The following is a 144,179-nucleotide window of genomic DNA, read 5'->3' as shown; positions in this document are numbered from 1 at the left end:
AAACATGAATTGGCTCTGACCTGTGGGACTCAGGCTTAAGAAGATATGGTCAGTTGGATCTGAGAGGCTTTGATATAATTATCCAACACTCTCAGTGTTTGTGAAGGGAGGGAGCAAAGGGAAAGTAGGGTTTGTTCCCTGGAGCTGGTGTGCTCCCAGAGGGCAGGTTCCTGCCAGGTGCTGTCCATGCTGGCACAGCCCCAGTGGGCAGCCCCTGTCCCAGGACACCAATTAATCAGCAAGGAGCAGCACGAGGCAGGCAGAATGCCAGCCTAAACCTGCCCCAAACACCACCAGTTTCTTCTGTGCCTGCATCCCAGGCTGTGTGTGACTGTGTGCTCCAGTCAAGCCCCACGGTGATCACGGCACACCTGAGTCCTTTGGCTTTGTCCAGAACTCTGGGGGATGCTGCCATCTGCACCTTGCAGGCACCTCTTTCTACCTGCCCCAAAGTTTAGCACAAGGCAGTAAAGTCCTCATCACAGACCATAGTATTTTATGGTAAGAACTGTCTCCTTTTGCCCAGGATTTCTGGCAGCTGTACCCATCACTTTTCTTGGCATATCCAGAACAGGTCTCCTCTACCTTTATTGGTAAATTAGAGATTATTGATCAAGCAATTGAAATTGAAAACAAGAGTTTAGAAATTAAAATATTTATTTGTTGATACTAGGCTAGTACTGTCCTTGTCGATCTTAAGAGGTAATTTTCTGATCATCTTGTTTGTTCACTCCTTTAAATCTTTCTGGAGTAAGAAGCTGGCATGTAAATGTGAATGTCCTGTGTAGTTCTCCTTCCCAAGGAGCAGCCTTGGGTGCTTAATGACCATTTCCCTCTCTTCTTTTTGTACTTAATTGGCTGGACATGCAGGAGAGGGAGTGCATAAACTCAGCAAATATTGTTTATGTTCTTCCTGTAGCTGCTTTTTGGACACCTACAGGTCATGAATCCCTTTGTTTCCAGTCAACCTGCCAGGAGCAGCTCTGCTGCCCAGTATGGGCTGTTCCCTCCATGTGGGCTGCTGACCCGTTCCCACTGAGCCGTGGTACGTGTTCAGGAGGGATCAGGACTCTGGGGACATTACTAACTCTCTGCTGAGACTAGAAGGGTTAAAGGTGATATGGCAATAATACAGATAACCAGAACTCTGTCTGTTTTCCCAAACTACCCTCCATATACTGACAGGGCTATCTAAAAGAATGTTATTATTAATTTTGTGGGGATATCAGGCCTTGCTAGCAGGTGGATGTTGCTGCTGAAAAGGGAGTAAGAGTTACGCTGTGCCTATAGATCCATCACACAGAAGCCCAAAGCTGTTACTGCACCCTCCAAGAAACAGCCTCTGGTGATGGAAAGAAAATCACCTGTTCCTGTAGGTTGTGATTTTAAAAGGCAGGCTGAGGAAGGGAGTTTGGAAATCCCTGCTGATCAGGAGTGAGACTCTTTTTCTCCATTAACATTTGTTCGGCTTTTTAATTTCCAGTGTTTCCAGTTGCCATATCAACCTGAGAAATTTGCCTGGCAATTGACTGCATATTTTTCAATAGAAGATTAAAAAACTTAGTTGCATCAGGTTCAGCATTTTTTTGCTAAGATTTCACTTTATGTTATTTTACTTCATTCCTAGAATTTGCTTTCCAAGCCACGTCAGCAGATGACCAAGGATCCCCACCCTGCCTTTGCCCAGGCACACCTCGGGTTCAGGAGTCCATGTGCAGAAGTCAGGAGCCAGGTCAAAATGCAGCCAACATCAGTGGCTGCGAGAAAGCCTGTGAGACACATCCTACAGGCTGGAAAAGGCCACAAGCATCAACAGAAACACTCTGGCTGAAGGCAAGTGGCAGTTTCAGCTTTTTTGTTGCTCTGGTGAGAGGTTGAAGGAGGCAGAGTGAAAGGAAGGGAGGTTGCTCCTGGCTTTGCTGTTGAGCAATGTATTGGTGTAATGGGAACATGCACATGAATCCAGCACCATCGAGGTGGGGAAGCAACCTGCACCCATTCCCAGTGGCTCCCAGAAATTCCTGTGGCCCCCATCTGTTCACCCATGTCCTGCCTCCAGCCCATCCCTGGCCATGCATGGGTCACTGGTGCTAACGGGGACTAATCTGCCCCAGAGCAGATGAATCTGCAGGGGCTTTTCTGTGGTGAATATATTGTTCGGTTTGTTGTGGGTTTGTGGTGGAGGGTTTTGTTGTTTTTTTTTTTCTTTAAAAGGAATAAGAATGGAAAACAAGAAAGTCAAAAAGCCCTGAATCTTTACCTTTTTAAAGTGGAGACACCGCCACAGCAGGACATAATGGCTCGCTGTGGTGGTGGTGGTTTGCCTGAGAGCCTGGAGATTTATGTAATGAGAAACACAATTCCTGCAAAGAACATTGTTAAATCTTTTCAAAATTTCAGCTATAAGCCATTTTATTGCTAATAATATGGCTAGATTCTTCTTTTGAAGAATCTGGGAATGTTTGACAAGTGGGGAAAATGGAGAGGACTTGAGGCACCATAATCTGTATTTTCCATTTACCTTGCTTGAAGCTTGAACAACACATGTGCCACAAATGATTTGTTTATTCCTAAGCGCCCCCAAGGAGCCCAGTCTCCATTCTCAGGCATATAATGGCTATTCAAATGAAAGCTTTAATAGGTTGTTGCAGATCTGATACCAATGCAGTGAGAGAAAGAGATATGCAAATATGCAAAATTAAACAAACTAGCTCCTGCCCTTTGCCTTCGGAGGTGCAGTGTCAGATCTGGACGGTGTCACCAGTGCAATGAGTCTGCTAGACTCAGCTCTCTGGAGAACGAGGGGTTTTTTCTCCTTTCCCACCCCCCTACTTTGCCTTACAAAGCTTCCACTTGAAAGTTATTTTGCTTGAAATATTTTCTGTCTGTTGCACTCATGGGGAAGGAGAGCTCCAGTGAGGGCTGAAATACACAGCATGTTCAGATTTGAGCCTGAGGAACATTGCTGGGAAAAGCTCCTCTGTGCTGGTTTGTTCCACATCTTAAAACATGGCCCTTAACCTCAATGCCTTCTCCTGGGCATTTCTTCACGCTGTAGAAACAATTTTGGAAGAGTGACACAGACAAAAGTCCAATTAGAGTTTACAGTTAAATTAAATCTGTTTCTGCCCATACCACAAGACAAATCAGGGGCTTCACTGGTTCTTAACACCAGTTCTTCTGTGCTCCTCCTTTGCTCCCTGTATTGTGTGAGTCAGGCCCCAAAGCCGCTTAAAAAATGTAAAAATAACATGTCATCCACCTAACCATTGAAACTGTGCCAGCAGCTACTGTGTGCACAGAACAGCGGTGAAAAATAATAATTTTACATCAAAAACACCATAAAAGTTTTTCAGTGCCTTGCAGGTTCTTGGAAAACTACTATTATCTTGTCCAACCCTCAAGGCTTTTTGCACAATTATCAATTAGTTCTGTGGTTGGTTTTCAGAAAGGCAGTGCTGGAAGCAGGGGCCGTGCAGCAAATCACACAGGTGGAGGTGGAAGCACAGCTGTGCCTCCTCCACAGGGTGTCCATGCACACCTCGATCCTGCTCCTGGTTCGGGGCCACAATCCCTTGGAGCATCCCTGTACCTCTCTTGCCCTCCCATTTTCTGTGCTCTGATCACTAGGGCTTTGAAGCAAAACTCTTGTTCCATCATTATTGCTGGTGAACCAAACTTTGTCAGCAATAAAATATCTCCAGGGGTCTGCAAATATCTAGAAAACCCCTGAGCTACAGGGGTTCAACTGAAGCTGCAGCTTCAGGCATGGAGAGCCCCGTGCTCAGCAGAAGGTATTGGGGGATCTTGCTTTGGCTGGGGTATTTGGATAGTGTTCTGGCTGTAACAGGTACCAGGATGTGTTGGAAGCAGTGTAGGAAGAGGGTTTACTCCTCAGAGATTTGAAGCTCTGCCTCACTGCTGTCAACCAAGGCTGGACACCTCAGGGTTTCAGGGAGGAGGATCTGATGAGGGCAGATGAGGAAAAGGGCTTCAGAAAATAAATGCCCAACTTTAATTTAGCTAGCCTTTTCCTTCAGAACACAGGAGGGAAAAGCCCAATAGCCAAAATTATAGGGGAAAGATCTTCCTTTACAAGTGTGAACAATATCATACAGAAGGGTTCCCCAAATCTGTGTTTCGTGAGACTGATTGGAGCTGTAGCCAAATTTGAATGTGGCTAGGCAGTGGAATTAAAGGTGATCTCTGGGCATGTTTATGAACAGGGCCATAAGCTACTTATGGGCTGTGGTTACAAAAAAATAGAAAGAGCTGACTCACAGTGGGAGAGCGTGAGGTTGGAAGGTTCCCATGCAATCCTCCCTGTGCTCTGGAGGTGCCCAGCCTGTTCCTAGAGATCCTGAACACCCCATGCTCCCCTGACTCTCACAGGTCGTTGGTATTTCTGAAAGCCTGACTTTAAGCCTGAAGATGAGAAGTGTTTCTTTTGGCCTGTCAGCAGCACAAATGAGAAGAAAGAATGGAATTCTGCAAAGTTTTTCCAGAATGCGTGCCCAATTCAAACAGACTCATCTGGCTTCCTTGCAAGTGTGATTCCCAGATCACAGCTAAGTCTCGCACAGACTTCCCTAACACCATCACCAGAGGCTTCAGTGTGCAGAAGCAGATTTGTATTTTTCTAATTAAAAAATAATAATTAACGCTGATGCATCTTGTGGAAAGCTCTTGATTTTGGCTCACCTAATTTTCAGCTTTAAACACTTTTACCTGGTTAGCATTTCATAATGAAATATATTCTTTTTCAAAGAGGAGCACATGATTCTATTGGGGAAAACAGATTAAGGATAAAATAATGTTTAAGCATGAAACAAATCAGCATATAACCAGGTTTTGTTTCTTTCAGATAACCAGTTTTCAGAAATGGAGATTACCAGTTCTGGTCCTATTTAAGACTGGGGAGAAAATGCAAAATTCTGATATCTCTGCAAGGTTGGAGAGCAGTTTCCCACGGAGCTCTCCTCAGATGAGATTGCAGAAATTCTTCTGTTTTCTCCTTCCTCCCTGGCTCTGCCACCAGGCAATTCTGTTCACACTGTTCTCCAAGACAGAATCTGAGCCAGGCTGAGATTTGTGCTGATGGTGAGTGCCTGCCTTTCTTTCTATTTTTCTTTCTTTAAATAAAACAATTTCCTCAGGCTTTGAAACGGGGCTGATAAAAAGTAGCTTTTAAAATGCATTTTAGTAAATAGTTTGAAACCAGACTACAAAGTCTCATAACTGTAGGTTTGCCCTTAATTATACCTCACTGACAGCCCATTTTCCTTCTCCTCTGCAACCAGTCTCCTTTTTCTTTAAGAGCAAAACATATTGTATGCTACTTTTGAAAGATTTGTGGAGTTTCACACAAATTCGACAAAATCTGTAGGTAAACAGTGTCACCTAGTGGATAACCGGCATCGATTTCCCTAAACTGTGGAAGAAGTTTGGCCGTGCGGTTTTTCCATCTTGTCCTAGAAAAAAATATTATCTCAAATGGGAAGGAGCCCTGTGCTGAGCAATGGGGTCGCTGCCAAATGTCTACAATTCCAAAGTCGCGGGATTTGATGGCCAGCACTTCGTGGGACGTTTGTCATGAGCATGGGCACAGATCCAGCCCCATCACCAGCTAAAAAGGGGAAGAACCAAACCTCCAGCTCAGTGCCTGAAGAGCAAAAGGTTATAGCAGCACATCTCGAAATATTCATTTCCTGCATGTGTAAAGGTGTACTGGACTCCACATCATCTCCTGCACCATCAGCTGCCCCTCTCAAGGCACAGAAAACAAGAGGATGTCAGGAGGCGCCTGCCATGCAATCAGCTGAGGCTTCTGAGCAGTAAAAGCTAAAACAAAACCAAAACAAAACAAAAACCCCAAACAAACAAAACCACAAAAAACCCTGCAAAGTCCTTGGAGTAGAAGATATGGCAGAGAGTATTGGAAAGCAAGAGAAGAGTATAAGTTCCATAAGAAATCTCTCATCCTGAGAGGATAGAATGATAACTTTGGGGGTGTGGTGGCAGGTATCTATGAGGAAAGCTACCTAGAGAAAGCAAGAGATAAGATAAGCCATGGAGAGCCTTCTGAGTTAGAAATAACAGGTTAGAAAATCAGGACGTGTTAACCTCAACCAAGAGTAAACTGCTCGGGAAGGAAGGACACGCTCCTGGAAACTAAACTGAGCCTGGATATCCTGAAGACCACTTGCAGCACTTAGGTTTCTGCTTTCTAACTAACTTTGCTGTCAGGATCCCTTGGAGTCAAGATGGATTTGGACCAGAACACTGCAGGAAGAGATAAATATAAACAGAATAGAGACAAAAATGGAAAAGAGCTCTTCAGAGTCAAGGAAACTCCTGGGGGAAAAAAAGAGGTAGAATTCAAGTAGCAAAAGGTGAGAACTCAGGTAACTTGGTTTCTAAACAAATCAAAGACTGACATTCAGCTGGCTTTGTGCAGGTTGGGTGGGAAGTGGAGGGTTTATGTTCCACTCTCACCCTGTTCTTCCTCCTCCTGTAACATCATCACTGCAGTTTGTTACAATTGCATTCGGGGTATTTTTTTGAAAATCCCACTGATACCCTTCTCCTTTCCTCACATTGGACAAACGTGAAGGAGAGCAAAAGCATGGCGTGGCAAAAGAGACGGCTCTTCCATGTCCGAGAGCCAGCAGGTGGGAAAACCCAGGTGAAAATTCAGGATATTATCAACATCTTCTTCACATAAACACCAGTTGTGGAGCAGAGGAGGATTGCTCTATCACTGGACTCCAGCAGGCTGGCTGTGAGCATTCTTAGACTGAACATTTGCAGCAGGTAATTTGATGTGGCTTTGGTCAAAAGCAATAAGCCAGAGCATCCTCAAGAATCTATGGAATTGTAGTTAAAATGATAAATATTTTATTTTCATAGGTTAGGACACCTGAGCTCTAGCACTTAATTATCTTCCAAATAGGAGGAAAATAGTGATTGATTCTTATGGAAGATTGTTCTGCTAAGTTTGTGTTTGGCCTCTGTTCTCCTCATTTTTGTCATACGTCAAATGGATGGTCTGTCATTCTTCTCCAAAGGAGGGAAAGCAATTTTTGTGTAGAGCCCAGAGGAGCTCTGTTTACAGGCAAGCTGAAATATGCTGCAAGTCAGGACACTTTCTCACCTGAGCATACACCATGTTTCCAAAGCAAACACTGGCATAATTGTGTTTGCTCAGGTTTGAACAGTTTTCCTTCAAACTATTTCATGGGTTTTTTTTTTTTTTTATACCAGTCTTCTTGGACCAGTCCCCACTGACTGAATCCATGGAAGGCACCATCATCCACTGGTCCCTACTGTGGGCACTGCCAGGTACAGGCTTTGTTACATCACTTTGGTTACTCTGTGCCTCAGTTTACCCCTCCATTAATCTGAGTTCTACACTGACTTTCCAACAGTGTTTTTATTCTTGGGACCTCTCAGAAATTCTTTTACCTGTTCTCTCTCAGACAGTCAAACCATTAGTAAATCAGATAGTTATCATATTTCCCTTCTCAAAGAGAAGGTGATAATAATTCCTTTGCTCAATAAAGTATAAATGGAGAGTATCCTGCTGAGCAATACTATGAGATGTAATAGCAGTGTATGAGGTCAGAATGTTCCCATGTGAGTTACAAGTCCAAAAAACAGTGAGTAAAAAGCTTGACTAGGTCAAGGACCCCACTCCTGGGAACAACAGAGGGAAGAAATAGAAGTAGCACCTGGAAAATGCTGCTCTCACCCAGAGAGGTATTCTCCCCTATAAATATCTGCTGACTCTAATATTAAACAAATCAAAAATTACTTATTCTGTGGAATCCTCTTTTGCTCCTTTATACAGAAATTTCACAATAATTTTTAAAAGTAGGTCTTGTTCCACCAGGAAATCATCATTTCTTTAGCGAAGGACATCTAGTCTGGAGTGTGAGGAGGGCTGGCATTCTCTGCAAGAGTGCAACAAACATCTTAACATTCCCAGGCTGGAACCATCCCTGTTGTCAGCAAACCCCTTGGAGGCTCTGGTTGACCCCTGGCTGTGTGTGCTCCCAAATTCCGTGTGCTCTGACCATACCAAGCCCAGGGTGGGCTTCCAGGTCCCTGAGGGTGCAGGTGCAGCCTAAAGAGAGGTTTTTCCTCTCAACCTGAAGTTGAGAGTGATGTTTCCGGCATGAGAAATTCCCTTCCTCTGTGATCACATCACACACAGCCCTGTTTGGATCCCTCTATACACACGTGCACCAAAAGGTGGGAGAAGACAACTGTAAGGGCAAACATGGAGCCAAAAAGGCAAATTGCATTGCCCAAGTACATGAGGAATCTCTGGTAGCCAGGAAAGGACATAGAAATATAATCACATTAACATCCATCCCTCGGGTTGTCTGAGCAAATGAAGATCCAGGGAAAGCAGCAAGCTGAGGAAACAAACTGGTTGTAGAAAACTCTGTGTGTGTGTGTGTGTGTGTGTGTGTGTGCACATGAGATGCTGTATTTTACCCATTTAGATGATCAGCATCATGATCATCTAAAACAAAAATGATAAAGAAAAGACAAACCCAAGGCTTCTGATCTCTCTGTCTGCATCCCATCCTTCAAGGTGGCCACTGAGTAGTCACATTCCTGAGTACTGGGGAAATTTGAAGAGCTAATCATTTCCTCTGACTCAAAAGCAAAACAGCAAAACAAAAACAAAACCCACTCATCATCTTTCCGAAGCTCCCCGTTTAAATCTGTTTTTCAGCTTTTGCAGCATTTGTTTACCTCATAAACTGTTTCTGAGGGTGACTCAGCTTAGGGCATTGGATGGTGCGAGCTTGAGGATCTCAACAAAATTTGAAGAGAAGGCCTGGAGAAACTGTGAAAGACTCCATGTTTCCTCAGCTTCCCTCCCAGTCAGATTTTCCAGGAGTGCTATGAAATAAGCTTTTTATTTCTATTCTTAGTTCACATCCAGTCCTGGAGGAGTTTGTGCCTTACCATGAGAAAATATCTGGATCTTTGGATCTCTGACACAGGGCCCATTCAGTGACATCTCCACAATCCCAGGTCATTTTCACAGGAAAAAAAAAACATGTGAAAATCCACCACTGCTGCTGGCTTCACTGGTTCAAGAGTGACTGGCTTCACTCTAATTTGCTCTCTTGTTCCTTGGGGTGGGCTAGCAGAGTAGGAAATTAATGAGGCAGCCAGGAAGAGGTAGCACCGCTTCTGTATGTGTACAGCTTCATTCTACACTGGTGTCATTCCAGTATCTTTCCCTACAGTAAATGCAGTGAATATTCTTATTCCTGTTCTAAAAGCAGTACTAAATGGGATGGTTTAAGCTGAGAATATTTTCCCAGCTCCTGGAAAGGGTTAGACACAGAGCCCTGAAGTGGATGAAATGTGTGATTGTCATCAAACTAAGCAGCCATGCTCAGCTTGTCTTGGATTTCTTTATATGAGACAAGGGATGATTCATAAAAGCAAATGCTGAGGCCACACAGTTTGTTGAGGCTCTAGTCTAACCAGGTGTAATGACTGAGGTTTTGCAGACAAGCTGCAGTTAAGGCAAAAAAATAACAGATCATGGGTCAAATCCATCCCTGATGTAACTCCAGCATCATCAGTAGGAGTTACCCACGTGTGAACCTGGCCCCATGTTCCTCACTCATACAATAAAGCAAGATCCCTCCTGCAGCAGAATCAATTGGAAAAAGGAGAAGGGAAAAAATGCTTCTTTCTTGACCACGTTAAAAATAATCACTTTTTTGTTGCACAGCGGGGCAGAGAAAACCAGTCCTAGAAACCAGAGTACAATTTCCTCAGCATGTCCCGGGGAGGGGAGAGAGGGGGAAATTGGCATAACCAAGAGGTTTCTTTCATCTCTGTTCAGTTCTAAATGATGCAGAGAACAGGGGAAAGCACACCTAGATATCTAGATATATCTATATCCATCTATATCTATAAAGATATCTAGATGAACTTCCTCCTCTCTCCTCTATCTATATCTATACATAATAATGGATAACTATGGATAACTATAGGTAACTACATAGCTTCCACAAACACAAGGTGATTTAGGAAAAAAAGGACTATATTAATTCTGTTGATTAGACTTGATGCTTGAAAAATAGTAAAAAAAGATGAAATATAATGTTTGGCGTCTCAGCTTTTCCTTCCTCTTTGTCAGGTCAGCTGTGTTTGTGAGCTCTACGGGAATGTAGAAAAGTCACCTGAGGGTGAAAATAGCTATTCATTAAAAATTACTAATCACACTTTCACACTAAACAAACACCACTGAGAGGTTCTTAGTTATACAAAGGTGGATTTCTTTTTGTTCTTTCCCCTTTTCCCTCTCCTCGCCAGCTAATGACACAGATGTGCAAAATTCAGTGATATCCACTAAGCATTATGTGCAGCATTTTGCAGGTGACAGGATCCAGGTCTGAGTCCAAAATAAAAGCACAATAGCCTGAAAATCTTCTACTGCACACTGCTAGGACTTTACAACCTAAATGGCAGGAAAAGCAATTCATACAGTCATAGAATAATCCTCCCAGCACAATTAGTATTCCAGCAGCAGTGAGGTCCCCTCCAAGACTCTGGCCCTGGTGCAAGTGCCTACTAGAAGAGCCCACAAACTGATTACATGAGACAGAGAGTTGGAAGAAAAATGTACCACTTGATGTGGAATTCTCACAGCTAGGAAGCTCAGAGTGCTTGGGACCTCTCTAGTGGAAGTAGAAACTAGACCCACTCCTGCATCCCAGAGTCCCAGGCAGTGTAGTCTGATTTCTCCCATCTCCCATCTCCCAGCACCACTCCTCTCAGAAGGCCTTTGCTGACACATCCAGGGAATGCTGAGCTGTTCTTCTACCCCTTGTACTTCAACGAACCCGTTCACACCTGAGCCTGCTCCTTTGGCTTTGCCAAGGATGCTCCTCCACACATTTCCCTGGCTGCATTCCCTCTTCCATGGCACAGCAGCAGTAGAGCACAGCTGGCAGCCAGGGGCTCCCGGTGCTGGTGTTCAGCTCCTTCTGCAGGGGGACACCCCACTCCTGCAGCCCTCTGCTCCAGCCTCCTTCATGCCATGTATCCCACCGAGGGGGATAAACAGGAATTGTGACCGCTGGCAGCAGTGTTTCCTGTGGAACTTCCAGAGAAATAGCCCCGCACTCCTGGGCTAACAACTGGGTACCTGTCTGAAGATGGAGGACAAGGAATTCACTGTAAAGAAAAAACTTAGTGGCAGCACTGCTGTATTTAACTATGCCATTAATGTCTCTTTTTTAAAAATAAAAGGATGATTACCTCTGCTGACTCTATTTCACTTTGGACCTCAGAGCACAGGAGAGAACCATCTGCTGACAGGGGGTGGTATATTTTGCCATTCCTTCAGCCAGGGATTTCCTATCCCATACGGGGTGGCTGGGCTTTCCTAAGGCTCAGCTGCTAAACTACTGCCCCACAGGAGTCAACTCCCAGTGCTGCAGCATTTCTGTTTTCTTTCCTTGAGAGGGAAGGAAATGAAGGTGAAAAAAATTACCTTGTTTTCAGCCCATGAACAACAACTTTATTGTGGCATGGCTACAGGATCCTCCACCTCTGAAGAGGGCCTGTTTAATTTATGTCAACACATTGGGGTTTAGTTCTCTGGAGTAAATTTAGACCTTCTTTGCAACAAATATTTATTTATGTCCTGTTCCCCTCTGTTTTTTTCTTGTGTTTGTGAGCACAGCAAACATCATCTAAAGCAAACAGAAGCACAATGTAGTTTTTATCGCTGCTCTAAATTAGCCTGAAATTAATCTTTCTGGGTCAGCTGTGCTCATTCACATTGGAAAACATGAGAGCCTCTCCAGCACATTTTTACTACACTCATAAAGAATTTATGGAAAACCAAGGATGGTTCCTAGAGAAAGGACAGCACTAAGCGTGAGCAATGTCTGGCTACAGTTCCACTCCTGATCTCTTCTCCAGACAGAACAAAGTAGGGCAGTGCTTTGATGTGTTTGTAAAACACATCTAGTTTACAATGAGACTGGTGGTTGCTTTGCTGCGGTGACGAGCAGTGATATTAAAATTCTGTCACTGAGCTTTAGGATTAGCACCTTGAGGGAAGCACCTTGAGGATCTGGCACTCCTTGGCTCTGCAGCTGCCACGGGAGCTCTGCCTGCACCCGGACTGCAAAGAGCTTTGGCTGGTGGTTTCCACATCGCTGAGTGTTTTGTCTCTAGAGAAGACACACTGGAATTTTCTGAAGCAGAACATGGTATTACGTAAATCTGATGTTTTGACATGCTGATATTTTTAAGCTTGCATATCTCACTGAATTCCACCTAAGTTTTTCAATTTTAAAACTTCAGAAGCATCATTTGTTGGTCAGTTTTAGGCTTCTTCAGACAGATTTATTTTTTTTTCCATTGCTCCATTCCCCAGGGGTCCCAATGGAGTTTCCATGGAGGATCCTTATCATGAGAGGCTGGTGATGAGATGGGTTTTGTCACAAGTGGTTATAAGGATCGTGCTGTAAAGTTGCTGTTTTGTGGCCAAAACATGCCCTTGCAATTATCCACCAGCAATAGATCCTGGCATCTGTGGGAGAACACAGCCTTGCAATGAGGTGGGTTAGTACTAATTACAAGATGTTCATTCAGTGTAAGTAAAATACACTGTATTTTACTCATTAGCACCCAAAATGGCACATGCAATTGGAGCAACATACTAATCCAAATAGGGGATTACAGCTAAGCAGGGTGCTGAACTGTCTGCAGTTAATTTGTAGTTAACCAAGACGCTCATTTACCCTGGTAAGAGCACACACCCACCCAGCAGTGCTGGGAGAGAAGCATCTCATCACACTTGAGAGGAGTATTTTTCCTGCAGCAAACACATCAATGCCAATAAGGTCAGATAACATAGGAGAAGACCCAGATTCTTTTTTGGCATTGATGTGTTTGCTATAGGAAGAGACAGTTTTTCTTTACCCAGTCAAGGATACAGTGGCATTTCTCAACTCAGCTTTCCTACAGCTGATCGCTTAATAACTGAAGCACAGTACAAATATAGTCTATTTTCTCATGTCTTGTGTTTGATGAATCTTTCCCGTGTCCATAATCAGGGCTGATCCTCAACTAGTTTCTAAGAGATTTATTATGAGATCATAGGCGGTTTCATAAAACTCACGCCCAAATGAATGGACATTTTTATGACTGATGAAGCTTGAAATGATTAGGAAACAGTCTCAACCTGAAATGGTTATTATAATCCAAGATTAAAATGTTTTCTCAGCAGTTTGTGCTATTGCAGTTCATGTGTACATTCATCTGCCAACCCCTTGCTGTGCATTTCACCAAGCTACCTGCACATCAGATGGAGAGCACTGTGAGTTTGCTGAGCCTTTTAATTGCACCATTGAAAATGACTGAGGAAGAAGCAGACCAATAGAAAAAGAGGGTGCTGGGCTTATAAACTCACAGGTGAGGTCTCTTTCTGTGTATCAGGACGGGGGAGAGCCTATGAAAGGAGGAATGGAAGGAATTTTTGTCAGACATAAGCATGAGTAGAAGTAATTTGAGACAAAAAGAAATTGGGCATTTAAACTCTTAAAAAGGTAAGAGTTATTGAATGGGATGCATTAATTCACTTGGTTTACAGTTTTTAAAAAAAGTAGTAGCTATTTGAATTTTAATCTCTTCTTCCTTTTTATTTTTTTGACAATAGTTTTACTTCTAGTCTAAGTCATATTTTTGAAGTAAACCTCATTTTCTAGGGAGCTGTGGAGCTTTGTTTTGTAGTTAGCATTTAGAGACTGGTGCTGTTCTGGTGGAATAACCTGGGCTTTCTGCTAGATGCTCACCAAGTTACTTTGTTGCTCCCTCTCCTCAGTGGAGCAGGGGAAGAAAAGGTGTAAAAAAAGCTTACGGGTTAAGATAAAGACAAGGGGTTTGCTTGCCAATCAGTGTCATCAACAAAACAGAAATAATTAGGTTTTGGGCAAAATAATTTAATCTATTTTTTAACTTAAAAATACAGAAGGAAAGTAGGAATTAAAAGCACCCTCTCCACCTCACCTGTGCTCCCCAGGCTCACCCTCACTCCTCCATTCATTACTCTCCCCCCCCATATTTGGCACAGGGAGATGGGGTTGGGGAGCTGTGGTCAGTTCAGAACACTGTCATTGCCACTCTCTCCCTGTACTCTTCCACTGCTCCAGCATGGGCTCTCCCATGGCTGCAGTCCTGCAGGAACTGCTCCTGTGTGCCACCAGCTCCTCAAGAACACCTTCAGCATGGGCTGCAGCTTCCTTCAGGGCACAGGCCCCTGCTGCAGGGTGGCTCTCTGTTCCCATGTTCACCTTCCTGTGCTGCAGGGGAGCAACCTACTTGAGCACAGCCCTCTGCACGGGCTGCAGGGGAATCTGCTGCAGCTCCTGGAGCACCCCTTGCCCCTCCTTCGTCACAGACCTCAGTGTCTGCAGGGTGGTTTCTTCTGCACTTTTTCCTCACTCCTTTCTCTTGTAGCTGTTGGACAATGTTTGTTACTCTTCAGATGTGTTTTCACAGAGATGCCACCAGCATTTCTGCTGGGCTCTGTTTTGGCTAGGTCCTTTTTGGAGCCGGCTCTGTCTGATTTTTGGGCAGCTCCTGGCCTCTTGTTCCAGGGATCACCCCTGCAGCCACCTCTCACTACCAAACTGTGCCACATAAACCAAATGTCCTAATTCATTCACTATGGTTTTGTGATTGAGGAGGTGGGGGGGGGAAATCCTGAAGTCATGCACATACCTGGTTTGTGTTTATGCCTGACTACATTTAGCCTCTTGACTAAACACATGTTCTTGTGCACGCTCTGTAAGCTTGTTTTATCAGCTGTTTCCTCCTGCTAGGTGTTCATGCTATCAGGTATTGCTATGCAGTGAAATCTCATCATAGTGTTCTGGGCTTTTTATGTGGCTGGTCACTGTGCCCTAACCCTAGATGTATGCGCTGAATAACCACATTGTTCATTTATAATGTCCTTGGCTTTTCTATAGCCTTGTCCCTATGATATTACTTGTGGACACAGTGGGCTGGATTGAAGACGGTGAAGTTAAAAGTAGTGATGTATGCAGCTATGTAACTGTGAGAAGAAATGTATTGATTCCTCATACCTCCTTTTCTAGCCTGCTGTAAGGTGTTTCATCATGTAGGACATCATGGAGATCTTGTATTTGTTACTTAACATACATTGAAAGGTCTGACTTCTCTTCCTTGCTGGCTTTCTGAATGGGAAAAGCTGTTGTTAACATGTCTTGTGTGTCAGAGATCAGGCTGCTCATGATAGCTCATGAAGCTTTGAACGTATATAGTAATAGAGAGGAATGGCAAACTGTTAGATTAATGTAGCTGAAGCACAAAAAGTGAAACCATTGACCTTGCCAGCTCTGCATTTGGGGCAAATGTTACTGCAGTGAACAGAGTAACTTTGGCTGATGTTAAACAGAAATTGTTTTGAATTTCGGTTTGTGTATTTATCTCTGGTATAGACAAATGTGGATGCCTGAGAAGGGCTGAGCAAATTGCTAAAGATAGTTGCAGTTTTGCACTTCTCAAAATGTATTTTTGTGAAAACTTTGCTTGTAGACAAAGAGGCCGGTAACGAAACCAAAACAAAAATTATTTCCATGGGTTTCTAAGTCACTGAAAAAGTGTGTGTTAATCAACTTCCTTTGCTGAAATAATGCTCTTTTAAATCAACAAAACAAAAAAGCCTTTGCTATCACTCTTACCTGGCATGGAATTGGTATTCCATAAATGGAACCGGCAGGTATCCAGTAGGTCATTCAGCACAGCTCCTGACCTCCCTCAGACAAAAATCCCGAGACTTACAGTGGCTGCTGCTCAGAGTATACAAAAGACACTACAAAAACAAGAGATATTTAGAAGGTTGTGCGAGAGGTATGTATGAGATATAGAGAGAAGCAAAGTGTTTAGCTGCTTTCCATTCCTTTCACCCAAATCCAGAATCAAAATCAGCCTTGCAGGGCGGTGTATAGGAAGACACAGTTTATCAATAGGCTGCTTCACCGAGGTGTTATGTGCCTGCCCAAGGCCCCTACTTCATGCAAGTAACTCCTGCTCCACAGTTGATCTGCATGGCCTTTCCACTGTTGGCAGCATCACATTTGCTGCATCAGCTGCTTCCCCAGCTGGGGATGGAGATATTTGGGGCAGAGGTGCCCAGACCCCACACTTGGCCAGCCAGCTGTGGGTTTGTGTGGCTTGCACTGCTTGGGGCAGCCCAGAAACACCGTCCCTTGCCTCCTCCACAAGGGAAGGCCCGGGCAGCTGAGCCCTGCGCTGTTTCCCAGCCCCAGGCCAAGTGTCTCCAGCAGTCTCCACTCAGCCCTGGCTCGGGTTCCTCGGGCGCCGCGGCACAGGGAGCGTTCCGGGGAAGCCCGAGCCGTGGCCATTAGCGCTGTGCTGGCAGCAGCCTCTGTGGATAACGAGAAGCCCTTCTGCCTCACTGCTATTAAACTGCTGCCTTTTCACGAGAGGAATCCTGAATCTTTCCTCAAACCTAAACAAAAAAGTCAGTCTTTTATTCGTTTCATCATTATCTAGGGCTGCCACATTCAAATGATGCTCCAGCAGTCCCTTCATTTCCGAGTGCACACGTCGAGAAGGGATTGGAAGCCTTTTGATTAAGAATAAGAGGTGATGACACTACAACCAGTGCAGGGTTGTCATCATTACCATGTACCTGCACTTCCACAGAGCTCTCGCTCTGGGTTGCCTCTGATATAAAGCTGCTGTACTCTGTGCCCTAATTGAATGGAACTATTTTATAAACACGCATTCCCTGAATCCCAGAAAAGATCCTTTTAGAGGGGAAGATATGGGGAGGGTGGTGGGGAGGTGAGCAGCTAGATGGGCTCAGTTCCTGGCAGACCAATTTTGTCTGTGAGAGAGATTTCTTTGTTCTCTGCAAAACTGCTTGTCGTCTATGAGCAGATATCGTGGGGTTTTATTCCCCTGCAAGTCAAATGAATCATCTGACCACCCACTTTTAATCCTGTGATTTTCTGCTTTTGGCCAGGATTACAAGTCACCTATGGCCACCTTTATAGCGTAGCAGGCTCTAAGTTTACACAAGGCACCTAAGGGAAAAACATCCCTTCCTCCTTGGCCCTGTTATCTGTTCACATCTGATAATTTAACTGCGTGACTTGGTCACAATAATGACCTTTTGGTAGCAGCACAGGGAGGAAACCTGCTGTCTGCCCACCAGGATGCTCTCACATATCTCATGAGGTTGTAGTCATCTTGCATCCTAAACCCACACGGCTCATCCTGGGAGTGACACTCTGCAGAGACTTGTTAAGCAGCGTCCCTCTTTGCAAGTGCCCTGTGCTCACACTCTGGAATACCCACTGGTGATTTACTGTTTTCCAGGTTAACTTTTAAGTGCTGATTTTGACCCATATTCCTGTCCTGGCTATTTCTCTGTTCCATGTGACACAACTACAGCTGTAGCAGGTACAAGCGCTGTACCTGAGCCTCTAAGGATGCTGGGCCAGTGCCTTGGTGCAAACTTGTCCCCCAGTTGCAGTTCAATAGTTAAACTAATGCTCTGCTATCTGTGTGTTTAAAGGTGAAAGGCTTTTATTGTTAAACAAGCTTTCCCTGGAGCCTACATTTTAGTAAGAATACTCTAAAACTGCTGTACGAAATTATATTAATAGACAACAAAATTACAGCCAATTTCTGGTACTATTTCAATAGCTGTGTATGAAATTTACTGCATAAGGGATGTTGAGTTAAAAGTGGTCAGAGGAGCTACTTTTATCTTGGCTTACATATAGCATTACATTTACACCTGAACACAGGGTGAATTATCATCCAGAGGAGTTGAGAAGGAATCTCTTTTCTCTGGGAATGGCAATTATATTTGATTAGGTACATGGGAGCTTTTTCCTCTCCTGGCCAAGGAGCTGAGGGCAGTGCTTTGAAGACACCCAGCCTCATGATCAAGGTGTAAAGCATAATGACAAATGTGAAGTTCCTGCAGGGTCAGAGTCGGCTACAATAGTTCAGGGGAGAGGGCATCGGACTGGGACTTAAGAGGCTTGACTTGACTGCCCTGTTCTTCCACTGGGCTGCAGGACAAATCACTTCCTTTCTGTGCCACAGTTTCCTTATCTGTGAAATGGTGGTAATGAGCCTTTCTTCTTCATTTCTCTTTGTAATCGCTCCAAGAGCTGCAGGTAAAACACGCTATACAAGCACTCGGTATTACCGTGTTTGATTTGTGGGATTTTTCTGTGTGATATCCTAACGCAAGCAGTTGTTCCAGATTTGCACACACGAGCTCAAGGACTGTGGTGTTTGTCATCCTGCTGTTAACAGCTCTTCCCTGAAATCATTTGGATGTAAAGGTAGTACCCTGGGTTTGTTTTTGTTAGGATATCTGCAGCCTGCAATCTTAGTGCAACAGGATTTGTTAGTGAAGCATAGCCCTCGAACAAAAGCAACCCAAGGATGTGCCTTGTCAGGTGTTTTCCTCTGCACAGCAAACCCCCAGGTCCTTTTGCCCCTGGTATCTGCTGCTCCCCTGTTGAGAGCCCTCCGTGCCTGTGGTCATCAACAGTTTGCCAACATGATGAGGAGGAGGGGGAGGGGAAAAAAAAAACCCAAAAAACCTTGACGTGTGTAGTAACCTAAGCTCCATTCGAAATGTGTTTGCTTAAGCATTGCTAAGGTTTCCCTTCTTCCCATCCCCATCGCTTCTCCCCTCAACCTGCTTTTGTGTCAAGATGGGAGGAGGCTGCTGGAGGGGTGGGGGGTTTCTGTGGCAGTGCCTGCTGCCATCGGGGCACTCTTTGTTTGACAACGTGTGCAGAGTCCTGGCAACCTCTTGCTAATGAAATGCCTTGAGAGGCAGAGTCCTAATTGTGAGGTGATACCCCAGCGAGTGTCAGAGCAGGCAGGGTGTGCGTGATGCTCTTTGGTTTGGGTCACTGGAAGTGATAGATGCAGGAGGATGGTAGATTGGTTCCTGCTGAAACCCGAGACGCTGCCTGTGTTGGTGAATGTCACCCAGTGCTCGGCAAATGCATTCAGACAAAATCACTGAAATCTTGGGTTTCAGGCATAAGTGACCACAACAGGCACTCGTAGTTCCTGCCTGTGGAATAAACATTTGCTAGACACATTTCAGCATAATAATACTTTGTGCAGCAAGCAATCTCTCACCACCCTCTGTCTCTTCTCAGTGTTGTGACAATCCAAAGGCTGCTCAGAACACAACTATGTCAATAGCTCCTAGAACTGTTTTATAAATAAGTTGCTTAACTTCCCTTGACCAGATGTCAGGGTGCAATTACTTCCTTGTTGAATGTATTTTTATTTAGCATGCTGTTTTTCACCTTTCTGCTCTGTGGAGCTGGGCAATAATGGAGGTACAGGACATGCAGCCTTTCCACTGCTGTAATAAACAGGTAGTGCTTGGTGCTATTGGTGACCTGAAGTATAAAAAAAATTTGTCCAAGGACACATTTCCTCTCCTCCACGTGTCCAGCTCATCTGCTGAACACCATTCTGGAGTAGGAGCTGTACAACATTGACCAGTGCTGTGAGGTAAAAGACCTTGCTCTGATGCAATCAGATTTTTTAGTGGTAAATAGATTCTCAGGATGTTCAGCAGAAAACACTTCTTGCAGAACAAGGTCTGGACCTGAGTCTCTTGACTCCTAGCCCAGTATGTCACCTGCAATGGGATCTTGTTCCAGGGTTGGAGCTCCAGGGTGCTGCTGCACTTTTATGCCAGAGGATGCTTGGAGGAAGGGGTGTGAAAATGAAACTGTGACTGTAGAACACTCATAACAAAGTGAGGACAATGAACAGTGCTATGGCTTCAAGGTTATGAATACTGTGAAGAAGTGCTTCTCTTGCATTTTTTAAGGCCTTTCTGCAGTATTTAACCCTCAAATCAAATTTCTCCTCCCGATTCCAAAATTTATAGAGCCGACCATGAAATTAGGGACGTGTCAACTGGAAATAAGGAAGCATTTGACTTTGACACTAAAATTAATTAAACTGTTATTACGTTGATCTCTGCAGCATCTGTTCCACTTGTATGCAGAAGTGCTGGTGTGCGCTACGGGGCCATTTCATACTGGTGGAATTGGATGCTGCGATCAGCCATATGCTGATAAAATTATTCTTTTGTCAGCATGTCTGCCTGGAATTGCTTCAGGAGCTGGAAACATTCAAAGCAACAATGCTCAGTGCTGAGTGCTTAAGATTGCTGATGTGAAAGGTGTAGTTCCACACTCCACATACACTTCATACCTCACAGGTTGGCAAGCCCGTTCCTGTGTAAGCAGCTAAAAATGGACTTTTAGAGCACTTCAGTTTTGATATCAAACTTAGTTTACTGAATGGGTTATAACTTACATTTGTAAAGCTCCATTCAACTCTAGTCCAGTTAAATCTTGCTCTGTTGCCACTTTGGGAGAGATTGGCTCGGACCCCAGAGAAGCTGGGGTAGAAGAAAGCTGATGTAAAAACCCTTCTGACTGTGTCAGGTGGAAGGTATCAGTAATTAGGTTTATTTGTTGGATGGTCCTTTGTGACCTGTGTTTTGTTTGTGCAGCTTACACAGAGATCAATCCCAGGCACCAAAATCCATCAGAATATAAAAGGTTTGTGAGGCAAACAGAGCAGTTCACACTTTGCCTTCCTCTATGGTTTGCATCCAGAATTTTCAATGAGTCCCTATTTCTCAGTGCACGAAGAATATGAGATTTATCAGATGCTGGGAGGGGAAATGGAAACAAGAAAAGTGAACCAGCCACTGCAGTGGTTTGTAGAGTAATGATAGAGGAACTGACTCAGTCCTGACATCATCTGCATTCCTCTCAGTGTGGCCAGCATTGCACGTGGAACCCTGTTGTGATTTAAAAAAAAAAAAAAAAGAAATTATGTGGGCCAATTCCATCCATCAGTCAGGACACCCTGATGATGAGCAGAGCCTCATCTGATTATCTGAGTACTGTCCATATCAGTAATTAGTCCCTGAATATGCACCTGAGACACATCTGTTGCAAGCTTTTTTTTTTTTAATTATTTTAAGGAAAGTGGCCATTTAAAAATGGGTATTGTGCTGGAGAATTTTCATGGTTTCTGTTTACAGTTGAAAGCAATTCTCTTCAAGCCCTGAAAAGGATGTAATTATTTGCTTCTACAGTTAAAGCCACACAAGCAGTGAGCTATTGTTACGTGCTTCTTGAAAACATGTTGATGCCTGTGATATCTTTAATCAGTTAGTTATCATCACTGTTTTAGGATAAAAATGTCCAAGTAAACACAAATACCTGCTCTTTAAGGAATTTATCGGAACACTTTTAGGTGTTTTGCACTTGTTGGGGCTGTGCACAAGCACCAGGCTCTGGCTCAGCCTTGGCTCCAAGCCCTGAAAGGTTGATGCTTTGTAACAACTCCATCAGATGTCACCACAAGGTATTTGTCTGTCAGCAGCGGCCAGCTGAGTGCTTAGCTGACAGAGCTCCTCACTCTATGGGTCACTGGCGAAACAGACAGGCTCAAAAATTTAAGACATTTGTTCCAACTCCTCCTGCATGACTTGCCTGCTTCATTCAGCTATCAGCTCACTGTCTTGTGCAAGCAAAATAACACGTGTTGACACTTAAAACAAGCTGTTCAAAAATAGCCACTCAGCCTATATGACGGTCAGAAATACTGAAATTTTTTTGGAGGGGAATTTTTTTTTTTTTTTTTTTTTTTTTTTTTTTTTGCCTTCCTAGGGCTTTTTGCTGTGTCAAGTAGAAAGGAATGGAGAGGCAGCTCCATTTTGCATTGTGAGAGCTGTGCGTGCCCTCACTTGCACCCGATAACTACATTGAGTTCCTGACTCTGGCCTCAATTTTGTGTCTTGATTTCACAGAGGTAAGAAAACCCACATTAGCCCACAAAGCTGATTTTAAGAGACAGGTATAGCTTTTTTGTCTCCAGAAATGCAGCTATCTGATGCCACACTGAAATGGGAAATCAAATTGCATTTCAGGCTTGTCCCTCCCACCTCCTTTACTCAAGTAGAACCTGTGTGAACTATAACAAAGGGATTATTTGGTGGTTTAAAAAAATAGCAATGGTAATGTTGTAGTCCTGTAGATAAGAAGCATAAATGAGTGTTATGACTGTGAGCTATAACTAGCCATAAAAACTACTGCCCAAAGACAGTGATAGAAAATACCAAGTATCTATAGTGCAGCTGATGGCTTAAGAAAGAGACAGTGCTTTCTTGTTACAGTACAAGGAAAAGGATGATCTGCTTTGCTTAATTAAAGTTGCATTTGGCACATAGGAGGGTTACAGGCTGCTTTCCATTTAGCATTCAATTTCTCTGAGAATTACCTCCATGATGCTACATCGCATTTCAGGGTCTGTTTTCTCGTATCGCCTCCCCTCCACTCAGAGCATGTGATTCTCTCTTAAGTGTTAATGGCTGGTGGTGAAAGCTAAGGGTGGGCCCAAGGTGATCCTGCTGGCTAAAAAAATTCCCTACATGGAAGAAGGTAAAGAGAAGTTTTCATGAAATATAAAAGAGCCAAGTGTGATTGAAAGACGGGGGATATATTTAAATGGAACAGGATCGTGTCCTGTGTCTAGTTTCCATGGTGTCAAAGTCTTAGCTAAATCCTCGTATCATAAAAATACAACTAGACAGAAATTCACTGTTTTAATATGTCAGGAGCAGTAGGATTTGAAGATCTGGTCAACAGAAAAAACAGACGAGTATTATTCTTTTGTAGGAATCAGCACACAAAAGATACTACTCAGTTGACCACAAATACAAATGTTGAGAGACATAAGTCAAAGACTGTTTTGTGCCATGTGTGTAAAGGACTTTATGTAACATTCACTGGGTTTAAGGCACCCTGAGAAAGGCCCACATTCTCCTAATATTAAGGGTTTAACTTCAGGCTGAGAGGGAGCAAAGTTGTTCAGATCCTTAAAGCAAAATGTTCTGCTGTATTGGTTGTGAGAAAAAGACATGCAGCATCCCACTGAGAAGCAAGGCAGAGGAAAATACAACTACCACTCCTCCATGCAGACCCTAGTCAATTTACCACTCTTTTTTCATAAATCTTGGCAAATACCGGTGGCTGAATTTCAACATACCCCTCTTTTTTTCTTCATCTTCTTCCCCCAGAAGATGTGAAAACCATGAAATACATGAATACTTTATTCCTCTTCTTTTAAACCGGAAGAAGAGGAGAAAATTGATCAAAGGGTACATTTCTGCTTACTCCCATGTGTCTGTGAGCACGGTTGAAAGCAAAGATGGCCTTACGAAACCCTTGTGTGTACACTGCAGTATTTTAGCAGTCCTGTCCTCAAGACTACTGAATTTACACGAGTCTGGGGATGCCAGCGACTCTGCAGCCGTGGCTTTGCACTCGGGCTAATTTCTGCTGAAGTCCAAGGGAACCAGATTATTTCCTGCCAGAAAGTGCTTGAGCTGCAGCAGAATGAACTCTGTGTGCAAAACCATTTGTGGGAGTTTTACTGTTTTCCATCCTGAATCCCGAAATTGAGGCAGAGCAGAAATTAAGCAATTTGCCAGGGGCTGAAGAGAGGCACAGACTACAGGGGAAGAGGGGTGGGGTTGGTGACTCCCAAGACACATTTATCACTTGGCAGATTGTGCTGTCCTACCAGCATGCACTGCAAGGAAAATTAACTACCTAAATGAGATGATTTTGAAAGGACTTTTTTTAGCATCTCCCTCTGCTGTTTTTTTTGGTAGATGAAAATATGGGAAGTTAGCCAAAACTGTGTTCCTGTAATGGCCAAATGCTATTCAAGCACCATTACTAATGAGAGCAGGATTTGGCCCTCTGTTTTCCCTGTACTCTTCTCTCTGCTCTGTAATAGGTGATGGTAGATCAGGTGTGTTAACGCTGCTCAGAAAACAGGAGAGGTGTATTCACAAGAGAAGCCTGAAAACTCATTTGAATTCACTGCTAATTAGAGAGAGGAGAGAGCCCTGTGCCTAGCACTCTTGCTGAATTCTTGCAAGAAAAAGTCCAGCTTCAAGTACATTTAAATTTTTACTTCCAAGTTAAACCCTTGCACAAAAAAAAAAAAAAAAAAAAAAATCCTACAATGGAAATGCTGACAGGTCCTTAACTATAGTCGCAGTAGCAGTCTCTGCTATAATAAAGATGTTGCATGTTATCAATAATCCTCTTTTTGCCTGAATCCCTGTCTTTCTAAAGAGAAAGGGCTTACTGACTGGACAAATCTATTTATAAATTTTGTCTTGGCACAAGAGGAGCATATCGACAATGCAGTGGAGATCTGGGGAGGCAGCTGGCCTGACTGCACACAAGCAGCAAGCTGAGTGTCAAAGCAGGGCACTTAAATTTTCTCTCATTCCTCTAAAGGAGGGAATGGGAAGAATTAGGAAGGGAGGGAAAAAAAGCTTTCCTTTGAACAAGGCAGGGTCAGAGGAGCTACAAAAGATTGAGTAAACTGTCACCCTTGGCTCACTGAAGAGCTTTGAAGGGCTTTCACAAGCCGCTCACCAGTGGATGGAGTCATCTGAACTGGGAGCCAGGGTGTGTGTGCATTTATAGCCCGTGCTGAGGCACATGTGCCACGGCAGCCCTGCCTGATAAGGACAGCTCTTCCTGCAGTTTGATGGCAATTTGCTTTGCATAAAACAAAGGAGGGGTAAAGCTGGAAGGGAAAGAGATAAGATCTCAAGAACAACACTTTTTTCTCTCTCTCTCTGTGTCATTTTAAAAGGGTGTTTTTCTTTGGCTATGCTATGGTGGGTTTTACATCTGTTCACTCCTAAGCAAAGTCTTGCAGAGAAGATGATGGGCTTATTTAATCAATAGCACAAACTAGCAAAAAAAAGTTGAAGTCCTGTCCTTTACCCTCTTTTCACAATAGTAATAGTCTAATAAAATTGGACTTTTTCCCTTCAAATGATAAGAAATAGAGATGGCAATATTCCTTAATGTTCCTGTACACCTGCAGCCACGCAATACCAAATAATTGTCCTATTTTCCCAGGACTTAGGCCCATTCCAGTGTGATAGAGAATAAAGCCACCTAGATATTTACTAAATGACTGTATTCCTTTGAGAATCAAAGCCTTGTGAGTTTATTCTTTCTCCTTTCTGAGGTTATGAATGGTTTTGAAAATCCCACTCTGAATGTATATGGCTGTCCTCTTATTACATGGATGTCAAATTTCCCTCTTCTTATACCCAAAGGCTAAAGTTTACTCAAAGCAAAGAGCAGCAAGGATCACATTGCTCTCACCAAAATAGCTTACAACATGCAACCAATAAGTAGGTCACTTATCTGAATGGGATACTGTATAAGCAGCATGTTTGCCACGAGAGACTTATGAGCGAGTCCCCTACGGTGCACATATAATAGTCTGTCAGTCTGATTCAATTCCCACTGATGTTTCAACTAGACCTTGGTTTAAATGGGGCTGGATCAAGGTGTGTGCATCACGTATGAACTGTGCACGGGCCTTTTTCCACAAGGGCTCACTGAAGTCGCTGGGGATGTCACAAAAGGCCAGAAATTGATTGTATAACTTTTTTTCAATCTTCACAAACTGCTTGAATGATCCAGACATATTCCTGCAGAAAATGCAGGGGAGGAGAATAATGCACATGGCAGCCTTAGCTTGGGGCATCGATGAACTGTTCGAGCCTTGCAGATGACCTGACTCTGACCCTTTTAGCAACTAAAGAATTTCTTTTAGGTTTGTCTTCATTCTCTGTTGGCTTTGGAAGTATTGCTCAAAGTTAGGAGGAAAATGATAGAGACAAAATTCCCAACTAAAGCAAAGGAATTCTGAAAGTCTTGCTGGAGAAGTTGTATTTGGGGAATTGTCTGCTGGCTGCTTTTGCAAATGGAGCACGTTACATCCAACAATAGTTTGGGAAAGAGTTGTGATTCCAGGCTTGGAGCTGCTGAAATTCTCTTCTAGTGCTGTGTGATTCAGCAGCACTAGAGGAAAATCTCCCTCCCTCTGCAATGAAATTCCACGTAGGGAAGAGCATGACCCAAGGTGTTTAAGTGTAAATTTTGACATGGCTTAGGTGGAAGATAACCTTTGACTGCAAGGGCCCAGGAAAGCACTTGCTGCGGGAATCATCCAGCTGAAATCTCAGTGACGAGTGTGCTTCCCTCTGGGTTTTGAAGACTGTGACTATAATTAGGAGGTGCCTCTGATGGATTCCACCAACACTTCTTCTCCAAAAGGCCAGAAGTCAGACCTGTGTGGCTGGTGGGAGATCAAGTGTGAAAGCCAAGACTCCAACTCTATTGCGCTGGAAAACCACTAAGAAGGGTCAGCAGCATCATTAATTTCAAACTGTTTAAAGTGCTGATAACAAGACACAGAGAAAGAACGGACACTGACAAAAGATCGTTCTTCAAAGTTGGTTCTTCTTCAGTTTTCATTACAGAAATTGCCTTGCTTTGGGGAACTGTTCTTCAGTGGTAGAGTAAAACATTTTTGAATGATTTAAAAAACAAAACACCAGGAAAGAAAACAGCTCTCTTGGCCCTTTGCATATGGTCGAAGTCCGGTGGGTCAGTCTAGGGTAGAAGAGTTGAGCATTGAACAGAACTGAACAAGAGCAGACTGCTGGACTGGACACTCTACAACCACCTGATGTTTTGTAAGGGAGAGGAGATGCGTCTGGATTTATTCCCCTGGGTACAGTATCCAGAATTATCTGATTTCAAGGAACATAGAAAGGAAGAAAACAGTTGTGCCTTATTAGATGCTCCATAAACGCCTTCCTGATTCCACCCTCACCTTGGTGTTGCTCTCCCTATAGGCAGCACAGGCTTTACACAGGTCTAACTTTTGCCCTCTGTCTTTGCACACAATTTCAGTGCTGAAAAATATGTTTAAATCAGTTGTTCTGATTAGGGTGTAAAATTAACTTTGATCATCACTCAGGCCTGGACCAAGATACTTCACTTCAAGGAGCACGCTTTAAATCAGTGTACAGCAACTCTGGGTGCCACCATCACAAATTATGTGTATGTGGTGTGCCACAGAGAAGGAACATGTGACCAGGACCTTCATTAGATGGCAGATTTCCACTTTAAAATGAATATTAAAAATTTCAGCCTCAAAAACACTTCTTCTGATAACAGTTAAAAGGCACTGAGAGCAAAGAAGTATTAATCATTAGTAAGAAGGTAAAATCATTTCCCAAGGGGCATCTTGTGGTGCTGCAGCTTTGCACAGTTTCCTGTCTCACACTTCCTTCCTCATTAGGTTGGCATTGGGATAAAAGAGCAGAATGGGTCAGGAGGTCCCATTCCAAGTAATTAGAGAGTTGCTTCTTTTATCTAAGTGTACCTTGTTAAAGTATATCAGTGTCAGCCAGGTTAATTGGAACTTTAATAAATAATTGATGTTAATTTATGGTTGGTTTTGTTCCAGGATGCTGATGCAGACCCCAAAGTCAAGATACAGTTTTCTTGTTATTAATTATATACTGAGAACTAATATCCCATTGGAAGGAGACCTACAACTTACTATAGTCTAGAGATTTTCTGCCTCAAAACCCCTTGGTTCACTTGTTTCATGTTTGCTTTAAAAAGCTCCTATTTAGCCTCAGCAAAAGAAAATGTAAATTTATTTCTGTTTTCACCCATCAGCTTAATGGAAATGTTCAATTGTGCTGCTGTGAGTAGGGCAGGACTCCAACTCTGAACTATCATTCCCCAAAAAAAAGCTTTTTCTCCTCAAATTGACAAAATACTCATGAAGAAAGAAGTAAATGCTATTGCTGCATTTTAATTAATTTTAAAAGTGAAGTCAGAGCTGTGAATTGGTGGATCTATAAGAAGGAAGCACCTAGAAAAGGCAAATGAGAGCCAAGTGCCCTGAATCTTTGAAGACATGGATTTCCCTGTCTGAGGTTTGGACTGTCCACGGGAATGGGGGTAGCAGATTTCCCTGAACAGCATTATTTAGTGTGGTTGGGGAACTGAGATTTTCCTGGTGGTGTTTCATCTGGACCACCCGGGAGCCTTTTCCCCTCATCCCTGCAGTGACCAGGGAGTACAACAGAGGGGTGAGGGTCACTCTGCAGACCCCATGTGAGATAAGAAAGTCACAGGAGGTGTAGGATGGCCAGACCACTCATTTTCCTCATAGTTTGCACATTCAGATTCAATGTCTATGGGCTTTCAATACTTGTACAGGCAAAACATGAGGGATGCTTTTCTCTCTTGTCAGTTTAGCTGAGATTTTAGTCAGATCTTCTCTAAAGAGGGTTCTTATAGCATCTAAGTACAGCAGGGATTGCACAGATAATATGTAATCAGATGTGCCTGCTTAGACATATCCAAAAATAATTCTGTTTCTGGGGTTAATGATGGTCCTACAAGTTCACCTGCTCCTGCATATTGCCAGATATTTGAACTGGTTAGATCTGATATGTGTACAACTGGCTCCTTTAATTTGTTCCTCAGTAGAATTTGTTCTCTGGAAACCAGATGTGGCATAACATGATAAAATACCTGTAGTGGGTTATGCTGGAACATGACACAACATGTGTCAAGTTTCTTTTGAACCTTTCTGAGATCAGGTATCAGTCAAAAGGAGGTCATTTTAATTATCAATGATTAATTAATTAGATGATTGTTGGACAAATGAATCCAAAGATTATATAGCACTTTTAATCAGTGTCAGTAACCTAGAAGAAAAATTAAGATTTTTTTTTAAGATGAAAGAATGGAAAGATTGTTGCTCAAAACGTCAGTTATGTTTGTGTGGCATTTTAAATGTGATGAGGTGAAGTAGCATCTCTCAGTACAACCTCGTGAACAGCGGCAATTAGGAATCACTCTGTATTTCAGAAACTACCTCTTGATTTAAATACATTCCTATCCCATTTTGGTTTTTAGATGTCCAAACAGAACTATTTTTATTCATGCTGCTATTTAGGGACTTGAGAGCTGTGCAGAGTTGGGCTGTGCCAGCAGTCCTTGCCCAGTTATTCCATGTGGATCCTCCTGCTGCTGCTGGCTGGGATGGCTGGGGACCTGCAGGGTAAAGTGATCCTGATCAAATCAAAGCAGCACTGATCACAGAAGGCAAGGTGCAGACATTGGAATGGGGATGCTTTAGCAGCAGAAAAATCCTTTTGGTCAGATCTGCTGTTTTCAAGGACGCCCTGTGTGCTCCACAGCTCCAGAAGTGCTAGGGCCCTGAGGGCACTGCTGCTCCTTGCTAGCCCTGAGCAGGACAGAGGCCAATTCAGCCCAATCATGTCCACAACTCCAGCACTCCTGTGCCCAGTACACCACCCAAAGTGTGGCCAAACATGGGTACAAGAGCAGTGCCCTGACTGGACAGCCTTTTGGAGACCAGCTTACTCAGGGAGGAGCAAAGGCGATTTTAGCATTTTGCTTCCTTCAACATTTCACTGATGTAGCATTTGCTTTTGCCACATGTGAAATGTCCACACTAGACAAAGGCCCACCACTGCCCTGGCCATGGTGCAATTCACAAAGGGAGGGAGCAAGAGGAAAGTCTGGAGGCTGGTCCATGATTTCCATCAGCAACAGGAAAATACAGAGATACCACTGAGCTCCAGCTGCTGCAAAGCGATGAGTTCGGACCTTTCAGTAACAAAACTGCACTTGTGAGCACCCAGTCAACAGAAATTGTGGCAAAGAGAGTTTGGCAACTTGATGGGGCTCAGTGTTGCCTGGATGGCTCCATAGGGCAGTGTTTAACATGCCAATTTCCATGTGTCTATAACCACTCAAATTTCCTTGCACTCAATGCTCTTAGCTTGCCAGGCTGTACCAGGTAAATCCCTTCACAAAGTTTTGGGATCTTGAGCAGTTCTGGTAACTCACATGGTGTTGCACTGTAATTTGCTGTGTAGTGCTTCAAATATGGCACAGACTGGGTGGTCTTGGCACATTAAAAGTGCAGCTCAGTATTTGGGGGGTTTTATTTAAGGAGTAATTTGAGTATCTAGCAGCATACTTTCCAAAGACGGTGAGACTGAGACAAACACCATTAAAAACTGAAGCAATCTTGAGGCTATAAGGATTGCATGAAAATCGCCCTTGGCTTTTTATCTCCTTATTCTTTCCTGTCCGAGGATTTCACAAGAGAGGAGTGAGTGGAATCGATTAACCTCACAGAAACTCCAGCAAGACTTAATATTCTCAAAGGAAGGTCACCAGGTTTCAGCTTGTGCCAGCACTCACTGTCCCGAGGTATTGAAGGCTGGGGAGCTGGAAGTGAACCCTGGTCTCCAGCTAAAGAACTGGAGAAATGTGCCAAGCAATTTGAATAGAAATTGATGTGGCAGTAATTTTTTTTCCCTCTTTTTTTTTTTTTCTTTTTTTTTTTTTAATTTGGAAGTTGCTCCTATTTTCAGGACTATGCTCACCTCAGAAAGGAGGCAGGGGAATAAGGGAATAATGCTTCCCATGGCTGATTGTCATGGCTTTGGTGGCACAAAATAAACAGAATGGGGAAGGCAGCAAGTGCATTAGGGCAGGGGAAATAAAGAAGCATTTCTAACCTCTCACAGCAATAGGCAGCAGGGCACATAATGAGCTCTGCTGCACTTGTGTGAACTAAGGGAGGTTGTTCTTTCCCACCTCCCTCCTGATGGCACATGTACTCGTGCCCTGTGGAGAGCAGTCAGCCAGGGTTAGCAGCAGATAACCCTGTCTTATTAAGTGCAGGGTCTGGTTTTTAGGGTTTGTTTTGGGGGGTTTTTTGTGTGTTTTTTTGGTTTTTTTTTGATCTGATTGGAGAATTTTATTGTCCCTAATGGGTGGCTAAATAATGTTCAGACCATCAACTTGGAGCTGGTTGGGGTTTTTCCAGAGCTGGGATAGAAACTGTCCCTCTTGTCATTGTAGCTGCAGCTGCTCAGGTGAGGAGCCAGAGCTGGAGTATACAACCCTGCAGGAAAACAACCCCCCTTTTTCCTGTAAATGCTGGCAGTAATTAAAAACACCAATTATGCGTTGTCTGGAATACCCGTAGCTTTGCATCTGTACAGGCACAGGCTTGGCATGGCAAAGAGGCTAGTGGTGGGAATTTCCTTCCTCTCAGACATTTCCCAGCTCTTTCTGAGACTGCCTGCATGCCCCTGCTGCTTTCTGCACCATATGTACTGATTTGCACTAACTGAATAATGATAATGAATATATTATCGACTCGTGAGTCTCTTTAAGACAAATAATATGAAGAAAATACCTCAAGGTCAATTGTTTCTAAGTAGTCCCCCAAAGTAGTCCATGAGTGTGGTGAGGTTTTTTTTGTTTTGGTTTTTTTTTTGTAGGAAGAGTTTTTGTAGAAAACAAGGCATTTCACATCTTCATAAACAGTTAACTCCAGCAGTGACTGAACAAAACTGCCTAATCAGAGCTCCCCCAGGAGGGCCAGCAAAACTGGGAAAGGTACCACTGCCCATACCAGAAGAGTAGCTTTTATAGCTTCATCACCTGCTAGAAACACTTAAAGTGAGAAATATTCTCCTGCCTCGTCCCCAGCCCTGCGAGTAGCCCTTCCCAACCATCGCTGCCTTTGGAGGTCCCTACAGGTTTTGATTTTTTTGCTTCAGGGACACTTGAACTGGGAGTCTGTGCTTGCCACGAAGCAGATGCTGTTCCCTAAGGGGTTTTGGTGCTTGGTGTTTAAATCACATTGCCATTGCAAAACAATTAGAGGGGGGTTTGTGGGTATTTCGATTGTGCGTTTTTGTGGTTTTGTTCGGTTTTTTGGTTTGTTGGTTTGGGGTTTTTTTTGTTGGGGGGGAGGGGGGTTGTCTGTTTTGTTTCTTAGGGGTTTTTGTTTTGTTTTGTTTTGGTGGTGTTTTCCTGGTCTCAAGAGTCCCAGGGTGTTTCTGCTGAACCGCCCTGCTTACCTGTTGCAAAGTTTTGGGCACTGATTGCGCCGATGATGCTACAGGAATGCAAAGCTGCCGTGTGTTTTTCTGTGAAAGGGTGATGTGCTCCTCGGCAAACATTGCCTTTGTGACTGAAATATTCTGGTGTTATACAGCACCCCTTCAAAGCCAATCACATAAAATCAGTGGAGGTACTTTATTTCAGACGTGTGTTTCTGTTGTAAGCTGTATGTGATGCCTAGTTATGTTTTTAAAATCCCAGCCTTCAAAAATTGATGAGCAGTACTGGGGGTTCATTGAGCTTGTCTTTGCAAGCTCAGGCTGTGAATACTTTTTACACCAATTACAGAATTCTGCTCGAAAATATCTTGAAGGTATTCCCGGGAAATACCCAGTGAAATGCGTATCTCATGTTTACTCAAGGTGTGCCCTGTTCCCCAAAGAGTTTGTAGCTGCTGTGTTGTAAACCTGAAGCGAAGGAGCAGATTTATATTTCGCAAACGACCCTGTAAATGCCGCACGAATCCCAGGTTCCCGGGTGGTGGAGGAGGGAAGAGAACGGGTTTGGTGACATTTGAAGCGGGAGACAGAGCCGAGCTCTGAGCTTGGAGCTCCCTTTAGCGACCGCGGCGGGCAATGCACGGCCCCGGCATCCCGCCGGTGTCCCGCATCCCGCCGGTGTCCCGCATCCCGCCGGTGTCCCGCATCCCGCCCGTGTCCCGCATCCCGCCGGTGTCCCGCATCCCGCCGGTGTCCCGCATCCCGCCCGTGTCCCTCATCCCTCATCCCGCCCGTGTCCCGCATCCCGCCCGTGTCCCGCATCCCTCATCCCGCCGGTGTCCCGCATCCCGCCCGTGTCCCTCATCCCTCATCCCGCCCGTGTCCCGCATCCCGCCCGTGTCCCGCATCCCGCCCGTGTCCCGCATCCCTCATCCCGCCGGTGTCCCGCATCCCGCCGGTGTCCCGCATCCCGCCGGTGTCCCGCATCCCGCCGGTGTCCCGCATCCCGCCCGTGTCCCGCATCCCGCCCGTGTCCCGCATCCCTCATCCCGCCCGTGTCCCTCATCCCTCATCCCGCCGGTGTCCCGCATCCCGCCCGTGTCCCTCATCCCTCATCCCGCCCGTGTCCCGCATCCCGCCCGTGTCCCGCATCCCGCCGGTGTCCCGCATCCCGCCCGTGTCCCTCATCCCTCATCCCGCCCGTGTCCCGCATCCCGCCCGTGTCCCGCATCCCTCATCCCGCCCGTGTCCCTCATCCCTCATCCCGCCCGTGTCCCGCATCCCTCATCCCGCCCGTGTCCCGCATCCCTCATCCCGCCCGTGTCCCGCATCCCGCCCGTGTCCCGCATCCCGCCCGGCTCCCGCCGCGGGGAGCTGCTCACAGAAATCCCGGTTCTCAGCAGCGTTGACGCGAATGTTCAAAGCAATCTCACCCTGAGACAGGGATAGGTGCCAGCGCTCCCAGTTCCCACCTGGAAACAGAAGACCAGCCGGTCCTTCATTTAAAATACCCTGGCTAGGCAAAAGACTGGACTCCTTCAGGGGCTGCAAGTCTGGACTTGAGCCCCCCAGCTGAGCCGGTTCTCCTGCTCGATTTGAAAAGCAAGTGCCTCTTTATTGCCGTGCTCTTAGAGATGGGACTGGTGGGGCTTGACTTTTTCCTTCTTTGGTCAAGTGGGTTACACAAACAAATGTGCTGTTGTTATCTGTGGGCTCCAGCCAAGGGCAGTGGAAAACCTCAGGACCCAAGAATTTATCTATGGTGAGTAAAAGAGGCCAAATGATCTCTTTTGTCCATCAAAAGCAAACGATGGGTGACAGGGAAGGAATAGACTCCTCTCTCCACAGAGAGGGGTGCCACTGCAAGGATCCTGTAAGGCTCTCACATCTCCAGTGCAGTGGGTCATTTGCTGCTTTCACCTTTCCTCTCCCCCCGGCCAAGGTGGCACCTTGGCCATTTGGAGCACTGATATCCTAAGGTCTCGCTCCTTCTTTTGACCCCACGGGCAGACTGTGCTGGCTTCTCTGGAAAAGCAGGTACTGGTGGTTTTCTCTGGCCCGTGAGCTCTGTATCCCAGAGCTTTGGCAGTGGGTGCTACCAAGCCTCTCCTGCATCCCATGCCTGTCAGTGTGGTGAGATGGGGCAGGTAGCAGGTTTGTACTCCAGCCTGTTCCCAGCGACTTGTGTACGTTGTCACCAAATCCTTGACGATGCAGGGTCCTTTTGTTGTAGCACTGCGGTCTATGGTGTCATAGATTTTCAAGAAAGTAATCTACATAATAATAAACATTCAGATATTGATCAGATAATCATAATATATATGACAATAAATATTCAGAGGACACTGATAAGTTTCTTTCCTGAAGAACTCCTTATAAAGATACAAACTATATCTTTATAAGGAGACTCTAAGTTCAGTCTCCATATCCATTCAGTACAGATAAATGAAAACCAGTGTTCTGCATTGCTGGCAGCCTATACTGAATTTAGACTGATGGCCTGGGTGTAAAAGGTTTGATTTCAGTATCAACTGGTTGTCTGGGCTGCAAAAGCTTTTCTTTGTCATCTTCCACAGTGATGTGATGGAAAAGTCCTGCTAGCATGCAGAGGTATTAGAGTAAAAATGTTAACCCCCTATATTATAGGATTTGGTGTATTTCAGAAGATAAAGAATGAATGGCTTCCTCAGGAGCAGGAGCCAGTGTCCAGCTTTGGAGCAGAATCTAAATTTCCTGAATTTCAGGAGTGGTCAGATCTCATGTTGCTCGGCTTCCAGCACACTTTGGGGCAGACAAGTTGCATGGGGTAGCACATTCAACACATGGGCAGGAAATCAGCAGCAGGTCCAGTTGGTGACTTCTAAAGATGGGGAGCTGGGAGGAGAGAGCGAGGGATAAGATCCTGACAATGTTGCAACTTCCCATAAACTTGTTTTGCTTAATTCCATGATTTTGTACATATGGTCCATCAACTTCTGGCAAGCATTTAAATTTCATTTCCTACTGTGCCTGAGGGATAGTTATTAATGCAGGATGGTGGGAGGTGTGTTCAAAAATCCCTTTATCAGATAATGGGATTAACAGGAATACCTCCCGAGCCCTGCTTTAGAAACTTACTTCTAAATCTACATATTCAGCGAATAGAGCAGCCACATCACAGCACAACAAATGGAAGTGCTGGACAAGCATTTTAGGGCCTTCTCTCACAGTTCTGACAATAAAGCTGAGGGACAAACTCTCTTCTTACCAAGTGGGTTGGAGGATGTGAGCTCTCTGCTCTTGATGAGGTGAAACAAACACAGAGGAGATTGCAGCTGTGTTTGAAGCAGAAAAGAGCAGCACCTAAACACTGAAGGACACTGTCCTGGCTGTACCTGTATCGCCTTTGCTTCATATTTCAGCAGGAATGGGCACAGGCAAAGAGGAAAGATGCAGATGTTTTAAAGATATGACCAGAACTAAACTATACAATATGTGTCTGGCCATGCCACAGCCTGTTTGCATGCACTGGCATATTAAGACTTTTTGTGGTTTCATATCTTATCCCACACAATTCCAGGCTTTGGATTTTTTGGTTTTGGTTTTTTTTGTTTGTTTTTTTTTTTTTTTTTTTTGACCTACTTTCTCCCATATTCTTTACTGTTAACAGCATTTTTAATACATAAGTTGGAGTTTGAGGTGTTCCTTCTCTGCAGAAAAGCCTCATCTCTAGAAACAGTTCTTCGAGCTTAGAACATGATCAACCACTGCATTTTTACTATTGCAAGCATTTCACTTTCATTTAAAATAAAAGTACAGGAAAATGCATCAGAGGTTCTCTATGTGAATAAGAACAATGTTCTGCTCTACAGGAAGAAGGACCTTACTTAGAGTGAACTTCTGTTTTGTATTTGGCCTGCCACAAAGCTTCTTAAAATTATTTCCATGTGCATATACAGTTTAATTCAAACATTCTCACTTTTTCTCTTTCAAAAAATCCTTGAATGGAAAAATATTATTGTGGGGTTTATCTCAGGAAAGGAATGGCAAGTTTCTCTTTGCTGGTAGAGATTTGAACAAAACTAAAGCTGACACTGTGAACCTGTAAGTGTTGTCAACGCCACCTGTGGCTTTGTAGCACTGGCCTTTGCAATCCTCTCTCTGCTCATTTCATTTTTGCAAAGCAGAGATGAAGGAGCAGTTCCGACATGTGGAGAGCGTTCACCATTTGCAGAATGAGGCGGTTTTTAAGAGATTCTGGGTTTTGCATACGTATCACCTTGGTTTTGGTAAGAAAGCCCTGTTAAAAATTCCCCTCCTCTATACTGCTGCATCTCCTCATGCCCCTGCTGCAGTTCCTGCCCCAGCTCTCGGTGCTGACGGTGCTGGTGGGGTGGGCATGGATGGAGGAGACTTGTCCTGCCCTGACTTTGCAGCTGAAGGCAGCACATCCAGCATGCCCTAAGTGCAACGCTCCCACAGTGCTTGTGTTAATGCCCACCTACTGAAGAACATGCACAGATTTGAAAGATTAGCAGTAACACAGCAAAGTATATTGTGAGATAGGGTACGCAGCTTTATGGAGGAAAAGGATTAGTAGATACTGCAAAAAGCTTCTGCAGTAAAAGAAGTGCTGAGATTTTAATAACCTAAGGTATTAGGTTTTTTATCTCCATTTTTCTAAAGCTCTGCAGCAAGGTTTTTGGAGGCATAGGGAGGATTTACACACATGCATCATCTGTTAATGGAATCCTGAAGTGAAGCAGAGACTCCAGGCATCTTGAGACAAGTCAGGCTCAAACTTAGCAGTTCTCATCCTACGAGTCCAGGGTGCAGAGACAAGGTCACTGTTCTGTTTTGGCTCCTTCAAATGACAAGGTAGGCTGGATCTGTGTGAGTCCAGCACACGCATTTCTGCCTTTGTACAAGTAGAACTTTGCAGTAACACTGTGTCACTGCATGTGACAGGGGCCTTTTCTGCCCTGTTCTGATACAGGACCAGGGAGCCAAATGAACAAAAAGCTTTTCCTTAACTCTCCCTGCTCACAGTGGCATGGTCAGCCTGTGCCAGCCAGCACATGGTCTCTGACAGGGAAGGGCTGTAAATAGCAGCAAGAGCATGTGAGAAGCTCAAGGTGGATATGGCAGGAGCAAGGAAGAATAAAATATATGTGCAGGACGCCTAAATCCCTAAGTCCCTGTAGGTAGACAGGGTTTTTTTCCTTTTTTCCTAGCCCTTATTTTCTCAGTAACGATTACTCCCTAACTCTCTCTGAAAGAAAAAAGAGACCATTCCCTCCCAGGGAATCAAGTCCATACCTCGTGGTTTTGTTTTTGTTTTTTGGTTTGTGGGGGTTTTTTTTGTTTTGTTTTGTTTTTTTGTTTTTTGGGGGTTTTTTTTGTGTGTGCGTGGTGTTTTGGTTTTTTTTTTCCTTAGTGCATATCACTCCCAACAAACGTTCTTCTAAATCTGACCTTACAGAGATTTATTTTCCACTAGATGGAGCTTGTGTATTTCTTCACCACACATCCCTGCAGCTCCCTGCATCCATGTTCTGCTCAGGAGCAGCAGCATCCAGCAGTGTGGTTACGGCTCTTGGCCTGCACTATTGGTATCATTCTTGTCCCACCATGTCATTAATAATACATTTCTTTTCCTCGCTGAAAAGCACAAATTATTTCTTAGTGGAAAGCCAGAGACCCCACAAACTAATTCCTTGTGGGAGAATTCCTGAAGTCACACACTTGTCTGCAGAGCAGCACAGTCCTACAGATAATCCGAGTGCTTTTATTTTGGAAGTCTTCAGTGTTTCTGTGTTTCACCATAAGCTTTTTGTTTTAGGGTTTGGGAAAGTAACTTCCAAAATCTGGCTGGACTCTGTTCTGGTTCAGTGCCATTTGATGGCAGAATTGTCTGAATCCACAGAGCTGTCGTGATGATGGTGTGGGCAGAAGGAGCCACGTGGGCTGGTCAGGCTGTGCTGAATATTGGCTCTGAAGGTGAGTCACAGTAGGGTTCATGTCACTACCAAATTTCATTGCAAATGGTTCTGAACAGATATGAAAACTATTCTGTGAGGGGCTCTGTGAAGACCAGATAATCATTGGATTTCATTGAAGCCTGATAGGAATAAGAAGTTTAACAGTGTTTCCTGAAAAAAAAAATCTGATTTCCTGGTCCGCAAAGGAAAACAAAACAAAAAACCCCATCCCTTTCCTTGTATCTTCTGCAAATCAGCAGTAAGCCTACTGGGTAATTTCCTGAGGTTTTAAGACTGTGTACATGCCCTTCTCAACCCACGCATATGCTAATTTCCACTGCTTTTTTACTGTGGATTCCACGAGCAAAGCCTTTGAGCTCTCTGAATGGGAAAGGAGTTTCTGTTATCGAGGGAGGAGGGAACTACCAACTGCAGAAAGAATTTAGTGCTAAGAAGAGTAAAGCTTAAAGCGAAGTTGTTAATTTCCCCAGACCTGGGACTCTACATCTCTGAGGGGATGATATAAATCAGTCTTTGAAACCAGCTCACACAAGTGAAAAATCGTCCTCTCCTAAGTATTGCTTCCCTAGACAGTTAGGAAAGACTTATTAATCTGTATCTGTATTAAATCTGTGACATAAAACTGAGGGCAAGAGATGTGTCTGTAATTTTCAACAATTCTGAACACCCGGAGCAGGACTGACATCACCTTGGTGGTTCATGTGAGGCTGTACAGAATGAAGTATTAATAGACAGAAATGTCTCAGAAATCACAGCAGCAGGAAGTGTGCATGAACATGGGGTGTGCTGAACAGGCAGGATTCCTTAGGGAAACCTCAGATAGCAACATTATTTCCAGGCTATTTTGTTTAAATTGAGACTTCAGCTGCCAGACAATTTATCAACTGAAAAATTCAAGACACTCCTTAAACTCGAATTTGCTGATCATCGTTAAACTCTGTTGAAGAGCTGTTTTCCTTTCTCCTGAACAGCAAAGTTGGAAGCTTGCTCTTGAGTTACTCTGGTACAAGTGAAGATTTTGGCCAAAATTACACCAGTCATCCTTGAAAGCCCAGGCAGGTCTGGGCCAGACAAGCTGCTCAGCTCTGAGCCTTGCCCAGGCACCAGCACAGCTCGATGTGGGTGTCAGTTTTCTGACTCCCCTTGCAAAGTGCTGTATTGTGCTCGAGCCCCAAATGATCAGTCAATTATGCACTGTCTGTCCCAGCAAAGGGTGTCCCTATGACTGGCTCCTGCTGCACCAGCTCCCTCAAAATACTGATTACAGAGATAAACAGGGTATGCTGGGAACTACCCAAAGTGATGGGTGAGCTTTTTGGAGCCTGCCTCTGTTGCACAATTCAGTAACAAAAGGCATTGCTTTTTTCCTCCTCTTGTTCTCTGCCTATTTTGAAAGTGTGCTTGGTTTCCAGAGTTAATGGTGACATTGTTTGCTCGCCAGTCAGCTGATTGGCCATTGTACTTTTAAATCAGAGGGATTTAAACTAACGCTCTTTAACTGTTCTGGAAAAAATGTAACTTTACAACTGGACTGAGTGGCAGAGAGCACTGGCACTCACTGCTGCAGGAAGGCTGCTTGCAAAATGGTCCATGGCTGTAGTGGGGGAAAAGTTTTGACTGGCAGCTGGTAATGTAATGATCCAGCTGATGTTTGGATGATGCTGTTATAGCTGGTTTGTCAAGGGCACCTGAAGAGTTCAGCTATTGCACTGGAAAAGCAATGGAAAAATTATCCTGTGAGCACTCAGAAATGAATATATCACCATTTCAGGGTCATCCCTGCAGTATTGCTTTGCATTTCCAAGACTCATTTCTGAAGGGAAAAGCACTTGGATGACATTGCTTGACTTTGGAGCTCCCAAAGGCATCTTACTGGGTTGGGTGCCAGGTCAAGACTGAGGCTGGCTGTAAGAGTTAAGCCTCTGTAAGTGCTGGCTGAAAGTTGGGGAGACAAGCACATTTAGGGCTGAAATCAGGAACAGTCCAAGGTGTGTTCAAAGGGAGGCAAGAAGTCTGTCACATACCCAGAACACGTCCTCCCCGCGGAGTGCAGGAGCTGTCAGACACACATCTCCAATCTGACTATTTACAGCATTCTCACACTCCAGGCTTTTTTATTTGTATTCACAGAGAGGGACAGAGAAGGATGTTTCTGCTTTCAAATGAGGCTCGAGCAGAAGAGTAGAAGAGTGTGCCTATGGCTCCTTTTTATCTGCCATCTTCCCACCTGCCTGCCTGCAGTAATGACAGTGCCCACAGGGATTTGCACCTCTCAGCTGGAGCAGAAGTTCTCCGAGCCCAGGGAGGAGGGGGAGGCTCAGCGTTCCAGAAAACACCAGGCATAAAACTGCTGGGCTCAGGGGGAGCCCAGATCAGAGACACAGGTTTGAAGAGTGAGAAGGGGGGGAGCAGTTTACCTGTGGGGATTAAGGATCCAGCTACAGGGCAACAGCAGTGCTAAGGATGAATGTGGAAGTCAGAGAGAGTAGCCAAAGCCACATAGCAGGTTCTTGGGCGCCAGGCTGTGTTTCTTCAAAGGCTGCCATCTCCTCCGGAGGGGAGCACTTCATCTCGCAGTTGGTGCGTTCGTTTGTCAGCTGCCTTCACACCCAGCCCTCCCACGCTCTGCAGTGACTCTCTGAACCCTCTGATGCTCCTGTGCTCAAGTGTATTTCCTTATTATTTTCCCCTGAGATGAATCTCTCTTGTCACTGCACTTCAGGCTATGCTCTAAGTTGTTTTTTTGTTCTGTTACTCTCTGTAAGTGCTGGTGTATAACTGAGCTGTCACAAGAACAAATCAGCAAAATAATTGTCTCTGACGGGGTGTTCACATCATGTAACTGCCAGTGTCTGGCACAGATATTCAAGCTGGCCTCTGAATTACAGAAAGGCTTTGATTTTTGAATGTGTTGTTGGTCTGAGTGTTAACTGCCCATCTTATCCCACCCTCAAGGTCCCACTCCTACCCCTGCCCCCGGTTTGGAGGCAGCCTTTGCATTGCCGTCATGTCCAACCTGGAATATGAATTTAATCTGTGAAAGATTGAGAAAAAACAACAACTGCCTCAAAACAAGCCTCCCCATAGTTATCACCCACAGTCCTCTTAGTGGCTCCAATTCTCAGGGATGGAGTTAAGGATCTGATTTAGGGGTGGGGCTGGTGGGGTTGCTGCTGCTGCCTGTCCATCCACCCATGCTCCCTGGAAGCTGGGATGGTTGTGGCTGAGCTCCAGCCCATCTTCAGCCTCCAGCTCAGCACTGCAAAGCCAGGCAGAACTGATAATACCAGGGAAGAAATGAGAAACTTCACTTCTCACATGGGCATCTTCTTTAGGTGCACAAAAATAGGCTGCTTACATGCTGGATTGTAATTTATCCCATTCTCCCTTCATTTTGATCTTACAAGGAACAAAGATTAAATTTTATGAAGTGTGTTCAAGTATTTAACAATGCAATTAGGAAATGCAATTTGAAAGTCACACTAATTGCCTGTCTACACCATTAGCCATTTAAATAGTTTTAAAAAAATCTTTCCCCTTAGTACTTGACCCTGTTTCATAGAGCAACTTCCTTCTACTTGGGCATGCAGCCAGGACCCAGGTTGCAAAGGCAAGTGAGTGACATGGTGCAGGGGAATCTGCCTTTAAGAAAAGGAGTCTCTCCTGCAGCCTTGGGGTTTCTTTCTCCTCCCATTCCGTCTGCATTCTCACTCCTCCCGCTGCAGACAGATTGACACTAGCCATGAGCGAGGGAAATGGCAGTAAAATAGAGAGGCTAGCTGCACTGGAAGTGGTGGTGGAGAAATCAAGGAGATTGAAAGCCCTGAGGTTGCTCTGACTCCCACATAGCCAAGATAATTTTCAAAATCACTGACCCACAGAATACTGACAGCTATGATGTCCAAATATACTGCCTGAAACCAACACCAGATTACAAGGAGGGCTCCCTGAATGTGTCCCTCGTTCTTAGTCTCTTTCCCTAATCTGCTGCTGACTATTTTGGAAGACTGATTCAGGCCAGCTGTTCATGTGTATGTATTTATACACAGAAATATTTTCACCTCTGATTGTTTTATGGGTATGCCTGTCAGATTCAAGAAAGCTATCAACTTCAGAAAATGTTTATTAAAGGTTTTTAATCAGTGATTTGGTTTAGATTACATAAATATTGTTAATTGTATATATTGATGAGGAGAGAGCTGCACCCAGAGTCATGTATGAAGATATGTAACCTCAGAGTAGCTCAAAATTTGTTCTCTGCACCATATATAGAGACAAGTTAAGATTTTTTTTTTTTTTTTATGTTTTTAGGTAGACTTTAGTTCTGGAAAACTGCAGGCTACTAGCTAATTATCACTGTTATTAAATGTCTGCCTTAGTGCAGAATACAGCTTATGAGCTTTAAAGCTTACACTAATCAAGAAGCATGATCAACCAGTGATGTAGGTCACTTACAGCTCAGCTGATATGTAGCTGTCCCTCATCAATGTCAGTGCTTAAACATTTATATTGATGAAATAAAAAGTTACGGTTCGATGATGTAAAGTAAGGGAATAATTACATTTTGATTATTAGGAAGTCATTCACCAGTCCCAGTTGCACAAACACTCAAGCTGATAGAAGGACAGAAAACTAAATGGGTTCAGTAATACAACATCTGAATTGTATCAGTTGTAAAACGCATTGGAGCTTCCATGTAAGTCTTCATTGCCGTAATATTGTTATTTTAACCACAATTACTGTTTAACGTTGCAGAGGTACTTAAGAGGCATGTGTTCATTGGGCTGTGGGCTATTGAGAGGGATTCTGTCCAAATCTCTCCTTTGTTTATGTAATGCAGAGATGGTCCAACACGTTTTCTGAAAAAGGACCTGAACACACATCTCAAGTGCATGTCCTGACCATAATGTGATGTAAAACCTGTAATTACTTTCTTCATTCCCTGCAAAACTGTTTCAGTTGGCAGGCTGCATCCCACAGGACATTGTTGATAGTCAGAGCTTTCTCCTAGAAGACAGGTGGTGCAGATTTGGGTCTGCATTTCACTCCTGGCTCAGGTTGCTCTCTTCACTTGGTTCCTAAGGATATCTCCTGTGGCGTATCTTAACATGCTTGGTTCCTAAGGTTATCTCCTGTGGAGTATCTTAACATGCTTAGAGAAAGATCTTGTATTGATACTTGGAAATTACTAAGAAGGAAATCAGAGTATGTCAGCAATTCTAGAATAACTCTGCATCTTGTCAACTACTGAGCTACTAATTCCTATTTCCAGGGAAAGCAACTTCAGTATTTTTATGTACTCATCATATTATAAGAACTTTGGCCTTAGAAGTTTAGAAACTTTTGTGCATGTTAAGCTGACACGCTGGTACTTATGGCTTGGTTCCCCTTTCATTCACCCTAAGGAGTGGTTTGGTGAGAGGGGATGGAGATCAGCACTGCTGATTCATAGCCACGGTTCACAGTCCATAGCAACTGTGGCTCTTGCACTGTAGAGTTACACCAAGGTAAGGCACTACATCTCAGTCCCTGAATTCAGCGCCATAACTGATATATAAATGCTTAAAACTGGAGGCAAGCAGTCCATGGCTGTGAGATCTAGGGCTGCTTAGCACAAGTACAGAACGAGAATATTCAGGAAGAATTAAAAAGATTGAGAGTTTATTAAAGATTAGGAAGTCATTCACACTCTTTCCTTGGATTATTGGATATGTATTTTAATACTGCCTCCTTTCTAGTTTAAGTAACATTGAGGTCAAAAAGCAAAATAGCAAAACCAAGACTGTTCACAGTCCATGGTGACATTGTCCTTAACTCAACCAGAAAAAGAAAGGAGCCTTCATGATACAGTAGAAGACGCTAAGGACACAGCAGCAAACTGAACTCATGTTTCGCCTATGGCAGTGTACAGAGTGTAAAATAACTTAAATAACTCGGTTTCTGTTGACAAACAGTAAGGGTGAACAAATGCCTGAAATGGTCTGCTAGGGATACAGCCAGGTTTTATCCTCAGTTCTTCCCTTAGTGGTGCTATTTTGGACTTGCATTTATGAAATTATTTGCCCAGGGGTAAAAAAATCTTGTGAATGCTTGGTTTGCCATTCCTTGTGCTTACCAGTGGATGGTTTTCCATGGAGTGAAGTGAATACTGGGTTAGACCCAAAACTAATTAATTTTTCCAATAGCTTTTTCTGTAAGTTATTTTTAGTTTATCCTGACCTAGCTGCATTGTCATTTTGTTAAGAGCACGTTGGTAACGTAATTCAATCAGATGTACTACTACACACAAGAATCCATAAAGTAACATCTTGTGTAACAAGAGAGATGTAACAGGAGTTATCAAGTAGGAGTTAACATTTCCATCAGCTCACGGTATGAGATTCTGTGCAACATTAAACAATCATGGTTTACAAGTTGAAATAATCCATCAATGTGAAACTAAACACTCACCAAGGATGGTAAACCTTAGCTCTTGCTTTTAGCTGTCTCTGGTGTAAGAGTACATCTCTGTCTAGGTGAACCCTGTTCCATTTTCCAAGCCTCTGCACCAGGAGGTTTGCAAAGCAGTGTCTCCCTGAACTTCTTACCATGAGGCAAACAGCCTTCTCTTTCTCCCAGCTCCCATACTGGTATTTGGCTGCAGTCCTTTACAGATAGCTCATTTTTTTTGCCCCCACACAGAACTTGATCGGTTGCTGATCCCAGTACAAAAAGTCACAGCAAAAATTTCAGAGTGGAAAATTTGGCCTCGCTTCTTCAAACAATTCGTTAAGCCACAATTTTCAAATCCAGCTGCCTAGACACAGCTCTCTAATATATGCCCTTTGAAGCCACCTGCAAGGATTCAAGAGGCAATTGCCTACGTGTTGATGTGGCCTTTCTGACAGCATTCACCACACATCAAGGAGGACATGACCCCCTAATTCAGAAGCTCCAGTTCCTGCTGTCATACCAACAGAGTTCATCTAAATTGATGATTTCTTTATGATCAGCAATGGGAACAACAGAGCTTGAAGTTAAGCATCTACTTGGAGTTGTGCAAAATGCCAAACTGGCACCTTAAATCTGCACTCAGGCTTCTTAACATAAAGCTGAGTGTCTTGGCAAGCTTATGTCCACATTAATAATAAATCCTGGTGACACAACCCCTTTAAGAATACCAGTAAGAGCTGAAGCCTCCTTAAGTGGAAGCAATCTGTTTTGTTGTATTTCTGCGTAGCCAGAATACTTGGAAGGTCTTTCTATTTTGCTCTGTGCTCTGTCATTATCAGAGCTTCCAAAAGAGTTTGGTTCAGTCAATAGTCAGTCAATACTGTTTAAACTGTCTTGTTCCTTTATCTGGTTAGTCATTTTAAGAGCTATCTACTTGCTTAGGAAGTCTGTATGTTTTGATTTTATTTTTATTCTGAATGACTGCAGTCATCAGGCTGTTTATGTGAATGATTAAAGTCCTTAAAAGCTCTGATGGACTTTTTTACTCTCTTGCTCCTGTTACATTCCAGATTTCTGCAAATGCAGAAATATGTATGTCATTCTGTAAAAGCAAAGGCTGTTATCAAACAGTAAATAAACTAAAGTGGACTTCTATTATAATGGCAGACTAATGAGCCGAGTAATTTGAGTGGTATAAATAAGGAATGGCCAGAAGCGAGGGAGGCTGTAAGAGAGTCCATTGTAAGAGGAGACTGGGTTTACTAAAGCCTTTCAGCAGAGTGATTTATTTAATAAAGAGCCTTATAAGTGAATGTCCCGGGCTGGACCCTGCTCGTAGCTCTGGATTGCTGATAACAGGGTAACAGCATCAGCAGGATCTGTTCTCTTGGGTTCCAGTAGAGCTGAAGGGGAATCTGGTCTCGTTGATGATCCAATATAAAGAATTTGATATGTGTACATACAATAGATTTTGGAGCATCACAGTATAGGAAATATATGGTCATAGGCCGTGGAAATGACACTAAGGTGCAATAACAAATGAGCAGGACACTTTAGGGATTATCTCAATTATTTGAAGAAAACGAGTGGATCTCATTTCACAGTGCCAAGTCCTTTACAGACATATTGCTGGACAGAGAAGTGTTTCTATTACCTCAGCACTCAGAACTGGTTTATGGATATCTTTAAGAGAGCTTCTTCCTTGCACAAATCCTGCCAAGGCGTGGATATATCCAGGACTTCTATTTGTATAGGGTGAGCTGAAGATGTGTCAATAAAGAGAAATCCCTGCTATCCCCATGTGAGCAATTCCTTAGCCAATATTAAACATTTTCCCAGTATATTGGCTGCCAACAAGTGGCACAGGATACTATAAGTACTTTTCATTCCTGTCTCAGTTTCCTGAGTCAAAATAATTTTTTGACTGTGCTAACTTATGGCTGTGTTGAAAGAAGATGGTGTAAATCAGAGAGTTTTAGCTGTTCTGGCTTTCTGTTCTGTCTTCAGGTTTCAAATGATTATAAGCTCATGCCTATAAAAATTCCTTGTCTCCATCACCTGTGTTTGGCTTCCAGGCTACACACTGAAATTTATTGAAACTGTGCAGCTTACAGATGCTCTATGGAGATTTTTGAGGAACTGTGTTTTCCTTAGGCTTCGAAACAGATCATATTTGAGGGGAAATGTTCAGGGAACAGAAAAAAAGAACAGGCTGAGCAAATGCAGTTTCTTATGAGCATAATGGGTGGAAGTTTAAAGCCATTCAAAAATGGCTGGGAGAGACTCCTGAGCTATTTCAGCATTGCAGAGTAAATGTTCAGCCCCATTTGTACAATCCGTGATGATAAGAACAGATTCAACACCTCAGTTCCAAGGTATTGGTTGATGGCAGTAAGATTCAATTAGCTTTTTGGACTGCCAGTGCTAGCGGGAATGGTCCTCAGAGAAGGAACAGCGAATGGCAAACTTACAGCCAGTGTCTCTTTGGGTTTTGCATTGCCCCAAACATGAATGTCATGTCATCTTCTTCTGTTTAGATGCTGAATGGCACTAAGCAATGGTCCTTGCAGTATGCAGGGGGTGGTTTGTCCTTCCGAGTTCTCAAAAATTCCCAGAGAGTTCTTGGGTCCGTGTTGGGCCGAGCAGACAGACATCAGTGCTTTTACAAAAATACATATGATTAACACTGTGCTTTAAACTGAAAAAAAAAAAAAAAAAAAGTCTTGTCATATTCTTCAGATATTTGTAGCAAGGATTTGAAACTGTAGCTTGAGATATGCTGATAAAGCTGATTAGTCCAGTTTATAACACAAAAATATGAGTGCTTTACAAATACTAACCGCTCTTCTCTGGACTGGTTCAGCTTGCTTTTGATTATAGTTTGAATTTGTGTCATGTTGAGTTTTTCCCTGTAGCAGGTGCAGATGAGCATAAAAACTGAAGCAGAGAGAGCAGTGCGCTACTTGGGGAAATGGCAAGTGACTCTATAATTTACTCAGTGGTGTGTTTCTCCTTATAATTATTGCTAATTAAAAAAAAATCACTGCGAATTGCATGACAGCATTGTGTAAGAGGAGTGTAGAGATAAAACATGAATCTAACCCGCGCTTTGTAGGCTGACAGATGAAGTGTAAGGTGCTATTGTTTGTTTACTGACTGCCTAAGCATGAGATGAACGATTATCTCTGCCTCGAGAGGTAGCCCAAGGTTTCCAGTGGGATCAATCTTGCTGTTTGTGATTCATTTGTGCAAACAGTAGAAAGCTGGGCATGTAACTGAAGGCGATGACCCAATTACTTCTCTGCCCCTTAAGAATTATGTTGCTTCTCCATTCCTTCTTGAAACTCGGGACTCCCCAAGACCGGGAGGGTGAGCCCGGCTCCCGGCCATGACAAGGCAGGTCCAGGCTCACAGCCCTGCCTGCAAACCTCCCACGGAATCGGGAATCGCTGCCGCCCAGCAGCCAGAGGTTTCCAACGAGCTCACAGGGAGCGGGAGGAGGAGCTGGATTCCGCCAGGTGCACCCAGGGCTGCCCAGATGTGGGAGCTGCCTATCGCCCCTCCCTGGTGAGTGCTGCCCTTCTGTCGGTGCCAGGAGGCCGTGGGACAGGGCTGGTTTTAGGGTGTGACATCCTCCTTGTGGTTCCTGCAGAGGCGTGGGGAAGCTGCAGGAGGAGGGTTCCCCAGCTGGCTGGGAGCAGGGTGTGAAACAGGTGGAGTCCTGGGTCTGCTCTGTGCTCTCCATGGCCCAGCTAACAGCAAACTCAATGGGGAAGCTGGCCTGGGCAGTAAAAACCAGATTAATTAGTCAGGTATGAGCCTCTTGGGCGCTTGAGTCCTATTCCAATCCTAGCTTTGCCAGGATAGGTAACAGAGTTTTCCCACACAAAGCATTTAGGGGATGTTTGACCTTCACAGGTGCTTCTTCCTTTCTGGTTTTGACCTGCAATACTTCATTCATTCTACTTTTGGCCGCATGATTCCCCACAAAGCCCTGCTTGTCTGCAAACCAGCTGGAGGAGCAAAGTGGAAAATGAACAAGCTCCCAGTGAAAATTGTACAAAGCTTAATCCATTTAGTGGATTAAAACAAAAGTGAAGTGATGACTAGACAGTGGTTTGTAAATATTTACATAACTAAGATATCTGATAGTACTGGGCTCTGAAAACCAGCGGATACTTTAAAATAGATTAGGGATAAAGTTTTGCCTCCTTTTGGAATGGAACACTGCAACAGCTTCATAAGGGAGGTCTAGGCTGCTTCTTGTTTGAAGTCATTAATAAATAATTGTTTGGTTGGTCTTTTAAGATTAAGGACCAAAAATAACCGGTTTCACTAAAAAGTAAAATCTGCATATGGGATGTACCAAGTGAAACTCCCGGGCCTGTAGGAGGAGAAAAGTTTAGACTAATAGCCTGTGAAACTACTCTATCATTAACCACTAGAATAAAAGTTTTAAAATTAACTTAGCAGCTGACCAGCAGCTCTTGAAGAGAGTACTCTCTTCAAGGGAGTGAATTGTGGAAATGTTATGAAAGCAATACCATGACAAGAGTCAGAGTCTTAATCCCCCAACTCACCAGGACATTGAGGACCTTGAAGAGAAACCAGAATCACTTCTGGGGAGTGAAAGGTATTTTAGAAGAGCACCTCTGTGTAGCAGATCTGCTCACTTGGGAAAATAAAACACCAGTGACTTAAAAATGTATTTTATATTGTCTGTGTCAAGTATTGTTAGCATTTTTCAGAACTGCCTTTCCCATAAGGCAGCCTTGGAAGGATGGGGATTAATTGTTCCTCAGGAAATGCACTGTTGGCACAGCCAGCTCACAGTCCTATGGACTAATTAGGAACAGAAACTGCAAACAAACACAAATCATTATTTGACCATACTAGCTTTCTTCTGGAACTCAGTTTGGGTGCTTAAATAATGTGCACCCCATTAACTTCAGTCCTGAATGCTCCTGGTTTGCTGAGTCCTTGTTTGTGTAGCTGAGTGCCTGCCGGAGCATCACTGGAACATGATGATGATGAAAGAGGTTCATTCCCATGGATCTGTTGGACCTGATCTCCCAGATGATTGACTCTCCCTATCCACACATCATTTCCTTTCTTTCTTTGCTCCAATTCACCATTGTTCAGCTCTTGTCAAAACTGGGGGGGAAAAAAAAAAGAGAGAGAGAAAATTTTCTGCAGGAAATAGGGATCTCCTGAAGGAGTTGTTTGGTTTTTGTTTTTTTTCTTTTTCATATTTCTCTTAACCTAGCAGCATCACTGCACTGCTATCAGAGTGGAAATGCATACAGCACAGGCTGCAGCCTCAGCTATCTGATCTTATATAGCACAGTCTACCCGTGTACCAATTTGTAACACGTCCAAAGCCTTGTGAAAGCATCCCCATGTGTAGAATTACATGTGTCATATTTATTTAATGATAGATTTGCTAATAGAGCACCTGCTCAACAGAATTGCAGACTACATTGAAATCAATCACCGTATGCAAACTGCTTCTAGCAAACGGGGTAGGAAATCTGCCCAGCTGAACTGTGCAGATCTCTGTGTGTTTGGTCATCTTTTTTAACACAGCTATTAATCTGGACTGTCAGACTTTTCAGACACATATTAGATGGTTTTCTGTTTCTACTGTGTTTAACTAAATGAAAACTGGTGCCCTCGCCAGACTTGGAAGCAAACTGCTAGAAGTCAGTGAGTGTCAGGGGTCAGGACCTCTGCGTAATTAGGGAGAAAATTCAGTTTTCAGCCTACAGCTCTCTCTCTCTAAAGCTTGAGTTTCTTCCTTGCATGTCCTGGGAGATGCATTTGGAGCTGTTTGAGCCTGAAAAGGCCGTATTTGGGTTACCACTTTCTGGAGGTGCTTTTCTGGGATGCTTGTGGCTGCAGTGAAATTCTCTTGGGCTTTGACCTGCTGCCACACTGGGTCGTGTTCTGCTCACCCTCCACATCAGATATGCCTGAGAGAGGGAAAATCCCTTTCCACTGTGGTATGTTGACCTAAAACAGCCCCTGGGGAGGGAAGCGTGTCTGGGAGCCCAAGGGTCTCATTCCCATCCCATTTACATCCCCATTGTAACTCCACTGGCTTAGCTAGACTTCTTCCTGGAGGATTACCACTCCTGAATGCCCTCAAAATACAAAAATAAACATTTGTCTCTATACATTTCAATAGAATTTCCTTGCTTTGGGAAACTGTTTTATTTAATTTGTGTTTTTAATACTCACTTGGAAGCTGGAAAGACTTGAGTTATAAAAGGAGTTTTGTGCACTGGATATAGCAGACTTGATTTCCATCAAGAAAAATATATGAATCATCAGCTGCAGGAGCATGTCTTGAATGCTTCTGAAAGTGTCCCTCAGAAAGGTGATCTAAAAGTTGAGGTAAACAAAAGAAATCTAGGTAGCTTGTGTGTGATTTTTTTATGGCACTGCTATCAATTATAATGTAAATAATGTTATATTAAATATTACATTAATGATAATGTTTAATTATTGGTTCAGTAAATAAATTAATGATTCCATATTCTATCAAAGGCTGATGTGGGGTTATTCTGGTCGTCACTGGAGGGGAGAGCCAGAATCCTTCCATGATTAATATTAATGCCTTTTATTCATGGTTCTGGATAAAAAATGAAGTGGGTATAAAAACTGACAGTGTTTCTTTAGCTTCAGAGGCAACTTTCATATTGGTGTTACAGGCCCTCACTGTCATAAATCAAACAAGACAGTTCATCAGCTCCTTTCCATATACACTTCTTGCTTTTTGGTTAAAAGACTATTTTTCAGACCAGCCATGACAGCAAGCTTTATCCACTTAAGTATTGGAGAGCTTTTCTATAGCAGGAGATACCAACAGTAAAATCGCTGCTCAGCTGTAAGTGTGCCATCATTGTCACTCTAAAAGGGCACTGGCAAATAAAAAATATCTGACAAAGTGACAACTTGACAGCAGCCCGAGATGGTGAATTAATCCACCTTGGCAGAAGGGTGTTGATGAATATTTAAATAGGTTAATAGTCAACATCAGAACCCTGAAACCAAATACAGGCTGGCAGCAGTAGGGAACAGGTAAATCTGATATCTAAATTATACTGTTAGTAGTGTGCTTCAATCTCAGAATGGAAATCAGATCCTCAAATCTGAAATAAAAAAGTTAATAATCTTCTCTTACAGATAGTTCTTTGAGCAACAGCCTTTTCTATCAAAAGAAGGTGCTTTTTTCTTTAATTTGTGTGTGCCCTTTCACAGGCAAATCCCCAGTTCCTTATTCAGCTCAAAGACACACGCATTCAAATAAGAAGATAAGTAAGTTCACGGAAGAGAAATATATTAAAAATAAGTGAATCTCATGTGAATTGGCATTGATAAATCTTTAATATATCCACGAGTCTCTCAATTTCTCTGTTCTTTCTCCCAAAACACAATGAGAAATACTCCCTGGTCTGACCATGTATGACAGATAGACAGGAGCATGCCTTTGGTGTGGGTTTCACAGCGTTCTTACAGCTAAGATCTGCACTCCTGAGGGTGCCATCAGCCCAGCACCAGAGCTGGAGTTGCAAGAAAATGAGAAGTGAGAAAGGAACATAAGGATGTAGCAGTGGTGTAGATGATCCAACCTCAGCTCTTCACTGCGGTACTTTCTGGGTCACCTGCAGTATCTTCTTGGCAAAACACAGAAGGGCAAGCTCAGCTGGCACCACACACATTTACCTTGCAGAATATCATGAAAAATGTACAAGTTGGACAATGCACTTTGTCCGTATCGCTTTCAGGTACTTTGGGTGGCGTTCCTCCAAAGGGCTGATGCAGTTCAATAACAGTTTTAGCCATCTGTGGGCTCTGTAATGAATTCTTTGACTAACCCAGAATCCTGTTTGGCTCAAGAAAGGCTCCACAGCAGCCAGGCAAGTTAGGTGCACTGGAATCTCTCTGTTGTCTAAGGATAACTCAATTCCATGTTAGTTATAAGAGCTAGTGCTGGTCAAATCCATTTTCATTGTGTAAATGAAATAGTGGTTCCTATGAGAGTCTGTTCTTGGTCCAATACTAATCAGCATTTTCATTAAGCACTGGGATTAGGGAATACTGTGTTATTATATTTGTAGATGTTACCAAGATGGGAGGCACTCTGCAGGAGAAAAGGTAAATTCTAAAAAATCTTGCTGAAGTAGATAAATAGTCTGGGTGGCACTAAAATAAAAATGGTAATTTAAAAAAAATAGGAATTACTGAAGAATAATGAATTGCGTAAACATTAGATATAGTGACCAATTTGGCTTGCCAGGAAAAAAGTTTCAAATGTTAGCATACATTTGCATTCAGAGCATACATTTGCCAGAAGTCAAAAGCATAATAGCTATAGGGGAAAAAGCAACCGTACCTTGTTATGGTTTATACAAATACATGTGAGATAAGTGAAATTATTTTTCCATTGCGTGCAGCACAGATAAACCCTCAATTAAAGTACCAGCTCCATTTGGTACTTGTAAATTTGGAAAAGAAGTGGCCAGGATAATGTCCAGATGAGAGCAACAAAAAGAACAGCAGACTTTATCAGAAAACTTAAGGAAACTGGATGATCTTCAGGTTAAAGAAGTAGAATTATATTCATATACTACACAGGTATTGCTCAGTATTGCACTCCATAATGGGCCAGCATATGAAGCAAAAATTTACCTATTGGTGAAGAACATCTCGGTTCGAGTTTCAGAAAAACTTAATGCTTTGAGGGATATTGAGCATTTATGATTGATTTTTAGGAGCAGCTGGGCTGGTGCAGCAGGCCTTGGGCAGGAGTGTAGGGCTGGAAAACTGCCCATTTTATTTTCTAGAAAACAATTGCTTTAGTCCCAACTGATGGTACTGGAATATCTGAATATATTTTTGTGAAACAAGCAAAACTGAGGACAAGCAGAAAAGAAGGAAATACAGTAACTTAAAAAACACGGAATACTATTTTGCTTGCTACGGTTCATCATCCGATGGTTTCTTCCATACATATTTTAACAAACAGATTCATAAGCAATATGATATAAAAAATAAAATAAAAATAGGAGACTATTTGGGTCTCATTGGCCAAACTATAAATGTGAATTTTTCTCTGCTTAAGAATATTTTTTGTTTTAGGAAGCAAGAAGTAGCAAGAATAGTATGTCAGATGTGTATTTCCAAAGAATAACTTCAGTAGGGTCTACAGAGTAGGGATAAACCTCCTGTGGCCCAGCACTCTTCCCACTCAAGTCAATGAAAAGCCTGCTATTTTTTTCAGCTGGACGATCTGAGTTATTTTAGCAATTAAGTTCACATAATGAATTAATTACATAAAATTATAAGCAATTTGTAGACAAATACAAAGAAATTAAATTAACTGGATAAATTATATGCTGTGAACCACTCATCTGTAATACTTATGTTTTGCTATCAGAAACAGAAATATTCCAAATAAGAAATACAGTTTAATACAAGTGATTTAAAAATATAATTGTTACAATATTGTTTAATTGATATGTGGATTATTTTATAACTTTTTTGCTGAAATTATTAAATTAATTCCAAAACATCGCGTGGAAACATATCACAAAACACAATCACTAGCACAGTCTCTCTTGTTTTTCTGAGTCCAGCATTTAAATCTGCACTGGATGCTGTCCCTCCTGGCTGTTTTTCATTGAGCCAGTGAAATAATTTCAGATTATAGCAGTGGCACAAATCCTAGGGTAAAATCAGAAACAGGGTCAGGTTGCTCACAGGGAATTCAGTGTTCCAATGCTAGAACTGATTTATTACCAACTAGTTTGTTTATAGCTATCCTTGATATCTTCTGGCTACTTTGAATTATTCATTGTTGACATACCCTCAGCCAACCTCCACTGGTATTAAAAAAACATTGAAAACAACAGATATTCGACTAAGGATAAAGTAAAAAATGTTTGAAGACCTCTAGATTTGTTTCAGCAGCGTGAGGTTTAACATTTTTTAGCAATAGCATCAGTACTGTACATTTGCTGCGATGAAACATACAGTACTGTAAGAAAACTGGCATAAGGCTAAAAACCAAACTTTTCATTCCATCAGAGCCATTAGCAACTAAAAATGTCTCCTTTCAGAAAGGCAGGAGATTGGGAAACAAAAATAAAAATATGTGAGGAAATTACAAAATATGGGAGATTTATAGATTTAGAGCTGCAGCAGGCCTAGATGGAGTAACTGAGACAGCAGAAAAGGGATTAGGATTAGGATTACTTATGCACTTATATAACATTTGTTCTAAATTTGATTACAGTACTCAGTAAAATGAGAACTCAGTGTTCATCATGCACAGCAAAAAACTTTATGTCAGCATCTTCATTTATGTTTACAAAAACAATTAGGAATCATTTGTAAAATGCTTTAATTATGTTAATCAGCCAATGTTTTGCTACACTTTGAAGGCATAAAAGATTGTAGGAACTTCAGACAGAGCAACCATATGTTTGTTTGCCTCATATGGCTGTAGGAACATCATCTGTCATGTTCACAGCTACTTTTTTATGTCTGCCAGAGTCCCCAGTTATCCCTGCATGGTAGATTATTGCACCCTACTTCTAGAATATTAGGCCATGAGGGGATTTTTAAAAAATAATAAATAGATGCACACACTCTCTCAAATTTTGAGTGTCCAGCTTCAGTTTTATAAAGCTTAAGTGCTAAACACTTCCTAAGTGCTAAACACTTCCTATGGGTTTATTTATTCTGCAGCTACTTCAGAAACTGGACTGAAGCGTTAGACAGGTTTTTGAAACTCAGAGCCTATGTGACTTTTCTTAAAGCTTAGCTAGAAATGAAATGTGAAGGTGCTGTGGAATCTGCACTACCATGACCTTAGACTTTAGGTATACTTTTCCTATATGATACATAACTTGTGTTGAAAGTAATCTCCAACCTAAAGGCCAGGAAAGTCTCATTCCCCAAGAGCATTATAAATCAACCCATCTTACTATATTTATTCCAAAATAAAGAGGGGAGGAAAAAAACCCAACCAAAAGCCTTTTTTGGTGATTGCTATTCAAAGGCATCAGTGTGAACAGAACAATGTGCTGTGTCTGTGAGAGGGAAGCCTGACAGACACGCACAGCCCAGGGGAAAGGGCACCGGTGGGAGGGAAGTCAGCAACAGCTGGAGCCAGCCTGGCATTCCTGGTGCACACACCTGCATGGGAGATCGGCCCAGAGGCATGCACGCTGTTATTAGCGCACGTGTGAACACACTGGGTTTGGGTGGGAAGGATGGTGGTGAAAGGAAAGCTGGTGGGAAGACAGGTCCCGTCATAAATACCAGCTGGAGATGTGATTCACTTACAATTTCTGAAGAGCCAAAAACTTTACTGTAAACACTGTGTTGGAAGGAAGAAGTGTTTTTGCCAGCTTATTCTGTTTGGTAGATGCTTTTGTAAAACCCTTTTGCTGTATAAAATGCAGATCTGTTAGCAAAAATTGCTTTTACAGCTGCACTGATGAACAGACTCTCCAACGCTGAGCAAGTCCAAGTGATTTTGTCTTCATCTGTGAGACCCTCTCCTACCTACTGATATATCTGAGACTTGTGTTCATGGCCAGTGTTGGCAGAGCTCTTCTATTTTGTCCTTTGTCACCCAAGGTGTCTGTTATCAGTTTTAGATGAGGGCACTGAATTTTCCTTCACCTCCCCAAGGTGTCTGTCTTGGCTCTCCAAGCCTCTCTGCCTTGTTTCCTGAGGCATTTGTGTAACCCAGACAAGCTGGAGCCCTGGGCTTTGTCATGGACACACCTGTGCAAGGGAGTAACCACTACTTTTTAAGACACCTGTACAAAGCAGGTACAGGGGTAAGGTCAATGGACACGAATTTATTCTCTCACCCTTGAGAAAGGGAGGAACTCACCAACACTGGCTAATATCCTGCCACTTACCGTTGAGGCACAGGCTTAAATAATGGGGAATTGGTGGAAAGAACTGAATTATAAGGCTCTGTTAATAATTTTCCCTTTTTTCCTCTAGATGAGCTGAGAGAAAGGAGGACCCTTGAGAAGAAACCTGTATAATCACAGCTTGTTGCTGCTGGGACAGGTAAGATCCACAGGCGTCCAAGTTAGGTTTTCAGCATTCAAGCTGGCCACAATCCAGCCAACAGCACAGCAAGGAACACCTTCCGAAATATCTACTTCATAATTTGAGTGTAGTATAGGGACAGGTTAGCTGGCACTATATGAGCTAACTCAAATGCTAAAAAACTGAATCCTGGACACAAAAATAATGTTAGTTATGACAAGCTTACCTCATCTCTAAATCCCACAGAGATTTATGTGACTTGTAAAGCCTGGACCAGAAGGTGCTCTCAGGAAACCTGTATTCAGTTCAGCAGTCTGCCCTCCAAGACTTGGGAAACTGAAGTACATGAGGGTGCTTGAAACCCTACTTCCCACTACCTGGAGAACATTCCATACAGTAGATGTTACACTGTTTTGAAGGAAGCTGTTAAACCAAGAGAGAGTGTACAACCACGAACAAAATCCCCACGTTCCTTTCCCACAAAGATCTCAAACTCCTTTCCAAAGTAACATCCCTAGGTGTGTAACTGTTTGTATTACAGTTGTCAAGGCAATGTCCCAGGTGACTGGTGTCAAGAGACCTGGATACCAGGCCCTGTGTTTATTCCCCAGACTTCAATCTTTCTTTCTTCCCTCAGTGGTCTTAACAGAGGTGCTACAAAGCAGGAAAAAAAAATCCCCATAGACTATTATGAGCTTTTTACTGAGATGCATCATTTTCTGCCTGGCAATTTTTTACATAGGTTAACCACGAAGCGACATATGAATGCAAATAATCACTAGGGCTTAAAAATTAGAAAAGGAAATTGTTATAAAAAGATGAGGATAAGAATGAATTAGTTAGTATATTTTTAGATTTAGGAAAAGTATGTTTTTATATATCATTAAATAAAAAGTCTGGAGAAAAAAAATCACATTTTATAAGGTTTCCTTTGTTTATAATACAGAATAGCGAAATTATGTCACTGTCAAGGATATACTATAAATTAACCAACTTACTTAAACGCATTTTCTAACAAAACTGTTGTTTTGCAAGATTATGAGTCCTCCGCTTTCCATTGAGAGAAGGCCATTGGAAATGTTCCAAAATTTATGAGCCATGGGTTAAAAAATTTTCTCTTCCCTAAAAAAAAAAAAAGAGCATGAACAATTAGCATTTTATACTTCATGAAGATAAAGGATGGCTTTTCAGGATTTCCTATTTCTTCTAATTTTGGACTGCTTCCCCAGGGAAAAATAAAACAAAACAGCTTTAGAGAAAGCCACAAGCTGAACATTACGGCCCACAGGCAACACTTAATTAAAAAGTTAAGAGTGAGACTGAAAGGGAAGATGAATTTTAATGCTTTCCACAACTTCCTGTTATCCTGGAGCCTTGCAAACTGAGTAGCACTGATTGTAAACTTTCTTGACTTGCATTTAGCAGGCCAGGCCATTCCACACAGCCGGGGATGACAAGCGCAGAGCATCTTTTGGTGAAGGATGGTGCAGTGCAAAGTCCTCTGTGCCTGCAGGGGTCTGATGGGTTTGACTTTCTGTGTGTCACATGGAGCCCCTCACCCGGTACTTGGGATCCAGATCTCTTGAGGTTAATGTGTTGAGTAGAAGTTGAAGGTCTACACTCTCAACAAAGCTCTCAAGTGAAAAGAAAAAAAATGACCAATGTAAAGGTGAGGTTTTACATCAAGATACAGGTTTTAACAGGTTTTAACCCTGAGAGAAAGGGTAAGAAGAAATAAAAAACATACTTCATTATTGTGGAGATCCAGTAAGTGTCTTGGAAATGTCACCTTGTGCATCCTGTCATTTCATCTGATCTTATTTCTTTCAGGGCACAAAAAAAGGAGTGGCAAACTGCACGCAAGGTTTCCCTTAAAAAAGTTCCATTTGTTTTCTAACTCTTTTACTTTTTTCCTGAAGACTGGTTGCTTTAGGAAAAAATACACGTCTTTAGATGAAAAGCCTGGTGACTGAAAATCAGTCACTGATTGTCTCTTTATAATTGACGCTTCAGCCAGTAAGTGAATGCTTGAGGAATAAAGATGTCTTGAAGAAACCCTGTGTCTCTCAGGCAGTCCTTTCTCTCTACGGATTAGAAACAAAACAAGCATCTTTATAGTGTACGTTTTTAATTAGCACTGTAATTAGCAAGTAAATAATGCATAGATTAAAATACTCATTTAGAGAAATTACAAAATATTTCATTAAAACCAAAGTAATGACTGAGAGGAACTTTCCACCAGGAAAATGATACTGTAAGGAGTATTACTGTTTTTTGCTACACAAACCTACATCCCTACTCTGCACCTCTTTGACTTTGCTGTTTTTCTGTCCCAAAGGACAGAATTACTTTCGAGATGCAACAAAAAACTGGTCTGCCCCAAAGTCAGTGCACCAGATGAGAGCACCGCCTTTGCTCCCATGTGCCTTGCCTGCATTGCAGCAGCGCCCTGGGAGCCTGGGATGGGGCAGGTGAAGGGGCTCAGCTGCCAAACACTTCCGAGATTTCCAAGGCAGGAATGCTGCGAGCAGCTCACCCTCTGGCGTCAGTGCCACGCTTCCATCTCCTCTCATCATGCCCTGGATGTGGCCTTACAGCCTGACAGCATCTCACCAGCTCCTGCTGGAAAAAGGCCCCAAAACACCCTTCAAAACTAATGGAAATGTGTGAGTGTCTCGCACAGGAACAAGCTCGGGGAGCAGCATCAGCAGCCCCAGAAACAATTTGATGGTTGCATGTTCAGGCAATGATTCTGTGGTTACCAATGTTTAATTTTATAAACCTAAAAGTAGCACCATTGATTATGTAAGAATTACTCATGTACACATAAATAAAAAGCTTGCTGGACCTAAAGTTCAAGTGTGTGTTTTTATGTTTATGTAAATATTTCTTTATCAGACAGTATTTGTATCCCGATCTTGCTACACAAACATCTGAAATCATCACTCTTATAGCAACTTAAGTGGAAAGCTTGGTGTCTAATCAAGAGAGCCTGGGCAATGGGTTAAACCTAATCTTCGGAAGGTGACTTATTTTCTTCAGCAGTTGCATTTTTTTCTGTATAAGCCTGCTGCGTGAATTCAGGTGAAACTCCAGGGCACTGTTTTAAAGTGGGCTCTCTGATGTGGGAATCTTAATTCTTAATACAGTTGACCTCTGATTTGAGAAGTGCTGGAGTGTTACTGGCTAATCAATATCTGGCATGGCTGCTCTGCTTCAATTTTCTCTTCTGAAAACTATTTATCTCTCAAGGGTGAGATGAAACTTCATAAGTGTCTGGTGTGGGTTTTTGAGTAATTTAAAAGGTGCAAAGTTTTACTAGGCAGGATGCTAGGAATGGATGTTTTTTCAGTGAAATTTTTCTGTATATTTGAAAAGGTGCAGTCGGAGCCTTTGCTGCACAGAGCAAAATAATTCCATCCTATCAATACACTTTCATCCACTAAAATACAAACATCTTAGAGTGAAAAATACAAACTGCAGGGTTCAAACCACTTGCAAAATTGCTTCCAAGTTTTGTCTGGTGAAACAGTATCATTACAGCAAATGTGGAACAGACAGCGCCAAGCAGCTTTATATAACACAACTGCAAGCCATGGAAACACAGGCTTGCAGAAAGTGCAACTCACACTGGAATTTGGCAGGGACAGAGTGACAAATATTCTTGCGCTTCAGAGTAATGGCATATGAATTTTAGTGTGTAGTGGTCAGGACCCTGTTCTACATGTGATGATAAAAGGAGCAAGAATATTGAGTGTATCAGTTCAGCTTCTGGCTTAAGGCCACTCTCCAGGCAACGTGCCATAGCTATGAAATCACTGTTATTTTCGACTTCCCATTAGATGAATAGGGTAGTGCAAGCTGTTTGAAACTCAGCTTTGATGTATTTAAATGTTTTGAAATAATGCCTAGCATTTAATACTGAGTTTTGCTAACATTAGCTTTCCTGAATGCCTGATAAAAATAGTTTTATTCCCCGTTGTTTAAACGTTATTTTTCTAATTAAATGCAGATGCTTAAACCATCAGCATTCACCACAGGATTTCATCGCTCAGACATTAGATCATCCATCTTAAATCCTGAATTACGTTCTAAATTTCTATATAAACACTAAAAACTATAGCAGATACGATTCTGATTCGTTGCTAAAAATCCTAATTCCCTGGGAACAAATGGGAGCGGCAGGAACAGTGCTCTTCACTCACAGAAACTTTAATTCTCTTTAATTCAGTGTCGAGATTGTTACTGACTTCAGTAACAACTGCATTTGGCCACAAATGCTCAGGACTTTACTGCTTAAAATAATCTCCTTTAGTTCTTAGTCACACAGGCGCAGAAGCTGCAGACTTGTATAGGTGTGTCCAGCGTCTGGCACTGAACTCTGTTTCGTTTCCATAAGCAGCAGCTGTTTTCAGAGCAAAATCACAGATTTGTCAAGGTTGGGAGGAACCTCAGGAGACCACCCAGCACAACGCGCCTGCCAAGGTAGGGTCACCCACAGCAGGTGACACAGGAACGCGTCCAGGTGGGACAATTTCTTCCAGTGGAAGATTTCAGAGAGATCACTACCTGACATCGGCACGTTTCTACACCCGATTTTAACAAACAGCAGCTCATGACCAAGCTGCCAGCAGCAGGGTGCCAGGTGCTCCAACTGTTCCCTGCTTTGGGAGACCCACACGCCATGCACTTGGGCTTTAACTTTATACCCGTGATTATCTGCTCTCTTTCCAAAGTCTCTATTCCAACACGTGTACGCTTTGCAGTTTTTGCAAAGAAAAGAAAGATACAACAATCAAGTCGCGAAGTAGCTTCCCTTGGGTAGAACCGGGCGCCCTCATAGGCTGAAGCCCGGCCAGAGGGCGCTGAGCCCTGACGGGCAGCGGCCGGAGCCCGTGTGGGGAGCTGGACTTTTGCCCGAGCGTCACTCGGGCGCGGGCACGGCTCTTGTGCCCGAGAAGCCGCGGCTCAGGGCGGCGGAGCGGCCGGAGCACGGCAGCCCAGGCCCGGGGCAGGTCACGGCGGCCACCCCCGCCCGGCTCCATCGCCCACACGGGCTCCTCTCTCCGCCCCGCCACGTCACTTCCCGGGGCGGCCGCAGCCGCCGAGTGTCAGCGGCCGCGCTGTGATGGCGGCGGCAGCCGCGGCTCGGGGCGCCGGCGGGGCTGTGCCGCTCCTGACTCGGCGCGGGCCCCGCGCCATGGGGAGCAGCCGCGGCGGGCGGCTCGCCTGAGGCGGCGGCGACAGCGACAGCGACAGCGGAGGGAGGGCGCGGCACCGCCGAGGGAGCCCCGCCGCGGGGGCCGCCACCCGCGCCGCCGGGGATGCTGCGCTGGGTCCGGCAGCAGCTGGTAGGTGCCTCCCTGCGCCCCCCGCGCCGGGCGGGCTCTGGGCTCGGCCCCGGCCCCGTCCCGACGGCGCTGCCCGAGCCGCGGGTCCGTGGAGGGAGCGGGGGAGCGGGGCCGGGCGGGTGCGGGAGCGAGGAGAGTCCTGCCCCCGCTGGGGCTGGGGAGACCCGCAGGCTGCACTTGGATCGTTATTGACGGGTTTGAAATTTTATTTTTAAGCCGTATCCGGGGATTTGGGGGGGTTCGGTGTTTTAGCTTTTGGTTGGTTTTTTGCGTTTTGGGGTTTTTTTTGTGGTTCTTGGCTCTTTATTTTTCCTCGAAACCCCCTTGGCACAGAGGACAGCGAGTTCCCTTACGTGTGTCCCCCGTTGGGAAGGGCTCCCCAAACTTCCCGGAGAAATGACGGTGCCTTTTTCCCTGGACCGACACTTTAGAGATCCGCAGCTTCTTCCTTCTTCCCGTTGCGAAATGTTTTAAGGCTTTTTCACCCGACGTGCGTCTCTCGCAAATACTTCCCCGTACCTGGGCGCTTTGCAGCCGCTGCGTGCTGAGGATTTGAAAGTGAAAGAAATGGAAGGGAAACATCTGTGAAATGCTTTTGGCGGGGGAAACCGCTTGGAAAAGGCAGCAGCGAGGGTGCCTGTCCCCCCACAGAGGCGCTGCTTGCTGTGCTGGGTTACAGCGAGCAGAGGAAATCAGGCGGCTGTGGCTGTCACGTCTGTGCTGCTGTAGCAGGGAAGTGCATTGAGTTTCACTGTTTTGATTTGAAGTATTCTCCTGCCCCGACCAGCTTTATCCTACTTGCATGTTATCTAAGGGAGAAACTGTTTCTGAATTATGTATTTGTAAAATAACTTGTTCCATTCGTTGGAGTTACTTTGCCTCACGGATATCGTCCAGGTTAGTGCAAGAGCTTACATTAGTTAGGTTTTCAGATTTTGATTGTTAAAGCTTCTGTCTCACTTATGATTTAATTTGTTCCATCACTTTTTACTGAAAAAAAAAAAGGGTAAACATTTTTGTGTTTTCTTTTTTCTTCCTTTTCTTCCCTGACCTCATTTCTCATGGCCCATAGATTTTCCCAGTTCTGAGGCAGAGAGCTTGTGGTGATGGTCTCAGTGCCAGCTTGACAGTGCTCTGTAGTTTGGTCTGACACCAAGAGTTACTGACCTGGAAATTAATTGCTCTGTTTGAGCTCTGACTGCACTCTTCTGTTCTGTTACAGTCCTACACACATTTTTTAGAAAAAAAAAAAAAAAAAAAAACTGTTTGGTGTAACATAGCTGTCATTTTTTCCACGTGAAGATGGCTTGAGATTTGCGTTTGTGGTTTTTAAAGCAACGTTATGCTTTAATCTAAACTCTTCTGTAGAGTTTAGATTAGGACTGTATCAGTGCTAGCAACTCATGTATCAAACACGGTTGCTTTTTTCACTGCAAGTAGTAAGTACACTGACCAGCTTTCCAGAAATCTGACCTTATTGGAAAGTAAAAGATTAGTGTAACAGGATGGGCTATAAATTTGGAACTTGAAGGTTTTAGTGCTTCTTAAAGGAAACTGGTGGAAAATGACTGTTTAAAACTTGCACTAGTTTTGACAGGGAGGAATTAGTGTAGTAGAAAAGCAAGACAATAAAAAGTCAAGACTCTTGGCAGAGACATCTAAATATGGTACTGATGAGAAAAAATTATTGCAATGATACGTGTTTTGTGGGTTTTTTTCCTATAGACGTCACAGATGTTAATGGCTTGGTTGTTTCACAGCTCATAAAGATGAAAAATGGCCTAAGATAGGTATCACACTGCTGTTTCTTCCTAAGGACACTCAGACAACTCCTCCCTGTGTGTAATTGCTGGTTTAACATAGATCCCACCATATGTTTGCTTCTTCACATGGCTGTGATGTTTAGGTTCTGAAAGAATGTCAGAAGGCTAAAAACAGGGGGAAGGGTGCTGACAAAATAACCAGAATGAGTGGGAAGAGTGGGGTGATAGAAATATTCGAATCAAAAGATGCCAGAATCTGTGTCTGAGAGGAGAAGAGAGGAATGTGTGGGTTTGGATGCCTTTGGAGAGTGCGTTTGTACCTGTGCTTGATGTGGCAACGGGTTTTTAAAAAGAGTCCTCATCCATACAGGAGGGTTGGAATCAGGCAAATGTGTGGGAGTGATGCAAGTGGGATGTTGTAGTAATACAAAAGAAAAACGTTGGTGTGCAGAAGTGCTGGAAAAGTAGTAAGGGATTGGGGAAAGGGGGAGGGACAGGACTTTGCTGAAGGTGCTTTTAGGTAGTTATTAAGTACTCTCTGTATGAAACCAATGAATTGTTCTGCAACTTCTTGTTTGCTTAAGAGAACAGTATTTCATATACTGAGTGCTCATGAGTGTATATGGGTTTGAGAACTTGCATTGTTAAGAAGGGGAGAGAATGAAGCAAGTGAACTTGAAGAGGACCTGGTATGGAATTCAGACTATTTTAGCTAAGTTTTGAAAGTGGTGACTTTGCTGTGCTTTCTCTCTGAAGACATGTGTATGCCTGTAGCTGTACAGAACGGGGTAGAAAGGCATGAGCAGTCCTCTGAGGAGACATGCTGAGAGTGTAAGACTTCCTTCATCCTTATTGTCATCTTACAAGTCCATAAGAGTTTTTTAACTGAGTTGGTAGATGTTTTTTAGTGATTTGTTGTATCTAAGACATTGGTGACAGTAGTACAGCCTTCACTGCCTACATGGCACTAATCATCAGGTTGTTTGGTGTCTTGGCTTTCAGTCTGGTTGTCTTGCTCTGAAACAATTCACACCACCCTGCAGAGACAGTTTTTCAGTTTTATTTACATCCAATGCTGCCTCACGCTAAATAAGCTGCATAGTAAGTCATTAACTTTCTAGTTAATGTGATGTTATAGTATGTAGTTAATAATTGGGAGTACTTAGGTTTTAGTAGTGAAAAAATATAGAGCCAAATGGAGTTACAATTCATGGCTTTGAGTAAAATGCCATGACAAAGACAAGCTTTGGGTGGGAGAGATGTTTGGGTTCCAGCTCTGCTACCTTGAGATCTCAGAGAGCAGTAGGCATGTGGATTTGGAAGGTTGCATAACACCACAGGCACAGCCAGCTCTGCTTGAAAAAAGCAACTGGATAAACAACAGTTGATAGGAAGCATCATTAATATTCAGAAATAGCATAGTATGTTTTATTTGCATTTCCAGATATGATGGGTTAGACCTCATGGCAAATCTGTGTACGAAGTGCTGTTGTGGCTCCCATGGCTGAGTTTGTGCGGTACCAACACAAAATGAGAGTACAGTGACGTTTGTAACACCCAGAGACTTTCTGTTCCACTTGTTTGGTGGGTTTATGGCAGCGTTGGGGCTGTGCTGCTCTCTGATGGTGCACATCGGGTGCAGGAGCTTTTGCAGTGCTATTAACAGAACGTAGTGGCACCTAAAGTTATCTGGCAAGGAGGTCTCTGAAAAATGTGGTAGAATACCCTTGCATGTATGATTTTAGCTGCATTATTTTAAATTATTAGTCCTGTCAATTGGAAAAGGGTCTCAGGATTTCTCTTCTATTGCTGTTATGAGGAGTTTGAGTCTTTTGATCTATTGTCTAACAGATCAATGAAGTACAAAGGAGACTGCATGGAGAAAAGCTAAGACCTGCCTGTCTGGCCCCTCTTATAAATGACAATTCAAGAGAAGTGTTGTGCTGAATTTGTCGGAGTATCTTTGCTGTTTAAGGATCCGAATGCTGTGGTGCACAAGAGCTTTAATGCTGTGGAGGGCTGGGTATTTGGGCGAATGCAGCTTTCTTATTTAACTGTAAAACAAAGACAAAATCTATAGATTAACTGTAAAACCTAGTTACCAGACTATTTTATTTATTTCATGGTCATAAGAAGGTTCAGATTGGGAGGGATGTCAGGAGGTTATCAAGTCCAGAAGTTCTCCATAGGCTGTGTTGAAGGGTGATCACAGGGAATGTTTTTGACTGTTCTGTGTAGGTAGTGCCTGTCACACCTCACACCCTCCACAGCCAGCACAGCATCTGTAGGAGTGTTCTTTTTCATCTTCTAGATGTGTTCTAATGAAAAAAATTCTGCTAATAAGGGAATGTCCTCAAATAGATCAGCACTAGAGGATTGTATGTCTGGGATGGTTTTTTTTTTCCCCTTTCAGATGCTGGTTACTGTTAAGATGTTCTGAGAGGACAGATGATATTTTGTAATACCTTGCAGTTGCTGGCTTTCTGAACAAGGTGGACAGCATTTATCTCATTGTTTGCGCTGACAAGTGTGTATTATTTTCACTTAATCATTTTACTGAATGGCATTGCTTTCTGCCCCTGTCCCCACCCCTCCCCCCGAATTCTCTCTATTTTCTGTATGCCAAAAGTACTTTAAACTAATCCAGTGACTGAGAATCTAGCTATTCTGGAATCACCTTGCTATTCTGGAATATAATTTCCCCCCTCTTATTTGTCAATGAAGCCTCTTCCCCTTTCTGACTAAAACTAACTAACTGTTTGTTATTTTGTGCTAGAGAAATAAATGCATATTTTCTCAGAAGAGTTCCCGTAGTTCAGACTGCCTAGTTGATACCTTCTGAATTATCACTGTGGGATCAGCGAGGTGCATGTTGGAGCAGCCCAAAGGTTGTGTAGCTTTGCTAGAGTAGTTTGAGAGCTGGAGGTCAAGGACTCACCTCCTGTAACTTAGCACAGGAGAAAATGTGGCCCTCTTGTCTTGCTAGAGATATTCTTTGATCTGCTGGGCTAGTGGTCCCATGTGTTTGGGTCTCTTAACCTCATTTTCTCTTTGTATTCTGTGACTGATGTGGGCTGATACATTTGCAGCACATTGTGTTCCAAAGCATGCAGAACCTGGCCCTGTCTACAGCCAGCTGTCTGCTCCAAATGGAGACATCCGTTGTGTCCTGTCTGTGTAATTCCTAAGTCTTACCTCATGAAAATTAAACTCTAAATCTAAGAATTACATACCAGAACATAATCAAACCCGTCCTGACACTGATTCTTTCAAAGACTGTTTTAAAAATGGGAAGATTGGTGTTGTCTGATGTGCTGCCTTGCTGTGAGACTTGGATATTTGACCTATATCTTGTCCCATCTTCTTTTCTTGTTTTTCCTATCCATGAGCTTTTTAAGCAACAAATTTTTGTTGTGCCAAATTTCCACTTATCACTCAATAACAGGACTATTTAATTGGCTGTGTGATTCTCTTGCGCTTACGGGGCCCTGCTCCCTTAATAACTTCTGTCTGTTTATGATTCTTACGTGGCTGAGGGAGAAGAAGGAGAAAAATAGAATTTTGTTGACAGTGAGCAAGAACTATTTGTGTTCTAGTCAATAGGGAGTATCTGCTGGGATCGGTGAAAGGCTCTGTTTACTGCTAAAAGATTGTTTCTGTACTCTCAGTGGAAGGTAAAATTTGTAATCTAACGCAAGTAAATATGTGCTGGACTTAGTAACATTCAACATGTGTTTTGAATATCATTGGTATTTGTTTTTCTAGTTTTAAATGGGTTGGCTGACTTCATTAAAAGTGACATTTGCTTTCTTCTGGGATAGAGAGAGAAGTTATAAAAGAAAAATATAACAATGTGTTTAAATTAAAAGCATCACAACTTGTGACTTTCACTGACTATCTCCTCTTGCTTTTTCTTGACTGTATTGTGATGTGCTCAGTAGCTATGACTGTTTTTGTAATTATGTCACTGGGAAAAAGTTTACCTCTCAAAACAATTGTTCAATTTTCTAGCACAAAATCTGTTTGTTAAGCAAGCAGATAAGAACTGCAGCAGAATAGACGTGACAGTGTGTCTGTAAATGCAAGGTCATATCTTCTAGCAAAACACAGGTGACATTTGCAGCTAGAGTTTTTTTTTAATACAAACCTCTTTTCACCTGCTGTTGAGAAAACCACTTAGAATTAGTACAGACCGTGGTAGAAAAGACAGAAAGTAGGACTGAGCACTACACTGTGATTTAAAAAACAAACCCCTGCAATTCCTTGGCCTCCCACATGCAGTGACTTAAGAGGATTTTTTTTTTTCCTTGTTTACTTGGTGTAAAAATAAGTCTGGGAAAGGAGAACTTTCCTGTAAATGGGAAGGAGAGATAATGATGTAGACAAAAGGCAAACTGTTTATTTTTGTCCTGAAATGTTTTACTAGAGGAAGAGGGTTTATATGGTTTAATCCCCCAAAATACCTGCTGTCATCTGTTACTGCATTTTGTTACTCCTTTGCACGTTTTTGTGCTACTTTGTGTGGCTGTGCACATTTTTGGAGATATTTGGAGATATTTCTGTTTGAAAAGAGAATTGCAACAAAATGTAAAGGAAGCTTAAGAATTAGCAAGCTTTAAGGCTAGACTAGTCTGTATACACGTCTGAAAGCAGGGCATTAAACTGACACTGAAATCATAAATCATGTTTGAAGTGGAACTAGAACTCAAAATGCTATTCGGTGGATGCTGTAGACTCAAAACTGTAATGTTTTACAGAGCAGGCTTTCTCAAAGCATGTTAAAAGGAAGAGCTAGACAGTTCCAGCTATGAACTAAATCCTCTTCCTGTGAAATTTGTTGAGCAGCCACTGTCAGCAGTTGTCAGTATAATCTTAGCACACATTTTGAAAAAGCCATAAGGTTTATTATTTAATGGTGATTTTGGGGGAAGATGCATTTTGAAAGGGTTTGTTGATTTTTTTTTTTTTCATGCTGAAAGCAAATATGTGAGACTCACAGTGCAGGAGCTGATTGGCATAAATAGTTATTGCCTACTAGAACAAACCCAAATATTGCCAACAAGGGGTTTCAATAATGGCTGTATGAGTAGTCCAGAACAGGAGCCCTTCATGCTTGTGTGAAATACTTTTATAAATAATTCTTCAAAGCAGAGGGTAAACAGCATTTCATTTTAAGATAATAGCATACATAGTATGCCAGTACATGAAGGAATGTATGATTGCTCTGTATTTTTCCTGTCCTCAACTTGACAGATGTAATTTTTTTATAGTGAAAATGCTATCTACAAAATTTCTAGTCTGAAGGGAAAGTTTGTAGCCTGTCACGGATTTGAATGCTTTACTTAATATTGAAAATCTGCTATAAGCCTACTTAGCAAATGCAGGGAATGTACAGAAGGGATGCACATGGGGGGCTCTTTTTCTGAGATCCTACGGTCATTTGAGGTATGTGAAGGATTTATGTGTTAAATGTTTCATATCTTGCATTGGTTCTGTATTTCTTAGTGTGGCTTGTTTAGTAGCTTCTATTTCTGGGATTGATTATTGCAGAATTGTAGCACTTTCCATGTTTAGTGTGGTTTATATAGTTTGAGAAGTCTTCTGAAAAAGTTGCTTGTGATTTTTGAGGTCTCAGTTCTTATTTTATAATATGTGATGCCCTATAGTTGTCTCCTGATGGGTGTCTGAAGTCACCCTTCACCTTTAAAAATCTTGCCTGTTCTCCTTTTGTACATGCCTGACAGGAACATGATATTGCAGATAAAGAAAACTAATTGCTGGAGCCCACAGAGGAAAACTTTTAGTTCTGAAATTAGAACTGTGTAGTTGGAACTTCAAAGGCATCTTCATTTCCATGTTAGAGCAATGAGCTGCTTTGGGAGCATGTAGCAAAAGTCCATGCATTTTGGACTACAGACACTGTCGAGCCTCAATGTGTCTTCAACTTCTTGGACTTTACATAAAGCTTTTTTTAATTTTTTTTTTTTTCCTCGAAGGAAAAAGAATTAGAGTGCACTTACTGGCCCTGAAATGTAACTTGGGAGCTGCTAGCCCTGCCTTTGGGATTGGGTCTTTCCTCGTATAACCCGAATGTTAACTAAATTTCTTCCTTCATTGGAGCTGAAGGCACATTTATTGTAGAGTCTCTTTTCTTCCAAAAAGCATCTGAGCAAAAGTTACTAATGATTTGTGTGTCTGACAGGGAGCATCCTAAAATAAGCAATGGACAAGGAATGTATTACAGGCATTTGGTTGTTTAATCATATTGAGGCAAGAGGATAAGCCCCATCCAACCTGGCCTTGAACACTTCCAGGAATGGAGCAGCTTCTCTGGGCAGCCTGTGCCAGGGAACACCACCCTCACAAGGAAGAACTTCTTCCTTGTATCTAATCCAAATCTGCCCTCTCTCAGTTTAAAGCCCTCCCCCTTTGTCATATCACTGCATGAATTTGTAAACAGTCCCTCCTTGGCTTTCTTGTAGGCCCTCTTTGGGTACTGGAGTAATAATCCTGTAGGAAAAGAGTGAATCTTGACATTCTGTTGAAGATGCTCATGAAAGAGCAGCTGTTACAAGGTCTTAGGTTTGTATTAACATATGAAGTCCAGAATGGATTATGCTTTATAAACACTGTGATTTGGATTGCAGGGGAGGATAAGAAAGCCATTTCCTTCATTGATGCAAGTCGGGCTATTTTTGAATTAAACAATTTATCTGAATCTCCATTCAAATCCTTTGCTGCTCACAGGAACTGGACATGCCATAGCAGCCTTTGAGGGTGCTGTGTTAGAAAGCTTCTCTGTTCAGCTCATTTTTCCTTTCTGATTTTATTGATGTTACAAGATCAGTATGTTTGGCATCAGTGAGCTGAGCAGAGAAACTGGCTCGGGGCAGTATGTTAGCAGTGAGTGAAGCTAGTTTACCTTGCTTGTTGTGTTTGCAGATAAATAGAGAAAATAGGTGATATTTAAAAATTTCAACTAGGGATTTTTCCAAGTTATTTTTGGTGGGCATCTTGACAAAATAGTATGTAAAGTGGGCTCTGTGAGAGCAGAACTTTGTGGTGAGCACCAATACAACTTTTCTTAATGCAGTACTAGGCACATTTTAAGTTTGTGAAAGGAAGGGTTATTGCCTCATAATTTTGCAGGCCTTGTTGCTTAGAGGGTGTGTTTCATAAAAGAATGTAATCTGGTTATAGGTCTTTTAGGAGGTTACAACATGATTTATTATGAGATATTTTGAACAGCTGTAGATACTGTAAGAGGGAAGAGGAAGTTGCACAAAAAGTGCATGACTTTAGGTAGTTTTATTTCTTTACTGCGGTGATATTTAAAAGGAAGGTACAAATTACATAGCACTGTGTACACATCAGGGTGCTTCAGCTGATTCACTATTTTAGTTGTTAGAGCAGTGTTTAAAATTGCTATGAGAGGCTGTTTCTTCCTTCTCGCTAACCTTTGATAAGGCAAATTCAGTTTGACTACTGCCCAGTTACATGACTGAAAGAATTATTGGCTGACTGTATGGAGTACAAATTTACACAGACTTCTGAAAATGAGCATGGAGTGTGAATAGATCATCTTATCTGACAGAGGGGAAAGTATTCTATGTATGTTCAGAAGAAAATCCAAAGCAAGAAAATCCATTTCCTCAAAACACCTTTAATCAAAATATATCTTGACAGCAGTGTAATAGCAGACTTTTGGGCTGTCTGCCAGGAAATGTGGTGTTCTGCTTCTGCAGCCACGATCAGTCAGGTCACTTCCCGAGGAGAAAGGGTTTCTGAGACCAAGTTTTCTTCTGTTTATTAGCTTAATTAAGTAGTATGTGATGTTCAGAAAGGTTTTGGGGGAGCTGCTGCTTTTGTCTGTCGTGTTCAGTGTGGATTTTGAAAGGAGGAAGAGGCTCTGAATGAAGGCTTCCTTCTTTCAAACCCCTTTCACTTTTCAGTGGTCACATAGCAGAAATGGTTTTTCTCGTCCCTCTGTAAAAGCTATGAGTAATGAATAAGAAACCCTGGGAGATGGTATTAAAGTATACGAAATTTATGCAAAAAACACCTGTCAGATGATTTGTGATTATCGATGCACAACTTTGCAAAACTTTTTTTTATTGCAAAACTTGATGATGAAATGGATGTGTTGTTTGCAGATCTCACGTCAGTAATCCTTGCTGAGGGAGCTGTGGATTTCTGCTCTCTCACCTAACAGTGCTGTGTGGGGAGGGCGATGGTGAACACTGCCGTATGTTAATAGTGGTATTGAAGTGTTAAGTCGTGCAGTCGATGTGTATGTTACAGCAACAAGTTGAGTACAAAACCGTTTTTTTTTTCTTTTCTTCCTTTGCACTTGCAGGTGTTGGGAGGGTCTTTTTTGTAGTGCTGATCTGCATTCGCTTCCTGTGTGGTTGTCTAGTTTGTTAAATGTGTTTTTAAAGCTTCCTCAACAGCAGCATAAAGCTCTTCTTTTGTGGGGAAGCTTTTTATTATATGATCAGACAACTGTCATGACATATTAAAAATAAAAAAAAATGGAGTAAAAAAACCCCAAGACAAAACCAAAAACACAAACCAAAGTGGAAAAATGGATGAGTTTTCCTCACCTGATGGCCGATGGGCAGTTCTCCAAGTACCGTGGTTGAGATGCAGACAAAAGGTAGGAAAGAGTTGTTTGGGGGTAACTGTTGAATCTCATGGCTTTCATGAAATAAATTGCATAAATTTGCAGTCAAATATTGCTCCTCAGTTCCCCGGGATATGTTTTCTCTAGTGTTTTAAAGGGGTCTAATTTACTGCGCAGAGAATCTTTGTCTAACTTTTAGAACAGTAATGAAATCACTGCCGAAGAATTTCAGTAAAAATTACATAGACTTTGCTTAGAGTAATTCAAATTTATAAGAAATTAAAGCTATGAATCACTTTTTTTTTTTTTTTTTTTTTTTTTTTAGGTTATTTTCATTGTTTTATGAATCAGCTTGGCTAGAGTATCCTTGTACTGTATATAAGTGGCATGCTTTCAGGCTGTTTTCAAAACCAAAGTATTGAGTTCATCTGAGTGCAGAACTTCTGCTGGGGAAGTGTGTATCAAAGATTAAATGAGAGCTGTATTCCAAGGGTAGATAATGCCTCGTTTGTGTTGATAAATCATCTGAAGGACTGAACTTTAGCCAGTACATCTAGATTTAATTTGCAACATGATGGGGAGAAAATCAGGTTACTTCATCTTATGGTCAAGTGTTATTTAAAGGTGATTCATATAATATATATGCCTGTAATATACCTGGTCAAGAAGCCTTAAATACCATGTCTTGTAATATATTCAGCATTATTTGTTATGAAGTCAGTGATAACTTGGGTAGAAATCACTTGACTAGATAAGTGCAGGAAAACTAATTTATTTTTGAAAGAGATTGGTGACAACTTAATCATTTTGCAAAACTCTAAATTAGGGTTTCTCTGCTCATGCTGTTTAGCTGCAGAAATCCTTTGACAAGGGCATGTTACCCTACTTTTGCAGCTGAGTTGGAGAATGACATTAGAAAGAGAGAGAACTGTCTATTAGGTGAAATTAGGAAACAGTGTGCTTTCTGCACCGCTTTGCTGGCTGCACAGAGTTACTGTGGAAAATCCCTTGCCAGGCAGAAATTTGGACTACGAATCTTTTTAGTGTCAGGAGCAGGCTCTGTGACCAGCCCCGTAATTAGGGAAGAGTTAAAGACATTTCAGCTCTTGAACAATGAAGCTCAACACCTGTGCAGCATTTTCCTTGGAGAGATGTGTAACTAAAATTTCTCTGGAAGATCATCTTAGTTGTGGTCTCATCAGGTAATTACGTGGCGGCAGAGTTGTTAGGTAACTTCAAGTGATTTTTAGTAGTTATAATCATAAAACTTAGGAAATCTGGGTTTGTTCCCAGCTCTGACACTCACTTCCTGCTGTGGCTGGAGTCAAGTCACCGAGGTTGTCAGGGATGTGTCCTTTTCCAGCCTCAGCTCTGACAACTGAGGGGTTTTTGTCCCCGGCCTGCCGTGCATGTGCATTGTGATCTGCTGACTGCACAGCTTCTGGGCCTTCTCCGTGGCAAATGTCAACAAAAAAGAATTGAACCTCTATGGACTGCAAATGTAAGCTGTTTTAGCTCCACAACTGCACCTATAAACTTGTATGGCCTGAGATTCTGATTTATTTGGAAAATGAAGTTCTTGCTTTTAATCATCTGGGCCTGCTTCAGCAGAGGTATTCATTCTGAAAGAAGTGCTTGTGCCGTGAGACTGGAGTTGTGCAGAGGTCTCTACTCTTCATCATAAATGTCATCAAAATCATCAACCTTCAGGTGCTCACAGTAGCCTAAAAAGGGCATATGAAAAATTCAGTGATATCCTAGTCACTCAGTAATCTTTGATTTATCTTTTAATAGCATTCAGCAAGTGGCATGCCGGTTAGCATTTATCACTGTCAGAAAGAAGACTGCAACTTGTTTTCTTTGCTCGTTGTGGGTTTTTTTCTTGCTTTACATCTGTTTGATTTAGAGTGGAATTTTTTCAGGCTGTAGAGCCTGACTTTCCAAAGTGAGGATGTCTGGCATTTTGTGAGTGCCAGACATTTTCTAAGATGTAGAAGAGAGCTGCGCACGAAGTCTTACTAATTAGGTGCCTTTTTTCTTGCTTGCAAAACGCTTTCATTTATGGCATCTTCTGGATTGATTTAGAAATACTGTGTCACTAATGTCAGATATCCAAAATGCTCCTGCTGCAAGCACTCTTCTCTTTAATTTTTGTGTCAGCAGTTAACAGGTACTTTTTTTTTTTTTTTTTTCAACTTCCTTTCATGCTTGTATTTCTTTTCTTGAAGCTGTGAACAGTTCCTTGCATTTTGCTTTTGGTATCCTGTGTATTTTTTTTCCATCCTTTCTCCTATCTACTTTTTGTCTCCCTGCTCCACTCTTATCTTTAAACAAGTGTTCACTCGGGAGCATGTGACTAGACCAGCCTTCCACTGCTTGTCATCCAAAGTTTATTCTCCTTCAAATCTCTTTGAAAAATCCCCCTTCCTTTCTTTAGACTCCCTTCATTTTTCTGGACCTCTTTCTTTCTCAAGCAGAATGTTTCTGTAGTAATGATGCCAAACACAAACATTTGTATGTTTGAGAGGATTTTTTAATTATTCCTTTACTTTAAAATAACACCTTCCTGAATAGGAACATACCTAATGACCTGCATTAGAGATATTAATGGATTAAAAAAATTAATGTTCGGTTAGAACAATCATTTTTTATGTTAGTCATGGTGCTCACTGTTCATCTGTAGTTAACTGGTACAGTGATACCTTCTGGAGTTCTGTGAAGTGTCACTTTTTTATTTGACGTGGACAAAGCTCTGAGCCTCATTCACAGGTGGAGCAGCACAACTCCAAATGCAGTTTCCTTGCCTGCAGTAGTGAAATTGCTAACACCCTTTCTAGCAAAGGACACCATTAGTTGTCCTTGCATTTGGCGTCAAAGAACAAGGAGATTGTGTAAACTCTGCAAGTTGGTTCTAAGATTAGGAATGTGTGTGATGCTGATGCTGGAATTCACCACTTTGCAGACAGTCATTGATTCCCAATCAAACAACAGTACCAAATTCAATTTCAGTAGTTTATTTTGCCTTTTTCTTTAGTAGTTTTCTTGCCTGTTATCTGAATTACTACTGTTTTGTTGTCTTCTGCTATCCCCTGCTTCTCCGGATCAAAACATTATTGCTAGGAAGGGTTCTGGTGAGTCATGTAGCCCCAGGAAAGGCTCAATTAAAGACAGATTTGAATGACCTAGATATAAGCCCTTGTGTTACAGACATTACAACCTTTCCTCATGACTTATTTTGGTGTTTAATTATTCCTTTCTACAACAAAGGAATTTGTTCGCTTTCCAATACCCGGACATAAGTTTTCTTACCTGCAACTTAAGCCTGCTTACTGCTGTTCTTCTTTGGCCTTCAAAGCACCTATTTTTCTCAATGGAACAGTCTTCTATGTATCAGGAGATTTACTAGGATATCCCAAGTTTCCTCTCCTCCAGGCTAGATGACTCTAATTTGTTTGCTCTTTGCTTTTTAGATTGTTCAGCCTTGGGTTATATGTCATGTTTTCAGGATCTCTGGGGGCTCACGTTGCACTCCTCTGGGCGCTGTCCAGTTGGTTCACAGTGCTTCAGCTGTGCCTCGCACTCCTCCTCCAGCCTCCTCTGCACTGAAGGCTTTTTTCTCGGTGGGATGGCGTGGATGACTCACGTCTAGCCTGTGATCTGGTATAGCCTTTGACATTCTTCAAAATTCCTTTATAGGCTTTTATTCTCTTTTTCTAGATGCAGTTTCTTTGTGCTGGATCTTTGTGTTCTGTGCGTCTGGTTGGTCAAGAATATTCCCTTACTTGGTGTTCTTGCATTCCCAGGGTGGTGTCATCTGCAGGTTTAACACTTGTGTTCCACTTCTTGAAGAAGCAGATGATGAAAGCACTGACCATTAAACCTGAAACAGGGTTTTGATGCCCAGGGACCTCACTCATATCATCTCTTTTGGCAGGAAATTATTGATAAGTATTTCTGAGTATGCTTTTTATCCCTCCATGAGTTTGCTTTCACTGTTGCACCATTCATGTATGAATTGGTGGTAATGGCAGGAAATCACATTTGAAATGAGACAAAATGTTAGTTCTTGCAGATAGAACTTGTTTGGAAAAATACTGCTATCTGGTCAGATAGCATATGCTTTTGGCTTTTCTCTAGTGAGAATCTTTTCAAAATCCAGTTACCACAGCATGCCAAGTATAGCTTGTATGTTTTGATCTTTTATTTTTCTCAATTATCTGTTTTATTAGGGTTATCATGAGCATGGCTGTGAGGTTTTGTAAATTAGTTATGTTTTCATCTCCATTTCTGTTTCTTCCTTTTTAAGTTTTGCAGGGCTTCAAGTTTGCATGGCAACAAGTGTTCTCTATCCTTGAGACAGGGTTTTCTTCTTTCATTTTTTCAGAATGACTACACAGCCTCAAAATTGAGATTTTGGGGTTTTTTTCTCACAGTTTTTGAAAGTTATCTGGACACAGCGGAATTCAGTTTTACATAGTAATTTTCTTGACTCTTTGAAAACTGCTGCTTGATATCTGAATGTCCTTTTCCACAGAATTTTGCAAAACAGCAGTTAATAAAACCGACTTTCTTGATTACCTCTTTTTTTTTTATTTTGTGTTCTAGGGTTTTGACCCACCGCATCAAAGCGACACAAGAACTATTTATATAGCAAATCGTTTTCCCCAGCATGGCCATTACGTTCCTCAGAAGTTTGCAGACAACAGAATCATATCATCCAAGGTAAGGAATCGTTTGGTCATGGCAAAACCACTTGATACGTTCCTTAAGAAGTTGGGTGGCAGATCTGCACATGTGTATTATGTCTAGTGGTGCAGATAACAATATTCAAAATGAAACAAACTGTGAACTGGTTTGAGGGAGAAGCTGGATTGCTTCATATGTAGTTTGTCTCATTGTCTCACCTTTCTTTCCTCAAAACTCAAGTACAGAGCAATTAAAGCAAGTTGGTCAGGCTTTCTGAAGAAAAGTAGTTTTTCAACCAGTGCTGCCCAAACTGCTTAAAAGGCAGAATGAAGCTGGTTACGAGGATTTTTAAAACAGCCAAATTGAAAGCCAGTGCTCTGCATAAAATAAATCAGCAGTGGACTGCAGTTGCAGATTCCCTCCCGGTGTGTCCTTGGATTGAAATCAATAGAGCTGATGGTGGGGATGTGCCTCATCGCTGTAGTGTTGGAGGGAATGTTACAGCTGCAGGAATTAATTTCTTTCCTCCTACCCAGGACACAAGCAGCCAAATGACTCCAGCTGCCCCTGTCCTGGTTGGAGGAAAACGTTTTAAACTTGGCCTGTAGAGGAAATGCAGTTGCTACCCCTGCTTCCCTGCTAGCTGTACTTAAAACAGAAGGAATTAAAAAACAATGAACAAAAATTGTTCTGCTTGGGAGAAGAGCGAGGTCTGGGGAGGGGGACCTGGGGAATGAGAAGAATTAGGTTAGGAAAGTTCAATGGGAGCAGAACTGAATTTCACTGAAAAATCATGTATTGAGTTGTAATTATTCGTCTCTCGTTTTTTTTCCCCTTCAGTATACAGTGTGGAATTTTGTTCCAAAAAACTTATTTGAGCAGTTCAGAAGAGTAGCCAACTTTTATTTTCTCATTATATTTTTGGTTCAGGTAAGTCAAATAATACTCAGGAAATTGCGATTTTTGTTGTAAATTCTGCCACTGATTTTTGTTCTATGAATTTAACTTCTGTACTTACATATTCTGTCTATAAAAAGAACACATTTCCAGTTTCTCCAAGAATATAACTTTAAAAATAATTATGTTTAAATTTAAGTATTGCCCTTAGGTTTTACCCTTACCCTTCATGAGTGCTAACGTATTTAAGTGTGCAGCTTTAAAGACCATAGCACAGTCAGCACAGGAATTCAATTGTTTGCCTCAAATACAGCTTCAAATCTCTTAAGAGAGAAATTAAATTCTAGATACGCTTCTTGGTTTTATGGCTGTTGATGGTGCTTGAATATTTGCATATTTTCACTGTAGGTGGTTTTAAATCAACAGACTATTGTGATACAGTTCAAAGATCCTCAATTTGTTCAGAAAAAATGAACACACAGATGTTACTGTAAAAATCAATAGTTTGCCAGTTTTGAAGACCTCAGTTAGTGCTGTTATTGTTACAGTTTGTCAAAAATACTGTTATGGCTTTTGTAGCAGACCATATTTCTTTTAATTAAGAACGCCCACAAGTAGATTAGGACAGTCTGTACATTTTCTATGCTCTTTGCCTCTCCAGCTCTGTAATGTACCTGAGCTCTGTGGCGCTACTTCAGGCTTAGAAGGTGAAGGATAAGTGGGAGAAGGGCTCAGAGGAGAGTAACTTTTGGAAGACTAATTAATATCTGAGGCAGAGACAAGAATTTGGGGTACACAAACTTTTCTTTCATTATAAAATAGAATTATTAGAACATGTACAGCCCTCCACAGTGATTAGCCAACATTTAGAGTGTGCATCTGAAAAAGATGGCACCCTATTTGACAAAGGGGATAGTGAAGAGTTCATAAAACTTGTCTGTGGTTGTGTAAGGTGTCAGTATCAGGGCCAGGTCTGCAGCTTTTAATCCATTGCCTCCTGTGTCCCTTGATCTTGTTCTTTCACATTTAGAAGGAAGGACATTTCTAGGCTGAAAATTCCTGTGCTGGACTGAAGTCATACAGTTCTAACTTAGGCTAACAAAATGTGCTGTCCATCACATCTTCCTGGTTAAGAATATTGGCTGTGTTATTCCTGTTGTAATGTTTCACGCTGTTTAACGTATTGTAGCATGAGAACGTGCTGAAGGTGGAGCATAAATGTTATTAAAGTAACCACAGACTGCGTGGTTTTATTTCTTTGTAATGCAGATTTCTCTCTTCAGTTCAATGTTGTGTCACATTTCTTTCAAACTGTTGCCTTTCAGTAGTATCTAAATGTGATGTCCATGAACAAATAAGAGCTTAAGGGCAGAAGTTCTGTTCTGAGTGTAATCCTTTTTTTCTTGTGGATGCCCTCATGTGTATGGGAAATGTCTTCTTGTCTGTGTGTTTGGGTTCTTGGAAACAGAGCAGCAGAAAAGTTGAAGTAATTTTTGGTCATTTGTTAGAATGGAATTCTGCTTTTATTCAAGTCCCTTTTTGAAATTTTTTCAAAAATTTTTTTTAATGAGGCAAAGGTGCCTTTTAGAGCTGACCATGGTACCTTCTCTGTCCTGTAGATCTCGTGTGGCCAAGATGCAGTGTCTGTCATTACCACCTTTTCCACTGGGGATGGCAGAGCTGGGGCAGGGTCTCATTGTGTGATTCCAACTTGCCGCACAGTTCAGTCCACGTTGTTCACCACACATGTGCATGCCCAAATCAAGGTGACAGACTGCATTTTGGTGACACGAGATGTGTCCTGGATGTGTGTCCAGCTGCGTGGCAGGCAGAGGACCACAGTGTCCTGGTGAAACGTGACAATTCCACCAGCACAAAATCTGCATCATTTTCATACTCGGTCCTCCCTTGAGAAAGAATGATAGAGTGTAGATGGCAGAAATGCCATGATTGACCCTATCCAGCCGAAAATCAGATGCTTTTGGTAGGGTTTTTCTTGGTCAGAATGCTGCCAAGCTGAAATCGTAGTGCTACAGTTAAAGAGCAGCAGTATTGCAGGCTAGGTCTCATTTTTGTTGTGTTTTATAAATTGTCTGTTTTAGTGAAAAAAACAACCAAAAACCTTATGTGCGCATTGTAAAGTGGCATGATCTGTTTGCTCTGTAAGGTTCTTCCCCTATAATAGAGTAAACTTCACGTGTTACTTCTTTTTTTCCTTCTCTAATGATTCCCAAAGCAATGCCATAAGTCTCAGGTAAAGTGGATCAAATCAGTGTCTGTAGTTTTGAGTAGTTCTTGTGTATATTTCCTCGACAGCACTTGACCATGTTGGTTTTTTTCTGCAGCAGAGGAGAACCACTAACATCCCCCCACATACAGAACCTTAGTGTGTACACTGCACTTTTGGCATGCCAGCAGTAATAGCACAAATTGTAAAAACTGCATGTTAACTTGGGGCAATCAGAAAGGTGCAGTCTAAAAAAAGTGTTCTCTGATATCTAAACCATTGGGAATTACTGTTTGTAAGTTTATTTTCACATCTAAGGTGGATGATGTTATACTCTACATTGCTGGTGAGCAGCAGATTTTATAGTGTTGAAACAGCTTCACGAAATGTGGATTTCTTTCCTTTGTAATATGCTTTTGAATTAATTTCTGTAGGGTGAAATGATACCTTCCTTCTAGTAAGGACCCTTAAAATTGTCACATGCTTTACGAATGTGACTGAGGCTGCTCTACGCCCTAAAACATTTGTTTGCTTCATTATTGATATATTATTTAGTTGTCAGAAACAGAGTTTTGCTTGAGAAATTGTGCAGGAAATTCAGTAGAAATTATCACAAGTTATAATAAAGCATTTGGAAAATAGTTGTCATCTTGATTCATTTGTTGGGGTTTTTTTGAAAGTACAATTGTAAAAATGATCTTCGGACTAATTTTCATATTTTCTTTTCTTTTAGCTCATGATAGATACCCCTACCAGTCCTATTACCAGTGGATTGCCATTATTCTTTGTCATTACTGTTACAGCCATAAAACAGGTAAAGGGGAAAAATCTTGCAGCATGAAGTCCTGCTGAAGTAAAGTTACTTAACAGAGTCTGACTAGGCTAGCACTTAGATACTAAAAATACATAAAAATGGAGTAATTTTTAGAAACTGTTTTGGATTTAATGTTTCTAGTTAGATGCTTGAGCTTCAGCGTTTGGTTGGTTGTCAAGCACTCGGTGACTCACTGCAGTACCCTAAAATGGGCAGTGGATGACTGTCAGGCAGCATTTTTGTCTAAACATTACATGTCACTTGTTATCAGACCTTTTTCTGAAAGCTCCTCACTTATTCCTTTGGCACACCTCACTGCCTGTTAGAACCAGTCCTCCCCCATCACACCCTGAGAAAGAAGGTTGAGCAGTTGAAGCAGTGGTGCAGGATGTGTTTGTCAGTAGTTAAAAGGAAAATTTTGCCCTAAGGGGTATGTTTTATGTTGTAAAATGTATATTAACTGTGACCTTGTACCAGGTAAAAGCTCTGGTTTACAAAGCTCCTGGTCTTCTTTGGTTGCGTGAAACATTTTGGAGTGTTTCATAGCACTTGAAATAAGAAAAATCTTCTGAATTTAATAGAAATCTTGTTCAAGCACTATATTACATCCTATTGAGACCTAGAGCTTCTAGAATCAGAATGTAAAAATAAAAGAGAAAGGAAGGAAAAAACGTCTTCTGTTTTCTTTTCTTTTCTGTCCTTAAAAGCAAGGGGAGAAAGAGACAAGCTCATAAATAAAGAAGTGATGTGGATAAAAATTATAATCTCTTCTGCAGGGAGGTAATTTTCAGGAACTATCCTCTTCAAGGGGTTTGACAGTGCTGTTGGGAATAGATGCAGCCTTGCAACTGAAAAATAAGCAGGAGACTGTTTCAGAGCTGTAACTGGAATTTCAATTTGTCTTCTGTGCCAGAAAGACCCAAAGCCACCCAGAAATAGGGCAAAAGTAAAAATAGTTCTAGCTTTCAAGCAGATAGAGAGGTGTTTGGGACAGAGTGGTTCTTAATGCTGGAGTAATATTTGGACTGATATTTCATCTTTTTGCTGTGCAATTTGTATATGTAGAATGCCCTAATCCTATTCAATTGCAGTTGTTACCATCACCCCCAAAAACTCACATATTCAAAAACCGTAATCATAAGTAGGCAATGGATAATAAAACTGTGAACTAAGAGATTATGAAACATAGTTATAAATATTAGATCACTTTTTCCAGAAAGGAGTTGGACTTGTGTAAGTCTAAAATAGTCCAAAATAATCTTAACACCACCTTGCTTCCAGATGTCCAATCATATATTGGGAAATTTAACTCTCTTATCATCAGTGTCAAAGAACAGAGATTCTGTCATTCCTTCTGGAAGCTTCAAATCATTCATGACTTGCGAGGCATCAAGAGATTTTCTTGATGTCTCAATATCTCTGCAAGGGCTGCTGGAACCACCTAAACTGAACTAATGGACTCTCATGTTTCTCGTACCTGCTGCAAAGGAGGCAAGCAATATTCACAGGCTCTTATCTTGAAAGGACAATGAATTGTGCTGTTTCCAACAGGCTGCCCTCAGACAGGGAAGAAAGATAAATCTGTTGGAGTGCAGAGGGGAAAATCCCCAGTATTGCCTCAAAATCAGTTGCCATTTTCTCTAAACCAGAAGTGTAATAAGAAGCCAATTTTAAGGAAAGAACCTCATTTTGAAAGCTGTGGGTCACTGGTTCTTTACGAAGTTACATCAGGATAAATGTTAAATTATAAATTACTGTGCTATCAAAAGATGAAGCATTAATCATATGAAGGTTTGAGCAGCTTAGCATTGGCTGGAAAAAGTCCCCTGCCTTCCAGAAGACTGGTGAATGTGGTAGCTCTTGCAAGCCCCAGAACTCAGCCTTGTTTTAATCTCAGCCAAGGAGACAGAACTTTTTCTACTTGGAAGTGTAATTGCACCTAGGTCAGAAGAAGGACACATAAGACTGCAAAGTGATGCAGCTCATGCTGTGTCATTTTGTCCGTCTTGTTAGCCAGAGCACTTTGCTCCTTTTGCCTCTGAAGGTCTGTATGCTGTCCTCCAAGGAGTTCAAAGTTAGCAAATAAATTAAAACAAAACAAAAAGTTAAAAAAACCCAGATCAAAATACACCAAAATAAAGATATTCCCCAAGGAACTTTAGGAAACAGTGCATTTTAATAAGTTCATAGGTATTTAGCTGATGGAACACAGATGTTTACTTGACTGCCAGGTAATCTATAAACAACTACTTTGCAGGTTTTGGTTAACTATAGACCTAAACTGAGAATTAAAAACCTGGTACTATAAAATGCAGAACTTTTCTCAATTACATAGATGCAGTCATTTAAGCAGGACGTAAGAATATAATTTAATTGGGGGATTTTTAATCTTTTCTTGCAAGTAGGCAACATTCCCTGTATTCCTATTGCACCTTTCTTTTTTACTGTATTTTTCCGATGTTTTCAAGTGAGGATAAGGACCTTTCAAAAATGCCGCGGTAGGGAAATTTGGGGGGAATTTGAACTGACCACACTAAGTTGGCTCTTAAGAATTCCCTGGTGTGCGGTGTCACCCTTGTGTTGGAGGCAGGAGGTGTCAGATGGAGAAAGCGCTGAAATCTGTACTTTCTAAAGAAGGTAAATTTCCGTTCTTTGCCAAATGCCCACATTGCTCAGCTGTTCAGGTTTTTGAGACAAATGCCCCAAGGTTACTGGATGTTAGTTAAATCCTTGTTTTCTTCTGTCAGTCACCTTTAACAAGGAGCTGTAGGTATTGACTCTTGGTTTTTCATACTGCTTGGGAAAGATTCTTAAAAGAGTCATATTTAGGGACTTTAGGATTCTGATATCCCAGTATCTCTCCATAGCTGCTATTACTGCACACTTCTCAGTTATTGATTTTGAAGCATTTGGCATATGAAGCTATTTTCTTTTCCCCATCCCCCCTCTCTTTCATCTTTCTTTTCATACACAGGTAGTGCAGTTGTGCTGTCCTTGTTAATTTCTGCTAGTAACAGTGGAGATTTGTAGCGGTAGAGTCACAAAACTACTTTTAACATGCAAAATCCATCATCTAACTTTTCCTACAAACTCCAGTCAACCACAGAACTGCATCTGCATTAGTACTTCTTGTAGTATGACATTCATATAATGTTTGTAGGGTGAGTTGGGGAGTATGCCTGCTGTTTATTCTGTCTGCAGACTTCCAAGGAAACGTTTTTGACTCTTTCGCAGTTCTTACACCTACAGAAAAGCATTTTAGGAAGTCTGTTGTTGCAGATCAGTTGTAGAAGTCTTGACAGGTTGTAAGAGACAGTTGAACTTCCTGCATGATTGATCCATTTCCTGTGCTTGCTAGTGGGGTTTTCTAAACAGTACCTAGATTTGGGGATCAGAGATTATTATTATGTTATTATTATCATTTTTATTCTATTATGATCTAATGCTATTAGATTAAACAAGCCGTGGATTCATACTTGAGGAAAATAGGAGGGGAATAGTATACCTGGATTCACAGTCTTGAGTGTTTGTCCATTGCATGGGATAAAGGGTGCTTAGACAGATGTGAAGTGTCAGGTAGAAGAAAGCTGCTTAGTTTATCAATTAAGAGCTTAGTTGCTGTAGACTGTTCCATTAGGGCTCAAAAAACCCAAAAATCTTCTCAGTCATCTTCTGTTGCTGGACAGAGCCGATGTGTCAACAGCATGTCACACGGAATTAAATCTTGAGATTTCGTACATGGGCTATGGCAGTAACTATAAGAAATGGGATGTGGTATGACTTGAGAAAGTAATTTCAGTCTGTTACTTCTAAAAAAAAAAAGGAATCCACAAAGGAGCCTGAGGACTGACTGTTCCTGGTTTTGTGGTGTATTAATCCATATAAATCAAAGATTTTTTGAGTACTTGGTCATCTGATATACAGAAAATGTCACTGCCTGTTTGTTTTAAGAACATGGGACTGTTAAGTTTCTTCACTGCTTCAGCTACTTTATTTACCTTTACATGTTTGTGTTAAGTGACAAAATTAAGGGGTTCACAGGTTCTTGAGTAACAGCTGGAGCAGAAACTCAAGAGAGGTTAGTAACTGTATTCACACAATGCAGGAAGTAGTTTGAACATTTGCTTAGTAAATTAAATTTAATCTAGGTTTTAGTTTTCTTGCTTAAAAAGTAGATTTTTATGTGTTTTCCACAGGGCTATGAGGACTGGCTACGACATAAAGCAGACAATGAGGTCAACGGTGCTCCAGTTTATGTTGTTCGAAGTGGTGGCCTTGTGAAAACCAGATCTAAAAACATTCGGGTAAAGGACAAATTGAAAACTGTTTCTATTGCATAGCTACAACTCTTGTTTCATTGCTAATCATTGTGGTTTGGTGTGGTGACAATGCTGAATTGAGTTCTGCTCTTTAAACCTCTTTGTATCTTTCTGATCTGTGTTCACTTTGTTAGGTGGGGGACATTGTCAGAGTAGCCAAAGATGAGACTTTCCCTGTTGATCTGGTGCTCCTGTCGTCTGACCGGGCGGACGGTTCATGCCACGTTACCACTGCAAGTTTGGATGGAGAGACCAATCTTAAGGTCTGGGTTACTTCTGTGAAATAGAGCAGTTCATTTGTGGTGCCATTTTTTGTTCAGCCTGTTGAAATACCTGCCCTGCTGCCTGGATGTCCTGTAGTAACCCAATGGGCCCTGTTTTACAGACTCACGTTGCAGTCCCAGAAACAGCAGTGCTGCAGTCTGTTGCCAACCTGGACAAACTGGTAGCTGTTATAGAATGTCAGCAGCCAGAAGCAGATCTATACAGGTATCACTTTATTAGTAAATATTTTGAAATTAAATCAAAATGAGGTGTTTAATACTGAGAATGTTACAGTTCTTGCGAGGATTAAAATAGCTTCAGACATCTGCTCGAGTTTTAGGTTTTAATAATCGGCTTGTGTTTATACATATGTACTTACTGAAAGTTGCAAGTGACAAGTTAAACTTGAGTACTTGAGTAGTAAAGCATCCATTATAATATTTATCTTTTTTATTTTAATTCTGCACATTTCAGTTCTAATTGGTAAACTTGTTTTAGGATTTTTAAAGAATTAAATGGCTTACAGTCTGATTAGGCTAAAGAAAGTTCTGTAAGGTTCTGCCAGGAGATTTCAATATTATATAGGATATATTGAAATGGAATTGACTCAAGTCTAATTCTAAGGATATGTGTTGCTCATATTTATTTCGCATATGCTCCAGAAAAGATTTGAAGTCCATTCTTCAGCTGCAAAACTGTAGATTAAAAGCAGATATCCAAGTGTGCTATAACATCAGCAAGCAAGGTCATAGACTCTGTAAAGCAGCATCATGGGCAGCAAAAGTTATGTTCCCATCCAAGTTTCTTCTGAATTATATAATGGAAAATGTAGCTGTGAAGTAGTAGTTTCCAAAATCCAAGTATATTATCACAGCTGTTCTTAATTAAGCTTTGAGAAATATTAAGTTTTTTTAAAACTAAGATACTCAGTTTGACCAGATGTTCAAATGTTTGATAATTAGCAAATTAAAGTACAATCACTATAGAAGTTTGTCGCTGAAGTCATGCTAAATATGTGCCTGTCAGATTTTTGAAAGTGTAGTAGATTTGCTTTATTAAATGAGAAGTTATTATTTCTGGTGGATAATGTGCAAACTTACATTTGTTGAGCAATTATTTTTACTGAATCATCAAAAAGTCACAATCTGTTTTAAATTAATAGAAATATAATCTTTTGTCGTAATTAATCAGAGTTAATAAGCTTTCTCAAATGCCTATTCCTTTGAGGGATAAATGTTTCTGTTGCTAAATGTCTCTTGTAAAATTATTGCCAGTTTTGCCATATTGGTTTAGTTTGATTGTTAATAACAGTTGATTTATTTTTTACTTGTGAACCATTAATGACTTTTTCATAAATATAGAGAAGGTTTTTACATTTTTGAGTCTTTATGTAGCTACTTCTAAGACATATTCATCTTTCATAGATTTGTTGGAAGAATAACTGTAAGTCAACAAGCTGAAGAAATAGTACGGTGAGTAAAATTGTTATAAGATGATTACTTAGAACACGTGGAGGTGGTCAAAATCTTGACCCTCACAAGAGTTACTGTTGAATATATGAAAAAGGGAAGGTATTTTTACTGAAAGCATCAACTGCAGCTGCATACCTCAGATGGAGATGAGAAAAAATGAGCAAAAGAGGTTAATTACAGGCCAGTTTTACAGATTTAATACAAGAGTTCTGGAAAGCTTGGCTGTTGTGAAGCAGGTAATTTTTTAGCCTTGGTAGGCAGCTGCTAACTTTGTTGTTATTTGTTAATTAAAGCATCTGAAACAACTTCCACTGACATATTATCTATACTACAACATATCCCCTGTTATCAGAGGCACTGAGAAGAAGTTTTTGCAGTTGAAATTCCTAGAAATTCCTGGTTTAACAAAGCCTTTGCTACAAATTTGTAATTTTTGTATCTATTTCAAACTGGACTGTGCAGCTATGTGCTTACATCTGTCACAAGCAACACAACTGTGTGCACATAATCATGTGCCCACCACCTTCCTTGTGCAGTCACAGCAAATAACAAACACGCGTGCAAATATAGAAATAAAGATGTGAAGCCACTTACAGACTTCCATCTCGACGTCCTGGAAAGATTTCTGATTGCTGTGGGTTGGTCCCAACTACCAGCGAGGCATCCAAACAGCTGCTTGTTCAGTTCCCCCCACCACAGCAGGACAGGAGAGAAAACAGGAAGGGCAGGAGTGAGAAAGATCATTGTTGGAAATAAAGACATAGAAATCACTCACAAGATATTGCCAAATTTTCATAAATACTTAGCATTCAAGTTTAGTTATTTTATCTTGAAAATTGCACTGGGAGTTTATGGGGGATATGGGACAGCTTTGCATAGGAAACTGGATTTCAGTACTTCAGAACACAGCTGATATTTACATGCTGATATGTCTATTTCTTTTTAGACCTCTTGGGCCTGAAAGTCTCTTACTTCGTGGAGCAAGATTAAAAAACACTAAAGAAATATTTGGTTTGTAGACATCTAAATATTTAAAGAGTATTCTCTTCTTAAGGCATGTTGATGAACTGTGTTTTAATTCCACTTGCACTGAAGAAATTGTAAGAATCTTGCTGACTGTTACCTGAGGGGTTATGATTATAGATGAAAGTAATGATATTATGCTGAAGAACCTCTAAGGATATAAAGTTCCAGCTCTGCTCTGTGAAAATATTTGAAGTGGTTTGATAAAGGAATAACTTAACTTCAGTGGATAAATGACTGTTCTTACTGTTACCTATTGTTCAAGGCTTTCTCCTGAGATTTACCATGCTGATTTCCATAAAATACATATTGAAGAGCAGTACAGTCATAATAATGAGCAGTGTTAAAGTAGGTGTTGAAATTACTTCAGTAGTACTCTTCTGCTATAGAAGAGTCTTGCAAATAGTATAAAATACTGTCTTGTAGTAAACACAGAAGTAGTGCCACCTTTTGCTTTTATCCTGTATCTCTCAAAATGAAAAAAATCTGCAAATTGTACTTAGCAGAAAACAAAGTCTGACTCTTCCCTCCTTCCTTCCCAGGTGTTGCTGTGTATACAGGTATGGAGACAAAGATGGCATTAAATTACAAGAGTAAATCTCAGAAACGGTCAGCAGTAGAAAAGTATGTTTATTTTCTAATATCTCTCTTATTTGTAGAGCTTTAACTTAGTTTTTCCTGTCTAACCTTAAAACCCTGGTGGCCTCATCATTGAGTTATAGGCAAAGGGAAGAGATTGTAAACTGCCTTTGCTTCAATAGGAAACTATAAAGATAAAATCCATTTCTTGATACTTCATCCTTTAGTAGTGTACAAAGTGGAAGTACCCAAGCTTGCTCCTGATTGCAGGGTAGGTGTTACTATGATAGATATTTATATTGAATCTCATGATTTATTTTAAAAGGAAAAGGAGTTCTGATACATTACTAAAAATCTGAGAGAGCCCCCTGGCATTCTTGTGCAAATACATGGCTACATGCACACAACTGTGTGTAGCACAAGAGAAGTTCTGTCATCAAAGCAAGGGCACGAAGGATGGTCTGGCTGGTTACAGAACGAGAAGCAGGTGTGACTGTCCTTCATACCCTGGCCTGGGTTAAATGCTCAACTGCACGTGGCAGTGCTCTTCTAGCTGAGGAAAAGGTGCAGCCATGGGTTTGTGCTGTGCTTGTTTGTAGTGCCTGCACAGCCTTGCAAGCTCCTTGGGGAAAAAGGACTAGTGTGGGACTGCAGGTGTGACACAAGTCAGCTGTTGGGGTGTTCCTGCACCTTAATCTAGACTTCATATTGCTATGTAGAGAGTTTATCTTAGTCAGATGTAGAATTTCTTTCCCATTCTGTTGCCTGCTTGTCACATAGAAACTTTGTATCAAGCACAGGATACACTTTTTAAAAATGGTCCAAGTTTTTGATCAATTCATGTAACCACACTGTGTCAACAGATGAAGTAAACTGAAGCTTCTTGCTTTATTTTTTTTTGCCTCTTTATAGGTCCATGAATTCCTTTTTGATTATTTATCTAATAATCCTCCTCTTTGAAGCCATTCTGAGCACTATTTTAAAGTATGCATGGCAAGCTGAAGAGAAATGGGATGAGCCTTGGTATAATGAAAAAACAGAGCATGAAAGAAACAGCAGTAAGGTAACGTAGTTCTGCCCAGGTGCCCATCTGAGGAGCACTCCACCAATATACACTCAATGTCATGTATATTATGTCTCCATTCTGTGTGTAACCACCACATGATCCACTTGCAAGTCTCTTGTGATTTTTGAGTTAGTCCCATGTAGCCTCGCCATTGTGTAGAGATATTACTGGTTGGACTTTTTCTTCCTTTATGAAAAGATCAGACTTTTTGAAAACTTCGCTAGGACGTGTTTCTGATGGTCTGTGTTCAGTTTTTGTTCTTTAGGATGTCTTTTGTCAATTCTGTAAAGGAAAAGGGGAGGAGGGTGGCTGTTCTTGTATATGTTCTATTGCAGTGATTTCACAGTTCAGGAATTTTGTATGTTCTGTGATGTTGAGATGGTTTGGGCAATCTCATAAGGCTGTAATTTTGCTCAGGCTCCTGCTTGCCTGCTCAGTTCTTTTTAGAGATTGAAGGGATACTTTAAAGTGTCCCTCAAATATGTGGTTCTATAAAGTATCTCTTTTTTCAATTAGTCTGTATTTTTCTGTGTTCTCTTTAATTTTTGATTTCTGTATGAGTCTGCCTTTGTCCAAAGCAGTTAAGGAGCTTAATTTGAAATAATTGCTATACAAGTTAGTCGAGCCTGTGGAGCCTTTCAGTTCTGAATAGAGCAGGAATAAGTATTTCCTCAATCTTTCCGTTCCTTTGCCATCAGGAGTGTAGAGAGCCATGTGTGGTTCTGCAGTGTCATTCTCCTTCTGTCATATCATTGTTTTTCCATCTCCCATGTAGACTTCCACAATCTGCTTTGCATTTCTCAGCATGCTGACGTCCTTCCTTACTCAGAGTGCTTTTCCTGTCCATCTCCTCCTGTGCATGCAGATTGTTATTTCATTGCCACTGCTTGGAGAAACTCTCTAACTTATTTAAATAATTGTCACTAATTCTTTCAGGTGAATTACTGCTCTCACTTTCTATGTCTTTTCTGGTTTAGTTTGGAAGATCTCTTTAGGCACAGAACTTGCTGAGTTTTTGTCAGCTACTTTAATTATTTATTAAATACTTGCAGCAGCACTCCCTAAAGAGGAAGAACAGACATTATTTAGCTTTGCAAATTGTTGACTCCTTTTATGCTTCCTTTATTTAAAATTTTCTCCTGTACCAATATCTGGTGGAGTTAAAAGAGGTGGCCTGGTTTTTGTCATCTCTAATCTCCCTTGCTCAGTAGTCAAGTGTTGATAAGAGTCTTTCCAAAGTACAATTTAGATACTGAGTTTGTTGTGCAGATGAAAAAGAGACCGTAGTGTTGCATTTCAGGCTTAGTTAAAATTTTCATACCTAGTAAAAAGGAGTTTCTCTCCTGTCACATAGGTGTTTGCCTGAAATGTGTGTGTGGAACACAATGATTTCTTGAAGAGGCATAAAAGAAATCCACATGGTCCCTTTCTTTTCGTGTAGTCTGGATCACCCAAACCACTGGGGAATGCCAGCAGACAGAAACCCTCTTGACACTTTGCTGTCCTGAAACAACAGAGTACTTGCAGATTCCTCTGACAGCATGGAAAAATCATTTGTTTGCCATCACAATTTAGGGTTCCTTAGAAAAGCTTACATGAATGATGCTGTTTGATGGAACATTTGTTTTTTCAGACCAAACTCTTTCAGAGTTGGAAAACAGAATCACCATGACAGTTAATATTAATTGGCAGATGCAGTAGGGAGACAAAAATTAATGGACTTGTGAATTGAAACCTCCAGGCACAGCTTAAGGCAGACTTTTTGCATCAGTGTGAAGGCGTGTTACTGGGGCAACCTGCAGATGCCTGCAGGAGTGTTGTCTCTCTCGTGTGAACGTGGGACTTGGGCTTCTCTGGCTCTCCCAGTTTGTCATTTTTCATGCATACTGAAGCATAATTGAGTCACCATGTTTCACCTGATCACTGTGGTAATCTTCACGGTTTCTTTTCTCTTCTAGATCCTGAGATTTATTTCAGATTTCCTTGCTTTTCTGGTACTTTACAATTTTATCATACCCATTTCACTCTATGTGACTGTTGAGATGCAGAAATTTCTTGGATCTTTTTTTATTGGCTGGGATCTTGACCTCTACCATGAAGAAACAAACCAGAGAGCACAAGTAAACACTTCAGACCTCAATGAGGAATTGGGACAGGTAAAAAATAAGTTGTCTGTTGGGTTTTTTTAACCTATTTTCTATTTAGTTTTTAATACTAAAATTTGTTACTGAAGGGTTTTTATTACTTTTGATATGATTTCTGATTAATTTTAAAATAAAGCATAAAGGTGTGATGACAGAAGTTAAAATTCTTATATGATTAAAAAAGGTGTGAATTGCAAGTGTGAGTGGAGATTATTTTGTCTTTTTTTCTTCTAACAAGTTTGTTTTTTTGTTTTGTTTTACAAAAGGTAGAGTATGTGTTTACAGACAAAACTGGTACATTAACTGAAAATGAGATGCAGTTTCGGGAGTGCTCCATTAATGGCATAAAATACCAGGAGGTCAATGGCAAACTAACTCCAGAGGGATTTTCTGAAGATTCTCCAGATGGAAATAGGCATGGTTTGGTAAGGCTCTTTGGTTTTCCTACCAATAGTCATCCTAGATGGAAAGTGTTTTATTTCAGAGAATTATTCTTCTATCATTAGCATAAAAAAACCCCAACCCAAACATAAATCAGAATTTCTGAATAGTTTGTAGCTTTCAAGTGTCACTGAACAAATGATATTTATTAAACATGTTGAGATGTGATTATTTAACATGAAATGCTTGGCAGATTTGTAAGTTAAAACACATTTTTCCTGTACTGTGTTCAAAACTGAATTGATACATAAATGTTACAAATCAAGTGTTTTCTTTCTTCTAGGTGAAAGAGGAAGAGCTCTTCTTGAAAGCGGTTTGTCTGTGTCACACAGTGCAGATCAATGCAGATCAGACAGATGGTGCTGATGGTCCCTGGCATGCCAATGGAATAACATCCCCGCTGGAATATTACGCTTCTTCACCAGATGAGAAGGCTTTAGTGGAAGCTGCGAGCCGGTGAGCACTGCCAGGACTGCCTGACACAGGAACTGCCTGCAAGGGCAGCCTTAGAAACGGCTCAGGACACTGCTGAAGCCCAGGGCTTGGCACTGTCACCTCACTGGAAAACATTCAAATGTAAAATACACAACCCCCTAGGTGTATTATAAACTGTTGATTTAAAATATTTGTGAAAATACTTGAGAAATTGCAGTGGTCAGGGTATGCTGTGAATAAAATCTTAATTTTTCCTAGAAGCAGAGTATAGTAATGGGGTGTAAGAGTCTCTCCTTTTCTTCCCTGCCATCTTCCCCTCCCTTCAATAATAGGCATTATGTCTAAAGTGATAATTAAATGTATACTTTCTTTACTTTTAGGGTCGGAGTAGTATTTACTGGAATTAGCGGAGACAGTATGGAAGTAAAAAGTCTTGGAAAACCAGAGAGGTATTTGTTTTTTTTCCTTGATTATTTTGAAGGACAGAACAGTAGTGAAGATTAATGTAATGGCCTCCTCTTAATCCTCTCTGTTCATAAGCAAACCTTGCTTTTCCACAGCGTGCTCTGTTTAATGCTTTTCCCTTGATGTCTTCAAGACAGCTTGCATCTTATTCCTTACCAATTGTAGCTGAGATGCAAGAATTTTGTGTGAGTTACTCTGTGTAGGTGTGTGTTGTAACAGTTTGTATCTTTGCCCATTCCTCAAAGGTGGAGACTGTAGCAGGGTTGGAAAACTGAATTGCTTATTCAAGTCTTGTTTCAGCTCTAGAAATTCACAGAATCAGTCTCATCTGTACATAATCTAATTAGATATTTTAAACTTCCCCAAAATGAGTACAAATTATCAATAACTGTATATCTGCAGTATGCCATAACTCCTTTTACTCATTTGATCTGTGTCAGCTAGTTGGCAGTACTTTGAATTTAAATGTCTAAAATTAATTTTCTAAGCTGGTGGTAACATAACAAAAACTAATCCACTTACCAGGTCGCACACACTTTTTGACAGTCTGGATTTTTTACAGATTTCTCAGAAACAAAATGTAGTTTTCAAAGCTATACTTGAAGTAATGACAGAAGGATGAAGGAATAGATAGGAGCTGCTTGTAATCATGACATGTCAAGTTAGTATTCAGGAAGCCATTTTTGTTGGTAGAAGAACCTTTTATTCTTACAGAATGGAATTAAGCATATAAAACTGATAAAAAGCAATGAGCAGCGATTGTTGTTAAGCAATGGTAGCATTGCTTTCAGAGTTGCTGTACAAAAATGGCACTTTGAGGAAAGGTCTGTGGTGTAAGAGTCTATTTATAAGTAATTATCTTTGGAAATTTATTTCTAAAAATCTTTTTTTCCATTCCCTCCTTTAAAACACAAAATACAGGTATAAATTGCTTCATGTTCTGGAGTTCGATCCAAATCGCAGACGAATGAGTGTCATTGTCGAGAGTCCCTCAGGTAGGTGATCAGAAATTGCACAAGCAGCACTTGAGGACTTCTTAAACGGCATTATTTTTAATTTCAGTTCTATTTGACTTTGTAGGGGAGAAGCTTTTATTCACAAAAGGAGCAGAATCTTCCATTCTTCCTCGTAGTAAGAGTGGAGAAATAGATAAAACGAGGATACATGTGGATGAATTTGCTTTGGTGAGTGTACCTGCTTGCCCCACTCCCAGCCTCAGATGATCAGAAGAAAATTCATGCAGTATAAATTGTGACTTGAAGTGAAAAAATTGCTGGTGGTGCCTTCTTGTTACATCAGAGTCTTGTCTAGTCTGAATGTAGTCTTTTATTTTCCTGCAGAAAGGCCTAAGAACTTTGTGTGTGGCCTACAGAAGATTCACCCCTGAGGAGTACCAAGAAATTGGCAAACGCCTTCACGAGGCCAGGACTGCCTTACAGCAGCGGGAAGAGAGATTGGCAGATGTGTTCAACTTCATAGAAAGGGATCTGGAACTGCTTGGGGCTACAGGAGTAGAAGACAAGTATGCCATGGAGTTACTGCTATCTGCACACAAACCCAGCGAGTTTAGGATTTATACTTAAAATATGAAGTGTGCAAAGTTCTCCCACTATGACCCAAAGTCCTGTACTGTTCTTGTTTAGCGTATTTACCTTTGGATTGAGGCACATTCAAAACAGAACTTGTACCAAGTGGTTCTGTTATAATAACGGTGATGTACAGTGTCTTTCATCAGGAGAGAATTCACATGAAATGGAATAATTGCAGCAGATATTTCGTGTAACGGCAAATTCCTTGGGAAAGCTTCTGCACACAGCCCCTTTGCAAAGCATTCCCCTTCTGCTTGTGCTCTGTAGGTCCCAGGGTGTGTTGTACACTGAAGTGAGCACATGGGACATGAGAAGCTTTTCATGCACACAGCAGCCAGGATTTATTGTGGACTGGTTTAAAGCTTCTCAAATGCAGTGATGGTGCCTCGTTTAAATCAAAACATGCTTATTACAAATTTCTGATCCCTTAACAGGATTGAAGTTTAGGTTTTGTTTCATTCAAGGCTTTTGTTTTGTTGCTGGTAACAGAGTATCATCTGCCAGACTGTGGTTTTCTGAAAATACATGTAAGGTTGGAAAGGAAGACTTAACTCACCACGACAGTGGGGTTAAAGTACTAACATGGAGTTACAGTATGAGCTCTTTTGTTTATAAAGTGTTCAGTTGGTTATTTAAGATTTTTCTTGCTTCTAGACTGCAGGAGAAAGTCCAAGAAACTATAGAAGCCCTCAGGCTGGCTGGCATCAAAGTGTGGGTGCTCACTGGAGACAAGCACGAAACAGCTGTTAGCGTCAGTTTATCCTGTGGACACTTTCACAGAACCATGAACATCCTTGAGCTTGTGCAGCACAAGTCAGACAGTACCTGTGCAGAACAGCTGAGGCAGCTAGCCAAGAGGTAAAATACCTGAGATGTCACTGTCTCAGTGATGATCTTAGCTTGGGTTCATTTTTAAATTTTATGGCAGTCTCTTCGACGCATGTGCCAAACAAAGAAGTTGTCTTTAAAAAAATACTTATTAATATCATAACAGACTGGAAGAAATAGTCTGTCTGACAGATTAACTGCTTTGCTTATTGTCTGGCCAATAACATAGTTTATAGCAAAATTGGAATTTTACCATTAACACTGGTACAAAGTCAACATTTTTGTCCCCGAATAGAATAAAGGAAGACCATGTTATCCAGCATGGACTGGTAGTGGATGGGACCAGCCTCTCTCTTGCACTCAGGGAACATGAAAAGCTGTTCATGGAAGTTTGCAAAAACTGTTCTGCGGTGTTGTGCTGTCGCATGGCACCCCTTCAGAAAGCAAAGGTAAGTGACAATATAGTCTGGATTGCCAGGCAGAGATTTCTGAAATGCTTTGTTTGTTTGTCTGACCCTTTTTGTGATCTCTGAATCCTTGGTAAATTCTGATCTAGAGTAGTTTGCCCGGAAGTTTCTACATGTGTGTTTGAAAAATTGCAAGTGGATGGAGAGATCAAAATACTGCCAGAAGCTCATCTTTATTCTGCCTCTTGAATGTTCAGTAAGGCAGTAGCTCTCCTGATCTCCTGCATGCTTTTGCCTTAGCTGCTCCATCGCTTCTCCAAACCAAAAAAACTACATTGAAAATTCATGGACCTGTAAGGAGAAACTGTGCTTCTCTAAATATTTTAAAAATACCCAAGTTTGAGGGAGAAATAAAAGGGAATGGAAGCCAAGGCCTAGTCTCCAGGAAAAGTTTGCCTTGGTATTCTCTTCTAATAGCATTTTTTCTTCATGTTGGATGAGATTCAAATTCTTTTTTTTTTTTTTTTTTTTTTTTTTTTTACTCCAGAAAGCAAAGCTCTGAAGGACTGTAATATTCTTTCCTTTTGAAATTTTCTCTTTGTGAAAAGACATCTCTTTACCTTAAAGCACAACAACTAGGAAACCCTTCTGTGAGGAATTAGATGTTCCAGAGGCAGGCGGTCTGGAGTTTGGACGTCACTCTTCCTGCCAGAATTCTCATGCAGTCTTTGGAATCACTTCAGTATAGAACTGTTCACTTGGTATAGTGATAGTTTCAGTAAAACGTTGAAAGGAAGTTGTAGCTACACTGAGTAAACCAATCTGTAGGGTATGTCCACTCTGTACATTCTTTTAACTGGAATTTTTGCCATCCTCTCTCTTGAAGGTGCAGTTATTTGTCAGTGTCATGTCCTTGTTCTTCGTCATTTAATTTGATTTATAATGTTTTGTACTGCTTTCCTTAATTCCTCTCCTCACCAGCAGATAATGGAGATTATTTCCTGTCTTGAGTCATGAAGTACAGTAAAATGTAGCTTTGATTGCAGTGAATTTTTAATTTCAAACATCGAAGTATATAAATCACCAAGACAAATACTATACAACATGAGGGATAGGGAAGGAAATTCAGGGCAGTTTAGTCTAGTCTTGCACATTATTTTTTGCTGTAGGCAACCTTTTTGTGAGGTTTATTCCAAGATTAGGCTGGAACTCAGCTTAATATTTCCTGCATCTTTAATTATAATGCATGTTAATGTATGGTTAGCAGTCTCACTACTCATTTTAGTACGTTTTATGACTCAAAACCGTTTTCAAACATCATCATGTCAGTCATTTGGAGCTGCTGCTGACTGCTGCTGCTAAAATTTGCCGGAGGATTTGTGTTGACCTTTTCAACGTAGATGTTTGTCTGTCCAAATTCCTCAGGCCTTGGGCATCTCAAGAGGACTGATCTGGGTGACATCCTGCAGCCTTGTTACCTCTCTAAGGCTGCTTCCTAGGATCTAATGCTAAATGTACTTGAAACGATTACCCCTTAGGAATGGGGAACCTTTAAACTTGACTATTAAATACCTGCAATTGGGAAATGTATTCCTACAATCAGGTGGATTTCTCTGAGCTGTGGACTGTTTAATCACTGTTGCATTCCTTGTGTGAAGTGAATTCCCACTCCTGTGAATCGATGCCCTGACACTGCTGGCTACAATTCAATTACTCCAATACAGGTTTTTTTGTGTCTAACCTCATGCAGTTGCTCTGTTGATATTTCCACTTTGGGGTTTCTGGAACTTGAGGGGGAAAATGTTTTTCCATACATACTTATTTTCTTTGGTTTGGAAAATCTCTTGAGATCTGCCTTCATGCCTTTACCTGCAGCGCATTTACAACTGAGTTAATGAAGCTTCTACTTTAACCTAGAGCTCTGTGGGAGGTTAATGAATCACTAATTCTCCTTAACCAAAATCCTCATCTAAGTGACTCCTCTGTATTTAGAGTATTATTGACACTTATATTGAAAATCTGATATCACTGCTCTTCTTCTGAGTATTTTAGGGTCTTGCATGTCAACAGTTTTTTCCCTCATTCTGTCATATCTTCTTCTGTTCCTTTGTCAGTTGAGAATACCCCTCGGTGATAATGAAGTTGCTTTAGAAAGAAGCTATTTTCCTTAATAACAGCATATTGATCTTCTAGCTAATGCATTTGCTTTTTCAAATTCTTCTTTAACCTGTATTAGTTCAGTTAATTATAAATATGAAGAATCTGGGTTATGAAAGGGTTTTAAATCTGTATTACTCCACAACTAAATTTTCAGTTCCAAATTTTACTTGACTTTGTTTTGTATGATAAAGCACCAAACTAAGCTGTAAAAGAAGATTGAAATGAGAACAGGAAAATAGGCTCAAGGCAGATATAATATTTAAATCAGGCTTATGCTCCAAGACAGGCAGGATCTCTAAAGCAGGAATTGATGTATGCATGTGATGTGCCAGAGCTGGTTTTTTACCCAAACATGCATGTCCATAAAGCATATCCATTACATCTCCAGAGAGGTAGCTAACTGAGATACTTGGGAACTGATGACATGGTTTGGAGGTAGACTGTCTAATCTGAAAGTGTTTCATTTTCTTTTTCCAGGTGGTTCGACTGTTAAAAACCTCTCCAGAGAAGCCCATAACGTTAGCGATCGGAGATGGTGCTAATGATGTGAGCATGATCCAGGAGGCACATGTTGGCATAGGTAACTCCCTCCTGTCTCCAGCAACTGGGGCTTCTTTATTTGAATCAGCATCAAATGAGCAGCTCCTTTAGTTAAGTGTGAGGAATAATATCTTCCTTTGCAACAGAAAGCTGCTGAAGCCCTTACAGTGTTGAAGTGCAGGAAAACAGATCTGTAGCTTCAGCTGTATGTTGTTTTTTTAAACTTCAGTTTTTGTTATACTTAACCTGTTTTGTGTTTTGTTTCCCAAACATTGCAGGAATCATGGGCAAGGAAGGAAGGCAAGCTGTAAGAAATAGTGACTATGCAATAGCACGGTTTAAATTCCTCTCCAAGTTGCTTTTTGTTCATGGGCACTTTTACTATATTAGAATAGCAACCCTTGTACAGTACTTTTTTTATAAGGTGAGTTCCCAGCAAGAAATTTATTTCAGATCTGAGATTTTTGTTGATATCAGGTTAAATATCTCTGTTTCAACATGTTTTCTGGGCTTCTTTGTGTTATATTTTACAACCAAATGTAGTTAAACTGTGAAATTGTTTAGTCTTTCCACCTAGAAATAGGTCATAAATACCACAGTGAGTTTGTCTAGGCTAAGAGGCTGATGTGTTTATTTTCTCAAGGCAGGGTTGTTGTTTGGTTGGTTGGGGTTCTTTTGTTTTTGGTTTTTTTTTTTTTTACTTGTTCATCAGTTTTCATAACAAATCAAAACTCACTGTATTTATTGAATTTTGTCTGGGATTTCAGCTTTGGCTCCCAAGTCCCTTTTGAAGTTGTTTTCTTTCATTTAAAGGCAATACCATGGTGTTACATTTTGGGTTCTGCTTTGTTTGCTTCCATGCAATAAATGCACGTGTGCTGGGCACAGCCTTCTTGAATAAAATGTGGAATCTATTCTGCAAAGAAATTCTTAAAAAGAAACTGAAGGGGAGCATGAATGGGTTTCTTCTACTTAAATACTACTTGGACTCCTGTAGTGAGATGTGCTTCTCAAGCACAAATAGTTAAGTTCATACTTTTCAGGTTTGTTGTCTCAAAGGACAAACAAAATATCCTCTCAAGCAAAGCATCTTCTTTGCTTTGCCAAGTAAAATGCTGAAATGGTTCGTGCTCTTCTTGTGTATTTTTACCGGCTTGTAAGAGTTAACAATTTCTTTTAGGGCTGTGAGGCATGTACTAAGGATTAATTATTTCCTTCACTTCTCTTTATTTCAGAATGTGTGCTTTATTACACCACAATTTTTATATCAGTTCTTCTGTTTGTTTTCACAACAAGTAAGTATTGCATGCGTGACATCTTGTCTGTGAAACACTTGAGGTACAGAATTAAGAAAATAGGAAAGAGTGACACAAGGAGCAGTAGAGATATTACACTTAGCAAATACCCAGCTTCATTTTCTGTATTTGATAGCTGTTGTTATTAGATTGTTTTGTGAGTGCAGCTGTTTTCCTAACTAGCAAATTCACGTAACTCATCAGTTGTTGCTGCTATAAGTGTGCTAATAAATCTTCATAAATTCCAAGGCATAAAATGCTTTTTGCTTTCCTTTGCAGACGCTCTATGACAGTGTATACCTGACTTTGTACAATATTTGTTTCACTTCCCTGCCTGTCCTCATCTACAGTCTTTTTGAGCAGCATGTGCACCCGCATGTATTGCAGAGTAAACCTGTGCTCTACAGGTACGTATGTCCTGCATCAGCTCCCACAGGGGCACATCTTGTACAGCAGCAGTGACATCTGCACAGCTCTGAACTTGATATTTGTACAGTTTGTACAGTTATTATCTGTAATTTAGGCATTTTTAGTAGCTATCTTGATGAGGGAGAATTGGAGCTACATACTTCTCATCCTAAAAGTTAATTTAAGGGAGTATTTTAAGAGAAGTGTCTTTTTATGTCAGCCGTGTTACAAGTGAAAAGCACTGAGCACTTGGTCAGCTCGCATGATTGGCAGCCTTCTCCTCCATTACATGTAGGAGGTGAAAGTCACTCAGACAGGAGAGTGGAAAAACTAGGACACCATGGTTAGGGGAATCACCACAAAAATCCTTTCCTAAGAGGAGGAGTGACTGTAGAATTAGACGTCCTCCCAGTGGTAGCATGTTGCACTGCATACTGCTTTTTGGTGAAGAAAGTAGGTATTTTTGTAAAAAAGAGATATCTTCTCTCAGATGTTTCTCATTTTGTAAAGTTCTTTTAACCAGAGCAAGGGGTAAGTATCAGGAGATCTGGCTTTTTCTTCCTCTTGCAGTTCCACCTCCAGGGACAAGAATTCTAGTTTGTGCTATTCTGAATTTGACCCATTAGAGACCCTGGCCATTGGTGACTGCTCCTTGAAGCAGAGCCAAGTCATGAGAGCTCAGAGTTCTTTCTTTGCCCATGATTTATGTATATTTTTCGTATGTCAGCATTTGTTAAACTTGTCTCAGTGCAGCTGAAAGTTCTATTTATTCAAAGCAGTAGCAGTCATGCAGTGTGGATAGCTGATGGTTATGGACAGTAGGAAATCCAAAATCTGTTTTATTTCTGCAGAGACATCAGTAAAAATGCCCATCTGGGGTTTAAACCATTTCTTTACTGGACCATCTTGGGCTTCTTTCATGCATTTGTTTTCTTTTATGGCTCGTATCTTCTAATGGGAGAAGACACCTCTCTGCTGGGAAATGGCCAGGTACAGTATCCTAAGTGTTATTCTACCGCTGTGTTTTTGGCAGTATTTCTTCATGCTTTTTTGAAAAATCCTCCTGTGTCTGAAAAATTTTGGTTTTATGAACAATTATCAAAGATTCTTTGTCAGCATTTGTGTTTGCTCTCAAGAGTAACATTTCTTAGCATGGAAACTGTAAGGTGTTGTCAGAAAGCATATGTCCCTGAAGAACATATCTTTCAAGAGAAAAGATGTATCGTGGTTGTCTTAGACTTTGTTTGTATTTTGTTTTTGTCAAAATCCTATTTCAGAATGTCAGCAAACAAGGATTTATAATCATTCATTCAAAAATCATTTTGAATTGGACTTAATTGCAATGTCAAGCAATGGCTTCTCTTCGGTAACTGTTATAAAGTTAGGCTGAAAGTTGACAGAAGTCTTAAAGCTTCTCCTGAAAATATATTATTATAATTACTCAGATTTTTTGTTTTAATTTAGTGGTGCAAGCTGCTTTTAAATTATGCTTTTTATTCAATAAATATTTTTAAAGCCAAAACTTAATGAAATCATCGTACACTAATTTGACATTTTCTATTTTAAAGATGTTAAAGTTCACAGGAAGAATCATTTACAAAAAAACCTCTAAAGCTTTAATGAAACTATTACAAGTCTGTTTCCCTATCTCCCCAGGTTCTGAGTTAGTTAACTCAATTTAGAACAATTAGATACTGATTTTTCCCTCGTTAAACATGGGTAGTAATGGAAAAATACATTTGCTTCTCATTATGCCATTCTTAATACTGGCATGAAGAACTTGCCAATTCTCATAGTGCTTGGCAGAGTTGCAAGTTATGGCACAAGGGACAAAAGCAGCATCCTGCTGAATTCCCAGCGTCACCAGGTGCCAGGGAGTGGTCGTGAGCTCAGGAGGTTTAGTCAGAGCTGCAGTGACGGACAGAGAGGGGACAGAATGGTCCTGAGGGGCTGCAGGCAGAGCTGGGGGGTGGCAGCAGAGGGAGGAGCAGTGAAGGGCGTGGTGCAGCCACCTGGAGCACCCATTCCATCATCAGATGTTTGATAAGAATGTTAAAATAGTTGTGCTTTAGACTAAACTGTCTCTTTCCGGCTGAGGCATGAGTGTGTCCTCTCTTGTCGTTTGTTACAAGCTGTGGGATTTGAAGTTCTTGTGAGCTGGTAAAGGTCCTTCAGGACTCTTGTAATGAGGTAATTTTAGACTATGAATCAGTGTGTGTGTGGTGCATCCATCTTCAGCTGTCAAAGCACTTCACTTCAGAATTGCTTAGTGAAGGTCCACAGGGCAGGAAGAGACTTCTTCCATTGTATTTGGTAACAATTGTTTGGTTTGGGAAATTGGCAGCTGCCATTTAGCTTCTTACGTGATATGACTTCAAATAAATTCTAGGACTTTTCTGGGTTTTAGTTACTCTGCCTCTCTGTGTTTGCTAAAAGATGGTGATTAGAACTAGTAGAACTGTGTTGCAGTGAAATATCTGTGTTGCATAGTTGCAAATTTTACGTGTGCCTGGAAAAGCCAAAATTAAGGGCAAGAGGATTTTGTGCACTGCTGCAGTGCTTTTTTAAAGTCCTCAAGAAGTGATCCCCTCTACAGATCTGTGGTACAGGGTAGTGGTAGTGCAAGGCCTCACGTTTCTGTTCCAAGTTCTCAGTTCAGAGCACAGCAGAATAGAAGAGATTGTAAATAATTTGTTAACACTGGTGCTTTGGGATTACCTCAACACATTGTGCAACTGCTTGATCTTTTAGTTCTTTTTTCTCCCCCCTTTTTCATGCTGTGCATGTCGTCAGATATTGAAACCTAACAGGCAAATGGTAAGAGTTTAGAAGAGGAGGAGATACAAAATATTGTATCTGTTACTTCATAGGATTAAAGGATGCAGCATCCACGGTGTAAATGTGTTCAAAAATAAAATGGTGGCAAGAAGCTGTTTGTGTTTTGCATTCTAACTCTGTGACCACTGAGAGCAGTGTTAGCAAAGACACTTTTTTTCACAGGTCACTCAGGAGAAGTTTAATTTTACTTCTAAGATGAATATTGCAGCAGTTAACAACAAGTACATTACTTGTTAACCGTGACTGTTGGTAGGACAAGTAAATCCAAGGCTTCGAGAAGGCATATTATCACAAAGATCTTTAAAATTATCAGAAAATCCAGACTCACAGCTGCCTCAGTTTTGTACCTTTTGTATAGATGAGAGAAGCAGTTGTGAGATCTGTCCTCAGGCTGTTGGGATGTTTTTTGTCAGAGCTCTGCAACAAGAACTACAACTGTGTGAATCCCAGTTCCGTGCCCCTGTGCTGTCCTGACACATCAGCTCTAGGATGTCCCTGGTTGCCTGTCTGCATGTGGTTCCTTCCTCCCTGCTTGCTTAGTGTGCTGCCAGTAAACACGGAGTTGAGGATTTGGTCATTGTTCAGTTTGTCAGTGGCAAAAGCAGCTGCAAAACAGCAACATCTTCCCTGTGATCCCCCAGCCAGTTCCAGGCTGGACCTGGTGTAGAAAGCAGCCCTGAGTAGCATGTGTGTAGATAGATACAACCTCAGCATCCCTGCTTGGTTGTCAGAGCTGAGATTTTATTGTTGTAGACCTTGTTCAGAGTTTTGATAGTTTAATTTATGTGCACAGGAGAATACGAAAGTGACAGATTCCAGTGTTTCAGAATTAGCGCTTAATTTTGTGTTTATTAGCCTTGAAACAAAGTGTCTTTTCCTTAGAATTTTCTCTGTAAAATACAATGGCACCATTATTTTTGAATTGTAGAATTGTGCTTGGGGTTAAAAGTGAACCTTCATTTGATGCTGCATGTGTAAAATTAGCTGGAAGTGTTTAAACTCGAAAGTGTTTTGCTCTTAAAGTGAATACCTTCCACCCAATATTTCCTTTTATTGGACGCTTATAATTATTGATCAAATTGGCATCTTCATTTTACTATCATTTCATATTACTGGTTTGGGCTTTTTTTTTTTTTTTTTTTCATGTAGCCTTTGTGGTGATTTATTTTGAAGCAAGAAGAAAGATGACTTGTGGGTTGTTAATTTTGCTCTTATCATAACCTGTATTTTTTTCTAGTAGTATGCTGTATCCTCCTTGCTTTTTTCATGACGATTACTTGTCACAAGTTTATGTCTTACTTCTTTAGTGTAGCTGACTTGAGAAGAATTTAACTGTGAATGCTCTTAACTGATGTTTTTTTCTTCCATGGTTTTTGCCTTGCCGTTTTCTTAGATGTTTGGGAACTGGACATTTGGTACTTTGGTCTTCACCGTTATGGTTATAACTGTTACGATGAAGGTACGGTATCACACTCTGGGTTTGGATGCATAGGCAAATACGTAATAAAGCAGTAATTTAAAATTGATTCCAAAGTTACTGATTCTTGAGGGTTCCAGACAAGTGACTTTTATGTTTAGTTTCAACAGTGCTTGAAATTTTTCTTTAGTTATTGTGTGTTACAACAACATTTAGTGTTTGGGATGGTAGCTAATAAATGTGTTCTGACTGGTATTTATCATTTTCTGTGAACTGGGTGGAAAACAGAAGCTCACTGAAGTTATCTCTGTTTCAGATGGCACTAGAAACTCACTTCTGGACATGGATAAACCATTTTGTTACTTGGGGATCCATTGTATTTTATTTCATATTCTCCTTGTTTTATGGGGGAATTATCTGGTAAGTGGTTTTTCACCCATTTTTATCACATGTAACATAGATGAAGCTAAAAAACACTGAAATATTATGTTCTACCATCTTGCTCTCAATTTGTGGAAAATTGAGGAAAACTCAACAGGTTTGTGGAAAAAACATTTTAAATCTAGACTGGCCACTTGCTTTTGGTGATTCTTTGGAACATTTAAGAAGCGCTGCTGTGCAGTCCTGTGCTCAAGGACACACAGTAGCTGTCTCTGACAGCCTGTAACTATAAAGGCATTTCTAAGCAAAAATAGGTTCCCAGAGGTGCTATGTAATAGGTAAATAATTGCAACAGAAATAAAGATGCTGGGGTTTGAATCAGTGAAGTATTTTTGTTTGTAGTTTGGAGTCTGGAGAGATAGAGTGGTGATTGTTTCTCTGCAACACAATTTAAATCAAATCCTTTTTGTCCAGAGTTCAGCACCCTCTTTCCCTGGAGCTCATTTGCAGGTCAGGTCCATCAGGTTGTTGACTTTCACATGGACATGGTGCAGTTGTGACTCTGCATCCTGAGTCTCTCTGCCTGATGGAAAATAAGGTACACTTGAGACAGCCTGTGCTGTACTTTTGTTCCTTTAAGTTCTTTTTTAGTAATTGCCGCTTCTTTTAACTTTTCAGGCCATTTTTACATACCCAGGACATGTACTTTGTATTTGTTCAACTGTTGTCAAGTGGTTCTGCTTGGTTTGCCATAATCCTCATAGTAGTTGCTTGTTTGTTTATTGATGTTGTGAAGAAAGTGCTGTACAGACATCTGCAACCAACAAGTACTGAAAAAGCTCAGGTAATGTTATGCTTTCGTATCCAACTCCACCAGTAGTTACCCTCTTACACTGCTGTCATGCTTAATGCAGAGAAGTGTTCTCATTTTGAAATACACTCGTTAATTTAAAATTATGAAAGTGAGGACACCATTTTACAAGGCAGTAATGTTTATATTTAGTAATTGTTAATAAAAAGAATAGAATTATTTATGAAGGGGTCACTCAGTCTTTTGCATGTCAGCTTACATCTGTATGAAAGGATCATACTGTGCATTTTTATGCTGCTTTACAGATGGTAACTCACTTTTTGTCTAGGTATTAGAAGTATTAGAAGCTACTGCTATAATTGGCACTGAATAGTTCTTAAAATATGATGGAAACAATAATTTCTAAAATTACTTTAGTAAAACTTGTTTTAATTAGTATTTCTTAAATCTTAGTCATTTCATAGGTTATGCATTTGATTGTTGGTTCTGTAATTAAAGCTAATTACCCATGTGGCAGTTACAGATTCATAGACAAGGTCTAAAGTTATGCTGTGGTAATGGAATGTCCCTTCTGCCTGACACAGGCTACAAAAAATCTTTTAAACCATTCTGGTGAGATTAGACTGTCTTTTAGGTAAATATCTCATCTCAGAGCGTTTTCTTCTTTTTAGAGAGTTACGGAGAAGTCATCCTGCCCTATTGTTCTAACAGTGACTGTCTGTCTCTCCGGTTTCAGTTTTCAATGTTTTATCTTTTTATACTACTTGTGCTAAACTGAGAAGGCTTCTATTACAGTGTTTGTTCTATTCACAGTTAGCTTTGTGATCAAGTTAATTTTAGCACTGATAGGTAGATTGGACTCACATCTTCAGTCAAAAGAGGTTGTATTAGAATCTTCTCATCATTCCTGTGTTTCTCCTGTAATTTTCACCCTTCTTCAACCTCATCTTGAATATTGGATTTCACCAGTGGATGCAACATTCCAGCACAGCAGACATCAGTGCCAAGTATGGAATAATGAGTCCCCGGCTACATTCAGATTACAGAATAACATCCATCAATAACCTGTTGTCTTCTGCATCTTCTACAGGTCTGCAGGTGGTGATGTTGCTTTCTTTCAACCAATTGATGAGAGATCACTTAGCACAGGGCCAAAAATAGTGGAAGTGAATGAAGAACCCAGCTGACAGAGCTATCCCATGCCCAGTTATGGTCTGAAACCTCTTAGCAGCTTTCTGTCCACCTGTGTGCCAAATGGATTTTGTGGTGTCCTTATTGCTTAATGCAAGTGGCACTGAGCTCCTGACTGCACTGATCAGTGCTGGTATCTTTAGCATCTAACCTTGTAATTACTTTGATGGAAGTGCACATTGATTTCCTTAAATGATATTACCCTTCTAATTTGTGTGTTTAAAAAAAAAATCCATGTGAGATATTTCCTTAATTTGCCTAGGATCAACATCATGCTGAGAAGCTGGCTGCTAGCCAAAATATCCCACTAGTCTCTTTCCAAAACTGGAATATTGGCTGCTTTTTCCTGCCTTGGAATTTAGTAGCTTAAAGCTGAGGTAAATAACCTCTGGCTTTCCTAGGGCTGTTCAGCTAGGCCTGGTAAGAATCTGGATTGCACATTACTGCACTTCTTGGATTAGAGTGTCTTCAGGTAATGATACTTAAACATCTATTTTTCTGCCTTCAAAAACTAGTGGCAATATTTATCAAGCACTCTCTTTCCTTCTTTTCTGTACATCACTTGTTGCTGCCTGGCACGGTATTTGTGTGGTTCTTGAGGTTTTTCATGTTCTTGAAGTGCTTGAATTAAAACCCAAAAAGCCACATGGATTTTCCTGCCTTTATCCATATACTTCCTGCTGCATTCTCTTGCTTTAGAGAATTTTTGGGTTCAGTTTAATGTCATTACAGCTGGGCAGTCAAGGACACAGTAGGACTTTTTATTTTTAAGAAGGAATCTTGATGAATATCTAACAGCTTTCCTGTGGCTATAGCTTATTTTCTGGCCATGGGGATTTTGCTTTGTGCATCTTTATTAGTTATGTTTTTCCTTATTTGCTTTCTACTTTGCGTTTGACAGAGTCAGCACTGGGGTCTCTGTTTACCAAAATAGTGTCATTTCTCTGAAAATTCTTAATTCCTGATGCTGCAAAATCAAGGTATCTGAAATTGGATTTGACCAGAAATTCTTCAGCAGCCATCCAGTGGTTTCACTTTGTGTGTCTGATAGTGAAATTATAGCTACAAATGTATTTGCAAATAGAAGGCACCTCTTTGTTCCTTTCTTGAGGTTTGATCTGTTGACTTTTCCCTGCTCTTGCTTTAATGGGACAATCAGCTCCGCTGGATTTCATTCACTGTTCTTGCACTGGGGAAGTTGATATAACTGAGGAGGAGCAGATCATCAGCTTAGCACATTTGTTGTCAGGAAGTGGCAGAATGCTTCTTTTATGATCATATCTCATAATCTGTGTTTAAAATTCCTAGTAAATGTTTTTCTTTTCATTTCCAAGCAGAGGAAGAGACCAACTTTCAGATAGAAAGGGTTTGGAGAATGTCTTTGTCCTAAATGCTAAGGGTGATGACTGATGCTAGTGAATTCTGTGGAAGTCACTGAAGGAATAAATATGGAACTTTGTATATTGTCCTTTTAAGTTATTTTTCATTGTGTAGGTGCAACCTCTGTATAACTGAACATGTTTAATTATTCATTTTTAATTGTAGGACAGCATTAGTATATTTTCATATTGAGGGAAAGAAAAAGCTTGATTTATATTTTTTATCATGACAAGATAAATTGTTACATGATCTAGTTCCATGTTTTTGAATTGCAGCTATTTAGGTTATTTGTTTCTGTCTGCCATCATTTAAATTCTGAACTAATCCCAGGAGCAGTGAGCAAAACACATATTTCTCAGCTGAAAATTCTTGCCTCTATTGTTTTAATTTTTCAGAAATTTTTTGTGTGTCTGACTTACCTGATTAGTGCTCTGAATTCACTGTATCTGTAGGAATCTGCCATACCTTGATTTCATATCTTTTTGTTGCTATAAGGTGATAACATCAAGTGTGAGTTTGCCTCTGTTCTGTTAGATGTAACATGTAGCTAAGTTGTTCATAAGAGAGCAGAGAAATATGAGAGAGAAATTTGATAGGCTTTTGAATGTAAATATTGTTCAGTCACAGCAATTTAAATCTCAGTCATTCATTTTGGGTATCCGAAGATTAAAAATTTGACAGAAAAGCATGAGTTGACTTTTATAGAGGATGAGCTTGGTTAACTTCATGTTCCTTAATGCACTTAAGGTGAATGTGTGTTACCGTATTTCATTTTAGTTTTGCTGTGTTTCAAGGCTTTTTGCTGGCCTAAAGAAAAGCCATCTTATGTTTCTCTGAGGTCAGTTGCCCTGAAGTAGCTTGTGGGCGATTTCTCAGTACAGGTCTGTTACAGAATCATACAGGAGGGATTGGACAGTAAGGTAAATGTGAATCAAAATAGAAGTCTTTGGGTAAGGATAAATCACAGCACTACTGAGGGGAGAAGGCAATATAGAATAAAGGTGTCTGGTAAAGCACAGATGTAAAAGTGTGTAGGCCTTTTCTCTCAGTTTGAAAACAAAGGTACTTTAAGAATGGTCCTGCCAAACAGTGACTGGATGTGATGGTCCCAGGAGCTGTCTTGAAGGTACCAGGCTTGTGTTCTGTATATGATGTGTATTCCACTTAAATAACAATGTGTTGTCCTGTGTCTTTCTCTTAGAAAATTACTGCTGCTACTTACTGACATGTATGTTCCATCCCTTCTCTGTCCAATTGTAGATGTACTCCAACAGAGTTGCTTTAAGTGACGAGTTCATCGCACTGCAGCCATTGTCCAGGGCAAGGAATCAGCTGAGCAAAATTAGGTAGAGTAGGAGGGACAGTTCCTCATCAACTCTTATGCATGCTCAAGGTGAACTAACCAGTGCTGAGAGAGATGGGAAGAGGCATGAATATATATTAGCGGGGTTGAGAGGGCAATACCTGTAGTGCAGAAACATTCAGTTTGATGATTTCTAAGCTTTGCTCTTTGTTTCTGAGCCAAATGCTTCTCCTAAGTAGCATGTGTTGGACGTGCTTTTTCTTTTTTTTTTTTTTTTTTTTAAGGAAAAAACATCCCTAGCATGATGCTCAATTTCCAGAATAAAGATCAGCTGTTCTTGCATCCATTTTTAAATAATCTAGTAGTTTCTAGCATGGTTATAATGCTTTTAGTTTCTTAATGATAAAAGTTAAGTGCATTTTGCATGCTGGATAATTTCAGCTTTATAAGGCTGTGACAGGAAGATCCATGTACTTCAGACAGCAATTTCTTGCGAGTTATTTGACCATTTTAATTTGCTTTCAATTGTGTCAAAAGAGCAGAAAATGTTTGAAGCTTGGGTGCGTCCATACCCTTGTGCAGCTGAGGCTTTTTGTGTCTGTTTTGTGCAGCTATAAAGTGAGTGTTGTTTGTTTTCAATGTGTATAGATATATATTCCTAAAGGCATTTGGCTACAAAGTCCCAGAAAATTATTCAAAACAAGATCAAAGCATACATGTGTCTATTTAGGTAAAACATGATTCTGCAACTCTTCAAATGCACTGAGTTCAGCACATGAAAAGCTGTCAAATGCTGATTCTCTTTTGTAAGACTTAAGCATTCATATGCATCAGCAATGTCTCAATCTGTTAAATTCCGCCAATATCTACTTCTGCATCCTATTGCAAGAATTAATGCAAAGATCTGATTACTTTTAAATATTTTTCAAGGTGACTTTGTTGTTAAAAATGTGCAAATAGGTGCATAAGAGAACCAACTGACCTACATTTTAGGGACTTCATTGCTGTTCGTTTAACCAAAAGAGAAAAGTTTTGTATTTCCTCTGAGAGTGCACTACAACTTTACAAGGCAAAATTTGAAATGGCCCTTGTGTTGTGGTGTTAGTGACCCCAGTGTGAAACACAACACCTTGGATTTCCAAACACCCAGGGGGATAGTGGTGGGCTGGTTTTATTTTTTTGTTTTGTTTTGAATTCAGCACTTAATAGCTTTAAAACAGGCAAAGTACAGTGTGGCTTTTGAAAGCTGTTAAACTTAAGAACATATTGGGGAAGTTCCTCTGCAAAAGCTTTTACAAGTTAGCTTTTCAAATTCTTAGTTTATCGGATACCTTGGTTTATCAAGTTACCTTTTAAGAACTTTGGATAAGTGTATGTAAGTCTCTGTTTTCTCAGTGAATTATTTAAGTGAATTACGTCACACATCATACCCACACCAAAGGTTTTAGAACAGAAGATTCTGTTAAAATGTCAGAAACTAAACATGTCTTAATGATTATGCAGCTGGATAGTCAAAGGAAAATGAAGCTGTCTAGGAATGCAGCACTGTAGCCATTAAAATTCTAAAACTGGGAGAATCCTTGCTAATGGGATGCAATTTTCTTCATATTCAACTTAGGGAAGAGTTTAAAAAAAAGGGGAAATCTGTTTTGTCCATGAGCAACAAGTGATTATGTAAATCCAGTTCTCTTGTAAATCAGAATTTTTGCACTTGAGTATCCCATAGTACCTGAAGTACAAGCAGTAGTTTTCTAATACGCAGTTGCAACAAGAAGCAAACAAGGATTCAGGTTTCTCTAGTTCTTTATTCTGTTTTTGGACAAAGTTCAGAAGTTATTCTGTGGATCCTTGCCTTTCCCTTGTGAAAAGGGAAATCAGTTGATAGACAAAAACTACTCACTTCACTGTATTCAATAAAATCTAATGTGAAGAGCGTGAGGTGGTTTCTATGGTTTTCCCAAAGCAATAGGGCAAAGAAGGCAAGGAAAACTGAGCATGAAACAGAAGAGCTGCCTGGTGAATATGTAGCTGTAAAGCAGCTAATCTGGTACATGCCCACCTGGGGATTGCATCCTTTGTGACTGCAGAATGCATGGAGGTTGATGAACAGACTTTGGCAGGTTTTTGTTGTTTGTAAATATGTATTAAAAGTCTCAAAAGGAGCATAACTCCAGGTTAAACTGAGTTATGCCTTGTTCTGCCAAAATGCTTACTCTTCTCATGAGATCAAAAGAAGACTTATTTTATGAATGCATATTAAAAGAGAACTATGACGTTACAATAATTTTTTATTTCTGTAGGCCTCACAGTGTGCAAAACATGTTCTAATTTATATTGAGTACATTGGTGATGTACATTTAAGATCTTTGAGGGGGATCTTCTAAGTGTCCAGGTGATTCCTGTAAGTCAGAACTGCACTGTCCCTTTTGGAACGTGGGATGAAGAGGAGATGAGGCAGCACAGGCAGGTGCAGGAGTTGTGCTTAGCTGGAGTCTGACTGAGCATTGCTTTCCTCCACAGCTGCCTCTCCTGTTCTTGGAATGTGTGAAATGTGCATCTTAGGGTCCTAACCAGGTCCCACTGTATCATTCCATGTTTTTTTCTGTAAAGAAAGTGTTCTGTGTGCATGTATGTCCTGTGCTTTGTAAGAACTGTCAGAAATCTTAAGCCACATTTGAGAAGTGCTGCTTGGACAGATGTTTTAATTCTACTTACTGATGGGATTAACTATGTTTGCAGAGTTTCCACCTTTGGACAGTGTGTTATGGGCTGTACCCAGGACAGGGGGAATGTAAGACATCAAGCAAGGGTTTTATTTACAGAGAAGGCTGTCAGTGCACAGTGTTATGTCCAGGGCTCTGGAGCATTTACCTTGTCACAGCCAAACCCTGTTCTTTCCCCATCTCCAGCCCCATGAATCTGTTGTTGCCTGGTTTTCCCTTCATCTCAGTCCAGATCTGCTCTTTAGATGTGTCCAGAACTCCAGGCCCTGGCTTTGTGGCCTTCATTCCTTGTCTGTACTTTTAACTTTAGCTCCTGTTCCATAGGATTCCCCCCTACAGCTTTTGGGTCTGACCCAACCCAGCTGTGTCGAGTGAAGAGCAGAGAGGTCTCTGTTCCTTTTACAGCTTATATTTTCTGTAAGGAACGTATGATTTCTGAGAAAACTGTCCAAGTGGAAGCATGAATTCCCACTAGTGAGGTGTGCTAGGACACCCTGATGTGCTGCACTTTGATCAAGGGTAATCTCTTCCTTCACAGACTTGTTCATTGTGTTAGCATAGCTTGGTGTTGATCTGTTGGCTAATCCACAGAATCTATCGCAGGAAGATGAGGAAATGAGGGAAGAAGCACCATTTTGGATTTGACTTCAGTCACAAAAGTGCACGTACTACATGCTTGAAGAAACTTTTGTCTAATGACTCAGAAATAATGAAATAATTTAGCACTCGTAGGTTCACTTGATACAAAGAATAGAAAAAGAAGTGATGAAAACATCATGGCAGTGAAGTTGTTAGATGTCAGCATTCCTATATATTTTCTCTAAAAATTTTAAATCTCATTGTTTGGGATTTTGGTATATGGTATATTAAGGGTTAGAGATACTGAAATTTACAGTAGGGAGCAAATCCTAACTTAATTGTGGAATAGTAATAACCATCTCATATCAATTTTCTAAAAGCTCCATGTGGCAGCAGAATGTTGGCAGCTGGGACCTGGGCTCAGGAAAATACCCTGCAGTGCTCTTAACTTGGTGTACAGGCTTAAACACATTCCCTGTTCCTCGATGTGCCAGCTTCAGTGTGATTAAATCTTGGGTTGAAATGTCTGTCTTGTGGCTCATGGAATAACCTACAATAAGACAAACAAACTGAAATGGTCCTTTCTGTTAGAAGGGGGAAAACAAAACTCCAAAACCTAACAATTTTAGATAGATTCCAAATTTGTTGTGTTTCCTTGTTGAAGTCTGTAGAGCACAAAAAGGACAAACACTTCTAACACTTGGGCGCTGAGAAAACCGCATTTGATCCACCAAAAATAAAAATTGCCTCTTGACCTTGTAAATATGCCTTGTTCTCTCGAGACCAGACCTGTGAAAGTTCTTGTAACAATGGTAACTGTTTTAAAGCAATGCAAACGTGGTGCTTTATAAGATCTGTTGCTTTTCTGTCCTTCCAGATGGAAGAAGATAAGGGTTCAGTCAGCTCAGCATGTGACTTTGCTGAAAGCAGGCACAGAGGGGAGGACAATAGGCAGCTGCTAGACCCATCTTGTCTGCCCGACAGTTCTTACCTCCACTAGGTAGTACTCCCACTGTACCCTAATGTGTGTGCATTTATTTACATATATCATACAGAGACAGCCATTGAGCCAGCTCCAAAATACCCGTATTTCTGGTATCTGCAAGAAAAATTGCATCACACGATGTTGGTTTGATTTTTTTTTTTCCTTTCCTTTATCAAGCTGAATCATTCTTTAATTCTGCACCTCAGTTGCTTTTTGATTTATTACATCCAATGGGCCATTCTCATATGAAGTATTATGTTTCTTGAGATTCCAGGTCTTATCTTGTGAACATACTTTATTTGCTGCCCAAATATTAATATCTGGTATTTCTCTATACTCATTGATTTTTTTTAAAGCATTGTCCCTCCTGCCTAGTGTTTCCTCAGGGTTTGTTTCAGGTCTTCAGGGAACATTATGCCTTCCTGCCTTGCCATGCCAGATTTTACTTTGGTATAAAACCATGACCATAATTGTCCTCCACAGAGAGAAGGTGAGAAAAGGGATTCTCTAGCATATCTAGCTTCCTTCCAGGCAGTGGATCTAACTACAAAAATTCATGTTCACCAAGCAATGATAAACAATATATCTACATATAAAGTTTAATTGGGTTTTTTGTCCTTAATGTTCTCACAGTATTTCTTTGCACTTAACTGTGAGTTTGACAGAAGAGAATTGTTGTTTCCAGGCTTATGTAAGGTCGCATTTGCCATTTTTTTAAAAAGTGATATTAACTTTTCCATAAGTTGTGGTTCAAGCATGATCCTAGCTTTTTGTATCTAACTTGTGAAGAATAAAGGAGAGTCTCCAGAAACAGAGACATTAGACCTCCAAAATCCAGAGCTGAGGGTTTGCTCCTTGGAAGCTCATTTGGGTTACTCTTGGTTCCTCTTTATGACAGTCTTTGGATAATATCCAGGACTGCTGGCTCTCAGGGTAACAGATTCCAAGGAAAAAATGCTCTGGTTCATCTGATCCAGCATACAGCTGGACTTTCTGCAGTAACTTTGAAGGTCTACTTGAGGTAATGGATGAACTAAATACTTGTTTGAAATCCTTGGGTGTAGGAATGTTACAGTTTCGTATTGCTGTGACAAAGGCTGGGAAGGTCACTCCATCTGCAGCGGGGGGTTTGCCTGCTGACCTCCAAATGGGAATTCCTTCTGCTCTGGGAGCACATTCCAAGGTGGTTCTGAAGGTCATATTTGCTGGTACTGCAGTGCTGCAAAGCGTGCAGTTCCTGATTCTGGTATCTTCTGTGGCACTGCAGTTGGGACCAGTCATGGTGGACATCACATGAGGGTGTTCAGGGGCTCAGGCTCTGTTGAGATGTGTTTTGTTTTGTCTTTTAACCAGAACCCTTTTCACACCTGTCACTTGCAAATCTTCTGCTCCTGCCTCTCAGGTACAGAAGTTCATTGTCGTAGTAAATGTTCCTTTTGTATCCCAAAGACCCCCCGGATGAGTGTGTGAGTTAAGGCGTGTTCTGCCTGTACTCAGCCACGGCCTCTGAGGTACAGGCATCCCCAGGGTCAGGGGGCTCAGTTTGTAGAGAGTGCTGTACATTCCAGCAGCTGCTGAGTGACAGTCCTGTGAGAATCACAATGAGTGGTGTGATGGGACAGTCTGAAGGGGCTGTGGGGAATGTGGCACACGGCTGAGAAAGGGGCAGGGACAGGAAAAGGTGCGTGGAAACAAACACCAGTTCTGCGTGTGTTCCTCTTGTCCTACCAGCTGAGATTTTTTTCTCTTGTATTTCCAAAAGCCTCTTGTTTCTGTTAGCTGCCTCTTCTTTGTTGTGTAGGCTGTTCTTCTCTTGTGAAGCTGTAAATGTGTCCAGCTGCCTGTTTGGGGGAATTAGGAAAGAGAGTGTATCCACTCATAGTGAACCATTCCCACAACTCTTGAGATTCTTTGCTTTCCTTGCAGTGTTTGGAAACTGTGGGTGGCATGGAAGAAATTGGGGCTCAAAACTAGAATCTTCAGACAACAGCCACCTTTGGTGTCACAGTGAAAAGTTGTGGGAAGGTCTTAAGTGAGCTGTGTCCTGTCATGGACAAAGGTGCCTCCTCCCTGAATTCTTCTTTCACTGGTGTGAGGAGAGGGTAATGAATGCTGAAGTTCAGCCTCTGTGTTCAGTATTTGTTTGACAGGATGCTCTTGTGGAGAATTTAAATTAAAAGGCATCCCCACACTTCACATTTTTATTTCTCTTTGGAATGGTTACTGAAGTCAGTTTAGGATATTCTCTCTGCTGAAGTAGGAGATTCCAGATATGCTGCACTCAGTGCAGCAGTGCTGTAGAGGAGCACACTGGTAGGTGGCACTCCCATACATCTGTTACTGCTTTCTTTTCATTTTATTTCTTTTATTCCTTTTTTTTTTTCCTCACCTACAAAACATGAGCTGTTGAAAGAGTTTATTATGCTAATGTTAAATTATTCTTCATGATGCCATGAACATGACTAAACCTTTCTGACATCAGCCTTGTTTGCTTTTGGATAAACCATGTTCACACAATCAGGAATGTACTTTTGTTCCGTACCAAGCCAAGGTTATCTATGGTGGTGATATAATGTCAATTATTCTAGGAAGTTGCATTGTGCACTTGAGGAAGAATTATTTGGGATCGGGTTGCTGTGTTGTATTGTGCAGCCTGAAGCTTTGTCTTGATAAATTTCCCTTAAAATAGGGCTGAGCTGGTCTAAACTGTTGTAGGGCCACAGAGGTGAATCAAGGCATCCCAACTGGAAGTGCATGTGCTGTGGGGGTTGTTGGAGGGAATTCCTGACCAGTTCATTTCCAGTGTTAGGCACGTGCAGTGCCAGGCCGTTTCCAGGCACTCAATAAGGCTGCACTCAAACCTTGGGAAGAACAAATTTTAGTGTGTGTAGACCTTAGGAAGTGGTGATATTATTTTTCAAAATTCTGCTATAAAATTGAAAAATATTCAACACTCTAGCTTTAAGAAAACCTGCTTTTCCTAAGCGTTTTTTGGTAACGTCTTCGTTACTAGAATTTGTGAGTACTGATTTTTCTTTTTTCTTTTTTCTTTTTTCTTTTTTTTTTTTTATTTTTTTCTTTGCAGCTTACTGAGGCAGGTTCAGGTATCAACTGCTTGGACTCCATGTGCTGCTTCTCAGATGGGGAAACAGCATGCACATCTGTTAGAAGAATGCTGGAACGACTAATGGGAAGGTGTAGCCCAAGCCGGGTCAACAGGTGTGGCATTTCTCTCAATAGCCTTTGCTGCAGACGATTCTCCTATAAACTGGAACCTGATGAGCCTGCAGCAATAGATGTCTAGAAACCAGCTGCAGGTTTTGCTTTTCTAAGTAGAAAGCGCAGCTCTTTATTGTACTTTTTTCATCCTAAAAGATTAGCTTGTTTCTTTTTGAGTGGTTTCTTTTGGGATGGGGAGGGGAAAACCGATTTTCGAAAGATTTCTGTTGAAGTGTTTAGTTTGGCTTTACAAGCTCTTGTGTTGTATCTATCGTAATTTCTCTTGATTTGTACATTCTTCTCTTTAGAAAATCAAGCCTTGCTGCTGTTTTTGTTCTCCTTTTTACGATTACTTTTTTGCCTTCACGAATCAGGAGTTGTTTGTAAAGTCAAAAGACTTCTCCCTTTGGTTCTTGATGTACAACCTCCAAATATTTACCTTGGAGCTTGCATTACTCCTGAAGGTGTACAAAAGGCTCACGTTCCCCCCCTTAAATCTAACTTCATTGTTAGGAGGAGAGCCTTTAAATCTTTCAGCCATTGATTGATATGAAGATGAAATATTTTTGTAGTATAACTTTTATAATCTATTTCTAAAATCAGAGTGATTGACGGAACAGAGTCTTCAGGTTCTAAGAATTTTCAATGTTTTTTGGGTTCCAGAAGGTATATTGTCAAAATCATGTGTGCCATTCCGAAGTATGTGCTAAATAAACCTTTCACAAACCACGTGTGAAACAAACGTCAGTGGCGTAAAAGCACGCTGAGTAATTGAATATGTGTGAGCAGCCCAGCTGGGAGAGGAGCTCTCACTGAATCCTCCCGTGTGCCATCTCCCCATTTCCAAACAAAGAGGGATAGCAAACAAATATGGAAATATTTGGGGGTAGAAATAAAAATAGCCGTTTGTACATCGTAATCTCTGTCCCTGAATGATATCATGGTCCTTCATTGGTCAAAAGGCAAACCTGAAAACACTGAACTTCACGCATTTTCAAGGAAACTCATTTTGTATTTGAAGAACTTTGTCTCTTTCAGTTAAAGGTTGTGATATCATTCACTGGGTATCAGATCCTGTGTGGGTAATTTTCCCTGACAGCTTTGTCAGCTCTGGTTCTGCCTTTAGGTATTGCCTGGTCTGTAGCTCATCTCTGTTGGAACTCTTGTGTTGAACACGGTGTCTGTGCTTTCAGTCAGTCTCTCTCTTCTGGCTTGCTTATGAAATTTATTCAGTGTTTCTACAAATCTAGGGTATGAGTATGCAAGAAGTTTCATTCCATATGAGAAACGAACTGTTACAATTAAATACATTTTTAATTCAAACTTGCTGTGTAGAAAGCCGGCATGATGTGTAAAATAAACAGTTTAATAGAATTTTTATTCTACAAGGTGAGCATTTAATTGGTCTAAAAATCAACATTTTGGTAGCAGTTGCTCTAACTTTTCTGGGTTTTTTTTCACTTCTCTGTAAAACTGTGCTTTCCAAATGAGAAATTTCTTATGCTACTTCTTTTCACTTATAGTTATCTAATTAAGGAAGGTTATTAGTTAACAATTGCCTTAGTAACCTGTAGTCTTATAAGGTAGGTATTCTGTGTTTTGTTTTCTGCAATGTATTTGCAGTTTTACAATTTTCTCTTTGTTCCACTCAATTTTTCTTTCCTTAAGAACTTAAAAATACTTATTGAAGCTAACTCATATTTGACAGAATATTAAACACTTTTTTCGAGACTGCTTTTTCTCAGGTTTCTTTTCTGCTTATCTCATGTAATTTGTAGATGAAGTTCCATCTAGCCAAATAATTTTAGAGTTCTTAGCCCATTAGGATTAAGTTCAATGAATATGCAAAACTATCTTGGTGCTACACTAAGGGCTGTGGGTTTTGCTTTTGCCTCTGGTTGAAACTGCTCTGAACAATCTTCTAGTTTCACTTAAATTTATGTACAGTACAAATAGAAAAGAGATTTTTTTGAAGTCAGTCATATTTATTTTCTCCAATGATTTCAGCTCCTTCCACTCAGTATTGACACTTAAAACCTGGTCTAAAAGTCAAGGGACAATTTTCCCCCTTATACTTTTGTTGCTAATATGAGAAAGTCTTTATTCATTTTTTAAATTACTAATTGCTTAAATCACATGAAGCAGTTACAAGTTGTGAAATGCTGAAGGTACAATTAAGAAAACTGTTGGGTGATTTTAAAATGGTTTAGGCTTTGTTCACGAGCTTGAGCTGCTTTGTTTTTCATCCAAATTTCCAGAAGATTGTGCAGTCCCTAACAAGATGGTCTTTTGAGTACTTGTACTCTGTAAAACAGCTAAGTATTCAACCAGGAGGTAGCTGCAAACTATTTTTGTTGATTGAAGTGATGCTGATGAATATGTTGTTTGTGCAAGTGCTGTGGAATGAAGAGCACTATTTAAAATAACGTTGCTGTAGCCAGCTTGTGTTGTATTCTCTGCTCCTGATATTCTGCCAGATATGATATTCTGTCAAATATGATAACATGGAATCAAACACTGTATCAAATTTTGATAAAAACTTTGAATCAAAGTCGTACAAATGCTTGGAGTAGCGGGCCACAGGAATATAGTCTCTTGTGCTTAATTTACTGCTTGTAAAATGTATTTGAGAAGTATTTTCTATAGCTTCATTCACCAGTTAGAATATAAAATGTGTGGTGTGGTATGTTAAAATGCATTTTTGTCTGTCTGTTCCATTAAATTGTCTGTCGACTTGTCAGTCACTAAACTATTAAGAATGCTGGATCACACACATTACTTGTACAGTAGGAATCATTGCTGAATTGTTGGGTCTGCCATCAGTGGTTCTTGTGTCGAGGCACTGCATGGAACAGTTCTAAAGAAACAGCAGATTTCTGACAGAGCCTAATTTGGAGGATAAGCTCGTTGTGTTTTTGATTTCCTGCCTTCCAAACTTCTTCAGCTTTTCCCATAGAGTCCTATAATGCTGTCCAGCCAAGAACAGTATTTCTTCCCAGGCAGTAATGTGTCCTCAAGTGAAAGACCCCTCTGAGTCAGCAGCTGTGGCCTCTGGGGTGGTTCCCTGATGTTTTGAAGTGTAACAGAAGGGATGAAACAAGTTCCTGGCTGGAGATAAGTTCTGCCTCCCCCACGTTTTCCCGCTGGGACGCGGCTGTGCCGGGGTTCCAGGGTTGGCTCTGTGCTCCTCAGGGCTCTGCTGGAACGGCCTCACGGTGCCTCTGTGCACAGGCAGCATTCACAGCCTCCCGAGCCACAGCACTAAAACTTCAGCTGCAAAATAGGCATAAAAACCTCTGCTTAATTCATAGTGATGGCAATAGCTGTAGCTGTGTGCTAATTACACAGCAGGCATGAATTGGCCTCTGTTTCCAAAGGCTGGAATGAACTGCAGGTAACTACATGAAATTAGCAGATTAGTCCTTTAAAGAGGCGCATTTGCCTGCTCTCCTAAGACTTTTACCTTTTGCTCTCATAGAGTGTCTCCTCACCTCTAGAGTACAAGTTCCCAGTCAGCCAAACTTTTCTTTTATTGTTACTTTAGATCTTGGAGTTCATCGGATCCCTTCTATGCCAACGACAGGAGCATCCTGACTCTCTCCACAATGGACTCATCCACTTGCTGACAGGGACATTTTTGCATGCCTTGTGGAAGCCATGTGGTGCTCACACACCTGTAGCAGGTGCTGAGGCGAGCTCAGTGTGCGGCGCTGCCCTAGGAAAGCCCAGAGGACTCCTGAGTCCAGGCAGGGCTTGTCTGGCCTGGCCTAATCTGCACAGCAGTCACTTCCCAGGAGTTTTTTAATTATATCTACAAATTGCTAAATAAGTTGGGGTTTTTTTAAGGAATGCTTTTACCTTCGACCATTTTATCCTTTTTGTTGCCGTATGAGCAGACTGGAATCCTACGTTTAATGCTTGAGACGTCCCTGTTAAGGCAATGACAGAAATCTTTCTCCTCCCAAATTTGAGTGATCAAATTTGAATCAATTTGAATCTCCACAATGAAACTTCTGAAAGTTGTGTTTTTCATGATGACCCTTCCCTTTAAACACACGTTCATTTTGAGCTGTCTTGCAGATGCTGTCTTAGCAGTCTGCAAAGCAATTTTGTTACTTCTGTGGACAGTTTCTGTATTCTATAAGCAATCAGTTTAGTAATTTTTCAGAGTTAAATGCAATTCAAATATTTATGCTGGTGTTTGAGTGGCAGTATATTAGCCATTGCTTTGAAAAACACTCGACTGTGACAAATCAGTCATTTGGAATAATAAGGGATATAACAGTTCACTGTTGTTCTAAAGTACAATTCAGAAACCGGTTATCTTCTATTATAAACCGGTTATCTTCTATTATGCCCTGTGTGTTTCATTAACGGTTCTGGATCCTGACATGGAAAAATTTGTTAAGAATTGGTGGATTGAGCAGAAGTCTCACTAGCATAAATTTTTTGAATTATTAATCCTTTTAAAGTTGGGGAATTTTTGCATGTTTTGTTCTTTTTCATGTATTTATATTAGGTCATGTTGTACTTTGAAGATATAATTAATGCTTCGTTATCTCCGTCTGTCGGAAGGATCCGAGACCTCGATGGCAATGTTTTGATACCTGAGAATGCCAATAAAAACAAATTGCACAGCTGGAGCTCCGGGTGGTGCATCCTGCAGGTGCCTCCGTGTCCCAGTGCAGACGTGTCTGCAGGCTGGGGGCTGGGGAGCAGCACCAGTTCACTGTTCCCTCAGCCAGGGAGACTGAACCCGCTGCTTGTCCTGGGATGTGGGAGATGGAGGTGCTGCAAGGGCGCCTTAGGACCCTGCTGCTCCTGGCTGGGGGCTGGGAAAAGTGCTGCTGCTCCGGGACACCCCCTGACATCTCTGACGGTGACATCCCATCCATAACTGGAGTACTCGTCCTGTGGGACAGCTAGAAGTGTAAAAATCCATCTTGAAATTAACTCTGGGTAAAAACTGTAAATCTGGGCTGCTGCCAGGGGAGTGTAACCCTCTTGACATCCCAGACTCTCCCAAGTTCAATGAGCAAAGAACTGATCCCGCCTTCCTGGGATCAGATCCTTCAGATGCTGCTCCTCACCTCTGAACAGCTCTGCTGTTCATTTTCCTGCCCATGGCTTTAACTGGGATTATTTCAGCTCTCCTCTTGGAGCTTTGTTTTTGCATTAGTGCCTGGCAGCTTCGCTCAGGCCTCGAGGCTGCAGGTACTGTGGAGTTTCCAAGATCTCACTGCTCAAGGCAACATTTGCGTAGGAAAGAAGTTGTCATTGCAACTTTGTAGTTAAATTTGTAGTGACTTGAACCTGCAGCACACAAGGGAATTTTTTCACTGTTCTTGGTGAAGATCAGTTCAGAAATTAAGAAGCTTCTAAATTAAATTACAAGATGAGAAGAAGAAACAAAATTTAAAAGGAAACTTTCCTTTTAAATACATATTTAATTCAGCATTCACAGCGCATTTCTGTATCATGTCTTCAGATGCCTGAGTGCAGCGAAGCTCGAGGTTGAAAATGTCAGTGTGCTCTAGATTCCCTCCAGCCAGTGCCTAGGGGATGAAGAAACACTAAAACTGAGCCTTGTCTTCTCCTGCAGCAGGTATGAACGTGACTAATCCCACTGCACAGGGCTGAAAACCTGGATCCAGCTGGAGAGGCAGTAACCTGCCGGTCATCCCTCCAGATCCCTCCATAGTAGCAAAATACACTTATTACTCCTATAACTTCCTTTATACTTCATATCTATATTAAACCTGGGTTTAAAATAGTGATTTTCTTCCTAGTAGCTTCTCCTCCTAGGACTCTTCATGCTGCCATGGATACCTAGGAAATACAGAATTATTTTACTACTCTAATCAGATATCTGCTGTTTAGCTGTATTTTACACCTCAGCCACAGTGTCTCACTTTCCAGCAGTGCTTGTTTCCGTGTCAGGCACAGCATTGTCCTGTCAGTGTGTGTCACCGTGTGCCCTCATCCGTGCGTGTGGTTCGTGTGTCCTGCCCTGGCACCCGGACGCGTTCATTGTGGCAGGGGAAGCAGAGGCTTGGCCAGAAACCTCACTCCAAGCATTTCCACTGGCCCAGCTCTCTAGGTGATGTATTTTGGCTTTTACCACACCAGGGTGTTGAGTAGATAATGCACAAAAGCAGCACAGTCGTGTATTTGAAGAATAATTTGCGCTCATTATGTGTTTCTTTAAAACCTTCCATCTCCTCTCCTCCCTTTCCCCCTCCTTCCCCTTTTCCCAGTGTTTGTAAGGTTACCGAAGAAACTTGCATTTAAACAATTCAGGAAGGACTTAAGAATCCATCCCTCGGCCAAGGTATATTTTTCTCTTTGCAGTAAATCTGAGTCAGTAATGTCTCATTGAATAAGAGCATAGATGTGGTTTGCTTAAGGGCAGGTTTTTTGGTGTGACAAATAACTTTGTGTGGAAGTCACCAGGATTTTATGTTGATGTCGCAAGTATTTTTGAAAATGCTCCTATTCGAGGACAAAAGACTTTGTGTACTCCTTGGATAGGTGAAGTGTAGGAGCCAGTTCACTGTGCCCTGGGCACAGTGCAGAGTCCTTCATGAGGGAAACTGAAAAATCCAGCTAATTCAGTGTAATGCTGGCATTCACCTCCCAGGGTGATGGTGAACGGGTGGGGGAGGCTTTGCCATGGGGAGGAAATGTTCTATTATTTACCTTTTAGCCTTGAAATCCATAAAAGCCTGTAGTAGATGTTTGTAGTTCAAAGCAAGAGTGGTGTACACTCACTTTACTATGCAGTGTCCCTGAGGAAGCACCTTCTCCACAGCCACTCCCGAATCTCTGCAGGTCAGTTCTGCCTCTGGGAAAAACAGGGTTTGGTTTTGTTACTTAGGAAAACAATTTTAGTTGCCAAACTCATGCTTTTAAGAGAATTCAGTGGGAAAAAAAAAAAAACCACCTGAGATGTTCTGAATTGTTTTAAAAACTAAAATGAAAATATCTTGCTTAAAAATACTCTGTATTTTTTAAGATTGCAGCAGGGAAGGGGGAACAGAAGCTTCAAAGGAAGGAATGCTGAAAACTTTGTTTTTTTCATGTTCAGAATTATTTGAGAGAAGCTTGTGCAACTTAGAATGCATATTAAGCACCTCTAATTTCTTATTGAAAATATTTGGTAATACTTTCAAACTTTTTTTTTATGATAGTGTAACTCCTTTATTGGAAAAAAATACCATTTTCTAGTGCTAGAAGTCTCAAAGCTGCAGCCTAAATTACTTTTCATAGTTCTATCTGCTATTGCTGTGCTTCTAAATATTTGTGATTTTGGTGAAATTCAGTGTTCCAAAGTGCTCAAGCAAAATGTGCTTTTGAACCACTTATTTCGAAGTTCTCTTTTTTTTGTGTAGAATCCCTAATAACTCACCACTGTCACTGCTCTCGCCACTGCTTTTTTACACAGATTGTTACACGGGTGTCACTGTGTAGTAACTGCTCCTAGAGCGGGGCAAACCTTTCATTATAGCCTTTGTCCTGTTCCTAAATTATTTCCCAGCCACGCTCTCTCCTTTGCAGCTCCAGGCTGGGAATTTTTTTCTGCAAATGTTTTTATTGTTGGTCGTTTCTCACGTTCCTCTGCCTCTGTTGTTTGCTCCCAGTGGCACGGTTGGGTTTGTGCTCTGGGGACGTCTCGGTTTGTAGCAGGGGCTCTGTCCGCTCTTGTCGCGCATTTGCCAGATGTGCCAGATGTGCCAGGCTTCTGCTTTCTGTGGATTTCTCTCTCCCTTCAGCTCAGTGCAGCTCCAAAGGCGTCGGGACTCGCTCAGAGCCGCGTGTGCTGCTGGGCTGTGTTGGTGCCAGCGCCCAGCTCCGGCCGTGTCGGGGGTGAAGAGCTCTGCGGGACGCGCGGGCGCCGCTCCTGGAGGCACAGAGCCAGGCTTGGCTGGAAGAGACCCTGGCTGCACCTCCATGGCCCGGGGGTTTGTTCATCTCTCCTCGGCACTTTCCAAGGAAATTACTTCAAACCGGCAGCAGGTTCTCACCCTTTTTGCATTTTGACAACAGGATAAAAGATGATCTGTGGGGCATGCAGTTGAAAATGAGGCGCACCTTGCTGCAGGAGGATCTTATTTGTATCTCAAAGAATGTATTTTTACAATTCCTAGTTGCGGTTCCCATGACAGATTTCAGGTTTTATGCATACAGAAATATCAAATCATCATCTAGACTCCTGTTTGTTCACTGACGTGGTACTGAGCTTGCTTCTTTGAAGAAAAAAAAATAGAATGGTCTCATCTCTGCAAGAAGTACCTTTTAAAAGATGTTGAACCTTAATTTTAGGCAGATTAGGGGCGCTGCCCACTGGAAATGAGCAATAATACAAAGAATTTTGGACCTCTGACACTGTGGCTGCCTCATGTTATTTTTGCTCCTCTGACAGCGAGGCTGTGTGCTTGCTCCTTGTACAGCTTGGTCAGTAGTTGTTTTGAAAATGGTTTATGAAAATTATATTTATTAAATAAAACTTTCACTTCTAGCTGTGTCATTGTTTTAATTATGTGAGCGGTAGAGGAAGAGATGGCAGAGCAAAGCCAGGCTTGCTGCACCCTGGCCCAGGGACAGTCAGGAGCAAGGCTGGAGAGAAATCACCAGTGAGAAAGAGAAAACAAACCTGGGTCTCTCCCCACACAATTTTTACAGCTCCCTCATCTCTCACAAGTTCCTTGCCCTAATTTGATTTATCCCTCACACTCCTGCCAGTTGTCCTTTGAACATGGAAAAAGGCTTGAAATGTTATATTCCACAAGCACAGAATTCACTTTAGAAAAGAAACAGTTGCAGTTTCATGCAAAACATTCACATTGCATTTACGCAGCTTTTGCTGACTGAGAACTTCCAGAAGCCAGGTTTGAGTTTCCTACCAGTTTAAATGGTCAGACTTGGGCCTGAGGTACAGGTGCCTATTTAGGAGCAAAACTTTGTGTTTATTTCTGCAGATCCTTCTACACGTTGGTACTAAACCAGCTCCATATGTGCAAGGCTAAGGCCTGGTTTTGACAGATGAAATTATAATTACATCAAGTAGTTAATGGTGTGCTCAACTGCTGGAGAGCTCAGGGGCCTGAAGGGCATCACTGGCTTTTGTTTAAAAGCCAACCCAGTCCATTTGCCATCCTCAAATAAAATTACAGAGACTCCTAGCAACATTATTTAAATAACACTGTGAATGACGAAAGTTTATAAAATGCATCCTTTAAAAAAATTAAATCTTTCTTAAATAATGATGTCCCAGTATGGATTTCACTGTAAAACATTTTGAGGCAAGTCATAAGTTACTTATTAACAGGTTGATCACTAAAAAGTGGTTTTACTGCTGTATTGAGGCATATCTGAACCACTGCAGTGTGTGCTGGGACAATCAGCTCCAGGTGGGATTTGTGAACATGGGGAACAAGCAACAGGCAAGGTCGAGGAGCAGTTTTTAGATTTTTTTTATTCCTCCCCCAAAAGAAAGACTTGCCCTGAACTGTATTTTATGTAGAACACAGGTATTCAGTGCTTTTTCCCCCCCACACTCCCTAAAAGCACATTCCAGAACCAAGTTTTACAAATAATACACTGAAACAATGCAGTACAAACCTCAGTCATGGCAATTTCACTGGAGCTTTATTGCCTCTGTTGGTAATGAGAGGGATTGTAAGAAGTTACATTTTGAACTTACAGAGATATGCAAATGATGGGATTTTACTAAATATAATCTCAAGATTAAGTGTTTTATATCAGGGCACTTCTAATTTTGTACATATTTTAATGTATAAAAACAGTTTACAAACTTGATGTTTGCCTTCATTTTTTTTTCCTTGACATTTGGCAAAATTAAATTGATCCATTTGCAGGGAGATCATCAAATTGAAGACATAAGCACTTACGAATTAAAGCAATCCAAGTAAGCAACTGGCTGCATTCTTTAAAAAAAAACAAACAAACAAAAAACCCCACACATATATGAAGGAAAAAAAACCCACATGGCCACATCTGAGCATGTTTCAGTACAAAATATTCCCTGTAACCAGGCATTTTGTCCTTAGAACAACACCCTGTTAAATCAATGTTTCAACTTTAGTCATTTTGAAAGACTTTTTAAGATGCCATGATAGCACAAATAACCCTTTTCTGCAACATAATTAGTCAAAGTTTTTATGTATTTCTTTATAATTACACAGTAATTATAAGCATGTAGTACCAAACTGATGACAACACTATTTTGTTGGAAAGATCTTGCATTCAAAAGGAAGAGTCTCTTAAAACACCACGGCATTTTGCCACTGCCCAATCCCAGACTTTTTTGAGGGCCAAGTCTGCATTGGGATGAAAAGCAAGTCAGTTCTCCTCTCCAAACACAGCATACTTGAACTAATCAATCTGAAACAGTACCAAAACCCCCAAGACAGAAAACAGCACGCAGAGATAACCTTGTCGAGCTTTTCTTTTCGACCCCACCCACCCCCCATAATTTCAAGTCCCCCTTTTTATTTACACAAAACTGAGAAAGGAAATACTGAAAGCAGCAAAACACACAGTTTTTGGCATAGCCAATTCCAGTAGCTGGAGAAAGTCTGCAATGTTTTTGAGGAACTGTATTTTTGGAATAAATGCACAACTGGATTTGCCAAAAGGGCACTGCTGTAAAGGGAGCCTGCCTTAAGGTCAACTGCACAGAGTACAAATAAAAATTTCAGCTGTTTAATAGTCAATTTCTCCCTAAAATACTTCGAGCATCTGCATAAAATCGTGCTGCAGTCTAGTGCAAGTACCAATGACTCATCTCAGAAATAATTCTGGCCTTATCAGGGCACTGTTTAGAGCATGGACTTAAAGCCCCTCTTCTCAGTTTTAAGTACAATCTGCCTCCTCTCCTGGAGCTCACTCCTCCCAGCTTGTTTTTCAGAGCAGGATTTATCAAATCCCTTCACAAGTAACTCAGTGAGAAGTAAAAGACCATAAAAGCAGCTAAAGAGCTCTTGTATTAATAAAGAATTGCATCTGATAAAACCTGCTTTGATCCAAACGAAGCGATTTAGTCAAACGCGGCAAGACAGAAGTAGTGATAATCCACAAAATAATTTAAACAAACAAAGCCAGTGTAGTAGTTTGTATCTGATCTGTGCTTGTTGGGGAAAGCGTTACTCTTAATTTCTGTATTTGGCAACCACAGTGATATGTCAATTTAAGGAAAACTCAGCAAAATAATTTAAAAAGGGGTGTCATCCATAATGGCAGTACCTCTGTGTTATGAAGATTTAACTTACCGGGATAACAGTTTCAAAACCCAGATTCACATCAACCTCACCAGCTTCTTGTACAACAGGGCCATTTGCTTCGTCACACCTCAGCCATAAAAGTCACATATCTTAATTTAAAATACTGTATTGTGTAGCAAACAGTTAAGACACAAATTCAGTATATTCAAGTGTTTGATTTCCACAGAAATGAAAAAAAAAACCCTTTCTTTGACAGACAGATAAGCATTTCAAAACTGTAAAGAAATCTGATTTCTCAGAGAGTAACCTAGAGACCGTGGGGTTGTGTGAGGACACAGCTCGGCGCCCTGCGGGCTCTGCCGTCGCCCACGGGGTGGAAGTGCTCGAGTTGTGTCGTCCCCCAGCTGTCCCCAGAGCAGCTGAGCCACAGCAAACCTCAGGCAGGCACCAGAGAGCCCCAATCAACAGCCCCGGGGCTCCTTGGCCATTCCTGGCACTGCTGTGACCAGAGACTCGAGCTCAGACGACACCTGCGCTTTTCCAGAAAAGAAAAAACTCGGACCAGGTACACTTAAATATATCACTCTTGCAGGAAGTGCTATCAGTACAGTCTTTGCAACTAGCCCCAAGTGTATATTTAAGGATTCTTTTAAAAATTGTTTCGATGTTGATGTGTATAATTCAGATGCCATACAACAGTTGTCTGATGATGACCAGCGTTGTGCTTTATGTGAAATCAGAAACCTCAAAATAATTATAAAGCTTCTAGGACTTATGGGAGATGAAACTAGGGTGATCCACCAACAAAAAAATAAATCCATGATGAAATCCACAGTGTTGGAATTTTAACGGGCAAGAGTGGTCCAGACTAGAAGAAAAGCCCAAACCACCAGTAGAAGAATGAAATATGATATGGTCCAAGATGTATCCTTAAAGGTTTGTCTCAACCCTCAGCCTTATTGTGAGGATTGATCTTCAGTTCAGTCCAGCCAGCAGAAATTGACTGTGCAATTTTCCATTTCAGGTATTTGTACAGACTATGTACACTCTAGAAGGGTCCTTTAATGCTACACTGTTGTACTTTTTGTCCCAGCAATTTGAGGGCGTGCAAATTCCACAAAGTCATCAATAAGAACTGGCCATGCCCCTAAAAGAGGAAAACACCAGAATGTAAGAACTTGGTTCAACAAGGCTTCATATCCAGACAAGCTGTTTGCTTTCCAATATTAAACTAAGCAGAGTTCGAAGCAAAAAAACGTAATTTTACTTTCCCGCTTAAAATTTAAGAGCCCATTAAAGATTTCTGCTTCCTTTAAAGCCAGTTAATACACATCACCTTCAAGGGTAATCTTCCAGACAAAACCAAAAAAACTGACCAAAACCCTAACTCAAAACTGACAAGGGAATGAGGACAGTCCATATTACTAAATGAAGTTGGAGAAGTTTGCTGCCCTCTGCTCCAGAGGTATCACAAGTTTCATTCCTGCCAAGGCTGAGGGTAATCAGCTGTTCTTGGCTGCACAGGGACTGGAAGAGGAAAGATCGATACCAAAGTTTACAAGAAACACATTTGGTAGGAAGTGGGTCCTGTTCAGCAGCCCCTGTGTGCTGCCAGCTTCACTTCTATGTCAAAACACGTCCAAGCCTCACATAAACTGAAGCAACCAGACTTCAAAACATTCTCAGCCATGAATGCAGCAACCAGAGGACCCTACACGGGGCTGCACAAACTATGGATCAGTTACTTGGATGGAGATGCCAAGAACTGCACCAACAGAGAATCTGTGGGGTTTTAATGGACATAGAGCAGCGTTTGTCTCACGAAGAAAGAATTTGGGGTTGTCTCACTAAGAAAGAATTTGTGTCTGAGCTTAGACAGAACAAAGAAAATGGATTCCATGAAAGCTTCAGCATTTCTTTTTTAAAACATCAGTAACAGAGATGATTACAACATGCAATAGAGCTGCTCTAACTGGGCTTCAGATCACCAGTAATACTCTAATGGAGCTGTTTTTGAGATTGTGCCAAAGCAGATACACAGTAATAAATATAAAACACAGTTAGAAATTAATGAGAGAAAATGGCAATGTTTACCTTCCTCATCATAGTTAGACATATCATCTGCTATCATTGTACTAAAGTCTAGAAGAAGGTTCCAGGTATCCTTAGGAATTGATCTTTTATGATGTTCCTGTTTGGAGAGGTGGAAAATTTATATTAAAAAAAAATAAATCAAAACCCTATTATACATTCAATTTTACTGTCTCGGACACATCCATATCCCCAAAGCACATTTCTCTTGTACACACTATGAATATCTGGGATTTAGGTCAAGACAGTCTATTTTATCTACTCAATAACTTAAACATGTTTATCTTCCAAGGGCTGAAAATACTGCAGTCCAGATTATGTAAAGGTTTAAACTTACCAACAAAAATTTGTTCCACAAGTCTAGAAATTTAAATCTTCCATTAAGTACTAAATTCCAGTAGGCAATGGCCATTTCTAAATCTGTAATATTAAAATATATTACTTTTAGAGATATACATATCAAATATATAATCTCCACAAGTATCTAACACCAGGATGAACCATGTATCCACAAATATGAAAAGATTAAACTAATGCAAATATTCTCATGGATCCTTTACAAAAAGGCAACCATTAATAAAGTGTTACATAGTTTATATGTTACAGAACTGAAAATTGCCCATATTAATATCTAACATAGCCAAAACCCCCCAGAACATTTCACATGCCTTTTGCTATCTAACAATAGATAGCAAACTTTAGTTTAGCTTTAGTTAAAAGTCAGCAAAATATTGTCAATTAAAGATGCTTGAAAAGAAAATCTGTAGTGTTTTGTACTGCAACTTTCTTTTTGTTAATGTATAAAATACAATTTAGATAAAACCAACTTTCAATAATTACATTTTTAGGGCAACCTTACTACAGGTGCTCCCTTTGTAACGAGGCTTTTGTCAAGTGCTCATTTCTGCAGTTGAGATTTCCTTTTGAAAAAGAATCTTCAGGTGGTGACACGAGACAGTTGGTTTATTTGTTGGTGGTGTTATTCTGGTTGCATCGAGTTTTTGCTTTGGGTGTTTTTGTTGGTGGTCTGGGGTAGTTGTTGGCCCTTTTGACTTGGGATTTTTTTTTTTGTTGGGTGTTTTTTGTGGTGGGTTGGATTATTTTTATTTTTTTTTTCTCCTTTCAAAGCCTCCTGTTAAATTCCTGTTTGTTTGGAATGAGTGAAGCCTGACCTGACACATTTGAGAGCAGCCCCCCCCTTCCTGTCAGAGCTGCTGGAGTGCAGCAGCTCCCAAAAAACCCGGGTGGGTCTGGAGGGAGGGGAAGGACAGAGCCAGCTCCACCTCCCTGGGGAGTGCCAAAGGCCAGGAGGGGCAGACAGGAGCTTGGGAGCACACAAGAGACATCTGGAACCCACAACTCTGCCCAGGCTCACCTGCACTACCAGGGAATTGCTCAGTGCTGCAGCACCAAACACCACTCACTGTGAAATACCAAATTCAGTATCCCCAGCCACAGGATATCACACAGTGACCCCAAAAGGCTGCCGAGGTAAGTGGCCTCTTTTTAACAAAAGCTGTCATATATTTGGCGGTCTAGCAAATTTCTTCTGTAAACAATCCCTTTGTGGAAGCACGGGGAGAAGGCAAAGATCAACTGCACACCTCAGGGAAAAAAAGAAAAACCCCCACACCAGTAACCCAAGAACTCCACTCCCTTCCTTCCCCCAGGATGCCCAAATATTTAAAGGAAGCCAGGGAGTGAATCTTGGGGGTGAAACCAATAGCAAACAAAACAAAGTATGAAATCTGCATTGCTGGAGGGAAAATAGAAGCTGATGGGGTGTTTCTGAATTGTTTAGCATCTGATATTAGAAGTTCTCAAATAGCAGTCACATTATAATACCTCCTGTCCAAAGTACAGAATAAAATTTGTGAAGATCTTCCAGCAGCTACAAAGATGTTTGCTTTCAGACAAAAGGTAAGTTTGAATCTCAAGAAGCAGAGATTAGTCAGAAGTCACTACTCCTCAGTAAATGAAGCTGTATCTGAAAATGGCAACTCAAACTTCAGGGGAAGCTGATCAGTTCCTCAAGGAAACAGATTAAAAACTAAGTTTTATTTACTTGCTCTGCATTAATGGTGTGCATGCAAAAAGGCAAGGTCATCAAATCACTGCATTTTGCAGTGGCTGGTAAACAGTCACTGTAAACAAACTGTGCATTCTGACATTTTTGTACCATTTTGAGATAATTCTTGTGGGTAAGCAAAGGCTGTTAAAAGCTAAATCTCAGGATACCACAACCTCAAACTCACTGTATGAGTCCAAACATGTAAAGCATGATGACATAATGCCTTGGGACAAACTACATTTTTAAAAAGAAATTGTATGAAATAAAACAGGAAGGTAAAGATACAATTTTAGGTTTTTGTAAGTGTGAGAAATGCTCAGTGAAATCCTCCTGGATCAAATATAAGAGTCTCAAAATACATCCTCCATTCTGAATTTTATCCAGAGAGATGCAAGAGAAGCAAAAAGTGTTAGAGATGAACACCAGCTACAGGTGTTTGCAACTCCAATGAGATGCAAATATCACAAGAACTTTTCAGACACCCACAGGAGTTACACAGTAGTAAGGAATTATGCAGAAGAAATGTATTTCCAGAACTGTGCCGGAACTACTGCACAATGCTTGCAAGATTAGAGGCCAATATACATTAAAATCAATTTGCAAGTTCCTACAAGCAGTTATTTAGACACACCAAAATTAATTGCCTAACTAGCAGCACTTACTTTGCAGCTCTGTACTTCTCCCAGTATTCTTTTCCTCCAGGGTTTCCAGAATTACTCTTCCCTGTTCTAAATTCATGCCTAGAACCGTGTATTTATGAGCACCAAAAGGGCTGGTAAGCATCCAGACTTTCAGCTCAGTCCTACATCACTTCCAGACCCAGACTTAAAAGCAAAAACAATTAAAAAAACCTATCTTACACTATGTATATGCTATATGGATCTCAGGAAACTGTACTTGGTCTGCCACTGCTAGAGCTTAACCTGCATGAAGAAGCTTTATGATGAATGAAATAAAGGAAGTGAATAAGTTTTCCTGGGAAATTAATCCCACAATTCAGTTGCTGTCCACATTTTCCTTATTGCAGCAGACTAAAAAAAATTATTATGAGTTTCTACAAGAAATACAAACCAGCCTATTCATTTCTTTGCATGATTCAGAAATGACTACAAGCATGCACAAGTATTTTCAGATGGTTTAGCAGCACTTTTAGCTCCTTTGGATACAATGAAATTCACAATCCACTGAAAACAACAAACAAGATACAGCAAAATGTCAAAGAAGGACATAGAGCTTTTGCTTATTTACTTATTTTTCAACACTCATTTTAAGCCAGAATGACAAAACTTGGTCTGTACATAAAAGCCAACAAAACTAAAGCAGAAAGCTCATCTTTACACAGCCTGGGAATGCAGAGCTGTCCAGGGGCAGCCAGTTTAGAGCATTTTCATTGCTGAGAAAAACAAACGCACGAGCTGCCAAGGAAGAACCCACCAGCCTTTTCATATTTTATTATTTCTCAAAACCAGAACAATTAACTTAAGAAGTTACAGGACCATGAAATGCTACTTATGGCTAATAGCTAAGTCACATTGTAGAGATACAAATATACATTCTGGCTCTTTAACGTCACTGCCCGAAAGAAATTTTTATTCCCTCTTTTTTTTTTTTTTTTTTTTGTTTTGTTTTGTTTTGAATAGACAGAGCTATAGTTTGTTCCTTTAATTCCATCCAAACTGTGGTGTTCTGAAATTATTTTTAATAAGTTATTCTTTCACTCCACCTGTTACACCAACCAAAGCCATACCCAGCGTGTGAACTCTGAAATAATGACAAAAGAGCCTCCAGTGAGGTAAGGTGGAAAAAAACTCTGTAGGTAGGCACCAGCAGGCATCAGGCCCAGAACACAGGAATCCATTTGCACCATTCCAATTCTATCCTGCTAAGACATTTGCAAGGGTTTTTGGTGTTACAAGGGACTGTACAAATGTGCTTACACAGAAAATGGTTTTACAGCTTCAATTTATCCTAAAAGTAAAAATTCAATTAATCTGTTCAGTGCTGCAAATTTTAAGTGGTGTAATTATGTCTTTAATGTAAGACCATAATCCACTGTGCTGAGAACTGCACTCAGAGTGAAAGAATAAACCCTCTCTCATAAAATTCTGCAGCCCTTATTAATAATCAATTTGAATACCTTAAATTGACATTTATCTCTCAAAACACAGAGATGTATTTTATCCCAAGGGTGATTATCTTTCAGATTCACTGGATCACAATAATACATTCATCTATTGCTTTAATTAGTTCTTTCCAATATTTATGAACAAATGCTTATGAATTCGATTACATACCTAAACCTTTCTGTCCCGGGTTCTTTGCAAAGTTGAAAGTAAATTGATAAAAATCCTTAAATCTTCCTGGCTCTTTTAATTCTTGTTCCATTTTAGGAATCTGGGCCTTCAGTTTTTCTATGCTGTCACATCTGCATTTTAAAAAGCACGTTTGTTTATTTATTTATTATTCATTTTGCCATAAAAACATGAGTTAAATAAAAATCTATAAACTGTTTGTAGAATACACAAAGAACAGAATGCAGGAAGCTTTTAATGAGTCTGCACCTCTACGAGAATTTCATTTGTTATTTTTTCACATTGCATTTGCACATATACCTGATATATCGGGTTCTACAGTCCACAAAAATTTTAGGAAAAGGTGATAAAGATTCCTGCACTCCCACAAGCCAAAGACACCCCAGGTCTGCCCAACCTCCCTGCTCTACCTGCCAGAGCAGCTCTGTGCCAACCAGCACACAATGCCCACACAACCGAGGCAGGGCTGCGTTTTTCCAGAGGCAGACAAGCGATGCTGGGCTCTGAAACGTCTCAGAAAGGACACCAAGCCTGAGAATTCCCCAAAACAGGACACTGGATCACACTGTCACCATCTAATACTCAGTACTTACCCCAGCTCAGTCATTCCATCCATGAATTCCAGCTTTGAAAATTCACACTGTGTTGCAGCCCGGAATTTCCACGCAATGATGAGTACAGTGATGCTGGCTGGGTCTAGAGCTAGGTCATCACAGAACTGCTGTATTCCATCTATACCGATCTTATTTTCATCTTGAGGATCTTTGGGACATAAAAATAAGTATCAAGAAAAACAGGTATTTGAAAAAGCTAATTTGTTCAACATATTTAAGACAAGGAAATCTTTTCAAGCCATTTTTTGGGATCAGCCCTTATAAGAGAGTATTTTTAAAACAAAATGAAATGAGTGTTCCCCAATGGTTAAGCTTTAACAATTGAGGCAGTTACTGCAATAAAGCCTCCCATACAATGAAGCTCATGTTATTTTCATTGAGAGACAAAAGCACCACAAACATTTGTTTTCTGCCTAATAATATGCAGGATCTTCTGACTCATTCCCTACAGAGCACAGTGGTTCTCTCCCCCCAGCACACTCAATTATTGGCTCTTTGGTCAGCCTGATGAGCTGTGTTCTGTCAGAAACCATTCTGCAGTGTTCATTTCCAAGCTGTACCAACGCCCAAATCTGCCACCCAGGGGCACCCCAAGAGCAGATTTAGGTATTCCCCGGCACACAGGAGGTTTCCAGCATGCAGGAGTTGGACACAGCAACCTCCAGGGAGAAGTTACTCTGCCCCATTAGCGATTCCAAGTCAGCCAGGGCCACTCCTCTTTCCACAAAGGAATCAACATCTGGTCTGGAAGGGAGATGCTCACATTGCAACTGTGCTAACAAAGATCTACTAACGCAAGCCAACACAAACTTCACAAAAACGGTATTTGGATTATACACATGAAACATAGGAAAACTGACAGAAAACAGAGGACTCATTTTTAGATTAAGTGCTAAAACACAGGATTGGTTCTGCTCTACTGAGTCCACTTTACACTTTATGTGGTAGAGTATCAGTTGAACACTGGCTATATGACACATACAGACTTTGTTTTCTTTTACACACTGTACCTGCCTGATAACAAGAACAAGTTGAACAAAAACTAAGGTAGAATCCATCCCTAGTATGGAACCTTTTCCTTGTCAGGATCAAGTCCTGTGTGATATGCCTTCCCCAGGAGACTTACCTAAAATCCTCATTAACCATTACAATTACTCCTTGTACACACAGTTCCAGCTCAGACCCTAACGTCCTATAAATGTAGATACATTCAGAGCACATAAAGTAACTGCATGTAATCCCTGTGAAGCAGAAACCTACCGATATTTTCCTTCTAATTTGTATTATTAGTATAGAAAAACAAAGCTGAAAGAGTCAGTTAAGCCTTCCCAGCACAAGAGCACAGCATCATCAATACACTGTAAATAAGAATAGTACAAGTAGGAAATAAGCCTTAAAATTCAGGGTACTCACCTTTGTATCTGTTATATAGTTGTTCTAACTTCTTTCTGTCCAGCGATCCTTTAACACTCTCTCGTATATAAAGTTCAGGATTTTGGAAAAAGTTGTCTGTTGCAACATCTAACTTCCAGTCATTTTGAGACAGACAACTCACTGCTGTCTTTTCACTAGATTGTGTGAAGACCATAAACTGACGCACTTTATCCTTCTGTGACGATTTCAACTTGTTCTAGTGAAAACAGACAATACCGTAACTAGAAATGTCTGCTGGACAAAAAAAACCCCCACAAGTAAATAAAAAACGTTCTCTTATTGGTTTTTTAAAATCAGGATCTTTATAATTTCCCCAAGCAATCAGCATATCAAAATATCTGATCAAATTCCTCCAGAGGTGGGGCAGAGCAGGCCACTGAACAGTTTAGCACCACTGAGCAGCAGGCTGGTGTCCTCTTGGTCCCACTGCTGCAGGACCAGGGCCACACCTGGAACGGGATCTCCTGAGGTGCCTCTCCATGGCAGCAAGGGACTAGGCTGGGTCATCCATTTCAGGGAGCTACGCACTGAAATATCTTAAAGACTTCTTTTTTTCATCAAGGAGATTTTTCACTTTGAAGGTTCTCAGCTCCACCTACATAATTTGCAAAACATTCCTGCGAGGAGGCATTGTCTCCATTTCACAGGTGCAGCAACCGAAGCAAAGGGAAAAAAAAAAAAAAAAAAGGAAATTGTGCCTGAGGCAGGCGGGGGAGTGAGTAGCCAAGGTGAGAGCTCTGGAATTCCAGGCCTCCTGCCCAGAGCCAGCCATCCCGCCCTGGTCTAGCCCAGAACTGAACGCAAACTTGATGCTTATCAGCAGAGAGGGATTCCCAAGGTTATTTCGGATGAGGAGATGCACACTCGGGATTTCAAGGGTATGAGTTACACAAAACTAACTGCTCATCAGGAGAAAGCAATCACAGCTCCTGCACTACACCCAAATTCAGTTCTACAGTTCACTCAATACAGTCAAAGCAAAGATTCCCAATGTTACAACCTGGTAAATTAAAGTTCTGACAAAATTTTAAGTCGGGATTGGATTTCTTGCATTACGCAAATTTCTTACATGACACAAATACTTAATTTTACTTTGTGTTCTAACGAAAATTTGTATATTCTGTTCATTATTGTAACTGTAATTTCAACAGCTCCTTCTCAGGGAATATGGAGAAAAAGGGCAAAAAAAAAAATCCTAAAACATGATAAAATTCAGCCAAAGAATGAATGATTTAGGAGCAGTATATGCTCAAGCTCTTAATTTCAAAGTACAACTAGTGTTCAATCACATTATCACTAGAAAAAAGAATTAATGCTTCAGAACACAAATTCATCAGTCCTGAAAGTCAGGATCAGTTTTCTGTGGCTTGATGAGAGTGTGAACACTTTTATTTTTAAGGATAGTTAAGTTACCATTTTCCCATGCTTGGGAGTCCCTAAGTGATAGTAACAACATAAAACCTTTTCAAAAGCAGATCGAAATTACAAAGAATCGAGCTGCTAATTACACTAATCAGTACAACATTCAGTAAGGTGTAAGACGCAGCAAATCACACTGTTCAGCCGTAATATTTTTCTTGAATAATCATATTTTTCCTGGTCAAACATGAGTTTATTTTTAGTGAAGAAGTGCCAAAGCCCTTTCTTTATATTTGATGAATGCTTTTGCAGAACCGTGTTTAAAGTGGACAAGACACTCCACATCACAAGTGACTGGACACTCTGCAGGCCGACTACAGGACAGCAAGGGATGGAATTACTGCTGAGTTTTTAGTATCCTATTATAGCTCTTCTTCCAGCACATTAAAAACCCACACTTCAAGCAGGAACAGGTCCCAAACCTTCTGCACTTTTAAGGGCTATTTCTAGACACTGAGCACTAATACTCTATTACTGTTTTAAGTGCAATACTGAGCAGCACATAACCTTTAATCCAGGCAACAAATACCTGACACTGAAATTGTGCTCACTGTAATGCAACACAATCCACTTAAAACATCTCAACTTTAACACAGGCTAAAAAGGAAGATAGAATTCTGTTTAACAGATACGTGTGTTGCCTATATATACAAATGAAAACCAATGGAAAGTGAACGAAAAAAATTTGTACCGTTATTTCTTGGATTAAGAGGAAAAGGAAAAAATCAGTTCTGCAAGCCTTTGATCATGTTTGTGTGGTACCCAAGCTACCTTTCATAATAATAATTTCATAATAACAAGACAGATAACCTTACTTTTAAAACACAGAACAACTTCTCCAAATGAAAAGCTACATGGTGTAGATTCATAAAACTACACTTATTCTAATTAACATCTGGTTCTGTGGCTTGGATTTTAAAACGAAGATTTGACTCTTACCGCGAAGCACCAAATTTGAAATGCTAATTCAGTATCCTTTCCTTGATCAGATACTTCAGTGAAAAACTACAAATAAAAAATAAAATATTTGGTCTTTTATTTCCCCAAGTATTTTTTCTCCTGGTCTCAGGAACAAAAGATGCTAGAACTTCTCTACCCTCTGCACTGTTTTCAGTCACCTCAGATCCAAAGATAAGTTCTGCACACTTGGTCATCAACATTTTGTGGACAGCTAATAGCTGAATGAGGGCTCCTGGACAATGTTCATGGGAAACAGCACCAACCTTTGTCCCACACTGCTTGGACTGCAGAGCTGAGGATCCCTGCTGGAGCCCCGCTCTTGGACTTGGCTCCAAGGTCCCATGCGGCCACCAGCGAGACAAGCAGGGCACGATGAGTTCTGCTGCCCAAACCTCCTTGTGGCCCCCAAGGAAGGCTCCAGTCAGTCCTCAGTGAGAAACCGCTTTGCCCCTTTCCCTTCCCAGCCACTCAGACCGATGATCCGAATCCTGCCAGTTTCACCGCTAAGTAAAGGAATTTGAACGATGTGACATCTGTGCTTTTGTTTCAGGCGGGACTCAAAGAAAAGCCTGTTAAGTTCTCATGCACGTGACAGGTAAAAGCCTTTTCTAAAATAGTATCAACCTCCACAAAGTCTAGGCCTTTACACTGGCTGCATTCAGACTCCAGCAGGAGCTGTGGGAAGCATCCCTGCTCTTCCCAAGGACCCCAGGGATGCCAGCTCAATCCCAGAGGCTGGGGCATGCAGCCCCCTCACCCACTGCCACTTCTGTCCCTTGATGTGACACGAATGGCCAGGGGAGTTCTGCTCCTGAATCATACCACTGTATCCGTGAAAGGAACCACAAGACACCTAAAAATGTCTGCTTCACTGCTCGTATTCAGCAAACACAAGGCAAAATCACGAGTATTTTTCTGTTTGGTAAGAAAAATGTTAATTACAACAAAAATCTACAAATAGACAGAACTGCATCTTAATGTACAAACAGTGATGGCACATAGGTATACTACCAAAAAAACTAAGGTAAAGACAAAAACAATGGAAATAAATAGCCAGAGTTTCTGCACGATGTAAACAAACATGTCCTTCAACTACATTTTATTTCCCGCAGCAGTTTCCCTAACAGAGGACAGACAAAGTAAGAAATTCAGGACATTTGTAAGATTCTGTTCCAAACTGATGTGAAATCCACCTGGCTGCAGTGGAACAGAACAAGAACACAAAGTCCGTTGAGATATAAAATCCAAGGGAAAAATCACAATACAAAATTAAAGTTGCTTTCCCTCTATACTGTTCTTTTAGTGGATAAAATAATTTCAGTATTTGTATGCAGGCAGAAGGTCAATATACAGCTACTCAGAAGATTGCTGTAGATATAATGGTAATTCATGCTAACCTGAGAGGTGAAGGAAACACAAAAAATCAGGGCTGTTCCAAATAAAAAAGGACAACATAAAGCAGCCAGTTGTTTGAAATTCTTAACTCTGGTCTGGGCCAGAAGCTCTGTTCATACTGTATATTTGCATTGGCACCATAAAACATGAGTGAAATATCAAGAGCGACATAATAAACTTCACACCTTGTTCTCAGAGTAGTTCATATTCTTGAATATTTTTTTCATGGCTCTAATTAAAAGTGATTTAAAGTATTAGTTCAAAGGGATCTCTGGTAAGCTAGGAGAGGAAACAAGATCATGCACCATCTTGTCTAGCACTCCGACTATTCCGTCCAAAAAGCAATGCCAAGAATGTAAAGTTTTACTATGGGACAACCAAACCTCAAATATTTAACATCAACGAACTGCTACAGACATGCATATGCACCACAGATTAGACGTATAAACAGCTGGTCTTGCAGAATAGCTCGATGAGTTAAACACCACATAACAATGTCATGAAGTACACTAGCATTACAGGAGACAGCGTCAGACATGAAATTCTTGTAATATTAAATTTTACAACTTCCTGTCAGCTGAGCTTTGCAGTAAGAAATTATGTATTTATCAGCACAGAAATATTTCTCAGAGAACACAAACTGGACAATGTAATAGATAATGTAAATAGAGACAAGGTACTTGGCTCTGGATAAAGATGTAAATCACACACTTGCCTCGATTACCACACACAGTTCTAAATCCATTAAATCATTCAGAATTGTACAGGCAGCGAAGATGGCTCAGAGTAAACTGAACCAGCTTACTGCTCTGCCTTGACTCATGGGCACACCAGTGTCCTCAGGATGAGGTGAAGCAGTAACCCTCTGAAGGACAGCACTTGTACAGGTGCTGCTCAGCCAGCTCAAATGAGGAGAGGTAAGAGAGGCTGACTGCCCTCAGTGGCCCAAGGAATACTGGCAGGGCCGTGTCCCTTCCAGATCCGGGACAAGGATGGTTCTACGGCAGGAAACCTCCGTCCTGAAGGCACAAGGCTCTGGCCATATGGACACTGGGGAGTGTCCATAGCTGGCAGTGCTGCATGGACAGGAAGGAGCCAGGCCCCAGCTGTGCCACGGCATTTGCTGTGCTGGACAAGCTACCTGGCCACAGCCGCTGGGAGGATGAGCCAGAGCAGTTGTGTACATGGGCTGAAAAATGGGATATCGAATCTCGTTTCTGGATGGGCATCTTCAGATGTCTGTGAGGCCTCCCTATGTTCCCCCTAACCAGAGGATTTTGACATACCACAAGTACAGGTAGAGAATCCTACACCAAGGCACTGGAAACCACCCATACGTGTATTTACTACTTCTAAAAGCTGCAGGCCCATCATTTAGTCCCACTTCAGTGCCTATGTCATCCTTTCTCCTGGGTGCTGTTTGCACAGGGCCTGAGAGCTCTGCTCAGGGCCATGACAGGAGTGTTCACATACTCCCTCCAATCTGATAAATACCAATCTAGCAGGACAGAATTGCTACACAGAATATGTCTGCTGGTTCTTCAGTTAAGTGTTTCCAAGAAGACCAAGCAGATAGAACTCTGCTGTTTCTCTCAAGAAGTTATTCTCTGAATGATGGGCCTCACTATTTGTTACAATACCACTTTCTACAGCATTGTTCAGTTTAAATTTCTAATCTCATGGCCAGCCAATAATACATGCACATGCAAGACATCAACTGTCTATTTCATCAACTGTGTATTTATTTTGCCTACCTACATTGGATATACTGTGAGACAGCTCTAGGTGATTTTTATGGAAAACAGTCTTCATAAAATGTTGTGTAATAACATTACAGTGTAAGCGCTATTTGAGACAGTCCCAGACCTGTAGAATTACAATAAGACACCTTTACAGTCTGAACTTTACACAGACTTCAGTCTTAAGCTCTCAAAAAAAAAAAAAAAAAAACCCAAACAAAAAAACAACACGAATGAAGACCGACATCAAACTATTCAATTAAAAATTATACTAGTTACATACTGACAAGTTTATTAGAGGTCTGCACACCACTAATTTAAATTCTGGCTAACCAAATTTTTATGCCAACATAACTCCATCAATTAAAAGTGATGCTGTAATTTTTTTTAATACGTTTTTAACACTGCTTGTCAGAATAGTATTAACAGCAAGTATAAAATATCTTTATACCAATAAGCATACACCAGTAGATCTTAAGACTCCCTCCCACACCCTTCCTAAGACTGCATCCCTGCTACAGAAAACTACTGCTTTAAATTGTACAGGTGTAGTAGCTAAAGCTGTTACAACATTTGAATACGGAGAAAGCCTGGAACTACTACTATAAACTGTTCCCTTTGGTGCATAACACTGTGCAAGAAAATGAGGGCCCCCTTGATTATATTAAAGGAATATATTTTTGTTTTGTTTAGGCAAATAAAACCAGCAAATGTTGTTCTAAACACTGCAGTTTCACACTGCAGTTTCCCCCTACAAGAAGCAAGGGAGAAAGTCGATTTGGGAGTCCACAGCGAAAAGAGAGAGAAATTACAGAGAAAACGCAAGATAAACCTTTACAAAACCTTTACCGGGAGGACCTTTGTAAGGCCCTCCTTTACAACACTTCTATGAATAGAACCAAGACCCAAGAACAATCATCCAGAAATTCACCAGCATAATCCCAGCTCAGGAAGCATCAACACCCCCAAGCTTCTCTGTGAACTGACAGCACTTAGAGGGCCGGGAGACGCCTGAAATCCTGAGGAAAAACTCCAAGAAGCCCCCGGTTCCTGGCAGCCCCTCGCACTCGCTCTCAGTGCCGCTGCAGGCACGGGGCAGGCGCAGGGCACGGACCGCACAGAGCTGCCCACAACACCGCCGCTGTCTCGCAGAGGTGCCCGAACGCTCACACCAGGTGCCAGCGAGCCCCTCCCCGCCGTGCGGGGCCTGGCGGGGCCCCGCGGGTCGGAGGCCTGGGCGGGATCCCGGCGCCCCCCGCTTAGGCCCCTGCCCGGAGCGGCCCCCGCCGCCCGCCCCGCGGCCCCGCACGCCGGCCCTGCCGTGCCCGGCAGGAGGACGAGCGGCCCCCGGGCCAGCACATCGTGCCCGGCTGCGGAGCACCCGACACCGGCCCTTCGGCCGCTCCCGGACACCCAGCGCGCCACGACCAGGCCGCGCTGCCCCTGCCCGGCCCCGAGGCGCCGCGCCGGGCCCAGAGGGGCCCCGGGCTGCCGCTCACCATGGTGGGGGCTGTGCGGGCCTCTCCCCTCCCGGCTCGGGCGGACACTGAGGGCGGCGGCGGCGGCGCTTCCTCCGGCGGCGGCGGCTCCCGGCTCCTCACGGGCCCTTCCGCCGCCTTCCCCCGCTCATGCGCAGTGCGGGGAGCCAGGAGCCCTCACGGGGGGCGGCCCCGGCCCGCGTTCCCGGGGAGCAGCGGCGGCGGGCGGCCCTCGCTCGGAGCTGAGGTCGCGGCGAGCACCGGAGCGGGGGGGCTCGGCCCAAGCGGGGAAGAGAAGGGAGGGGAAAGTTCCCTCCAGCCTCCTGGAGGTTTTTACGGGGTGGGCTCGGAGGGGATGCGG

The 144,179-nt window shown here is 41.3% G+C and overlaps 2 protein-coding genes and 1 long non-coding RNA gene across 11 annotated transcripts; 2 read left to right on the top strand and 1 right to left on the bottom strand.

Moving 5' to 3' along the window:
• Nucleotides 1-4,877: 4,877 nt before the first annotated feature.
• Nucleotides 4,878-7,287, top strand: LOC120757139 (uncharacterized). Its single transcript, XR_005702376.1, has 2 exons — nt 4,878-5,100; nt 5,387-7,287. It is a non-coding gene; the product is annotated as an uncharacterized LOC120757139 (long non-coding RNA).
• Nucleotides 7,288-61,681: 54,394 nt separating this feature from the next.
• On the top strand, nt 61,682-125,580 carry ATP11B (ATPase phospholipid transporting 11B (putative)). 9 transcript variants are annotated; one of them, XR_009208200.1, is made up of 32 exons: nt 61,682-61,790; nt 76,782-76,898; nt 77,703-77,792; nt 80,720-80,800; nt 84,997-85,104; nt 85,254-85,382; nt 85,505-85,608; nt 86,808-86,855; nt 87,802-87,866; nt 88,421-88,502; nt 89,370-89,520; nt 91,482-91,679; nt 91,934-92,092; nt 92,392-92,564; nt 92,924-92,992; nt 93,930-94,003; nt 94,089-94,192; nt 94,349-94,530; nt 95,252-95,455; nt 95,721-95,874; nt 98,470-98,572; nt 98,811-98,956; nt 99,768-99,827; nt 100,107-100,234; nt 101,087-101,225; nt 104,467-104,532; nt 104,807-104,910; nt 105,550-105,715; nt 109,514-109,599; nt 116,929-117,062; nt 123,320-123,393; nt 124,835-125,580. XR_009208200.1 is itself a non-coding variant. In XM_058422003.1 (31 exons), exons 1-30 carry the CDS (start codon nt 61,764-61,766, stop codon nt 123,351-123,353), a joined length of 3,399 nt encoding a protein of 1,132 aa, XP_058277986.1. In that variant the 5' UTR covers nt 61,682-61,763; the 3' UTR covers nt 123,354-123,393; nt 124,835-125,580. The 9 variants fall into 9 exon arrangements, 7 of the variants coding, with proteins under 7 accessions (XP_058277986.1, XP_058277983.1, XP_058277982.1 ...); XM_058422003.1 differs by lacking the exon at nt 109,514-109,599; XM_058422000.1 differs by having other exon boundaries at nt 123,320-125,580.
• A 1,113-nt stretch (nt 125,581-126,693) lies between these two features.
• DCUN1D1 (defective in cullin neddylation 1 domain containing 1) lies at nt 126,694-143,975 on the bottom strand. Its single transcript, XM_040074229.2, has 7 exons — nt 143,840-143,975; nt 136,807-137,023; nt 135,373-135,541; nt 134,762-134,892; nt 130,734-130,816; nt 130,400-130,496; nt 126,694-129,452 (listed from the first exon to the last, which is right to left on the bottom strand). Exons 1-7 carry the CDS (start codon nt 143,840-143,842, stop codon nt 129,373-129,375), a joined length of 780 nt encoding a protein of 259 aa, XP_039930163.1. The 5' UTR covers nt 143,843-143,975; the 3' UTR covers nt 126,694-129,372.
• Nucleotides 143,976-144,179: the final 204 nt, after the last annotated feature.

Source organism: Hirundo rustica, chromosome 10, assembly GCF_015227805.2.
Source record: "Hirundo rustica isolate bHirRus1 chromosome 10, bHirRus1.pri.v3, whole genome shotgun sequence".
NCBI lineage: Eukaryota > Metazoa > Chordata > Aves > Passeriformes > Hirundinidae > Hirundo > Hirundo rustica.
Note: the sequence above shows the minus strand (reverse complement) of the source record. Positions and strands in the feature narration are given on the sequence as shown.

Coding starts and splice junctions, on each gene's coding strand:
- DCUN1D1 (XM_040074229.2), bottom strand. Junction 134,893..135,372: donor GATGGAATGACTGAGCTGGG/GTAAGTACTGAG, acceptor TTTAAAATGCAG/ATGTGACAGCATAGAAAAAC. Junction 129,453..130,399: donor GTCTAACTATGATGAGGAAG/GTAAACATTGCC, acceptor TTCCTCTTTTAG/GGGCATGGCCAGTTCTTATT.
- ATP11B (XM_040073700.2), top strand. CDS start 61,764: ATGCTGCGCTGGGTCCGGCAGCAGCTG. Junction 85,105..85,253: donor CCAGATCTAAAAACATTCGG/GTAAAGGACAAA, acceptor TCACTTTGTTAG/GTGGGGGACATTGTCAGAGT. Junction 86,856..87,801: donor CAAGCTGAAGAAATAGTACG/GTGAGTAAAATT, acceptor ATTTCTTTTTAG/ACCTCTTGGGCCTGAAAGTC.